This window comes from Desmodus rotundus, chromosome 1, assembly GCF_022682495.2.
Source record: "Desmodus rotundus isolate HL8 chromosome 1, HLdesRot8A.1, whole genome shotgun sequence".
NCBI lineage: Eukaryota > Metazoa > Chordata > Mammalia > Chiroptera > Phyllostomidae > Desmodus > Desmodus rotundus.
In genome coordinates, this window is record NC_071387.1 from 8,215,380 (window position 1) to 8,335,317 (window position 119,938).

Sequence of the window (119,938 nt, forward strand, 5' to 3'; positions counted from 1 at the left end):
AAATGTTTGCTCTTATTTTAGCAGGCTTTTTCGAGCATTTATTTTTTATCTGTTACTAATCTGTGTGTTGAATATACACACTTGCTATTAAGAATCGTACTTAACTTTTCTTTCAGAATGTAATGTTACTGTTTTCCTTTTTCTGAATCATTCTGTCATATTTCTGTCCTCTGAAAGTTTCTGTGTCACTTTACTATTATTTTTTTTAGCTGTTTTTGTATTGCTCTAATATTGGTCTAAGTAAAATGTTAATGGACATGTCATCATATGCCATTGTTAAATACAAAGCTGAACATGGAACACTGTTATAATTATAGTATTTGCTTTTACAAAATAACCCTATTTTCTTCAAGTTGGCAGCTCTTCTGATACAGTTTAAATTATTTTTGAACTTTATTTTAAAATTTGGATTTACACATTTTTTTTTTTGAAATATCTGTTAATGTAGGTAATAGAGAATCGGAAACATGGTGGTTTTGCAGGGAAAATCATTGAGAGAATTGTATTGGAGGTACCTGTAAGCCTCTTAAATCGTAAACTAGCACAAATACTTAGTAAAAACAGCCTATTTCCATTTGAATTTTTGTTAAAACTCAATTTCCAAATAATTGAGTGTATAACTCCTCATTTTTGTTATTTTGGGCTGTCTCTGAGTTTGTAAAGTTTGGCATAATTTTTAAAATTATTGTTGCTATTATATTGTTTATAACTGTAAACTTTTACTTTACAGGGTGATTTTGTAGACAGAGGTTACTATAGTTTGGAGACCTTCACTTACCTTCTTGCACTAAAGGCTAAATGGCCTGATCGTATTACACTTTTGCGAGGAAATCATGAGAGTAGACAGATAACACAGGTGTATGGATTTTATGGTAAGACCTTCTATTTTGTGACTCTGAATATTGTTTTACTTTCCTCTTTGGGGAAAAAAACCCACACAAGTCATACGTGTGCTATATAGTAAAATTAGAAAATACAGATAATCTTTTTCCGCTTTCTCACTTTCTTTAACTTCCTCTCTTCCCTCAGTCAATGGAAAATCTTTCCTGGAGAGAGAACCATTCTTAACTCTTTGGTCTATATCTTTTTATTGGGTTGGCCAAAAAGTCCGTTACGTTTTTTCCGTAAAAGACACATTTTTCATATTCACCAATAACTTTATTGATTTGGATATTTTGAGTGTGTTGGCCATCTCCTGCTATTGGTTTCTAGTGGGTAGAGGCCAGGGGTGCCACTAAACATCTTCCATTGCATAGGACAGCCCCAGCCCCATAGCAAAGAATTATTTGGCCAAAATGTTATTAGTACCAAGAAAGTTTGCAAACCACTTTTGACAAGTTTGATCAGTCATAGCACCTCCTCCATATGCTGCACAAATTCTTATTGTGTTTCAGTTATGTTTTTACCTTTCTTGAAATAATAAAGCATAATATGCTGAAATAATTGCATACCTTCCATCTCCAATATTAAAATAGTTGCACAAAAATTCACCTATTTTGATGTTTTTTAATGCACACTGATATGACAGCTATCACAATCTAACAAAAATGTTTCAAATGAAGTGAAAGACAACTAAGGACTACTGGAGCCATTGTGCAGAAAAACCAAAATGAACTTTTTGGCCAATTCAATAGATCAGTGCCTCAAAGTGTAGTCTTTACTTTACCTCATTGGAGTCATCTGGGGTGCTTGTTAAAAATGTAGATTACTAGGACCTCCCTGCAGATCTTTCAGGGTGGGATCCATTGAATCTACTGAAGGTGAATGTTCTGCACACTCAAGTCTGAGAATCTGTTCTATATATATGCCCATATGTGTGTGTTGTATACATACTTGTGTGCACATACACACCATACCAAAAAGAGATCACACCTGTTTATTTTCATTTAATATTGTGACCTGCCTTTTTACCTCATTAATGTTATTTTAATAGCTGCATTGTATTATACTGTATGGATATCCTATAATGGTATTAAGGAGTCCCTTTAACATTGAATATTGGAGTTATTTTTAAGTTGCTGTTATGTACATAGCTGAATGAATATCCTTTTACATATACGAGGTCTGTTCGCAAAAAATCCAGCCATTGTTAATATAACAAGAACAGGTTGTGCAACAATGTTCAAGGAGAGTGGACTGGAATGTGTGTACGTGAACAGTGATGACTTCACTGTACTAGTCAGTGGGGGCAGTAGTCGCCAGTGAGTGAACATGTGTAGCATGTGGCCATCACATTCAAAACAACTGAGTGAGTATAGCTATAAATCTGTACCAAATTTTGTGTTAAGCTTGAACATTCCTCCACGGAAACTACTGGGTGATTCAGAAGGCCAAAACTATGGGCAGCTGGTGATTGGCAGCTTCATCACAGCAATATGCTCGCTCTCACATCATGTCTCGTGCAAGAGTTTTTTGGCTAAACATGAAATCACCCAGGTGACTCAGCCCTGCTACAGCCCAGATTTGGGGCCCTGCGACTTTTGACTTTTCCCAAAACTAATATCACCTTTGAAAGGGAAGAGATTTCAGATCATCGATGAGATTGAGTAAGATACGATGGGGTGGCTGATGGCAACTGGGAGAACTGTGTGAGGTCCCAAGACACCTACTTGGAAGGGGACTGAGGCGTCGTTGTCCTATGTACAGTGTTTCTTGTATCTTCAATAAATGTCTCTTTTTCATATTAAATGGCTGGATACCTTCTGGACAGACCTTGTGTGTGTTTCTATCCATGTGTGTATACACGCTTATGTACATATATATGATATCCCAAGGATCTATGAATATGTGTTTATATACATGTATATAATGATATATATATAAAGTCTGTGCCCTTGCTCCAGAGAATCCCAGGACCTCAGGGATTAGATAGAAACAGAATTCAGCCGTTAAAAGCAAAATAGCTGCTTTTATAAACACTTCTGTATGGTTGAAGGTTTTAATAAAGAATGTGAAGTTCTTCAAAGAAGAATCATTGAGATTATTAATAAGAATTTTCCTTGCCCACAATTAAGGCATATATTGAAAGACTTGAAAATAATTTAATAATCCTTTAGTTTTAGATTTTTTATTTTAAATATTCTGTTGACATTTTGTCTGTATAAAGATAAGCTGAATTCTCTTACTCTCTTACTAGTTTAAGCTAATTTCTTTTGTCCCAGTATTTAATGTACTCCTTATTTTTATCGGCAGACTCAAAACTGCATTACTGAGATCTCTCCTGTTTCTTTTATAGATGAGTGCCAAACCAAATATGGAAATGCTAATGCCTGGAGATACTGTACCAAAGTTTTTGACATGCTCACAGTAGCAGCTGTAAGTTTATATAAATCTTTAAAACCTCAAGTATTTTCTTACCAGTAGCACTTTGCATACTTTTATCTAATTGCCATTTTATTTATATTGATATTATTAGGATTCATTCCTGAATTTAGATGTGACTGAGTTTATTATTGTATGTTCAACTCTTTGTTATCTTCTTTGTTAGTTAATAGATGAGCAAATTTTGTGTGTTCATGGTGGTTTATCTCCTGATATCAAAACACTGGATCAAATTCGAACCATTGAACGGAATCAAGAAATTCCTCATAAAGGAGCATTTTGTGATCTGGTTTGGTCAGATCCTGAAGATGTGGATACTTGGGCTATCAGTCCCCGAGGAGCTGGTTGGCTTTTTGGCGCAAAGGTCACAAATGAGGTAAAGCCGACATTTTCAGAAAAGTGATTTGTTGGTTGCTAATGACTAAAGAACTGTGGTGGCAGTAAACAAACTTCTAGCCTAGTTTATTTAAACTGGTGGTTATGGGTATCAAATTTCTCATGTAGGTATTTCCTCAGTGGTTAGATGAGATGATGTAATGTAAGCACCTCTTTCAGCATCTGCCTGGTAATACATGTAAAATAAGTGCTCCTTTTCTTTTGAATATTACAATTAAGTAATGAGATAAAGCAAGAGATAGGCAACTTAAAAAATATATATTTTAGCCCTGGCTGGTGTAGCTCAGTGGATTGAGCGTGAGCTGCGAATCAAAAGGTCGACAGTTCAGTTCCCAGTCAGGGCACATGCCTGGGTTGCAGGCCAGGTCCCCCAGTGGGGGCCATGTGAGAGGCAACCACACATTGATGTTTCTCTCCCTCTCTTTCTCCCTCCCTTCCCCTCTCTCTAAAAATAAATAATAAAATTAAAAAAAAATTTGTGCAAGAGTTATATGCACATGGATGCTTTAAAATATATATATATATATTTTAATTGTGATACAATTAATATGTCATATTAGTTTGAGGTTTACAACATAATGACTTGATATATGTATATATTGTGAATAAGCAACTTTTTGAGGTTCAACTAATTTACACACACACACACACACACACACACACACACACACTGGTGAGCTATTTCGGGAATTAATCCAGCATGGAATCAGAGAGAGCTAGGTTCAGGATAACTTGTTACTTATCTCATCTGAATCTCTGTTCCCTTAAATTGCAAAAGAAGGATAATAAATCTGTGGCAGAAGTTCTGCAAGAAGCATACTAAGCCCTCAGTAAATGATAGATATGGTAGCAATATATTTATTATTAAACCATAAAAACTTTGTTTCATATCTGTTAGTACTTGCCGAATGCTTTCCTTCCAGAAACTTCTAATTATGTGACTGTATGATTTCTAAAACTTAATAGACTCAGGCCAGACTTATAGAAGTTTGGGTAACTTATGTTTGTACAACTTATACAAACATAAGTTACACAAACTTCTGTAGCTTATAACTGATTGAAATTATTGGGGTAACTGTAGAATGGATTGTATAATCATGAGAACTGTGTTTAGTAACAGGGTTTATACTTTAATTGTTTATTAAATATTTAGGTTGATTTTTAAAAAAGCAGTATGCTGGATACTTAACAACACCTTTCTAAATTGCAGTTCGTTCACATCAACAACTTAAAACTCATCTGCAGAGCACACCAACTAGTGCACGAAGGCTATAAGTTTATGTTTGATGAAAAGCTGGTAACAGTATGGTCCGCTCCTAATTACTGCTATCGTTGTGGAAATATTGCTTCGATCATGGTCTTCAAAGATGTAAATACAAGAGAACCAAAGTTATTCCGGGCAGTTCCAGATTCAGAACGTGTTATTCCTCCCAGAACAACGACGCCGTATTTCCTTTGAGGCCTTAGCCCATCCTGCTGACCGGTCACATTTTTCTGCCCTCTTCTTATCCTGACTTTTGTGTATTACCCTCTATAATATACTTTTTATTGAGCACTTTGCTGCTGAAATGCTGCCTCTTGCCTTTTTTTTTAATTTTAAATTATCTAAATTTATTGTTTGTTATGGTGTTTATAGCAATGTTTTCCTATCAGTTTTCTCCCTCATCCCATTCCCCACCTTGGACTCATCTGAGAAGACTTGAGAAATGTCTTAATACTCATACTGCTGCATGTAGCTCTTGCTTATTTACTGGTCTGGGGGAAACAAGATGTGTTTCCTTTTTATAAAAAGCCAATTGACAGAAAAGACTACACTGAAATACTCTTCCTTTTGTATCATTCAGCCTTTTGTTTTAGTTTGGTAAGTTTTAAGAAATTTCAGCAGCAAAGTTGTTATTCAGTGGGCACGATGGACTGCAAATGCCTAGAGTTATGTATACTTGTCCCAGCTGTAAACTTCATTGTCCTTTGTTGGATGATATTTTAAATGGATAAAAATAAATTGGTCTAAAGGGCTGCCCTCCTTGTTGTGTTTTTAAATTTCAGTTAAAAACTGCTACAGTTTATGACTTTGTACATTAAGATAATTGTATTGATCTTTTTTCAGATTCCTTGTATTTTTTAATAAAATAATCTTAAATAAAATCCAGATAGGTTAAAGTGTTAGAAATTTTAAACAGCTTACATTGTTAGCTTAAAGTTATTCTTTTTTTTTTTTCTCTTAGAGTTCTTGACCCTTTGGTTATTGAGTTTAAAACTTCAACTGAAATTCAGTACTATTTATTTAAGAAAAAAAAATCACTAAACTGTGCCTAAAAACATAACTGCCATATTAATGTTTTGGTTTATATCCTCTATAGTAATAGAAAAACATTTAATACTTGTAATACTGATGTGTTCATTTGATACCAGTTGAGTAGAATGTGATCAATCCAGTTTACAACCTATCATGAGTATCATTAAGTAAAATCTATGTACTTTTCAATAGGAATCATTCTCTTGCTGTAACACTTGACCTTAACTTTTAGAAAGTGTTCATTTTTTAACTGCAACTGGAAAGGTTGAAAAGCCAGGACTCTTGTACTTGTGAACTGTAATCTGAAGCAGGTTTTAAAAAATGTAGAAGGAAACAAATTGTCCTTTTTTGTAAAGGTCTGTGATACTATGTTTCGGCTTTGTGTAAGTAGTTTGAATATCCAAAGGGTTGTGATGATCAGTTCTTGATATGCAATGTCCACTAATAAGGACAAGTGTTCCAGTGTCTCCTATGACTGTGGTCATAAATGATGTTGGAATTCACCATTTTGTGAAATAGTTGGTATCATTTTACTACTATAATTAATTTTTGTCATTCCAGGAAATCTTTGTGAAGCCAGCCAATTAATAAAGCACTTTAGCATCTGTTCAGGTAGTTTTGAAAACCAACTTTTCCCCTTCAGGATAAGAACTTCCAGGTTATCTAAAAATGCAATAAAAATCTTTATAGTCTACGCTTCTTGGAACATAATTTTTCATCAGGGTTTTCTTTTATTAAATGAGCACAACACTTTCAATTTTTCCCCCAAACACCCAGCTACTTGTATAATGTTTAATTGTATGGCTATGTGAAAGAAGTGGCTGAGACATTTGCTGCACACACTTAAACTGTTGGGTCGGTAGCTTTGTGTCATTGCCCTGACCCCAGTGTAATTCAGGGGGAAAGGTATTAATCTTACAGGGATATGTAGCTATGTATTTTACTAATTGTTAAACACTGGAAATTAATGATGCAGACAACTTGGTGTGGTGTTTAAACAGCTCTCTGCAGTATTTTTTTTTTTGTTACCATAAATTGTATTTAAGTGCTTGCTCACCTCTGCTTTTAAGTTGTACCAATAAAACCAGTAACCCTGAGCCCTCCCTTCCCATTTGACACTCCCTAGCTTAGCTTGATGTAGTTGTTTTAGTTATCCCTGTAATGTGACTTTCATTTTTAAGTCATGGTGTACTGCATTTGTTTGTCACTAGTTGGGCAAGTGCCAATAATGTTCTGTCCATTCCTTAACTGCCATCTCTGTTCTGCCTGTTTTTTTTTTCTCTCCAACTGAATAATGGCTTTTTGCATGGGAAAAAAAGAGAAATTTTTACTATTAGACATGTAAAGGGAAGAGAGAGTGAATGTATTGGACTTTGTAAGCCTAAAAGGAATATTTGGGTTCCTCTACTAAATAAGGGCTATGTACTATATAGAGTAATCAGGTGGTGGAAGATACTTGCAAGTCACAGGTTTGTAGGCAGAAGGATCTGTTACTCCCTGTATCTAGGCTGAATGTAAAATCCCTTATGTTGTATTAATGGGGGTAATAACTTTTTATTTGCCTATGATATACTTGGTTTCTAATAAAGTATCCTAGGCTCTAGTGAGAACTGTCTACTTTAATTGCCAATCACTCCCTTTCCTTACTTGCCTAATATATTCTTGGCTAGCTTTTTATAGATTAGTGCTTTTTCCTGAAATATCTCACCATTTGAAATGTGTTACTTTGGGTGTGATCCTAAAAAGCCTGGATCAAGAGCATACCTAACATGTGACCTGCATCAGCTCCTACTCCATCTGGATGTCTAGAACTGTTGGAAGATTTTGATGTCTTAAATCCTGGGTTTTGCTTTTGAAATAAGGTTTGAAATATTATTGTTCGTTGCATTAAGATTTGTGTGTTTTTGCTTTGTAAGCCCAGCACCAGGTTTTGGAAAATGCCTGTATTGTGAAAGCAAATCTAAACTTTCTGAGCCTCTTTCATTGTGAGAAATAGAATTGCTTTACATCAGCCTCCAGAAAATTGTGTACCTGGAGTTGAAGAGATTTAATAGCAAGAATCCAGATTTTTAAATGTAATTGTTTTTTAACTGCTAATGTTTGTAAAGCACCTTCAGTTCTTTGGATGAAAGGTGCTATATTCTCTCAGTGTAAATTAATAAAAGTATTATAGGAAGTTTGTCAGAAAATTTTATCTAATGCATAGTCTGTAGTATGTCCCAACAAGAAGTTAGCATTCTATATAACACAATTTAAATTAAAATGCTTATTCCTTCACTTGGTTGCTTGACTAGTAAACAGAAGTGAAACTTTCTTGTTCTGCACTTGACTCTGAGCTAAGTGTTCCATCCTTTAAAGGCATCATCCATTGTTATGTCCTGGGTCTGGTGCCCAGAACCATGCTTCTTGAGATTGTCACAACTCTTTCAGTGGTATATTTACAGTGTGCAGTCATGCTGAGGAAATATATAGTAGTAAAATACCAAAAAGCATTTGCAAAGTCCCCTAGCATGATGCCAAACACAGTCGATGCTTGAGGAAGTTTGGTTCCTTATTCCCCTCTTACTAATATGTGCCTTACCCTTGTGAGAGTATGCTTATGCTGGCTTAGATCATTTAAATGTTTTTTTGTTACTCAAAAATGCATGAAATTTATGAAGATTTTATTTTGTGTGTGTGTCAACAAAAATACTTATTACATAAGTACATTCCACTTACTCCCTGGGCACCCACTGTTGTTCTCAGCAGCCTGCTTTTGTGTGCAAATGGGAATGGGATAGAGAAGACTGAATGGTGGCATTATGGAATAGTGGAAAAACATAGGCTTTGTGATCAGATACAGGTAAAAACCCTAACCATGCCTGGCAGCTAACCTGAGCACAGGTATTGAGCACACTTAGCTAAACATTGTGGTGCCCTATTTTGTGGTACCCTTACTATGGCTCTGTGACAATATATTACTTTTTTTTTTTTTTCAGAAGAGTAAACAGGCTGAAAGAGGATGGGTAACTTGCCCAAGGTTGCACAGGAGAGCTGGAACTTGAATCCCTGCAGGGCATATATACCAGAGTACATCTTAAGCCCTATTACAGAAATTTTAGGCAATATTTGTTATTGTAGCTCTGTGACCCTGAGCAAGTTGGGTTTTCTGAATCTTGAAATTCTGTGTCTGTTCAGGATACCATACAGGCTTGTTAACAGGATTAAAAATAGCACTCATAAAGCTCCTAGTCCTTGGCCTAAAGCTACTATTTATTGAGTACTTACTAATATACCATTTGTCCAAATTCAGTGTAGTTGGGAAATAATAACTGGAGGCAATATATAATTGCTGACACAGTAAAGCCTATGTTAGTACAACAAATTTGGAGAAGGAAATGTTTGATATAGGATGGAGTAATCGGGAAAGGCTTGAAAGAGGAAGTATGAATTGAATGTGGACTGGAATGATGGGATGTGCATTTCTCATAGTAAAAGCACAAAAGCAGAGATAACTAGAATTTGGATGTGACAAAGTTACAACTTGAGGGTACTTCTTGGGACAGCATTCATGAATAGCTACAGCTCTGTTAATATCTACCATGTATCAGAGGGGCATTGGCCAATTTCGAAAAACCAGGCAGAGGATTTTAATCCATATTTTAAGAAGTAGTGAGTGATATTTTAAGATTAGTTTCCTAGTGGGTTGATGATCCTCTCCACCAGAATTCTGACCCCACCTTCTTCAGTCTTGTCTGGCGTTATTCTGGGGTTCTTTACCCTTTCTGCGAGGTGATATTACAGGTGGATACTGTTGGTTGGAATTGAAGTGGTTGTGGTTCTGTAATTCTAGGATTACATAAAATACTAATGTAGGGGACCAAGAGATGTTTGATGTTTTTTCCTTGTCATAGCTCATAGCCATTTATTTTGAATTTTTTAATTTATTGATATTAGAAAGTGGAAGCGGGAGAGAGAGAAACACCTATTTGTTATACATATGTATGCATTTATTGGTTGACCTCAACCTTGGTGTATCAGGACAACCCTCTAACCAACTGAGCTTATCCAGTCAGGGCAGCTCATAGCCATTAAAAAAATTTTTTCTCTATGATATACCATCATTATTATTTTATATAGGGAGGTCACTTTTAACATCACAGATGTAAAAAGGGTCATTTCTGCATAAAGGCAGCCATAAATTTGGTTTTGTGAAAAACTAGTCCTCAGTTTTGACATATTTGAAGATCAGTGAGAGACTTGTCCTTAACCTGTTGGTGTGTACTATTCTAAGCTGTCTCATTTTTAATGCATAAAAATGTTCTAATGGAAGTAGTTTAAGAGAACGTTTTATGCCTTCCCCCAGCTTTTTTTGTGGATGCCGAGGATCTACCAACCAAAAAGTACACAAGGAATAGAGAGGCTGAAAGGGATACTACTACCTTCAAGGAAGGATTTTTAACACGTCAATGAGCCACGTCTTTTCAAGGAAGGCCTTGTTAAAGGTAAAATTGTGCTTGTATGCTGGTTTTCTGTCAACAACATTAAAAATACATGAAATTTATTTTAATTAACTGGTATAGAACTTAAAATCATCTGTAGTGTCACAGGACAGCATATACTCAGGGATCAGTCTATTCAGACCTTTCAAAATGGCAACACTGCTCTTAGTTGTTTGCAGTGTTCTCACGTGGCAATTAAAGAAAATCTCTTGCTTTCTTGGAAACCTGCATCCAAGCTTGTGATCTTTTCTGAAGAGGACTGAGTATCTCAATCACTCTTTATTTGGGTAGATTCTTAAAAGAGTTTTCTGGCTGGTTTCTCTATGAAGGGTATCTGGGAGCTGTAAGAGCATTTCATGCAGCATGATGTAGAGCAGCTATTTCCAACTTTTTTCACCTCATGGCACACAAACTACTAGTATTCAGCGATACACCAAAAAATTTATTTTTGCTGATCAAAAGGATTTTTGCTGACAAAAAGTAGGTATAATTTTGATTCATTCACACCGGACGGCTGTTGTCATTTTTTAATTTGACAATTTAAGGGTAAAAAGGTCAATGCCCCTGACTAAATAGTCAGGTATTGCATGTTTTAAAAATCCTTGCAGCACACCAGTTGAAAATCGCTGTCGAGACGAGCCGCATACAAGGAGGTGGTTCAAAATGAAGCTCGTTTTGGAGAGTTGCCTCATTGTCGCATCTGCCAGAGGAGTTTGGGTAATTCCGGTGATTGGCTTTTAGTCGTGGCGTGGTGCAGTGTACGGGGGCGCCAGCAGGTGTGTGGGATGCAGGACACCTAGCGAGCCGAACCTGCCTGCAGGTGTCTGGCGCCAAAGGTGCAGTTTCTACTTTCTGACGCACGGTGGCGCTCAGGTCTCCCCGGCCCAGCCAGCCGTCTCTAAGGCACCTCTGCCGCCACCTGCAGTCTCAACCAAACTCTAGGTGGTGGAATGTGACGGCCCGAGCGTCCAATCGACCACCAGGCTTTCGGGTACCGTACAGCTGTAGCCAATAGGAGCTGAGGAGAGGCGCGGAGGAGGCGGACCCCGCGGCAAGCCTGGCAGGGGCGCGAGGCCCTCCTCCCGCCTCTCCGCCTACTCCATCCTCTGCCGCCTCAGCTTCCCGAGCGAGCCCTGCGGCCGCCGGAGCAGCTCCCGCGGCGGAGCAGGAGCCGGATGGTCAGAGGAGCCCGGCAGCCCCAGCAGCCGCGGAGTCGCCTGGCCCCCAGGTGGGGCGGGGACTGGGTGGTGGTTGGGGATGGGGCGCGGGAGCGGGCCGAGGGACAGCGGCTTGGGGCCGTGAAGCATTCGGGGCGCAGAGGCTGGAAGGGGCTTTAGGTTGGAGGGATTCGGGGGCTGCCTAGGGCGGCGGGGCGGGATGGGCGGCGATCGCATCCTCGAGGCTGGAGGGGCGTGGGCGGGAGGGGGCGCCGAGGGGTAAGGTTGGGGGCACTGGGCCAGGAGGGGCAGGGCGCGCGCTCCCCGTGGAGGGGCCGTGGAATGCGGGGGGCGCGGAGCCCGGAGGGGCGGGGCTCGGAGGGGTAGTGCAAGCTCGCCAGGGGGTGGGCACGGGAAAGGGGAGGCCGGAGGGGCGTACGGGGGTGACGAGGCAGACAATGAGTAGGTGGTGGTGGGGGTTTTGGGGAGCTGGGCTGTGACGAATTAGAGCTAAGGATGGAGTGAGAGATTAAGAGGTAGAGCAGGATTTCGACTAAGCAGACATTAAGGGAACAGTGGGACCCAGCACTGCCTGGTGTTGGTAAATAGGGGAAACAGTATAGGCATTTGGAAGGTCGGGTATGGGTTCAACGAGCCCATAGTCCTAGAGGGTGGTACATTGAGTTGTTGACTGGCAGAGTAGGGCCTGGGGACGTGTTCTTGTCTGTCACTTTTAGTTATCATCTTATCTGTTTGGTCTACAGACTGACTGGCACAGTGGAGAAACCACCTCGAAAACGGAAAAGCAGGTAAGGCAAAATGCCTTCCTATTTTGTTTCGTGTTTTTCCATTTGCTTGGCTACACCTGTGCCGTAATGCATAATTACACACAGTCCGTAGGTGAAGCCTTTTACTTACCTTGTTTCTTAACAAGTGTAACTATCTGCAAGACTATTTTTTTTGAGGGGCGGGGGGCTGGAGGATAATCTAAGATTATATGGGAGAAATGTGGAAAATTGAGAAATCCTAGGTTCTTACTTTAGCCATAATTTCAGCTTCTCCACCAGCTCTGTTTAAAAGCTAATATTTATTGACCATCTACTATGTGCCACATACTGTGCAGGTGCTCTATATGTGTTATTTTGTGGAATCCATGAAGCACCCTAAGGAAGTATGTACTATTTTCACTATTTTGCAGAAGAGGGAACTGAGGAACAGAGAGGCCAAGTATTTACTCAGGATCACACATGCAGTAAATGGCAGAGCCAGAATTTGAATCTAGGCGGTCTGACTCCAGAGCTTCAGCTCTTATCCACTCTACTCTAATGCCTCTAATAAATATCCAACTGAACAATAGGTTTTCTTAGTGCTTTTTCTTTTTCCATTGCACATAGAGTCTAGTAAACATTTGAATCATAGGGAAATAGAAAAAAGGGCTTACATAGCCTGCAAACAAGTGAGTTATTTCTCAAGCAAAAAAGAGCCTATGTCCACTCCAGAAGCATTTTTGAGTGCATTCAACATCTGAGGTACCATATAGCAGTCGTTAGAAGATTCCTTTTTCCCAGATGTAGGCTCTGGCCTGGAGAAAGTGAGCTGTTAGAGCAAGGATGTGACCAGGACTGCTGTCGTCGTTAGTATTTGTTAAGTTACTGATGTTAGTTCACAGAAAACCTCAACAGCAGGTAGATGTGAACATGCTGATTGTGGAACAGCCAACAGCCAAAGCCCCTTTGTCCCTCCCTCGTCAGGCCTGTACCATTTAATGTGGTAACTATATATGGTTGTTGAGCACTCAAAATGTGCCTAGCGTGACTCAAGAACTGAGATTTTAATGAAATTAATGATAATTTAAATTCAAACACCAATTTGACGCATTATTGAAAAATGGTTCAGTGTGTTTGGACCAACTTGGATATGTGAATCTACTTTTTCATCTGTAAATTTTATGAAATTTAAATACAGATCAAATATCTCCAGTGAAAACTGTCCAAAATGAGGTGTGCTCTAAATATAAAATGCACACCAGATTTCAGGTTAGTACAAAAAAAAAAGAACGTAAAAGTTTGCATTACTAATTTTTATATTGATTACATGCTGGTATAATATTTTAGGTATATTGGATTAAATAAAACTATTATTAAGATTATTTTCACTTTTTCTAAATAGCCACTGGAAAATTAAAATTTACGTATAAGGCTTGCATTGTATTTGGTTTTGACAGCCCTTGTTTAACTCTCATTACCCCACTGCCAGACTCTGGTAGTAGCCCGACTGGCTCCCCAACCTCAATTCTGTAATTTATTCACTGTGCTGTGCAAGTTGATGTTGTAATTCTCATGCTTAAGATTTTTCAGTTTTCCCATTGCTTATCGAATGTAATTCAGACTTTTAGCCTAATCATAAAAAAGAGACTGCCTTTACTCCACTCCTTCCTAACTTTCTATCTAGCCAGTATAGTTTTGTGCTATAGCCATGGAAGTTCTCAATAACGGATCTATTAAATGTCTGGTATGAAATGACTTCACTTTCTGGTGAACCCTTCATGATGAATTAATTGCTGAATGTAACTCAATGTTCTGTTTGCCATTCCTAGAACTTATGTTCTCTCTTTGCTCTGGGTTTTTTCACACTTTTTCTTTTCTTTTTTTCTGGAATACTTCCTCCTTGTTCCTTGGCAAGCTCCTTCAAGACTTAGCTCAAATGTCACATCCTCGGTGCTGACTTTTCCCACCCTCTCCTTTTCTTTCCTCCGCTCTACCTTATTTGCTCCCATGATCGCCTTTACAAACACCTAGATATAATGGTTCGGGTTGAATCTGAATGCTAGCTCTGTCAGATGCAAGCTGTGAGATCATATGCAAGTTAATAAACCTCCCTGAGCCCTAGTTTCCCTGTCTGTGTAATAGAAATAATAATAGTTCAACCCTTACAGAATTGTGAAATGCCTACTACAGTGCCTGGCATATAGAAAATACATAATATGTTTTAGATTAAAAAAGCACCCATCAAATGCCTTTTATTTATTTTTCACCTCTTTTTAAAATATATATTGTTGAAAGCATTAATAATACAGATATTAAGGCAAAGAAGAAATGAGGGAAGAATAGTAAAGTGGAACCAGTGGAAAAGTTAGTGTATAGACAAGAAAGTACTGCACAGTTCCTAAAGGTGGGCTCCATATTTGGCTCTGGGTGTCCAAGAGTAAAGCAAAGAAGAAAACAAAGCTCAGCTGCCAGATTCATGGTGTGCGTGATGTCTAACACAGGTTGTTCAAGAGAAGCATCGCTTCTTTTGACTATTAGATCTGAGAGACATCTCTCTCGCTGGTCTCCAGAGTGGGAACACTGTGGTTTTGTGGGGAAGAAAATCCCAATGATAAGTATAGTAGTGAGTTTTTTGATATTGCTTCTTATAATGCTTCTCATTCCAGATTCAGGTAGTGCCAGTGAACAGAACATCCTCCAAAGAGCCAAAGCAATGTAGTTTAGGTATACAGCTCCCCTATGGTTGGGCTCAGCTCAGAGTTGCAGAGGAAGGATTGAGCCGCAGGGACACTTGCTTATCCCCAGCACCTAAAATAGTGCCGGGCCTCCAGAAAACTGTGGCCTGAGTTAGTGAATGAGTCCTCCATGAATATTTCTCCTCGTAACCAAATTTTTGGTAACCGTCGGGCAGCAGTGAGCTTAAGCTTATATTCTCAGTCAAGAACCATGAAGTCGTGTATTCCGACTGCCTGTCTGATTAAAGTCAGATCCTGATCAAGTCAGGATTGTGACCTGAATGGACAGCCAGCCTACATCTCTAAAGACGTTCTGTGGGCAAGACCAAGATTGGCTTCAGAAAACCAGCAGTTTGGGGACTGCTCTAAAAATAGAAAACAAAATGGCCATTTATGGCCCTAACGATGGGTTATAGATCCAAAGGATGTCATGATTGTAGCCAGAAATTTTTTTACAGCCGTTACTACCAGTTGCATACTATGGCCATAAAAATTCTCAACATTGAGGGTTGTAACTTCCTGGTGAGCACTTCAAGTGAATTAATTGTTGAATGTAGCCTTAAGTATCCCTTGGAGTTGGCCTATTGTGTAGAGCTGTTGACTGTTACACTGTGTATCCAAAAGTACGGTTTTTATTTTAGAATAGTTGCTGTTAAGTCATTCTTTTTGATAAACGTTTGTTGTAGCTGCGTTATCTTTTGAGAACCTTCCTAATACTGACCAAATTGTAATATAATTAAAGAAAAACCAGGATAATTTGAGATAAGCAAGCATCTCATACCCTCCTGTGACTCTTTTTTTGTGTGTGTCTTATTTTCCCCACTGAAACTGTTATTTCCTTGTCTTCCCTTTTGTGTCTGTAGTCCTGAGGGGTACTTAATAAAATTAACTAATACATGAATTGGTGGCAAGTGGGAGTTAGTGTGAGAGGGGGCTTTGGTGGTAAAAATGATGTGGTAATATTTAATATGCTTGATAAACTGTACTAAACTGAAAGGGATTTAAAGATTGGAAGCTTCATTTCAACGTGGGTTTGGAAAATTCTGGAGACTTCACTATGTCTGTTAATGAAAGTTTGGGCTGTGAGTTATAGGGTCCTTTCAGATCCTGTTTGGAATAAGGCCCATTTGTTTGGGTAGGGTGAATGTTAATTAAAACTTTATTGTATGCCCTGACCTGGTTCAGTTGGGTGGGCATCATACCACAAGGGGAACGGTTCTATTCCTGGTTAGGGCACATGCCTGGGCGGCAGGTTTGGTCCCCTGTCGGGGCACGTACAAGAGGCAACTGACCGATACTTCTCCTGTTGATGTTTCTCTCCCTCTCTTTCTCCCTCCCTTCCCCTCTCTCTTTAAAAAATAAAGAAGAAAAAAACCTTATTGTATGATTTGGGTTGTGTGTGTGAGACGTATCTAAAGCGAAGGATCCAGGCATTTTGATGGTATATGTAATTTGCTTGTATTACAGTAATTTGTTTGAAAAACACTTGAATGCTTTTTAGTTCTGGGTACTAGAGATAGAGACATGAGCGACACTTGGCCCCTGCTGGGGAAGAGCTCATGTATTTGTGGGGAAGGTAGACACAAGGACACGAGACAGTGTAATGACTGTGTGTTTGCAAAGGGCTCATTCTGCATGCTGGCTGTGAGGGCAGTTTCCAGAGTCACTTCATCTAGGCCCCGGAGGTTTGGAAGCAGTGTGATTGTTGAAAAGGCCGGGCAGAGCCTGGATGTAGGCTGACTAATGACGAGTTCTTAGGTGAGTTGAGTTCAGGATCTGAACCACGGTGGTGTCAGGTATGGAAAGAGTGGCGTTTTTATTTATTTTTTATTTTTAAAGATTTTATTAGCTATTTTTAGAGAGAGGGGAAGGGAGGGAGAAAGAAAGGGAGAGAAACATCAGTGCGTGGCCACCTTTCAAGCATCTCCCACCAGGAACCCAGCCCGCATCCCAAGCATGTGCCCCAGACTGGGAATCGAACTAGCGACCCCTTGCTTCGCAGTCTGGCAGTCAGTCCACTGAGCCACACCAGCCAGGGCAAGAATGGTGTTTTTAAAAGCTTGGGCTATGATGTCAGTTTTTAGAGCTTAAGAGGTGGTTCTCAACTAGGGGCAATTTTACCTTCCACAGGGCATTGGGCAATGTCTGGAGACATTTTTAGTTGTTAAACCTGGGGGCACCAGTGGGTAGAGAGACCAGGGATGTTGCTAAAATCTAAGTATTTTCCACTTCCAGTTGTCAGTGATGCTGAGGTTAGAAAGTCCTGGACTGGAGTCTGAATCCCAGGTTTTACAAATGCTGCCTTTGGGCTCTTGAGCAAAGTACTTAAGCTGAGACTGCTCGCTCTTTTGCAAAATGCGGTAATGACAGTGGATCTGCCTTGTAGGATTATTCCTTTCCTCTAATAGTATATAATCTTTGTGAGTGCAGAGATTTTTGTCTGTTTTCTATTCCTAGCACCTAGAACAGTACCTCACATACAGGGTGCGGCAAAAGTAGGTTTACAGTTGTGAGTATGTGAAATGCAGAGTTTGTTCTTGAATTAGTATTTATGAATTGTTATATTATTTCCCATACAAACAACTGTAAACCTACTTTTGTTCTACCCTGTATAATAGGTTCTCAGTAACTCTTCATTGGTTGAGTCAGTGAATGGCTCATTGAGAGGATTCAATGAAATAATGATTGTAAAGTACATGATACAGTTACCTGACATCCATTAAGGACTTAACAAATGATAGCTGTGACTGTCATTGGTTTAATTACTTTTATTTGGTCTTTGTAAAAATCAGCTTATCGAGGTATTACTCACATAATAACAAAATTCTCCAGGGTTACATATACAGTGTGATGACTTGACAAACGTATCCAGTCTTATGACCACCCACGGCAATTATGAAATAGGACATGCCCGTCCCACATTTGCTCATGTTCCCTTGCAGCCCTGGTTCTGGCAACCACTGATCTTTTATTCTATCAGTAAAAGTTCAGTCTTTTCTGAAATTTCATGTAAGTGAACCATTCATTCTGTAGTCTTTTGTGTCTAGCTTCTTCTACTTGACATAATGCTTTTGAGATTCATCCATGTTATTTTGTATAATTGTAGTTAATTTCTTTTTATTGCTGAGGAGCATTTCATTGCACGATTTTTCCACAATTCGTTCATTCCCGCACCCGTTAATGGACATTTGTCGTGTTTCTAGTTTTGGGCCAGTGTGACCGTAGCTGTTGTGAACGTCTGAGTGAAGTCTCTGTGCGGATGTATGTTTTCATTTCTCGTGGGTAAATGCCTAGGAGTGACCTTGTTGTGTCTTACGGCAAGTGGATGTTTAGCTTTTTAAGAGACTGCCAAACTTTTCCAAACTGGCTGTGCCATTTTGCGTGTCCACCAGTGAGGTGTGGGATTCCATTTGTTCCATATACTCGGCAATGCTTGATATCGTCATTGTTTTTCTTTCTTTCTTTTTAAAAAATATTTTATTTATTTTTAGAGAGAGGGGAAGGGAGGGAGAAAGAGGGAGAGAAACATTGATGTGGGAGAGAAACTGATGGGCCACCTTATGTATACACCCTGACTGGGGATCGAACCTGCAACCTTTTGCTTCACAGCACAATGCCCAGCCAATTGAGCCACACCAGTCAGAGCTATCATTATGTTTTTAAATTGCCTTTCCATAATGACTAATGATTTTGAGTATCTTTTCATGTATTTATTAGCCACTCATATAACTTCTTTTGTGAATTTGCTGTTCAGGTCTTTTACCCACTTTTAAAATTAAAAAAAAATTATTTGCTTATTTTGAGAGAGAGAAATAGATAGAGAAAGAGAGAGAGAGAGAGATTTGTTGTTCCACCCATTCGTGCATTCATTGTTGATTCTTGTATGTGCCCTGACTGAAGATCGAACCTGCAGCCCTGGTGTATCAGAACAATGTTCTAACCAATTGAGCTACCCGGCCAGGGATTTTACCCATGTTTTATCAGTTGTCTTCTTATATAGTTACAAGGGTTTTTTATGTATTCTGCAAACCAATTCTTTATCAGGTAGGCGTTTTGCAGGTATTGCCCCCAGTCTATGGGTCGCCTTTCCTTTTTCTCCACTGTATCTTGAGGAGCTTTTAGCTTGAATAATAGTTTGAATGGGAACACTTTTAATTGAGGTAGCAGACACGAGAAGAGCACGTTTGGAAGGCTGAGATTGTGAGTTTTTTGGCTGTGTGGAGTGTGAAGTGTTTCAGTGTACCATCGCTAGCCAGGCAGGTGAAAACGTGGGTCTGGAGCTTGAGATACAGATTGAGAAGTCAAAAGCAAATACTTAGTGGTCCAAGTCATGAAAATGAATGGAATAACCTAAAAAAAAAAAGAAAAAGAAAGAACCTAGGAGGCCATATTGAGTGAGATGCGAAGAAGGCAATAGAAGAGTGCAGTAATGTGGAGTAGAAGTACGAGGTCTGTCCAGAAGGGATCCAGCACGTACTATGAAAAAGAGAGACATTTATTGAAGAAGATACAAGATACAAGAAACAATGTACATAGTACAATGATACTTCAGTCCCCTTCAAAGAAGGCACCTTGGGACCTAGCACAGTTCTCCCAATCACCAGCAGCTGCCCCGTCATATTTTCCTGAATTTCATCGATGGTCTGAAATCTCTTACCTTTCAAAGGTGATTTCAGTTTTAGGAAAAGCCACAAGTCGCAGGGCACCAAATCTTGGTGGTCGGGGAGCTGAGTCACCTGGGTTATTTGATGTTTCACCAAAAAACTCTGCACGAGACATGATGTGTAAGCAGGCGTGTTGTGGTGGTGAAGCTGCCAGTCACCGGTTGCTCACAGCTGTGGCCTCTGAATCGTCAGAATAGTTTTTGCAGAGGTTTTTTCAAGGTTAATGCAAAATTTGATGCAGATTCATTGCTCTACTTGCTCAGTCATTTTGAATGTGATGGCCACACAGTACACATGCTCATTCAATGGTGTCTACTGCCCCCACTGACTAGTACAGTGAAGTTGTCATTGTTCACGCATGTGCATTCCAGTCCACTCTCCTTGGCTGCCAGGTTACATCAGTGCCATGCAAACCATTCCTGTTATATTAACGATGGCTGGGTTTTTTCCAGACAGACCGTATACCAAACTGCTTCTATCTTTTGGACGTTCCCTCTTTCTTTGCAATGTTATCTGTCTACTGCAGTGGTAAGTGGTCATCAAACAAGTAGTGTTCATCTCTGGGAAGCAGATCTCTGTAGTCTGGTCAGAAACAGATTCTGGAGGTCGTTACTCAGAAAACCAGAGGCAGCTTTTCCAGTTTACACTGAAACACAGGAATATCCACTATTTACAGTACTTTGTGATAATATTTGCTTCAGCAACATCCCTACAGAAATGCAGTGGGTCTGGCACAGCAGGTGTCAGTGAAAACCTAGGGCATAATGCCAACATTCAGTTCTGTGAAAGCAGAGTCTAGGGGGCCCAAGATAGCATGGTCAAAGAATTTAGCATTTTCATGTAATATTTTATTCTGGAATAAAATCCGGACTAGCTCAAGCAGTGATTTTCCAGCGTGTTCAAACAGCCCAGAGGTGCCTTGGGACTAACTCAGGGGCCCCCTGAGAGGGTGGGATGCTGGGAGCAGCCAGGAGAAGATTAAGCAGACTAGCCTCTAAGGCATCAATCTACTTTCTGTTTGCCTGTGTATTTTTAATATGGAAAATTTAAATGCAGACAAACTGAGAACACTGCAGTGAACCCGAATTGTTCAGCCCCCCACTTTGCCCAGTGGGGACCTCTTTAAATTGGCTCCTGGGTTCCTTTGGCAGGACCGAGTAGGCTTTGAGAGCTTCCTCGCTTCCTGGTTGGACAGGGTATTCCAGGCCCCTCGTGTACGTGTTTGGCTCAGACCTAGAATCTGCTATTCTCCAAGGAGACCTGTTCTGGCGTCATTCTGCTTCTTACTGTATGTTTTCTATCCTGAGGTTCTGTTTGAAAACAAGGGTTATACAGGGCTGGGCAAAAGGAGGTTTACAGTCATGAGTATGCGAAACCCAGAATTCTTGTATTATTATTGGTTGTCATTTTCCATAAAACAACTATAAACCTACCTTTGCCCCACCCTGTACAATCCTTGTTTTCAAATAGAGTACCCTAAAAGTATAGCCTAAAAGTAGTTTTGAGAGCAACAAATCTAGAAGAATGGATTGTATACAATACTATGTTCTTCAATAATCCTCCATAAATGTAATTTTTTCCATTTGGATTTTCTTGATAAAAGTTGAGTAGCACACAGATGAGAGTTACATTTTAGGTTAAGATCCTGAAATATAGGTAAATCTGTAATGCTGATTATGGTTAGATCTATTGAGAGATCAAGTGACTAGAATTGATTATTTTCTTTTTTATGGAAATTGTGGGTCCCTAACCTAAATGATGGCTTTCCTGCCAAGCCAGGATTTTTTGGATATAAAACTACTTGCTTAATATTCTACACATTATGAGAATATAGCCTGGACAGATTTGGGGGTAATATATTACTGATGGAAAAATCATAATGTTTTGAGGGAGCAACTTGTTTGGAATTTTCTTTGAAATTACTAAGATTAATGAGTTATAAAAGCTATCCATAAAATAGTAAATTAATTGACCGTATAGTAAGTATGAATCTTATGTCACAAAATCAGGTAACCAAGAAATGTTGCAATATTTATTTTCTTCAAATGAGATGAAATCTAACTTTGGGGACCCCCACCCCATTTCCACCAAACTGATGAACAGTTTAATCTCAGTGATTAGGAATAGGCCTCTCCGCCTCCTGAGGGCTGTGCAGTTATCTGAGAGGCTTGTGGTGGAAGGTCGGGTTGCAGGCCGCTGTGGCCGTGGCTGGTCAGCATGTTGTCCGAGAGGGTACGGTTCCTTGATGTTGGTGTCTCTGGTAGTTATAGCCGGTTTCAGGCTCAGGAGTCCTTGCGGGTTACGGGGATTCCGCTATAGAGGTTTCAGCTTTCCTAGGTACTGCGCACACCCATTTCCCTCCAAGGACTTGCTGTTGTTATAAAACCTGCTAGGGAGTGGAGTCGCAGGCCCCAAGATTCTTTCTCCTTCCCAGGTAAATCACCCGTTTTTCCCTTGTCTCTACCTTTCTGTCCTCAAAGGCACTGCCTTTTCACCCTTCCCTCAGGGGCATCTCCTCAAGGAGTTCGAGTTTTCAGAAAACAAACACAAACCTCCCCTGAGGCTAGGGCTGTCTTCTTGGGGACTGGGGAAGACAGAATAAAACATCCGTTGATGTCTTAGTAATTTATCCAGCTACGTTTTCCCCTCAGTCATGCTTTTGGTCCCTGTGGTGGTTTTATAGATATGTTCACAAATTCTTTGATTCTCCTTTCTCTGAGAGATGGAGCTTGGCCCTCCTGCCCTTGAGTGGGCTGGACTTAGCAGAGGTGATGAGAGGTAACTTCCCAGATCAGGTTAGAAGGAGACTCTGGCTTCTGTCTCTGGTGGACTCTTTCTCCCTCTCTCTCCTGAATCACTTGCTCTGGCTGGGGGAGGCTGGTGATGTGAGGCAGCCCTGCCTAGAGGGGAGCCGGTGGCCTTGTGAAGACACTCGAGCAGCCTATGGGCGGGTCACGTGGTGAGGAAGCGAGGCCTGCCAGCAGCCACACGAGTGAGCTTGGAAGGGGAGCCTACATTAGCTGAGCCTTGAGGTGCCTGCAGCCCTGGCCAGAGGCTTGACTTATAATTCTGGCTTCACAAGTGCTGAGTTATATGAGCCTGTGATTTTTTTGTTTTGAGAGTCTCCTTTCTTTTGGCACTGGCTCCATTATATCCAAAGGGCTCGATCTCTGGCTAAGCCTTTTCTCCTGGATAGTTCTCTGATGGGTGTGCATGTGCATGTGTGTGCATATATTTGCGTGTTGGGGAAACAGCTATCTTTTTATTGAAGGACAATTTACTCGCAGTTTCAGGCAATGATGTGTGCCTGTCCTAGTAACTGAGTCTTTAACCATTTGCTCTTCATCTTCAGAGTCACCCCCCTGGTGTGTTGTCCCACAGAACATGTCCCCTTGCTCACATTCATGTTCATTAAGGAAAGATCCAAAAGGTAGTTGCCTGGTGCGGAATCAGTTTTCCTCTGCCTGGTACCTATCACCAGGTTTTAAACTCCTTTTCAATCCCTGCTTCTGCTGTCTGGGAAGAATGGGCAAATCAGATTCAAGTAAGCTGTGATAATTAATTTTATGTGTCAACTTGATTGGGCCACAGGATGCTCAGGCTTTTGGTCACATGTTCTGGGTGTGCCCGTGAGGGTGTGCTGGACGAGAGTAACGTTTCAGTCAGTATACTGAGTGAGGCAGGTAGACCTCCTCGTGTGTGTGTGTGTGTGTGTGTGTGCGTGCGTGCATGCGTGCGCTCATCCCGTCCCATGAGACCTGAGAAGGACAGAAGGACTGAGTAAGAGGGAACTGCTCCTGCCTGACTGCTTGGGTTGGGATATCAGTCTTTAAAGCCTTTGGGTTTGAGCTAAAACTCTGCTCTTCCTGGTCTCAAGCCCACTGGCTCTTAGATTGGAACGTACACCATCAGCTCTGCTGGTTTTCGGCCTTCAGGCCCAGAATGGAATCACACCAACCGCTCTGGTGGGTGTCCAGCTTGTAGAACTTGGCACGTCTCTGTCTCCATCATCATGGGAGCCAATTCCTTCTTATCTGTCTACACACATGCGCACACACGCTATTGTTGCTGTTTCTCAGTAGAACCCTGACTGATACATAGGCCTGGTCTTTTTTACGGCCTGTGTTTCCTCCCTGGTTTTCTAAAGTGCTCTTATACCCGCCATAGCTGTGCATTGCTAGCTGTGGGTGCTCTTCATGGCTGCAGGCCGCCATGACACGGCCACCGTCACCCCCAGCTAAGCCAAAGGAGAGACCACCGTCACCCCCAGCTAGGCCAAAGGAGAGGTGTCGGTGCTTTCGTGACGTTGGCAGCTGTTTTGGAAACACTTCACTCTGAGGCTAGAATCAGTCTTTATATTCTTGTTTTGCAGCTGGGATTCTTTCTGCTAAGCCCTGCCCATGTGGCCCCAGGGCCATGGGGGGTCTGCACCTGTGTGGAAGTATCCTGGGAGTTCTCTCTGCATGGGCCCAAGTTAAAGGTGCTTATTACACATGGTTTCCCCAAAGCCTGCAGTGTGGCCGTCAGGACTTTTAAACTATTGCGGTAATTTCCACACTATGGGGTGATCACATACAGATTTTCAGGGAACAACTGCCAAAAACAAAGATTTTAGATTTCGAATAGGCAAACAAGCCATTTATCTGTTGAGGTAACTGGTTGGTGATAATAAAATTGTCATTAACAAGTAAGATTCTTACTTTAAAAAAAAAAAGATTTTATATATTTATTTTTAGAGTGAGGGGAAGAGAGGGAGAAAGACAGGGAGAGAAACATTGATCGGTTGCCTCTCATTTGTGCCCCAACCGGGGACTGAACCTGCAACCCAGGCATGTGCCCTGACTGGGAACCAAAATGACGACCTTTCCATTTTGGGGACAGCGCCCGACGCACTGAGCCACACAGGTCAGGGCAATTCTTACTTTGTTACAAAGTAAGAATTGTATCTGTATTGTCACAAAGCAGTTTTAAATCATTACAATAGAAGTTTAAAAGAAGGGAATGCTTTTAATAACTTGTAAGAGAATGACAGAGTCTGTGTGGGAAGAGATTGGGTGTTCAGTCCATCCGCAAGCAAGCAGAAGCCCTGTAACGCACCTGAGAAGGAAGCCCCTCAAAATCCTGTCTCAGCCTTTTCAAATTCGGTTTGCTCATATGTTCATCCTTAACGGGCGTGTTTTAAATGTTTTCTAAGAATTCATCTAAATTGACTGTCTTGTGCATGTACTGTAGCATGTAAATGCCCTGGTGACCGAATACCAATAGCATTTTGTAGAAGTGTTAGTGAATTTGTGGTGCCTTTGTCATTATTGATTTTTTTTCAATAACCATAAAATAAAATCACAGTTGTCATATAGATGTCCACAGAATTTTTACTCTTTTTTTTTTAAAAAAAGATGTTATTTATTTTTAGCAAGAGGGAAAGTGAGGGAGAAAGAGAAAAAGAGAAACATCAATGTGTGAGAGACACGTTGACTGGTTGCTCTCACACACTCCCAACCGCGGACCTGGCCTGCAACCCTGGCAGGAGCCCTGACCGGGAATTGAACCAGTGACCTTTCGGTTTGCAGATAATGCCCAACCCACTGAGCCATACCAGTCAGAGCAGAATTGTTACTGTTAAAAAGAGATTCTCATACTTGAAAACGTGGAAGCCACTGCATTAGCTATCTCTGGTGCCATTTCTAGCTCTAACATGTGGAAAATGGACTGGGCTGAAGGATGGAGTCTTTGTACAAGAATGTGTTTGAAGACCGTGTAGTGTGGCCTGCTGGTGGGATCCCCAGAACTTTGGCTGGTTTCTAGTCACTCCTTTTCTGTCTTTATTATTTATCCCTGCATGTCGCAGGGTTTGACTCACCCTTATTCCAACATCCATCCTGAACTCTTGTCATTCTCTGTGCCCATAAACCCTTCCCTGAAACAGGATGCCGGTGCCTCAGCTTTTCCTTTCCCCTGGTAACTGAAGGTATTTGGTGCATTTTCATCTTTAAGGGTTTTTTACTGCCGGTAACAGTAGGGAATGAGTAAATTAAATTTATGTATTCTAGAATTCAGAGGTTTACTCAAAAAAAAAAAGAGGTTTCCCTAACCTTCACTGAAAGGTAAATGAGAAAAGCTTAGTTTTCAAGTAGTTGCTAAAGTAAAGGTAGTAGACTAAGTGATGTCAAAAGTTTCTTCCAACTCAAATATGTTACTCTTTAATGAGAGATTACTCACTTTATATTTTATCACTCTTTTATTCTGGAAAGTACCTAACTGTCCTTTCTCCTCTTTTTCTCCATCATTTGGCCCTGAAGATAATTACTTGTAGGCCACTGAATTTATTTCATCATAGGGGAGGAGGAACGCCAGCGTATTGTTTTTCAAACTCCCCACCTGTTGCTTTTTGCAGGAAATGTCTACCAGTAAACACTATTAACAAAAAGTTAACGTCAATCTATTCTGACACATCACCATTACATTGGTGTGATAAATTATATTTGCCAAAGACATCTGCCACAGTGCCTTTCATTCCACGTGGCGTATTAACGATGTGGACTTGACACCTCTCTGTCTAGTGGTGAGGACTCTTGTCTCCATCTCTTAACTAGGGCGGGCCTCTGTGGCTCTGTGGCTGTTGCCACCAATGGAGCGTGGCCCAGGCAACACTACGTGACTTCCGGGGCTAGGTCATCGAAAGGCCATGTACTCCCACCTTCCTGTCTTGGCATACTCTTCAGAACCTCGCTACCAGGCTGTGCTGTGAGGAGCTCAGGAGGGAGGCCCATGTGAGTGAGAATCTGAAGCTCCTGGTCCTCCGCCCCAGCTGACATCCCGCGACAGCCTGCCAGCCCTGTGAGTGAGCGTCCTAAAATGGATCTTAATCCTCTAGATCCCCATGATGCTGCCCCAGGGGCTGCCCACGTACAGCAGAGAACTGCCCCTGCCAAGTCCTACCCAGACGCGGGTTCACGAGCATGATAAGAGATTGGTATTTTAAGCTACTAAGTTACACAGCAGAAGATAACTGAGCTGGTATGGCATTTTGCCAGCGTTTGGAGTGGAGACCCTACTGTATATATATTAAACTGCCTCAACTTTTAAGAGCAAGATGTATTTCTACCTTCAGGAGCACTGTTAGTCCCGTAAGAGAAATAAAACAGATTCTGTGTCCCCTTCTCTTACAGGTTTTTATGTCATTGACTGTCCTTTTACATATTTATTAAATTATGGTATTTAAAAATAAAGGGTGGTAGAGGGGGGAGGGAGGTGGGTTCACCTGGGGTGGGGTAGAGGGATGGGGAGAAAAGGCATACAACTGTAATTGCATAACAATAAAAATAAAAAAAAATAAAAAAAAATAAAGGGTGGCACAAGACAGCAAAAATTGGACAATAATGTCACTTACTAGATAACGCCATTCTCATGTCCTTCTAATTGAGAAGGTTGTGTGCATGTTAATAATGAGAAGTGACTTCAGAATGATTCAGGCCAGCGGTGACTTTGGAATGGAACATCCTCTGTGTAAGTCCGTATCTTCATGTGTGAAGGTGTCTACGTCATAGGGCAGTTGTGAGATTTCAGTTATATATGCACATAAAGTGTTTAATTAGTGCCTGTCACAAAGTCTCGGCTGCTCATTACTGCTGACCCTACTAGGTCAGCGGGGGATTACTAGAGAGCGGGGGAAGGGTAAGGAGCGAGGTTGCAATCTAAAATCATGGAGTAAATACTTCTAAGAAGTTAGGGACGTGGAGGGGGGTGGGATTTGGGAAAGTCTGAAGGGACTAAGGGATTAATAAACGTGTTTTAGATTTTTTCAAGGCTTAAAGTTTCACTTAAGTGGTGAAGACCAGAATGACCTCTTTGGGAAAGAGGACTAGGGAGAAGGTGATGGAGAAATTTCAAAACCAGAAATGGGCTGGTGCTGGGTTATGGACTTCTTGATAATAACAGGCATTTACTGATGGATTAAGCAGTGATGTCTCATATATTACCTGTTGTCACTAGTTTCTTTTTCTAATAAGCCCTTTAAATGTATTGATGAATACTTGACATGCAAAAAATTTATGGCTCTTAAGTGTTCACTCTGTTTTTATCAATTCTTAATTGTGTTAAGGTTGATTACAAGGTAGAGTAGTAAATGACAAATGGAAGGAGGGGACCAAGGGAGGTTACCTTAGCTCCCAGAGTGCTGATGCTTATCAGCAGATCAGGTTTATATGTGTGACTTCATTTGAAGACAGATGGTATTATTCCCGCTTACAAATAGAGAACCTAAGGCTAAGGAGAGTCAAGTAGCCCATCTAGAAGAGGCACAGTCAAGACAAAACACAACTTTTGTCTGGCTCTATAAAATTTTGCTACAGACTAAATAGTACCATTGGCCCCGGATGGTGTGGCTCAGTGGATTGAGCGCTGACTTGCGAACCAAAAGTCACGGGTTTGATTCCCAATCAGGGCACGTGCCTGGGTTGCAGGCTGGGTCCCCAGTTGGGGGTGTGTGAGAGGCAGCCAATCGATGTTTCTCCTGCACACTGATGTTTCTCACCCTCTCTTTCTCTTTTCCCCTTTTTAAAAATAAAGAAAGAAAGAATTTAAAATAGTACCATTGGATTAAAAAAAATCTTTGGTGCAGACAGTTTTCTATGAGAGTCTATTAAGGTCCCATAATAAAATGAAAACACTTGTTGATGTGGATGTCTTCTGGCTTCAGATGCTTCAAACCTCCTCATGCTTCTGCAACCATTCTTTTTTACTTCACCAATATCTGTAATTGAGATAATGTAGTTTAACCAGCTGATCCTCTCCAATGGTTCAGGTAGTTAGGTAAAAGTATTGTAGCTGTTTTTGGTAACCAGGTGACATTTTTACTTTTAAGTATCAAAGAAAGTAGAGACCATTAAGAATGAAAAGAATTCTGTTTCTAGACAGTTCATGCTATTGCACGTCTCACAGATAAATGATGTGTAAACTTACTGGATAACAAACCTTATGCCTGAGACTGGATGATGGACAGGTAATTTGAAATGTTATTGACTGAAAAACATCTTCACTCAGGTTGACTCACTTTATTACATTCAGTATACAGGAATGTAGTCTTTGATTCAATCAGGATATTATTCCCGAAGGTCTCAGATTTTTCTTTCTTGTATTTTGGATCCCTTTATCCTTTGCGGCATGTTCTTTTTTTTTTTTCTTTTTCTTTTTTTAAATTTATTGATTTGAGAGAGGGAGAGGAAGGGAGGGGAGAGAGAAAGAGAGAGACATCGATTTGTTGTCCCACTGATTTATGCATTCTTTGGGTGCTTGTTGTATGTGCCCCGACCTTGGCTTGGCTGGACAATGCCCTGACCAGCCGAGCTACCCGACCGGGTACCGTGTTCTTGGGCAAGAAGCCAGTCTGTGCTGTCCACACCTAAAGAATGGGAGTTACACTCCACTGTCTTGAAGGCAAAGTATGTCAATTATTTTGATTTTCGTTTTCATAGAAGATTCATCTATTCTCCCCCTCGTTAGTTATTTGTCTATTTATTTATATAATTGGACACGTGACTTTTTTAGTACTTCGATTTATAATCTAGCACTACTTGAGTTTTGTTGTTGTTGAGATTGTTCCAACTTGGCCATTGGGAGCGCTTCAGTTGGCTGCTCTGTCCCTTGACTTATTTCTATCTTTGTGGGTTTAAAAAAAGCTTCCCCCCCCACACTTCCTTATTTTCTGGTTCTATGAGATACTCCAGACTCATTTTGTGTATTTTTTGCTTCTGTCATAGACTCAGACATTTCTCCAAGGAACCCTGTTTCCTTTTATTGGAAATGCTATTAAAAATCAAGATCTGGATACTGGAGGTGGTTGTTGCTACTGGGGTACAATGGGGTGTTATTTTGCCTTCCTGTGTGATTGATGAAGTCAAGCACCTTTGTGTATGTTTAATTGTTATTTGTATATCCTGTTTGTCTTGTAGGGAATTAATCTGGTTCCTGTTACTACATCTGAGACAGAAGTGGAAGTCCTTGAGATGTTTCTTAAAAATTCTGAATGGGTGTTGAATTAAAAAAAAAAGAAAAAATTGTTTATTGATTTTAGAGAGAGAGGAACGTAGAGAGAGAGAAAGAAACATTGATGTGAGAGAGAAACCTGCTGGTTGCCTTCCATACCTGCCATGACCAGGGATCGAACCCACAACTTAGGCGTGTGCCCTGACCACAAATTGAACCCCCCCCAGCCTTTTGGTGTATGGGATGACGCTCCAACCAACTGATCCACACAGGCCAAGGCCTGAATTTAATTCTATCAAATGCTTATTCTGTGTCTATCGAGATGACTAAATGATTGTTTTCTCCTTTTTTTCTGTTAATGCATGTTAAATTACATTGATATTTTTCCTAATGTTAAATCAACCTTGAGATTCTGGAATAAATCCTACTTAGTCATGATGCATTATCCTTTCTTATATGTTGCTCAACTCAATTTACTGGGATATTTTTTAGGATTTTTTCATCTTATGTTTTTATCCATATATTGCCCTTCCTCAGGTGTTGACATCAAGACTGTCCTGGTTTATAAAATGTTCTGGGAAACGTTCCTTCTTTTTTTCTAGAAAAGCTTGCATAATATTGGTGCTTTTTCTTCCATAAATGGTTAGACAAATTCTCTGGTGAAGCCATGTGGTAATTTCATTTGGGAAACTGAATACAGATCTATTTATTTAATAGTTATAAGAATATTCAGATTTTTCATTCGTTTTTGTTTCAGTTTTGGTCAGCTGTTTTTCTGAGAAGACAAGTAATCTGTTCAAAGTTTACATGTGATCATGAATAAACCTTGCAGTCGTGTGCTTTTTCAAGCGATGTCGGTCCCCCATAACACAGTATATACTTCCAAATTTGTGTACTCTTTTATCCTCCCTAGTAGGTGATAAGCTAGCAGGCAGGTTCTGTCTCTGATAAAACCTAGTATACTCAAGGCTTAGGTATTTTAATACCCACGTAGATATTTTAATTAAATTACAGCATATTTAGAGTTTGTATCAAGATTTTAAAAGGAGAGACCTTGATTTTAGTAGTTGTTTTAGTACTTCATTTGGGCTCTGTCAGTCTCTGAAATGTCTATTTTTCCTCTTTGGCAGTGGGTTAGTGTTCATTAGAATATATATTGAATAAAAAGGTGGGACTAGTGAATTGAAAGTATAGTTCTTAAACTTTGGAAATACCATTTCTATTATATTTATTTTTCTAGATTTCACTTAATTTTATTTTTATTCCCTAAAACCTTGTAGAATGGATATCTGTCTATAATTCTACGGCAATTGAAAGAAAAATAAGTCTAGTTCAGAATATGACTTAACCAAAACCAGTTTTTATTTCTATTCAGGAAAGATCATAACTTGAATTGAATTGTGTTAACAGGGAAGATGTAATGAATGTGTAACATTTCAGTACCACCCAGTGTGTTCATCTTGTTGGAGTAGACTTAGTTTCAGATTCATATGTTGGGGAAGAATGTGGTTTGAGTGGAAAGGGTTCAATTGAAGGTCTGTTTCTATAAAGTATGTTGTCTGTTACCAAAAGAAACACTACCTAGCAGCGGTTGACATGTGCCAAGAGAGGCCAGGGAAGTCTTGTAGGAGAAACTGCACAGGAGAGCTGTCAGACTAGATCCCTGAGGATGTGAGGCAGGAAATAGAGCTTATGATGCTAAAACAATTTTACTGGATGGCTAGGCCATTGGAAGTGAATCTTCCATTGCTTGTATTTTTTTTTAAATCATGCTCTTACACTGAATAAAAAGAGTTACTTACATGTGATTTAAACTTTAAGAAATTTAACCCAAAATTTAAGATATTTTCTAAGATCATATTCAGTAAATATGAATATATTTATAACCTTTTCCTACCAGGTGTTTATGTTCTGAGATTAAGATTTGGAAATGTGTCAGGAGTGAGCTTTACGTTCTTGGGGATGAGATAGTGTAAATAATTTCCTTTTCTGTGGCAAAAATGGAAATACAGAAAACGTTAAACAAGCAATTGTGTCTAAGTGTTTATCTGTGGTTCTCTCTCTCTCTCTCTCTCTTTTTTTTAACAATACAGCACTTCCCGTTTCTACTGTACACATCCAGATACACTGCACAGAATTGCAGGAGCTTTGCGCCTGAAGACCTTCTGAAGGATATCTATTTGGGTTCCTTTGTATGTGGGGAAATGAGACGGGTCTGGTTGAAGTATAAGTAATTTTCCCAGTGCCAGAAAGGGAATCAGGACATTTTTAGCACTTGGGGAAACAGAACCTGTTCCTTAATTACTGATGTATTAGTTACTAGAAATCTTAAATGCGGCCTTGGTTTTCTCACCACCAGGTGGCTTCTAACCGGTGGGGTGTCCACTTTTAGTTCACTGCCAGCAAAAGTACGTAAAAACTGTCCAGCTGCGTTGAGGACCACTATTGTTCAGGAAACAAAAACAGTGCTGACACTTTAAATAAAATGAGAATAGCTTTAGGTTCACAGAGTTGACAGAAGGCTATGATGACATTGTTTAATTTAAGCCCTAATGGGCTGCTTCTATATCGGTGTCTCCTCTCTGCCCTTACGAGTGCCTCTGGGAGCTCACAGCTGTGTTTCAGACTCAGGTTATAAAACTCCAAAAGGAACAGAGGTGGTCCTGTTGTTCCTGTTATAATAGGCAGTCCTTGTAACTCTGTTGTGTGCCGAAATCTTAAACGGTCAGGTTCACTTCTGGGCCATAACAGTATTGAAGATGCTTTTTTTTTTTTAAGGTTTTTATTTATTTTTAGAGAAAAGGGAAGAGAGAGAGAAGGAGAGGGAGAGAAACATCAATGTGCGGTTGCCTCTCATGTGGCCCCCACTGGGAACCTGCCTGCAGCCCAGGCATATACCCTGACTGGGAATTGAATTGGCAACCCTTTGGTTTGCAGCCTGTGCTCAGTCCCCTGAGCTACACCAGCCAGAGTGTAAAGATGTTTTTTGAAGATGCAAAAAAAAATTCCCACTTAATTTAAGAAAAATTTCTTCTACAGAAAAGTTGTATTCTGAGCTCAGATTGTAGCTGCCCTGTGGCCTGTACAGCTGGGGCAGGCTTGAGTCATGAATTAGAGCTGGGGCTTTGCCACTTATTAGCTCTGTACTCTTGGGTAAATTACTTTACTTCGATGTCTCTCAGTTTCTTCATCTCTGAAGTGGGAATAATAATAGTATGTGCCTCATAGGCTTGTTCTGAGGATTAAATTAATGCTTGTGAAGTGCTTAGAAAGTAGTTAACATACAGCAAGCACTCAGTCAATGTTAGCTCTTGTTATTGTTATACTATGTGAAGCATTTAGAACAGAATCTGGTTTAGTAAGTATTCAATAAATGTTACCTGTTAGTGTTATTAGGCTTTGTTAGTCAGTATGTAACAGTTCTTCCCGTAAATTTGACAGTTTAAACTAGCATTTCCCAAAAGGCAGAGCAGTCATTCAGTATTCCACATTTCACTCTTTTAGTCATCAACACTTCCTTCCCTTGTTTATGCTTATAGAATCCTTTTCTTCTTCTTCTTCTTCTTCTCCGAAGAAAAGACAACCCAAACGTCCCATCTGATCACAGAGCCAGGCTTCACATCCAGAATGTCGTGATAGTCTCTCCATCACTGCTTGATGAGGTTCTTTGAGCTCCTGCCCATCCCAGCCTTCAGAGGTGGGACAGGGTAACTGGAGTAGAGTCCCCCATTCTCCTCTTCTTCCTCCTCCCGTATCTCCCTCCCTTTTCTCCACCTCCTTCCCTTCATTCTTTTCTTGATTTACTCCAAAACAAGAAGAAATGTACACGGAATATATGCTCTTCATCTTTGTGTTGAATATTATACTTCTTGGTTAATTTATTTTATATGTAATTCTGTACTGGTCCCAAATCTAATGTTCCAGTCTTCTTTTAACAGACATGGATTTAAATTCTGTTTCTGTCCCTTGCTAGGTTTTGACTTTAAGCAGTTACCTAATAATTTTGAGACTTAGTTTTCTTATTTTTAAAATGCACTTGATAATATCTTTCTCCCAGTGTTACTGTAAATTTCAGTTTACTTTTGGCATCAAATGATGCGCTTTCCATACATATGTACATTTCTCTTTTAATATTAAAAAAGCAGAAAAGGTTAAGACTATAAAATAAAGAGAACGATTGAGAACAGAGCATCTGACAGCAAGATTTAATAAAATTTTGATGACAGAAACTCGATAGCGGAAAAAGTAACTGACACAGCAGAACAGAGAGATGTTACTACTTTTTAGATATCAACCTTTAGGACCCGACAGGGCAGTGCCTACAGGAAGCAGACCGATTGAATCCGCACATTTGCTAGAGGCACCAGGTAGTTCAGAGGCGGGAATGCAGCACTGAGCTGAAAAGCTGAGTACTGAAAAGTTGGACCCCCAAGTCCGCTGTCTCACACTGTGTAGCCAGACAGCCAATTCCCCCCCCCCCCTTAATTATTCAGGAGAACCTGAACGTGGCTGGGCACGGGGGTCTCTACAAACTGCAGACATTTGGGGATGAAGGGAGCCATGAAACAGAAAGAAAGTGGGCATCATCTGTGTACTGAACTGGGAACGTACAACCTCCCACCTCGTCTGTCAGATACGCTCTGGCCACTGAGCACTGGCCACCAGACTTCTACAGCTCGTTGAGGAGAGAAGCTAAAGAAGCTTCAAAGAAAAGACTTTCTCCTACTGACGTTTGAGGGTATCTAATGAAGGCTGTTTCCTGTAAGGAAGCGCTTTGGCTGAAGACCGTCTGTATGTGCGAGGGCTGCTGGTCAGATCTCTCAGCGCCTCTTTCTCAAGTGTGAATCAGACAACTAAGCTTCACGAGACACAGGAAAGGAAATCTCTTCAAACCAAGTAGAGCACAACTTCTCCAGTCCATAATCCCACCGAAATAAGAGTTTGTGAAATAAGAACTGGGTTCTTTGAGAATTTGGGATAAGAGAGAGCGATTGGATGTACATCACTATGGTAGCTCAGACTAAAACATTTCTTTTTCTTTTAAATTGCATTTACTGGGGTGACACTGGTTAACAAAATTATACAGGTAAAAAAAATAATAATTTTTTAATGGTTGGAAGGTGAGGTTGGAAAAGTCTCCCAGAAACTAGAAGGAAAAGACAATGATGAAAATAGGAGAGAAAAGATAGGAAGCTTACAGTATCGAGAGGGTCCAATGACAGACTAATAAATGCTGCATAAGGAGAGGAACATTATACGAAATAAAACAGTCACAAAACAAAATTGTCCAGAACTGATGTTTCCATAATGGCTAGCCAAGGGAATGAAAAAAAGCTCCATAGTGAGATCTATCATCATGAAATTGCAGAACATCTTTTATAAAAGATAAGATAAAGGTCTTGAAGCTTTCAGTCACACACACGCACATTCACACATCCTATGTAAGGAATAGAGAATAAGAGAATCAGGTTTCTCTATTGCAATTCTAGAATTTCTTATCAGAATTTTTCAAGTATTACTTCAGTGTCTTTCAGCCTGAATTTGATATTTGGCCAAATTATCAATCAAGTATTAGCAGTATATGATCAGCAAGGATTTAGAAATTTTGTCCTTTCTTAGGAAACTACTGGAAGGTGCTCTTTAGCAAAATAAGGGTATCATTTCATGAAAGATGATGCAGTTAGTGGGCCTCAGGAATCAGCAGCTCTAACACAGGAGAACAGTGAAAGGGAAGTTTCCAGATGACACATTGCATAGCAGGTCCGAGAATAACCGATCCAGCGTGGCCAGAGATGGAATGCTGTGGGGAAGAGGTGTCCAGGGGAACGAGTGGGACAAGTGATGGATTATTTCGTGTGATAGAGTTTTTGGAATAAAATTGATACATGTGTGATGGAACATTTTACAAAACTGAAAGCTAGGTATATAGAAAATAATGTAAATGAAAATATAAGGTATGTATAAACACCATGAAAGATGAAATTCTAGGTTTTTGAACAGTTGAGTGGAAAATGAAGTTTTAGAATAATAACCTTTAAAAAGTTGAAGTCTTTCTATAATTGGAGTTTGTAAATCTGAAACTACTATTTTTTAAATTTTTATTTATTGATTTGAGAGAGAGAAAGAAAGTGGGGAAGGGAGAGAGAAACATCGATTTGTCGTTCCACTTAATTGTGCTTTCACTGATTGATTCTTGTACGTGCCCTGACCAGGGATCAAACCTGCAACAATGGTGTATTGGGACGTTGCTCTAACCAACTGAGCTACCCAGCCAGGCTCTAAAAATACTCTTAAAAATCTAAGTGTTCAAAACTTACTGCAGTTATTGAGGCAGTGTGGTTCTGATGTGAAGGTAACTATGTAGATCAAGAGAGTAGAATTGAAAGTTAAAAAATAGCATCTGCACTCCTCTGGTCAGTTGATTTTTGGTAAGGGTGCCAAGATAGGAAAATGGTGAAATAGTTGTCTTTTTAACAAATGGTGCTGGAACAGCTGGATATCCAAATGCAAAAGAATAAGTTTGGACACTACATCTCACACCGTATATGAAAATTAACTCAAAATGGATCACAAACCTAAATGTAAGAGCTAAAATTAAAAAAACTCTTAGAAAATTTACTTAAAAAAAAACATACAGGTAAACCTTTGTGACCTTGGATTAGGCAGTGGTTTCTTAGATATGAAACCAGAAGCACAAATGATGAAAGAGAAAATGGATAAATTAGACTTCATCAAAATCAAAAACTTTTTTTTTGCTTTCAAGGACACCCTCAAGAAATGGAAAAGACAACCAACCCACAGAATTGGAGAATCGATTTGCAGATCATATATCTGATATGATACGAGCCTTGCAGCCAGAATATAAAAAAATTTACAAATTTACAACTCAACAATAAAAAGACAAATAACCCAACTTACAAATAAGCAAAGGATTTAAATAGGCATTTCTCCGAAGAATATACGCAAATGACCAATAAGCACATGAAAAATCCCACCTCCCCCAAGCAGTGGAGGACAGTGCAGTGATTGCTGGGGGGCCCTTTGTTTCTGAAGTTTATTTTCAACTTATGGTTTTATTACATTGCTATCAGAAAGTGCTTTTTGTAATATTTTCATTTTGGGACACTGATGTTTTCTTTGAGAATTAATAAATGCTCAAATTTTGTGACTGTTTCATGTACACTTGAGAAGAAGGTATATTTTGTGTAGTAAATACACAAAAGATGAAGAGAAAGAAATCGAAGGAAAACACTACAAAAAGTCATAAAAAAAAGATGTTAAATTGAAAAAGAAAAAGTCATCAAGTCACAAAGGAAGACAGCAAGAGAAGAAAGAATATGAAACTACAGAACAATCAGAAAATACTGAATCAAGCGGGAGTAAGTGATCCTCACCTATCCAATGTAAAAGAATGAAATTATTTAATCCAAAGACACAGAGTGACTGGATGGATTAAAAACCATTAGACTGTTAAAAAAAAAACACATGAAAAGATGCCCAATGTCATTAGTCATGAAAAGATGCCCAGTGTCATTAGTCATTAGGGAAATACAAATTAAACAGCAGTGAGATGTCATTTCATACCCAGTAGGATGGCTGTCATAAGAAAGAAAGACAGCCCAGACCAGTGTGGCTCAGTTGGTTGGGCTTTGTGTCCCAAGAAGGGAAAGGCTGATAGTTCGATTTCCTGTCAGGGCACACGCCTGGGTTTTGGGTTCAGTCCCCAGTTCAGCATGTGTATAGGAGGCAGCCAAATGATGTTTCTCTCTTACATTGATGTTTCTCTTCCTCCCTCCCCCTCTCTCTAAAAATAAATAAATAAAATCTTGAAGAAAAAGAAAGACAATTACACGTGTCGGTGAAGATATGGAGAAATAGGAATCCTCATTACATTGCTGGTGGGATTGCAAGATAATGCAGTGGCTTTTGCAAACAGCTTGGCAGTTCCTCTAAAAGTTAAGAACATAGAGTTACCATATGACCTAGCAATTCCATTGTAGGTATGTACTCAAGGAAAATGAAGATGCATGTTCACACAAAAACTTATACACAGCTTTTCAAGGCAGCGCCGTTCATAATAGCCCAGAAGTGGAAACAACACAAATGTTCATCAGCCATGAATGGATCAGTGAGATCCGATGTGTCACTACAATGGAATATTATGTAGTCATAAAAGAAATGAAGTACCGGTAAGTGCACAGCACTGATGAATCTTCTAAACATTATGCTGAGTGAAAGAAGCCAGTCACTAAAGTTCTCATTAGTATAATTCCATTTCTGTGAAATCGTATGTAGGTTCATCTGTAGAGGGAGGAAATAGGTCTGTGGTTGCCAGGGTTACAGGTAGGGGACTGGGGCAGTGACTGCTGCTGGGTTTCTTTTTTTGCCATGATGAAATCTTCTGGACTTAGATAGTGGCGATCAATGTAGAACTTTGTAACTGTACTAAAAACCACCAAGTTAGGCATTTTAAAGAGCTGAGCTTTATGGTATGTGAATTATTGTTTGGTCTAGATTTAAGGGGGCATAGGTCATTTTGATTTAAAGTTGAAGACGGTATGTTTGAAATATATATTTTGTGCTGGTAACAGGTTTTTACTTAGGTGGGTTAAAACAATGATTATAAAATTAAAATTTGACAAAATAAAACCTTGTCTCTTTAATTTCAACTCATTGTCAAATCATTGACTAAACAAATAGTAGGAGAAAGAACTATTTTAGCAACAAACATCCCACATCCTTATTGCTTAGATAGAAATGGATGTTCTCTTTTGGGAAACAACATGAATTACTTTCAGAAAGTTATTTGATGGTTTTGCCTTATTGGGTCAGGCCAGTATTTTCATCGTATCCTTGACATTTGCTATTTTTGATGAATATTTATATTAAAAAATGGTTGAGCCCTGGCTGGTGTGGCTTAGTGGATTGAGTGCCGTGAACCAAGGGGCTGCCAGTTCGATTCCCGGTCAGGGCACATGCCTGGGTTGTGAGAGGCCACCAGGCGATGTTTCTTTTTGCATATTGATGTCTCCCTGTCTTTCTCCCTCCCTTCCCCTCTCTCTGAAAATAAATAAATAAAGTGTTTTAAAAAAATGGTCGAGCCATGATCTGGGTTTTTGGCATTGTACCAGCACTATTGTAATTTCATTCAAACATTTCTGTAGCTTTATCAACTTTCACTTATTCTAGTCTGTGCTGGATTTTAATGTGATTTTGGAGGTCAAAATTTATGAGATTATCCACTCTGCAGTTTTCTATAGTCATAAAAAAGGATGAACTTCATTTTACATCACAATTTGACCTAATGATTATGTTATTTGAGGTTAATGCCAAAGCCTTCCTAACTTTGTGAAGAGGTATGCTTGAATGGTTAATTTGGAAAAGTATTTGACTTAAGGCCAATTAAACTTTTGTGTCAGCTCTAGCCAATAGCTTCTTCAAGATAATTATCTTAAAGTGATTTTATCTTTCTGCTGTAACAAACAGTGCAAAGGATTTTTTTAAAGTAAAGCACACTGTGAGGAATCTCTTCATTTTGCAGCATTTGTTAATTTTTTGTTTTGTTTGTTTTTCCTATAATGTGTTGAGAGCCGGCAAGGATAATCTGATTGGCAGAATCAGACTGCAGTCTTTTGGGGGGATTGTGAAGTGTTTGCATTCTCAAACCTAGAGCCTACAGGAAGTGATGGCAAGGGTGGAACTATAGGACTCAACATGTTACTTACCTCAGATGCATTCGCAACTCTCCTCCAAAGAGATTTGGAATTGACTGTTGGAAACTAGTTACAGCCATATAACATGTAAACCTCATACTAGAAACTCCTTTGTGATTTTTCCAGTTACTTCTGCCAGATGGATTATAATAGGAAGAATATGATGTCAGCTCCTTTGTGCTTTTGGACTAGAGTGATTTTGTTCTCTTGTCAGCTTGAAGAGTCCAGTTGAATCCCTCTCTAGTGACTGGCTTTATTTCTTTATTGTAGTTTTTAAGTATCCATTTCTACCTCTAATAACCGTGTTGGGAAACATAGCCAACTGTATGTGAAGGTGTAGCTACATGGAGCATAAAACTAGATATCCTTCCTTCCTTTGGCTCAAAATCTAAATTGAATAGGCAATAATCCTTTCCACTCTGGCCAGTATGGCTCAGTTGGTTGGGATATAGTAGTCCCGTAGCTGAAGTGTTGTGGGTTCAATTCCTGGTCTGGGCACATACCTAGGTTGTGGGTTTGATCCCAATTGATGTTTCTCTCTCTTCTTTCTTATCTTCCTAAAAGCAAGGGAAAAAAATGTCCTTGAGTGAGGATAAAAAAAAAAAGGAATCTCCTTTCCTAGATGTCATTAAAAATAGAAGATACTCATCTGTCTGGAATGATTTAGATACTGTTGTGCCTGCAGGCTTGGCAATGAACTATGTACCTCTGACTTTCTTTTAGTCTGAGTTTTCTTAGAAAAATGGCTGTAGACACAGCATTTATTGGACAGAGACAGAAATGTGAGGTGAGGGAAGCGGAGGCCACAAGTGTAAGATGGATGGAGCTTCAGTTGTGCAGAGAAGGAAAGTGAGGAGAAAGGGTTGAGGTTTGTTTTGTTTAGGAAAGGAAAAAAATGAGCATGTTTGGGGCCCATGGGAGAAATTAAACATCCTGGCCAGAGGATAGTTGATGGGCAGGTGGCGGTCTGAGGCGGGGGTGGGTGGGGGTGGAGGCTGAGAGGGGCAGCTGCTCTTTGATACAGGAGGAGGGAAGGAGGAGGACATTGAGGTAGGAGGGGCAAATGAGGAAATTCATGTCTAATGGCCTCTGTTTAAGGGGCAAAATGGAGAGTGAACTTCCTGAGATAATAACAGACTGATGGTCCCCAATGGAGGGTGGTTTTGCCTCCCAGGAGACACTTGGCAGTGTCTGGAGATGTTGATTGTCATAAGCTGGGCACTGTGCTGGGGGCACCTAGTGTGTGAGTGCAGGGGTGCTGCTAAGCACACTACAGTGCACGGGCCAGCCCCCACATCAGAGAATAATCTGGGCCCAAATGCCACGCGCACTGTGGTTGAGAGCCTTGCCCTAGGTGAGAACGTTCCCGGGACACAATCTTCCACCAAAGCCAGTTTGAGTAACGGCTCAGTATGTCCCCTCCTAGAAAAGTCACTATTATTAAAGTCTGAAAAATCTTCTGGATAAAATCTTAACTGTTTAGCCAATCGACTCTGCTCCCCACCTTCCACCCCCACCCTCACCCTGCCACATTCATAGCAACTGTTAACACTCTGAGAAATACATTTAGGAAAAAGACTGTACTTTAATTTCTTGGCTGGCTGGTATTGTGCATTCATCTTTGTATGTGAAGCTCTTAGCTCCAAATATAACACTTAGTAATCAGTCAATAAATGACAGATGCTATTACTACTATTGTTTCCCTTCCAAATGTGAAATCTTGGGCCACTTGTTATATGTTACAATTTTAAGGTAAATGTAGTCAGTGTGAGCAATCAACATAAGAGGCCAGACACCTCTTTGTAGATCTGTAAAATACACTGACATTTGCGCTTTAGAACTTTACACTAGACTGTGGCAGTTTCCCAAAGATTTAAACATAGAAGAACTACATGATCCAACAATTCCACTTCTAACAGTCCCCAAAGCAGTTGAAAGCAGGGACTCAAACAGATACGTGTATAGCACGGTGCAAAGCCTCAGCACTCACAACAGCCAGAAGGCAGAAACAACCCCAGTGGCCATGTGTGGGCGAGTGGGTAAACAGAATGTGTCACATACATATAAAGGACTATTCGTCAGCTGTAAAAGGAATGAGATTCTGACACGTGCGGCCTCGTGGAGAAACCTTGAAGACATTAAGCTCAGTGAAGTAAGCCAGATACCTTCAGGGAACGGCAGTCACTTCTCTACAGCTTACCTGATAAATAAACCTGTTTTAAAAATTTGTCTAAAAATGTTTGTAGCAAAGGCAATATGGGGCACGTTTATGTAGGGTAATAGTGTCTTTTAAAATAAATCTGTGATTGTGCCAGTTGGGAAGAAATGGGAACAGGAGCGAGAGTTTTGATACTGTAGATGTGCTTGCTGATTAAAGGAGAAGAGCACTAACAGAAGCCCAGGAATTATCTCACTTCTGCTGAAACAACAACAAAATCCTCAGATCTCCGGCTCCAGCCTGTGTAATTGCTTTTGGCATAATAGCTATTACCTCAGACAGACTGAAAGTTTAATAACTGGATTGGAGATTTCCCTTCGCACTGCACAAATGGGAAAAACACCACCACAGAAGTTAATCTCCCACATCTGACCTCCTCCCTTTCTTAATTTCCCAGCTCGGCAACTGCATCTCACTGCCATACCTCATGTTAGCATCCTTAAATTGTAATGTTACAGGTCATCGGCCTTCCTAATTTTTTGATATGGAACATTGAACAATTCTAAGCGAGATTAAAACAATCTTGTCATTCATAAGAGTTTTTCTTTTAAATGCTTCTACTTTATTTTGTGTACCAGTACAGTCATTTTGTGCAAAGTAAATGTTACACTGCGTTAAGTGTAACATTTGTACACTTAAAAGATTGCATCTTTTGCGATTGCAATCCAGATTTAGCATCCAATAAGATATCGTTTTTATTGGTGTATTTTCAGGTATGTTCTCGATATGTTCATATTCTTAAAAAATGTTAGTACTGGAATTTCTGTCGCTTGTTGACTGTTATTTTAATTCTTGGACGTTCATGAAATATCCATAAACACTCCTTCCTTAAAATGTAGGTTTATTTCAAGTAGCATACCCTTCTAAAATAGCCACAGTATACTCGATCAATAACAAGAGGGTATCACTAGGAAACCCCAACTTCAACTAGGAGTTAGAGAGAATAACAATATACATACAATTCGAACAGTTCCTCTTTCTTGTCTCCCTGCCTCCTAAAATCATAAGACTCTAGGGAAAAATATCTTGATTTTTTTCATATGAATTTTATGTGTCTCTAAATATATTGCTATATTTTAGTGTTAACATATTCATGGTTATGTATGCATACTATAAAATATAATCTTTTTCAGGTCTTTAAGTTCTTTGCAAGTTTAAAGAAATAGTGTAAAGAAGATATACTTTAGCTGGTTTTAATCAATTCTGCATTGATTCTTTTTGGTGTTCTCAGAAGTCAGTGTATATATATAACCTTTCTACTCACTGATGAGCAGAACTATAGGGATGAATCCATGAATCCCTTTTAAGAAGTTCCTTCTTTCCTCTGAAAATGTTTTTGACATTTATTTAGATTTTAAATTATAGCAACCATGCATCCTGAAAATACTGGGATAGGTATACATATATGTATAGGTATGTATGTACAGATGTATGTAGATATAGACACATATCTATCTGTATATGCATAGCTGTCATGAAATGTGGGCCATAACATAAGTGAAAAAGGCAAGGTGCCTGGTTCATATCATGTAATTCCATTTCCATTTAAGAAGATCACCATGTATTTGATTATGTAAAGAAAAGGATTTGGAAGGGTGTACAGTCACTAACTGGGATGGACCCAAGGGAATGACGCAATACTCACTGGATGCTTTCAGTGAAGACTGCCTCAGGTTGGGTTCCTCAGGAACAGAACTTGGATGAGGTTTCACTGGGAAGCAACTTACTAAGAAAAGGTGCAGGAAAACCTGGTAGGGAGTGAGGAAGTGGGACTGGGAAGAAAGGAGGGGGCTGGGAACAAGCAGAGCCCCAGGGAGGGCAGCTCTGGCTTAGTCCTACCCAAGAAGTTCGGGTACCCTGAGGGTGCCTTCCTGGGAGACCTGCAGGCACTGGCTGTCCCGAGAGCTCAGGGATGGGGGGAGGTGTGGACAGAGAAGAAGCAACAGTAGCTGTCACCTCAGTGATAGAGGTTTGAACAAGATCCGGGTTTCTTTCGTTCTCATGTCTTCACCCAGTGTGAGTAGCCCAGGGCTCATGTGGCGGCTTCACAGTGTTCCAGGCTGCTTTCCTTTTGTTGCTCTGTCATCGGTCAGTTAGTGCCCGCATCTGCGTGGCTCAGGATGCTCAGTATCATGTTTCTGTTTCCACTGAAAAAGGGAAAAAAGGTCAGAGGGTAGAGGGCACATTGATTCCTCCAAGGACAAGTCCTAGAAGTTGTAGTCGTCACTTTGGATCAAATCCCATTGGCCACACCTGGAAGCAAGGAAGAGTAAGTTTTACTGGTTGCCTTGGGCCAGGTTTAAAAAGAGGGGACTCTGCTGCTATGCAACCATTTCTGAGGAAGACGTGAATGCATATTGTAGGACTGTCTGTTACATTGTCTTTGCTAACTTCAGAGGGAGCTCCGGAGCTCAGGTGGCCTTTTGGAGTTGTCCTACATTGGGGGGAAATGGCTGGGCCCTTATACCCTGGCTTCCATCAGTCACTGGGTGTGGGCTCCCTCGGGTGGAACATGACCCCGGGCAAGGCAGCTCCGCAGGGTGATCCTTGGAGGGGCTGGCAGAGGGCACTCCAAGCAACTGACGCCAGGCCCTCCTGAAGGGACACCCGGTGGCACATCTCTGCCTGTCCCAACCTTGGTGTGTGAAAGTTATTAATACATGTTTATATATCCATTTTATCATTTTAAAAAGCTAAAAATTACTTGGTCATTTTTTTCACTAGAACTCTTGGAGCAACTGCTATGTGCCAGGCTCCAATCTAGGCACGGGAGAGTGGAAAATATTAAAGCAAAGCAGCGTGAGAGGCCTGAGACAGTTGCTGCTGCTGCCATTTCTGAACCTCAGGATTTCATGTTGGGCAAATGACTTCCGAACTTACCGTCTTCTGTTTTAGTTACTGGCTCTATCTCAAAGGCCTTTACAAAGATTACTCTGGCTGCGGCTTCAAGAAGGAAGTCAGGTGGGGAGAACCAGTCGTGAGGCTCCATGAGAGATGGACAGACTTAGGTAAGCGTAGTGACAACGGAGAGGACAAGAAACAGACCGATTCACGAAATAGCTCATTAGGTTGCTATTAAAATCCTTGTCTTGGGAAAAATTCTTTTATTTTCTTCCTCCTCTTCCTCCCCCTCTTATTCTCCTACTTCTCTTTCTCCGTCCCGCCCCCTCAAAATCTAGACTTTTCTAGAGGCCTTGATGCAATCCAGTCTTGCACAAGGCGGCATATTTCATAAAATCCCGCAGTGTCCGTTCGTCATGGTGCCGAGGGGGTTGCTAGTTATAGGCATTCTAGAACCAAGTTCAGGTCTAGACACTCAGAAATACTTTCTGTATTCCCGGGCAGGACATGACTGCCGAGTAGGCTAACCAGACTTCCTAGGTGTGGATCATTGAGACTGACTACACGAACTCACTTTCATCTGACCTCCCCCCACCCCCCAGGATTGAGTAGTCCCTTATTTTAGTCTATTTACATATCAGTTATTTGAAATAGGCCAAATGCATATCCATTATTTAAAAATAAGTAATGAGAAAGAAAACTATCTTTTTTTTATCCTTTTAAGACTGATTTTCAAATGGAACTAATCAGAAATGGCTAAAATAGTTTTTAAAAATGTAGAATCCCAGCCTTCCTGAATCATAATATCTAGAAGGAGGTCCCAGAAATCTTTAGGGGAAAAAAACCATTCCAGAATCATCAGCCAGGCTTAGCAATCATAGCTTTATGCTATTCAGCCTAGCTTCACTTTTTACTGGAAGAGGTAATTAAATTCTTCTAATGGGAGGAATCCATTATAAATAACTTTGAATTTCTCAGCTTAATATAAAAATATGACATTTGGTTTCATTTCATTACTGATACTCTTTGGGGGGTGGTAGAGGTGGATTCCATTAAGTTTTCTCTTGCCTGTGGCTATTTTGTAATTACATAGTTTTTATGTTATCTCCATAAATAGAAGACACTTGTTTTCCATATTACAAGGCTATAGCTCTCTAAACTTCAGCTTCAAGCAAGTTTGTATAAAAACAGCTAGATCAGTGCTTCTCAAATTTGTCATACATTCACATCACCTGGAGAGCTTGTTAAAATGCAGGTTCTGGTTTTGCAGGTCTGGGGCGGGGCTGCAATTCTACATTCTAGTAAGTTCTGGGGTTGTGCTGCCGCTGCCGCTGCTGATCTCATAAGAGGCCAGGTGATGATTGTACAGTATTATCTTCTGGGCATTTATGTTTGTGTGAGTTACTCTGCTTTGGGGCATGTTTTGGGACTGTTTAGTTTGACCAAAGGTCAAGGAGTACATTTTAAGAAGATTGCATTATATAACCTTCTAGTGCTTTCTCCAATATTCTTGAAGGTTATAGTACTATATATAGCCTAAGGTTTTTAGTTTTAGGCTTTGAAACTGAATAAAAGAAGTAACTTACGCAGTATAATTTTTATTGAGTCATTAAATCTGCAGCAGCAAAATTGGTTTATCCACTGAGGTAGTCTGAGCTACAAATAGAGTATTTTGTAACTGAATTAAGAATAAGAGAAAGTGACAATGCTGAGAATTGTTATTACACATGCCTGAGGTTTGAGAAGTTTGTGTTTCGCAGAACTGAGAATGCTTTGGTTGAGATATGTGATAGGTTAGAGCAGTGGTTCTTAGCTGGGGGTGATTTTACCTCTCAGGGCACATTTGGTAACATTTGGGGACATGTTCAGTTGCTGCAACAGGTAGGGGTGATGGTGTTAACTGGTATCTGGTGGATGGAGGCCAGAGATGCTGCTAAACACTCTACAGTGCACCAGACAGCCCCGATAGCAAAGAATTATTGTGCCCAAAATGTTGGTAGTGCCAATATTAAGATACCTTATGCTAGAGAAATCTCACAAGTACTTGATTCATTTTTTAATTAAAGATAACACAGAAAACATAAATATAAAGAATCATTCATGTTTACACTAGTCAGATTTAACCACTATAACATTTTATCTTAATTTGATTTTAGGCTTTTGTTTAAGAAATACCATTCTATTATTATTATTATTATTTAATCCTCATCTGAGGATACGTTCATTGATTTTAGATGAAGGGGGAGACAGACAGAAAGACAGACATCAGTGTGGGAGAGAAACATCGATTGGTTGCTTCCCGTACACGCCCCTGACTGGGGATCAAACCTGCCACCTAGGTATGTGCCTTATCCAAGAATCAAACCAGCAATGCTTTGGTGCACAGGATGCTGCTGCAGGCAACTGAGTCACCCAGCCCGGGTTCATCCTATTATTTTTGGGAAATTAAATCACAGTTACTGTTTTGAATTCAGACAATGTAGAAAATTCAAGAATGAATGTAATGAAGCCATCTCAACTCTCAGTACCCAGAAATAACCATTATTAGCACGAGATGAAGAACACTCATTACCCCGGATGTCTATACTGCATGTTTGCATCTGTCTGTACACACACAGATAGAAGCATAGAGAGGAGTGCTTTTATGGAATTGGGACCATATCGTAAATGAACTAGAAAAAATCCTTTCTTAAGTAAGATTTTATTTATTTACTTGTCAGAGAGGGGAAGGAAGGGAGAAAGGAGGAGAGAAACATCAGTGTTTGGTTGCCTCTCACATGCCCCCTACTGGGGAACCTGGTCCACAGCCCAGGCATGTGCCCTGACTGGGAATTGAACCAGCAACCTTTTGGTTCACAGGCTGGCACTCACAGGCTGAGCCACATCAGCCAGGGCAAAAAAAATCTTTCTATAATGAAAAATTTTAAGCTTGGAGAAAAAGAAGTAGAATAAAATCATTGTCTCCCATGTTCTCACCGCTCAGGCTTCCACAGTCATAAATGCCTGGCCCTGTCTCCACACCCACTCACCTCACCGAGAGTATTTTGAGGCAGTCTCAGACATCAGGTCGTTTCATCTGTAAATGTCTCAGTACCTGTCCTTAAACTGAGGATTCTTTTTTTTTGAGCCATTACCACACAGAATGAACAATGTCCCTGACTCATTCTCTTTCCTTCTCTCTCCCAGTATGTTTTATTCCAAATTGAGGTTTTTATTTCCAATAAGATTGAGCAGTAATTCCTCAAAGAAGGGGGGAATGGATGCTGCATAGGCCAAAACAAAAGCTCTCTGCCACAAATACTTTTTGTGAATATTTTTTTCTTTCTAGAGTATCTTAAACTATTTGGCAGTGCTGTGTAAAGTAATGAAATACTCCTTTACCTCTCTTTTTTACTGTCATCATTATTTTAAAAAATTATTTATTTCAAAAGTGAGTGGAAGGGAGAGAGAAAGAGGGGGAGAGAAACGTCGCTGGTTGCCTCTGGCACGCCCCTAACTGGGGACCCGACTCGGCAGTGTACCCTGACAGGGAATCAAACCAGTGACCTTTCGGTTCATAGGCCAGTGCTTCATCCGCCGAGCCACACCAGCCAGGGCTACTGCCATCATTTTTAAAGCTGCCTTTCTCATCTTTTCTAAATTCCTCTGAGGTGTATTCCAGCTTTGGTGTATTTGCTGTAGTAATGGCCTCTGGGGACTGTTAGCAGGAAAGTGCCTGCAGGAATCACTTAACTAACTGGTTAGTTAGCTGGTGGTTAGCTTCTTGAGGGCAAGGAGCAAGTCTTACCATCTTCCTGCCTGTTACCATTACCACGTCCCCAGGATTTGTTAGATGCCTGTTATTAATCTCGAGGGGATCGTGCCAGTATTGATTGTTGATACAAAAAACTAAGCACGCTCATTTAGCTCTACCAACGTGCATGCAGGAGAATAGCACTCAGATGTTAGTGTTTGGCACCTGCATCTATGGGCAGCTTCCTATAAAGACACGAGGCAAGGAACTTCACTTCCTCTGGTCACAGTTTCTTCTTCTAACTTACAGGGTGACCATATGTCCTGGTTTGCTTGCTCGAGCCGCAGTTCTTGCAGTCTTGATGTAATTAGTAGTAGTGTTCTTTTTCATTCACAGAATTAGCCTAGTTTAGATGGTAAATTAAATGGTAGTCCTACTTCTATGACGCTTAATGTGTGCCAGGCTCTCTGCTGAACATTTTACATACATTCTCATTTAATCTTCATGACAACCCTTAGAATCAGATCCTACTATTATCCCCATTTCACACAGGGGGACGTCGGGGCACAAAGGGTTAAATAACCTGGCTAAGATCATTCAGCTGAGTTTAACTAGCAAGTGGTGGGGCGAGGGTTCGAGTGCAGGCAATTTGGGGCCAGTGCTCTTCCACACTCTGCTCTGTGGCCTCTATGCGGGTCCCCGACATACTTGTCTTTGTAGAATACATGCTGATTTACCAGGAGTCTGCTGATAATTTGCATAGTTTGAGATTAGCACCTGGCTAAGGCTTTAGGAATTTGAGAGGTTTCCTTTTCTTCACAAAATACTTACAGGTTCCTTGCATACTCCTAATGGCAGCTACTTGGCATTCCCTCCTAGACTTAGGTGGCACACATTCCCAGCTTTTCAGGTTCTCAGGTGCCTGCCACAGTCACTTCCCATACTTCTGGTCGTCTTTGGTATCTAAATAACTTCACGTGAGCGCGTGCACGTGCGCGTACACACACACACACACACACACACACACACACATGCGGTTTCCAGCACCTGGAACAGTGCCTCTCAGGTGGCAGGCACACACAGACTTTTTCACTACCTTTGATCAGTTCGTATTGTGGAATTACCTGGGGACAGTTCATCTAAGGTGCTTTACGGAAAGATTTTTCAGACAGCTGCTGCTTTTAGTGGCTTGCAATTTAGTAAGGAGATGATGAATGTACGTGAATAACTATGATATACGGCAACTGAGCTATATGAGTAGAATAATTTTAGAGTTCAGAGAAAAACAATTTCTGAAGGCGGAGGCTCTTCAGTCAGTTTAATGACTTCTAAATTGGCTGCAGAATAAGGACCCCTTGTGCTGAGGACAGACCTCAAGTTTGCCGACAGTAGAGTCTGACAGAATCATTGTCAACCCAGATGAGAGGAGGCTCCGACAATTCTGACGCGTGGTCCTCTTATTAGAAATCCTCAGTCAGCAGCATCGCTGTTTTTATGATGCCACCACCGTGGCACATTTTGACCTCTAGGTGGGTTATGAGCAGCAGGAACAGGTGGAACTCCTCAGCAGCAAAGAATTTTATTTTTTTAATGTGGAAACCTGGTGTTACTGATTCGATTATTTTTTAACCTTTTTAGTTTATTGATATGCACAAGGTCTTTTTCCTTAATAAAAACATTGTCTAATTTTAGTATAATATAATTGCATTTGCTTTTTTACCTTTTTACTGGATATCTTAGTAAGAAAATACGGTTACGCTTGAATAGAATTTGTCACACTGGCCTGGCGAGGTGCGGCAGTTTTCATTACCCTCACTTTGTGTGAGGAAGCTAAGTTAGGTTAAACCATGAGCTGCGTGCCTGTGGGGGAAACGGCACAGCTGCGACTTGTCCTCGGGTCTTCAGGTTCCAGATTCAGTGTATGTCGCGTGGCCTTATTTTAACTTACTAGATTAAAATTTTCTTATCGATAGGAAGATAAAGAAGGAGAGTGAAAGTTGTGATTATATCACATCATAAATCCTTTTTTAATGAGTGTCATTATAGAATCTAGTTCAGCGTAATTAGTCCATTTCCATTTCTGAGTCGACACTCTTATTAACACTGTTTTGATGACTGTAGAGCCAGTAAATTCTGCTGAAGGGAAAGTCCTGTGGGGGCCTCAGGTGGCCCGTATGGTACCTACGTTCAAGTCAGAAAAAGGCAGTCCTTCTAGTTGGATGAGCTGGTCAGGAAAAGGCACAACTGCCAGGGGCGGGTTCAGTCCACACCAGGGTGCTGGGCCTGGCAAACGAGCATCTGGACTTTAATCGACTCTGCCTCTTTTACGTGGTGCTCCGAAAGCAGCAGCCAGGAATCTTGTTTATAGTGATTTATTTATGAGGAGCTGGGATTTTTTTTAACTGTCGTATTCATAGACAAAGCCACTTGTTCCTCAGTATACCGAGTATACACCTGCCTTGTTCTTGTCCTTCACCTGGAACCTGAGCTTCCCTGATCTCTGCTTGCCTCGCCCCTTCATTTCATCCAGGCCTCCACTCAGAGGTCACCTTCTCAGATGTTGCCTCACCTCTCCTAGCTAAAATGATGCCTCGTCCTGCTCTCTCCCTTCCTGCTGTACTTCCTCATACTACGTCTTACCACTTAGATATTTTATCTGTATTTATTTTATTTTTATCTCTCCCTTAGGAAGTACAGTCTGCAAAAACAGGGTTTTTTGCCTGTTTTGTTTGCTGCTATATTCCAGCACCCAGAATTACCAGCTTTAACATTTGCTGCCTTTTATGAACTGTGTGCACTTTCTGGACTATAATGTTAAGACTCTGATCTACTTGAATCTTCTCAATAGTTGTATGAGGGGTAAATATTATAATCCCCAAGTTAGAATCGAAGAAATCCAAAAACATAAAAGTTAAATGACATGCCCAAAGTCAAATTTCTAGTAATCAGAATCATTTCTTGACAGATAGATCTGACAACCAAGTCCACTTTTAAAAATTTGTTTTGGTGATTCTTTGGAGTCTTGTACTTTTTTTTTTTTTTCAAAGAGTAATTTCCAGTTACTGGGTGGGAGAGTAGTTTAAAAATACCGTTAGCCCCTATAAAGGACACATGGACAAAATCGGGGGGGAGGGTGGTGGTGGGGGAGGGATGTGGGTTTGGCTGGGGTGGGGTGGGGGATGGGGAGAAAAGGCATACAACTGTAATTGAATGACAATAAAAATTTAAAAAAAAATACCGTTAGCCCTGTTTTAAGGGAGAGGAGAGGCAGAGCCCATGGGATCTGAAGCATTGGGATCAGGAGGTCAGGCAGCCCTATGTGTAATCGTGGCATTCTCCCCTACGGGTGCTGACCCTAAGGGTGCTCTGGGAAGAAGAGCATGACTTGGGAGTCCTTTTCCAACCGTGTGTCTGTGGGTAAATAACTTAGCTGAGCCTGGTTCTTCATCTCTAAATTCTGCTAGCAGTGCCGGCCTACAGGGGTATGAAGATGACATGTATAAAGTACATGGCATGGTGTCTGCCTCTGTCGTCCTCAGATGTGACTAAGGAGAACATCTGTGCGGCTTGTACTTTTTTACATACTAAATAGGAGCAATGCCTTGTTGGTTGGTGATTCAAGCTCGTGCCTGAACTTCTTGTTCCCTCTTGAGTTTTTGTGATATGGATAAGTGGCTGTTTCACTTGAACTGTGTTGTATTTGACGGCTGCTTCTGTGGGTTCTCCACCAGAGGCTTTTTTAATGACTGGTTAGCCATGGGCTGCTTCAGGTCGTGTTTCCCCACTTTATTCTCTAGAGTCTGTATTTTTGATGATTTCTTTCATTTTTTTAAGTATGTTCTACCCTATTTAGCTTCATAAATAGCCCATGTTTGTGTCTCGTTGGTAGTCAGTTTTTTAGAAGGTTGACTAACTGCCTTTCTTATACCACTGTGCTGTGTCCCCCCGATTTTTATCCAGCACACGTGAACATGGGTCCCCTGGTTCCACGCCACACCGCGTCCTCTCAGTCCCACTCCCCGATTCCACCCCCTCCACCCATCTGGGTAAATGTTTCTTCTTTAAATCCTTGGTTGTCAGACTTCCATCCTGTCTGATTTTCTGGCAGTTTTGGGTGTTTTTTTCTTTTGAGGTTAATTGTGATTCTTTTTCTGGTTGTGTGAGAAGGCGAAGCGTGTCTACCTACGCCTGCATCTTGACCGGAAGTTCTTTTTCATACTTTCATATTGAACCACTTACTCAGAATTAAATCCAGAGTAGCAGTTTCTCTTGTTCCTTTGTCAAAAGACTTCCCATAAGAAGAAACTGTCAACAAGGCAGGTCAGTAATTTGTCAGATGCTCTGTATTTAGCACAACACGCCTTTGAGCAGTTGCCCTGCTCACTGTTCCTTCACTTGTGTGCCCATTTTGTAGTCAGTGTTAGGACTTGCTCCTGCACGGATTGCTTTCCACAGACTGGCTTAACACAACAGGAATTTGTGCTCTCACGTGTCAAGAGGCCAGAAGTCCAAGATCAAGGTTTGGCACAATTGGTTCCCTTTTAGAAGCTCAGAGGGAGAATCTGTTCTGTGTCTCTTCCTCAGCTTCTGCTGGGTGCCAGCAGTCCTTGGCATTCCTTGACTTGCAGCTGGAGAATTCTTCACATGGCCATCTTCCCTCTCTGTGTCTTCACATGGCCTTCTCCTCTCTGTGGGTGTCTGTCCCTGCATCTCACCCTCTCAGCTCATAAGGACACCAGTCACCGTGGGTTAAGGACTCAATGTATTTCAATGTGACCTCATGTTAACGTACACCTTAACTGCGTCTGTTACCAGGTACAAGGAGTTAGAACTTCAACATAGCTATGGGGGGTGGGGGGGACACAATTCAACCCACAACAAAACTATGTCCTTTTCTTTGTCTCTACTTTTTTTCTTACCTATTCGGTATGTTTACAGGTATGTTTTCCATGATTGCCAGTAGAACTGACCTTGTTTGTAGATGTCCATGTGTATTTCCCCAAGTAATTGATATTGATACATACTAGTATATATATTTCATTCATAAGTCTTAATTTACCATTTTTTAGTAAGCCAGTGAGATTATGTTTGCTGTTATATTAATATATCGATGATCTATGACCTATTAATATGACAAACATTTGAAGCCATAACAGCTGTTTATGTAATATGGACTTTGGCTTGTAATTTTGCTTTTTTTTTTTTAATTGCCTTTCTATGATTTTGGTGTCAAGGCTATGTTAGTATTATTAAAATGAAGGTTGGGAGGAAAGTATTGTATATTCAATGTTAATGCGTTGTTTAAACATTTGTTTTAAAATGTATAAAACCATCTGCGTCTGGTGTCCCTCCTTCCTTCCCTCCTCCCCTCCTTTCCTCTCTTTCTCTCTTCCTTCCTCCCTCCCTTCCTTCCAGTCTTTTTATTCAAGAATAAGTCACAGAATGGCTAGTGTTTAAAAGACAACAAAGAAAGTGTTGGCAAGGATGTGGAAAAGAAGGAACCCTCATGCACTGTTGGTGGAATTGTAAACTGGTGTGGCCCCTATGGAAAACAGCACGGAGAGTCCTCAAAAATTAAAATTGTACACCTGAAACTAATATAATGTTGTACATGAACTGTAATTTAAAAAGAAAAAATTAAAAATAAAACTACCATATGCTCAGCAGTGCCACTTCTGGGTATTTATCTAAAGAAAGTTCTGTCCTGGCTGGTGTGGCTCAGTGGATTGAGCGCAGGCCTGTGAGCCAGAAGGTTGCTGGTTCGATTCCAGGTCAGGGCACATGCCTGGGTTGCAGACCAGGTCCTCGGCTGGGGGCGTGTGAGAGGCAACCAATCAGTGTACTGATAACTCTTGCACATCAGTATTTGTCTCCCTTTCTTTCTCCTTCCCTCCCCCTCTCTCCAAAAATAAGTAAATAAATGAAATCTTAAAGAAATTGAAAGTACTAATTTGAAAACCAGTGTTCATTGTAGCATTATGTACAATAGCCAAATATGGAAGAAACCTAAGCGTTCATCAGTAGATGAGTGGATAAAGAATATATGCTATATATACACAATGGAATATTATACTTGGCTATAATAAATGAATGAAATCTTGCCATTTGCAACAGCATGGATGGACATAGGGGGTATTATGCTAAATGAAATAAGTCAGACAAATACTATGTGATTTTGCATATGTGGAACCTAAAAAGCAAAACAAACGAAAGAAAACAGAAACAAACTCATAGATACAGAGAGCAAATTGATGGTTTCCAGATGGTGGCAGGGCAGTGGTAGGGTTAAGAAGTACAAACTACCAGTGATTAAAGTTAGTCATGGGCATATAAAGTCCTGCATAGGGAATATAGTCAGTTACATAGTTTTAACTATGTATGGCCCCAAGATTTGAGTGCAGCTAGGTATGTTCTTACCACTGGGGAGTGAAGGTGGTCACTGCTCAGAGGCCCTCTCAGTCGACAGATCTGCAGGGCTGGAGACCATGCATGTGTGTGCTTGTGTTTATACACATGTACTCACACCTCACATTTATGCTCCTATTTTAAAAAATTCATTAGTTCACCCATTCCTGCCATTCCAGTCCCCAGGGTTCATTCCAGCCTTCTTCCTTTCCATATTTGCATCTTCCTGCTTTTGCAGAGAGAACTTTGGGTGCAGTGGTCTTTAATAGATTTTCTTATTTGATAAATTCTCCTGTATATGTGACGTCAGTTGCTGCCTCAGGACCCTGCCTGGTGGAGATGCCCCCCTCTCCCTGCTCAGGCTCTCACTCCCCCTGCCGATTGCCCCGCCTTATGGAGGCCCTGCTCACCCCTGCAGTTCTCACATCCCCTGCAAGCTGGCCCTCTTGTGGGTGGGGATGGGCTCCCCACCATCGCACTCTGATGCCACTAGGCTGCCCTCTGTGTGGACACAGCTGTGCTCTGCCCCACCTAGTGGCTGTAGGACCAGATTCTTCAGGAAGGGGAGAGGGCTTCTCTGGAATTTCAGGTTTCACTTTAAGGTTTCTAGCTGTGGAATTATCTTTTTTTTTTTTTTTTTTTAATGTATGTTCTTTGAGTCCTTTTAGTTTGAGGTCTTGTATTTTCTCTAATTCTGGGAAGTTTACAGAAATTTATGTCTGGAAGTATTCATCAGCTTCAAGTATTTTTTCTCTCCTTCTATAAATACACTATTATGTGGGTGTGGATTTCCTTCATTTCTCTATTCCTTATGTCTTGATTTTTCTGTTATGTATTTTATTTCTTCCTAATGTCTTTTGGCAGAGTACCTTAAACCCGGCGTTTTAGCTTATTAATTTGTTCAACTATGTCCTTTCTTCTTCAATCCATTCATCTATTAAGTTTATTTCAGTGATATTTTACATACTCTGTATTTTATTTGCTTCATTATGATGTTTCTTCCTGCTTTATTTCTAATGACCTTCCTTATTGAATTTGTTTATTTTATTTTAATTTTTGGCTTATAATCCCAATCAATTTTATACTTTATTTCCCCCCCATGCCATTTGTTCCCCCATATCCTCTTCCACCTCTACCCACCCACCACCCCCAATAATCACTATACTGTTGTCCATGTCTGTGAGTTCTTCCTTTCTTTTGCTTGATCTCCCCCAGCTGTCCACCAGAGCTCTCAGCCTGAATTTGTTTAAAGTTTTATTTTCTGTTTCTTCTGTGAGCTCCTGTATCCTGGAGATCACAGCCACTGTGGCTCATGAGGTCTGTGGAGCGGGGTGGGCAAGGCTGCCGTCCGCTTCGTGCCTACTTGTGCCTGTCCTGGGTTAGAGGGGACGGTTGGTGGTGGGTGGGAGGAGAGGACGCACCCAGGGTCATTAGCGTGAAACCCTTCCCAGACTCAGCACTTTTCAAGATCTGTTTTTCCTGTTAAAAACCTTGGTGCACAGGATTTGGAAAGAGGTGGTGGGAAGAGGGGACTTGGGGCCTGCTGTGAGCACCCAGAGCCACCTGTAGGTTGTCACCCTGTGGCCCCTTGACGGCTCCAGGCTTGCTGACAGCTCCCCCGTGTTTCAACAGTGATGGCCTGCATGGGACAGTGCTGGAGAGAGAAATATTTACCAAAGCAACTGCGCCACACCCTAGCTCCCATCCCCGGTGCCTGGCCCTGGGCTACTCGGCCTTTTTGTTCACCCTGCACTGGGGCCAGATGCCCCTGTGTTGTCCCGGGAGCTTCTACCCATGTGTAAACACGAATGAGTGTTTTGTTGTTGTGTAGCATGGGATCATACCACATATACTGTCTGGCAACTTGCTGTTTCTAAAATGGCTGATTGTCAGGTCTGACTGCACTGGAAAAGAGTTTGGGTTCAGTAAGATATAGCTTTAAAATATAACTCTGTGTGCGGCTGTGATTTTTATACCCCTTTTATACCGAGGTGTCCCCATACCATTGCCTTGCCGTCTAAATATAATTGTGAGTTAGCGATACGGTAGAGAGCAGTCTTTAGTATCCCATGAAGTACTTAACCATTTCCCTTCGTGGTTCTTTTAGGTTGTTACCAGTTTTTAAATATTTTGATACTGAAATAAAATCTTTATGAATAACGTGTTTTCCATTTGTAGGATTATTTTCCTTGATGGATTTATAGAGTGGGTCAAATAGATAACCAGGTCAGAAAGATCAACATTTTTCATTCTTAACCAAGTAAAGCAGGGCCTGGAACATAATAATCATTCAAATAATATTTACTGGATTAAAGAATATTCTAAAAATTGCTTTCCAATATGGATATACCAGTTTTCAGTCACACCAACAATATGAGATTTCTGTTTTCCTACACCATCTTACACTTAAATTGTTTTTCTAAAAAATATTTTATTTATTTTTATAGAGAGGGGAAGGGAAGGAGAAAGAGAGGGAAACATCAATATGTGGTTGCTTCTTGCGCGCCCCCTCCTGGGGATCAGGCCCACAACCCAGGCATGTGCCCTGACTGGAAATCGACCCTTTGGTTTGCAGGCCAGCACTCAATTCACTGAGCCACACCAGCCTCCAGCACTCAATCCACTGAGCCACACCAGCCAGGGCTCACTTAAATTGTTTGACGATTTGTTTGTAATCAGAAAAATCCTCTATCTTGAAAAAAATGCTATCAGATGATGTAACTAAGGTCTGTTTCTCTTTTTATTTTCACCTACTTGGTAAATGGACACGTGTCTTCTTACAGGACTGAATTTGCTCTTAAAGAAATCATGTCCTCTGGAGGTGCTGAAGATGACATCCCACAGGGCGAGAGGAAGACAGTTACAGATTTTTGTTATCTTCTGGACAAGTCTAAACAACTGTTCAATGGGTTAAGGTTAGTGGACTCTTGATATCTAAACTCTTCTCTAGTTCTGTGTGTTTTTTCCCATGGCTGATGTGTAGTAACCTTCTGAATGTTATGGATGGAATGCTACATAAATATCTTCATTCTCAGATGAAAAACAATAGGAAGAGAGGATTGTTTTTACTCAAGCTAAGGAGAGCTCTTTTGTTTGATGGTTTTATATGCATCAGTCCACATTATATCCTATTTACCCCTGATTTTACGCATTGGGGTACTGAGAACTGAGGAGCCTACAAATGCATAACGCAGGCAGATGTGGGGCCTCTCTCCTGTTGCAGTCTTTACCCTTCTTTGCTGGTTTCTGATTTTCTTTCTTTGTCTTAGGATACAATATCTGTTGACTAAAGTAATGACAGCGGGTTCCGGACAGTGTTGTTGTTACTTCAGTTGTGCATGCCCTGAACGGACTGGTAGCAGAAACTGTGCACTTTTGTCCAAATGTGTCTGAGGTTGTGTTCTTGTGTGTGGTGGGTAAATAATTTTGTCCTGTTGTGTTCTATTTAAGTGATTTAGCCCATGTTACAGTTCTTAAGATTCTTAGCATATTGACTTGCCTCAGACCTAAAGCTTCTTTAATTAGCTTAGTTTCATTCATAAATAAATTCTTGATATAGGTGAAATGGGTTTCACTTTTGAAATTTTTTATGAGTCAATGATTATAAAGACAGTTATTTTAGTTTACAGTTCATTTCTGGGTAAAAATGCAAACTTTTTCTATGTTTTATAATTGATAAATGTTTAATAATTACACATCCCTATGTTGGAAACTGTACTGGCAGAGTTTATTTTTAAAGTTAGTATCTTTTTAAAAATATTTACAATCATAAAGATAATAGCAAGGTCACCACAATCTAATTTTAGAACATTTAATCACCCCCAAAGAAACATCATACCCATTAGCAGTGACTCTTCATCCTTCCTGATCCCCCAAACCCCTAACCTGCTTTCTTTGTCTATGGATTTACATATTTTGAACATTTCATGGAAGTAGAATCATGCAATATGCGGTCTTTTGTGATTGGCTTCTTTCGCTAAATATAATATTTTTGAGGTTCACTTATATAGTAAGCAGGTATTAGTACGGCATTCCTTCTATTACAGATTAATATTCCATTGCACAGATTTACCACATTTTGCGTATCCAGTCATCAGTTGATGGGCACTTGAGTTATTTTGCTCGTTTTGGCTGTTATCAATAATGAATGCTGCTGTGAACATTGTGTACGAGGTTTTGCGTGGACATATGTTTGCATTGCTTGTGGGTAAACACCTAGTAGTAAACTTGCTGGGTTATATGGTTCTCTGTGTCTAACGTTTTGAGGAACCTCCAGACTGTTTTTCAAAGAGGCTACTACATTACCAGCAATGTGTGGGGGTTCCATTTTCTCCACATCCTCACCAGCCTGTTATCCTCTGTCTTTTTGATGACAGCCATCCGAGTGGACATGGAGTGGTATCTCATTGTGGTTTTGATTTGCATTTTCCTAATGACTAATGATGTTGAGCATCTTTTCATGTGCTTATTGACCATTTTTATGTCTTTTTTTGTAAAAATGTCTATTCTAATTCTTTGGCCCTTTTCAAAATTGGGTTATTTATTTTTTTATTTTTAAGACGTAGTTCTTTCTGTAGTCTGGATACAGGTCCCTTGTAAGATGTAATGATTTGCAAATACAAATTTTTCCATTCTTTGGGTATCTGTTCATTTCTTGATGGTGTCCTTAAAACACAAAAGCTTTTAATTTTAATAAAGTTCAACTTGTCATTCTTTGTTTTCATCATTTGTGCTTTTGGTGTCATATCAAAAAAAATTATTGCCTAACCTGAGGTCACCAAGATTTACTCCTGTGTTTTCTTCTAAGACTTTTGTGGTTTTACGTCTGACATTTAGGTCTGTGAACCATTTTGAGTTAATTTTCAGTTTGGTATGAGATCTTAGGCATTTTTTATCAGAAAAAAATTTTCAGCTTGTTACTGTATTTCTTTCATTTTTATCTTCTTCCTGGTTCCTCCTTCCTTGCTAGTACTTGTAGTGCTAAGACAGAGTGTGTACTCCAAGTCCTCTGTAGTCACCTGCTCTGGTTTGATTTTCGTCTCCCTCCCTTTTCTCAGCATTTTCGAAAATGGATCAAATCTGTCCACCATATGCCGATATATTTCATCTTGCCATTTCATATCAATGCTTTTTGCAATACTACTTCTTTTAAAACTAGGCATAAGTACTTGACTTAAAGTTGACTAGCTTCTCTATATATTCTAAGACATCCGCTAGAAATCTTAATGTGTTTGTAAATGGCAATGAATTTTTCATTAGGTCTGAGAAGCATATTTAATTTAGCAGAGGCATTTCTCTTCTTAAAAAGGAATTATTTTTCTAATCTGATTCTGAATCATAAAACTCAAGTAGTCTGCTAGAGTTCCCTGCTGGACCAAGGTCACTCTGAAACTACTGTAACTATAACAGAACACATTTCCGCATAGCGTTCTACAGTTTATAAATAAATCACTTTCAGACACTTCTTTATACTTTGGCCACATGATGACACTACATAGTACCAAAGATACCTGTTACCTGAAAATGAATTGTTTGCCCTGGCTGGTGTGGCATAGTGGATTGAGTGCTGGCTTGCAAACCAAATGATTGCTGGTTCGATTCCCAGTCAGGGCACCTGCCTAGGTTGCAGGCCAGATCCCCATTAGGGAGTGTGCAAGAGGCAACCACACACTGATGTTTCTCTCCCTCTCTTTCTCTCTCCCTTCCCCTCTCTCTAAAAATAAATTAAATAAATAAATAAATAAATAAAAATGAATTGTTTTACTTCATGTTCTTGAAATGTTGTTTGAGTTGTGTTCTCATTTTGATCTTTCTTGATAGTTAAAGTGCCATTTTAACTATCACACAGATTTTATTTATTTTTAAAGTAATTGTAGAATAAAATTGTGTCTTTGGGAATAGTAGGAAACTAATACACAGGGAAGTAGTGTGAGATCTAATCTTTTTCTGTTTTCTCAGAATTGCTTTTTTAAAAACAATTTGTATGAATGTTTTTTAAGTATATTTTATTAATTATGCTATTACAGTTGTCCCAGTTTTTTTCTCTCCTTTATCCTCCCTCTGCCCTGCACCCCCCAGCCCTCCAGCATTCTCCCCTTTCCCTTCCCTTTAGTTCATGTCCATGGGTTGTACATGTAAGTTCTTTGGCTTCTACATTTCCTATACTATTCTTAACCTCCCCCTGTTTATTTTAGGCCTACCAATTATGCTTCTTATTCCCTGTACCTTTTCTCCCCCACCACATTCTCCCCCCTCCTCCCCACTGATAACCCTACATGTGATCTCCATTTCTGTGATTCTGTTCCTCTTCTAGTTGTTTGATTAGTTTTTGTTTTTGTTTTTTAGGTTCAGTTGTAGATAATTACGAGTTTGTTGTCATTTTATTGTTCATAGTCTTTGATCTTCTTCTATGTCTTAGATAAGTCCCTTTAACTTTTCATATAATTAAGGGCTTGGTGATGATGAACTCCTTTAACATGGCTTTATCTGGGAAGCACTTTATCTGCCCTTCCAGTCTAAGTGATAACTTTGCTGGATAGAGTAATCTTGGATATAGGTCCTTGCTTTTCATGACTTTGAATACTTCTTTCTAGCCCCTTTTGCCTGTTAGGTTTCTTTTGAGAAATCAGCTGATAATCTTGTGGGAACTCCTTTGTAGGTAACTCTCCTTTTTTCTTGCTGCTTTTAAGATTCTCTCCTTCTCTTTAATCTTGGATAATGTAATGATGATGTGCTTTGGTGTGTGCTTCCTTGGATCCACCTTCTTTGGGACTCTCTGAGCTTCCTGGACTTCCTGGAAGTCTATTTCCTTTGCCAGATTGGGGAAGTTCTCCTTCATTACTTTTTCAAATAAGTTTTCAATTTCTTGCTCTTCCTCTTCTCCTTCTGGCACCCCTATGATTCAGATGTTGGAACATTTAAAGTTGTCCAGGAGGTTCCTAAGCCTCTCCTTATTTTTTTGAATTCTTGTTTCTTCATTCTGTTCTGGTTGAATGTTTGTTTCTTCCTTCTGTTCCAAATCGTTGATTTGAGTCCCAATTTCCATCCCTTCACTGTTGGTTCCCTGTAAATTTTTCTTTATTTCACTCTGCATGTACTACAAAGGGCTCACCCTCTAGAAGATAATTTTGGTTTTTTGGGGGGGTTCCCCCTCATGTAATAGAACTATTAAAAAAGATTTTGGTAAGATATGAATGAAAAGTTGCCAATGATATGTGGTTAAGTGAAAAAAGCAAATTGTAAAAACAAGATGTTTTAAATGATCTTTTTTTAAATCAAAAATTCTGTCTTACATATATCTATTTATGTGGGAACTGTTTGCTCTTAGTGCCCAGTTTGATCTCTTTCTTCGGGGGGACTGATTTTCTCAGTATCTGGTGCATGTGAATTGTATGTTTTCTGTGCTTGTTTATATAAATGAAAGTGTTTTGTTCAGTATTAGTCCTTGATGGAAAGGCCTCTGTTCATCAGTGCCGCAGGTGTGTGACGAGTTGCCCGTGGTGGGAGGTTGAAGAGGCGTGTGGCGTGCTCCACACCACTCTCCAGTTCCCTTTCCAAAGCTCTCTGAGTACACAAATTAAACACCTTTCTGCTTTCAAGTGTTGATAGTTTCTGCACATTTCTTTTGAAATAGAAATTTCCTTGGGAATTATTAAAAGAAGGCTTTTTTCATTGCCTCCCGCCCTTTATGTTTGTGTTGATCTGAGTAGACAACAGGATCACATGCTTCTAGAGAACAAGAGATACATTGGTAGTGGTCCGAACAGCACTGGAACTTGGAGAAATGGGGTGAAGTGGGAATCCAGCTGGAATAGCGTCAGCTTTTCACATTGGTCCTTCTTTCTGGGCATTCCTTCCATTGTTTGTGCTTATCTTTTGGCTAGCTTTTCTTTGTGTGTTCTTTCTTTCTTGAGTTCACACACTGGTGATTAAATGTACTATTGCAGTATAATGTACTTGTAGAAAGGTACACATAATAATTTTTTTACAGACTGAACACATGCACGCGGCTTGTACTTGGGTAAAGAAATAGAATATACAGCCCCCTGGCAATCCCCTGGTTCCTTCTCACCTGAGTGAGAGTGAAAAAGTTCAATTCAGTGCCTCAGAGTTTTATATAATATCTCATTTGGATATAACAAATTTTCTCTTAAAAGTGTGCGTTTTCACCTTGTTTTAAGCCATTCACCTAGGTTGTCAGAGCCTTTTCAATTTCCCAGCTGTGATTGTCTTGGTTATTTTTCTTGACTGAAATTACCTTCTGATAATATGTGCATAATAAATAAACTTCTTTTCACTTACCGTATAAGAAAACATAGTCTGGAGGATGAGAAATGGACTGAATGAATGGTGTTATGCTTATAATAGCTCTTGCATGTAGTTATAGTAATAATGAAGTGTTAGAAATAGCTTTGAATAATGTCATAAAAATGATCAAAGCCCAAGTGCTTGCAGGGTTCTGGTTACCATGGTGATGAAGCAGCATGGAATACTTGGCGGGATTATATAAGGCAGCATCTTGAGACACGTATTTGAGATACACAGCTGTATCTACCACTGACACCCATGATGTTTGGTGCTTTGAAACAGCAGAGGCCTCCAAGTCACTAATTATTTGACTCCAGAGGAGTAAATACACAAAGCCAAAATAAGTGTTGGAGCCCATGAATGTATATATTTACAGAGACGCACACCAGCGTGAAGTGCAGTGGTCTTTAATTAAAATCATCGCAGAAATTGTTTTTATTAAATATGCTCCCACTATTTCATATTAAAGAATAAATCATCTACAGTGCCTTCTTAAAAGCCTATTTTTAGGAAGCCCTGGCTCCTAGATAGGAAAGGAGCCCTGAGAAGTTACCAGTTTGCTCCATTGTCTCCTCCCTCCCCTCCCTTGCTTTCTCCTTCTTTCTCTCATCCCTCTTTTTCTTCCCCTCCTTTTTCCTTCTCCTTCTCCAAAAAGGCAATACTTTCCTAGAGGCAGGTTAAACAAACTGGTAATAGTAAGGTATATGTTATTCAGAAATGATACCCTAAAGTATTGTACAAGTTTGTGCTATAGGCTTTCATTTTATATGGCTGTCCACTCGAAAGATGTGCCCTTGAATTTGAGGGAGCCTGCCACCAGAGTGATCTCGAGAAGAAGCATTGAGTAATGAAAGTTTAATGTGAGCCACAAATATGATTTAAAATTTTCTGGCAGCCAGATTTTAAAAATGTAAAAAGAAAAAAGTAAAATTAATTTTAATAATATATTTTATTTGATCTATTCATTATATCCAGAATATTTTATTTTAACATGTGATCAGTATAGAAAAATTATTGAGATCTTTTACATTCTTTTTTTTCATACTAAGTCTTTGAAGTACACCAAAAGTTTTATACTTAATGCATAGTTCAGTTCAGATTAGCCACATTTCAGGTACTCCATAGCCAAATGTGGCTATTGGCTCAGGCGAAGTCCCTCCCACTTTTAGCTTCTGTTCTCAACATGGTCCAGTGTGCTGTCCTGTGAATTCACGCTGGCTGTTTTGGAGTTTTCTTCTCCACAGGTCCATCAAATGTCCATTTTGTCTCTTCCTGGACAGATGCTGATAGCTGGCAGGTCTTGGCTGTTGGTGATTTGTCCCTACCCACCTGTACTTTCGTATTTGAGGGGTACCTTATCACTTACTATATTAGTTTGCTCCAGCTGTCATAACAAAGTGCCACAGACTGGGTGGCTTACCCAACGGAAATTTTCTGTTTCAGTTCTGGAGGCTAGAAGTTCAAGATCAAGGTGTTGGCGGAGTTGGTTCCTTCTGAGGCCTTTCTCCTTGGCTTGTAGATGGCCATTTTCTTGCTGTGTCCTCATGTGGCAGTCCCTCTGTGTGTCCTAATCTCTTCCTTATAAAGACCATCAAATTGCATTAGCGCCCACCCTAAAGGCCTCGTTTTAACCTAATTATCTCTTTACAGGCCCTGTCTCCTAATACAGTCTTATTCTGAGGTACTTGGTAGGCATCCACGATCTGAGCTAGTTGAATTTGGCAAGGAGGGTTGAATTGTAGAAACTTGGAAGAACGTTCCTAGGTTTTGACATCTCAACATTATATTTGAAACACTTCTGAGAGTCAGGTTTAATAATTTATACCACATTTCTTCCTGCAATAGTCTCCCAACTTTCGATGAGAGAGTTGAGGATTTTAAAAAAAGGGAGGTGAGTGTCATACTTTCAATTTCCTCTAAAACCTTGGAAAAGGAATATGAGCAGCCAATTTATAACACAGGTGCCTTTGTAGGATGTGAAATATAAGGTCATTTAGCTTACAGGGTAATTCACAGAGCCCCATTTAAATTAATTCTATGGACCATTAATTTCCCAACTCTGCTGACAGTACTAATGACCAAGTGATATATTCAGAGTTTAAAACCAGAGTCAAGCTCTGAATAGTAGAGGAATTTATCTAAAACTCTTTATAAAGTACCCTAATTTTAGAGTCTAATCACATTATAGTGAATTTTTTTATATTAGCTTTTATGATATGTCTCATTAGGAAAGGAGTGATTGTTACAGAACAGACCTGTGGCAGGGGGGTGAACGATATATACCATTACCAAAAGGACCCCCCTTTTTCTCTGGGGGTCCACCCCCACCTACTAGGTTCGCTTTGCCAGCTGCCGGAGGAAAGATGTCTCTCAATGCCAGAGATTGGTGAAAAGGAAAGGAATTACTTATTTAAAAGTTATACAGGCTTAGAGTAATGACTTAATGTCTTCATTAAAATACTAAAGTTCTTTAGAATACCCACAAATGCACACAGTCCTTCCTTCTCCCCTTTGCCCAGTTCAGGGTTCCGGTATCTCAGGAAAAGAAGTAGAAGTTCGTTCAGGCAGCCCCTCGGTTCCAGCACCATCTGCTGTGCTGCCACCGCAATCTCCAGTTAATCCAGAGCCATGTGGCACCTTCTCGTGGCCCACCAGCAAGAGTCCTTTCTCCCCTTTTCTTCCAGGCAAAGTCTCTCCTGCTGCCTAGGCCACATGGCAAAAAGGGAGCACCCCAAAGCCGCGTGGTCCCAACCTACTCCGCCAAAGCTGCATGGTCCTCCCTGGTACGACTGCAGCGCCTGTGTGTAAATCCCTGAGCCAACCTTCCTCTGCAGCCCCATTGCCAACTCCTCCTCCAATCAGTTATACCTGCTAGCATTCCTGTATTCTTCCAGCTTTACTGGGCTGCCATAGTAAGTCTGGGCAGGCATGGCCCAATGGCATGGAGCCAATCATCTCCAAGCTCTCATGCAGGGGCTGTAACCAGGGGGAGTTGCTTCCCAGTTACAGCCTGGGTTGAAGTCACTCCCACCCCCCTGGCTCAAAGCCACAGCTATTTAACATATCTACGAAACCAGTTAAACGTTATAGACATGTTAAATGACCATGCCAGAGGTTAGCTGCACAGCTGTTGCTGTACAAAACAGCTCTCAATGGCCCTGCTCATTGTGTCCCATCCCTCAGCCAAGACTGGTAGGCGTGAGGACATCATGTATATATTTTTCTCTAATATTTCCTGAACACCCTGAGTTCTGGACCCCATTACAAATCCCTATTTGGGCCCCCCCCCTTGGCTACATCCTGTTACATGATTACAGGGCTTACACTTTTAGGATATTTTTAAAAAATTAAATCCTATTTTGAAAAAGAAATTGTCCCCTTGTTGTTGGCTCAACTGGTTGCAGTGTTGTCCTGTATACCAAAAGGTTGTGGGTTCAATCCCTGGTCGGGGCACACACTTATGTTGTGGGTTCGATCCCTGGTCGGGGCACACACCTGTGGTGTGGGTTCCATCCCTGGTTGGGGCACTCACCTGTGGTGTGGGTTCCATCCCTGGTCGGGGTGTATACGGGAGGCAACTGGTTGATGTTTCTGTCTCATGTTGATCTCTCTCTCTCTTCCTCTCTAAAATCAATAAACATATCCTTGGGTGAGGATTAAATTAAAAAAAAAGAAACTGCTATCTTTATAATGAGTATTTACACTGGAATGTTAGATTTTCTATAAATTCTTTTGAGGAAAATGGTATAGAATTTAGCCAGTATTGTTCATAGCTATAAATCAGAGAATATTTGTATATTATTACCTACGGTCAGGAACCTTGTTCTAGCCTTTTAGATCACCTTTTTTTGTGCTTTTAACCCTCATGCAAAATTCGCTTCCCTTAAAACCCTTCCACTTACTATCTCGAGTTAATGTAGTCATAAAACACTGAGTTCTACTTCTGTTTTCTCCCTTAACAAGATGTATTATTGAGGTTTATTAAATTTGTCAGATCTGGAAACAAAGGAACTTGCAGGGAAATGCTTACTTGAAAATTTGTCTGAAGAATTTACATAATATCTTTACAGAAGCACCCAAGAGTTGTCAGGTCTCAAGAAGGGGATTCTGCTGCCTCATGCTTTTATATAATAATACAGTCTTCCTATTAGCAGCGACTGGGTAAGAGTCTTAACGATTATAGCAGCAGCTTCCACTTCTAAATATCCGATCAGTTCTTCCTAATGCAGCCTCTCACTAGAGATCCACAGAGACATAAAAATGATGAAAACTTTCAATAAATGTGGAAACTAGTACCTATAGTTAACCTATTTCTGTAATTTGAAATGAGTTTCTACTTATCATAAGGATAATGCAAATGGATTTAAAAATGCAATTACTAGCTCATTCTTTTTATGTGTGCCTGAAAATTTGGGGTAAGAAAGCCTTTTGCTTTTTACTCATTTTCTTAACATCTGGTACAGAAATAGGAATCTTCTTTTCACTCATCAATTTCACTTATAGAAATTTACCTTTTACTCATACCACAAAACTATTCAAGTTTGTTACTGGAAGCAATATAAATGTTCGTTAGGAGGGATTTGGTAAAAGTGATTCATTATATACTACATTGTACATTGTAAATATTGATATAATTCTGTATTAAAATGATATATTCATAAATTTAAAAGGCATGTTATAAAACATTATATATTGTTTGATCCCACCTATTTAAAATAATAGAAAAACTCACATAGAAAGAATACAAAAACTCCTATAAATGCATAGAAAATACATTCTTAATGAGGGCTATTTCTGGGTACTAGAATTGAGGGGAGAAGCAATAGGGTATTTTTTTTACTTCTTGTTTTATATGCTTAGTACCTTTGTTTTCCAAGAGTGATATTATTTTCAAAGTTCAAAAAAGAAAGAAGCATAAGGTCTCTGTGATAGATTGTCTGCAGAAGTCATTGCCTTCCCTATATCCATACCCACAAGTCATCCCCTTTCACACTGACTCCGGGCTTGGCCAGGAGATTTGCTTTGACCATTGGGACCATAGAAACTTGATGCAAAGACTTGGAAAGAAAAATGCACATTTGAGCTGCCCTACCTTTTGCTGCTCTTGGGAACCTTGCCACCAGCCTCATGTAAACAGACCTATGTCAGCCTGTTGGATGATGAAAAACGCGTGCCCCAGCACCCTAGCTGCCAGCCAGGCAACTGCTGGATGTTGGAGGGAGGCCACCGCCACTGTCTGTCCACAGTGCGCGAGTGAGGGCTGGCTGAGACTCGTGCTACAGTTTTATTAAATATCAATGGCCTTTTTCTTTCTGTTTTTAAAGTATATTTTATTGATTATGCTATTATAGTTGTCCCAATTTTTCCCCCTCTGCCCCACTCCCTGCCCAGTACCCCCATTTCTTCCAGCAGTCCCCCCTAAATTCATGTTCATGGGTCATGCATAAAAGTTCTTTGGCTTCTCCATTTCCTGTATTATTCTTAACATCCCCTATTTTGTACCTACCATTTATGCTTCTTAATATCTGCACCTTTTCTCCCATCCTCCCCCTACCCCGTCCTAGATGATAACCCTCCAAATGATCTCCATACCTGTGATTCTTTTCCTGTTCTGGTTGTTTGCTTAGTTTGTTTTTTAAGATTCATTTGTTGATAGTTGTGAGTTTGTTGCCATTTTAATGTTCATAGTTTTGACCTTCTTTTTCTTAAATAAATTCCTTTAATATTTCATGTAATAATGGCTTGGTGATAATGAATTCCTTGAGCTTTACCTTGTCTGAGAAGCACTTTATCTACCCTTCCATTCTAAATAACTTTGCTGGGTAGAGTAATGTAGGTTGTAGGTCCTTGATTTTTATGACTGAGTATTTCTTGTCAATCCTTTCTAGCCTGCAGTTTCTTTTGAGAAATCAGCTGACAGTCTTATGGGCACTCCTTTGTAGGTAACTCTGTTCTTCTCTTGCTGCTTTGAAGAGTCTCTCTTTATCTTTAACCTTTGGTATTTTAATTATGGTGTGTCTTCATGTGGTACTCTTTGGGTCCAACTTGTTTGGGACTCTCTGTGCTTCTTGGACTTGTATGTCTATTTCTTTCACCAAAATTAGGAAAGTTTTCTTTCATTATTTTTTCAAATAAGTTTTCAATTTCTTGCCCTTCCTCCTCTCCTTCTGGCATTCGTATGATTTGGATGTTGATATGTTTGGAAATGTCCCAGAGGCACCTTTATACTATCCTCATTTTTTATTATTTTTTTCTTTTTTCTTCTTGCTGTTTTGGTTGAATGCTTAATTCTTCCTTATGTACCAAAATGTTGATTTGAATTCTGGATTCATCCCCTCCATTGTTGGTTCCCTGTAAATTTTTCTTTAATTCACTTAGTGTAACCTTCATTTCTTCCTGGGTCTTTTTATGCTGTTGCCCTACTCAGTGAGTTCTTTGAGCATCCTGATCACTAGTGTTTTGAACTCTTCATCTGATAGGTTGCTTATCTCTGTTTCATTTAGTTCTTTTTCTGGGGTTTTGTTCTGTTATTTCATTTGGGCCATGTTTCTTTGTCTCCTCAATTTGTCAGTCTCCTTGTGTTTGTTTCTGTGTATTAGGTAGAGCTGCTTTGTCTTAGTATTGTGGCCTATTATAGAAAAACCACCTGTAAATTGTGTGGGACGAAGCCTTAGGCAACCCGCTTCACCACTTTGTGGCTCTGTGTTGGGGGAGGGTTTGGAGAAGGGAGTGTGCTGCTGCCTGGCTTCTGGAGGTTTGTCAAGCACTCGCCCTGTGCAACTGGAGCCCTTTTAGCTGTTGCCGTGGGGGTGGTTACCAGAGTCGGTGGGTTTGCATACATTCTAAGTCCGTTCAGGCCCTTTAATTGAAGTCTCCTGAAAATCTGGCAATTTCTTCCGCTGCTCCAACCCCCAGTGGTCTTTACTACTAGAAGTTAATGGGGATTTATCTTCCTGGTGCTGGAACCCTGGGCTGTGCAGTCTGGCCTGGGGCTGGGATCGCTTTCTCCCAGGGCATCCCTTCTGATTTTTATCCACACACGTGAATGTGGGACCACCCACTCTGCCACCGCTGCCTCTCCATGCCACACGGTATCTCTGCGCCTCTCTACCTGTCTCTGCATCTCTGCCCCTCCTATCTGTCTAGATGAATGTGGCTTCTTTAAATCCTTGGTTGTTGGACTTCTGTACAGCTGATTTTCTGACCGTCCTGAGTGTTACTTGTTTTGAGGTCTAGTGGTAATTCTGTGGTTGCACAAGAAGGCAAAGCGTGTTTACCTGCACCTCTATCTTGACCAGTGGTAGCATTATCCTGCTTTTGTTTCTCTTAAATATCTTGTTTAGCTCTCTCTCTGATGATGTCTTCTTTCTCTTTTGCACATCCAAATCTGTCTTCATCCACTTTCCCTCAAGCCCTCAGTGTATCTCTTCTCTACACTCTTGTTTTACTTTTACTCAGCACCATGTAATTTAGTACTTATGTGCTATTTTTTCTCTTTTCTGTATATATGTTAGTCTTTTCTGTCTACCTAATGATAAGCTCCTTGATTGCACAGATCATATTTCACATTACTTTCTCTGGCTTTCATAACAGTCAGTGCTTGATAGAACTACATGTAGTACCAGGTTTCCTCCTTCCATCCTGTGTCTTCAGTGTGCCTCTTGCCAAGCTGCAGGGCCTGTGCCTCCGGCAGTAGCGTGATGCCCCACTGGTGCATGGGAAAAGCTACACAAACCCGGGCTGCATTTCTTTCTGCTCTGTAGCTCTCTCCTCGCCATGAAATTGTTTCCTTCATCAGGTAAATAAAAACATGTATAGCCGGTTCATGTGTATATATGTGGTCTTTTTTTGCCAATTCAAACATGTGTGTGTATTATACACAGTGTGACACCTGTGTGTATATTAAAATGAAAAAACCCTAATAATATAGTAAGTGGAGAAATTTACATTAGTACTATATATGTATAGAATCTAAAATGATAGCCATCCCTCCCTCCAAAACAACCAAACATTACGAACCACTTCTTCACGTTCTGATAAATTGTGTAGCATACCAGGACCATTCAGCTTATTTAGCTCTGTGAAGTAAATAAAGGATTTCTTTTATACTTGAAAGTTAAAATAGGGTTAAATGAGAGAATTTATATTTTAAAAGTCTCTTCTTTTATGCCTAAACATTTGTCTTCTCTATTCTAGTATTTTGGAAGACATTGGGGGCATGGGGGTTCATTCTAAAATACAGCCTGCACGTCTTTTCGTAATTGGAAAAGTGCTCGTGGTGATCACGGGCGCGGATTTAGACAAAGCGATGTTAGCACAGAGACAGACAGGGGACTGACGGGGAGGAGCAGAGAGCCTCACGCCACAAACGCTGGGTTGTCTGGTGACTCCAGCGGAAGGGTAGGCCCCAAGTTTGTGATCTGTGAGGCTGGTAATGGTGCATGGGGTCCATTGTACTCTTCTCCACTTCTGTATATGTCTGAAACCTTCCACCATAAAAAGTATTTTAAAGATATAACTTAAAAAGTAGAGCCTTTCACAAGAGTGATAAAATGATCTTTATGGAAAAAGTTGTAAAATTTATTTGGTGACAATATTTTTAACATAAATGGAAAGGGATACTATTGACAATAAAATTTATTTTAAAAAATTAATTCCCAAAATGGATCTTTAGATATATTCAGTCCTTATTAGAATTCTACCATGAGGATTATTTTTAGACTTTTGATAAGCTAATTTTAAAATTCATATGCAAGTACCAGGGAGCAAGAATAGCCAGGCAATCCTGAAAAAGAAGAAACATGCCAGACTTATTATAAAGCTAATTAACAGAATGTTAATGAGGAAACAGAAAAACGGACCAATGGAATAAAACAAAAGAGCTGGGACATAAGCGTAAGGGAAAATTGATCACTGCAATTGTAGTTCTCTCGTGTTAGCCAGAGGATATTTTTAAAAAATCAGATAGAATTTGGTTTTGGTTATATTAAAGAGTTAACTTCAAAGCCAACAATATAGATCTTTAAAAAGACTGTATTATTGCATGGATGAATTGCTTAAAAAAGACATTAAAAGCACTACACATAAAGATTAAGATTGATATGTTTGATAACTTCTGAAAAAAATCAGTAAAATTGAGACGACAAGTCCCAGACTGGGATAAGAAGTGTTCCACACTGTAATCGATAAATAAGATTATTGTTCTTCTATAAAACAAGTGACTTGGGCAATGTCGCTCTCAAAAGGTTTGGTTGACTCTATTTGTTTGATCCATGTTAGCTCCAAGTACCAACCAATAGCCATTCCCATGATATTTTGAGACAGGTCTTTCTCTCTCTTTCTTCTAGACTTTATTATGAATACCTTGAGCTTATCAGAATTCTACAGGACAGCAAAATTCTTAGATTCTTTTCCCTGATCTGTTTTGTCCTGCTGAAAGGATATATTTGGGCCTCTCTCCTATGTTTATTCACAGGTTTTCATGAAGAGGTTTCCTGAGGATGAGACACAGTCTTAAGCTAGCATTTCTTTTACACTTATGCATTAGAAACTGTTGTATATTTCAACTTCTGTAACTTGTGGATTTTCTCTTAGCAAAAGTTCGGCTCTTTCTCGTATTTTGCTAAGTACAGCTAAGAGCATACAGTCTCTTGACTTCTATGAATCCACAAGTTCGTTAATCACATGATCTGCTTTCCAGGTTACAGCAGGCATACCTAGTCCTGCCGTGTGACACGTGTCATCGTTTTTCCAGTCTTCAGTAACCGTTACTTGCTGCTCAGTCTCCATGCCAGTCTCAAACATGTAATGTGTGTTTATTATGGCAGTAACCCCTTCCTGGTACCAGGTTCTCTCCTGGCTTTTCCTAAATAAGGCTATGGTAACCACTCCAAAATTTTGACAATAGAGATTTCTAGCTCCCATGTTAGCCACAAGTTGCATGCCATTCTGCGGCTCCGTGAAATGTGCCCTACTCTGTGTTTCAGTCTGAGGAGCAGCCCTGCCTTGGCCTTAGGTCAGAGGGAAAAGTGAAAATGCTGACCCACTTGATACCTCTTAACCTGCCTCTCAGACATGGTGTAGATAATTGACAATTATATTTCTCGGGCCAAAGCAAGTTATGTGGCCAGTGCCTGTGTCTGCATGGTAGGGCATGTTTGTCTCTCAGGCATGTAGTACGGCCATCAGGCTCAAGGACAGGCAGCTATCTGTTCACCTACAGGAAGGGAGAGGGCGGAACAGTTGAGAACAATACCACCTGCGCATTCACTTCTATAGTCCCTAAAGCAGTGTTTTTCAAAGTGCTGAATTCTTAGCTGAAGATAAACTGTTGGGAGTTCTCACTGTCCAGGTGAGTATGAATAAGATCACCCAGGACAGGGATGCGAGTGCTAGAGACCTCATGGGAGGCTAGGAATGAGCTGTCCTCTGAACAGGAAAGAGCACGGCCAGGACTCGTGTTGTAGAGCTATTCTGCTCCGAAAATGATGACTTCCTTTAAGGAAAGAAAGCCTGAATGCAAATGATTTAAATCTCTCCAGTTTGTATCACCACAAGAGTTAGTTTCCAAATAGCATAAGAGGTTGAAAACTAATATGTGTGTATTTGCTCTTACAGAGATTTGCCACAGTATGGGCAGAAGCAGTGGCAGTCCTATTTTGGAAGAACTTTCGACGTTTACACCAAACTCTGGAAGTTCCAGCAGCAGCATCGGTAAAGGAATTTTATAGTGAAAGGAGAGTGAGGCTCCCTTTTATATTAATCGCAGTTTTGACCTTTACTACCTCAGTGCTTTTTATCTCTGGGTACATCTTAATATATTTCATCTGCATGACCCAAATGAAAACAAATTGATTTTTTTCTTGCTTACTTGAGGTTTTAGAATGTAGTGTTCTTATCGGATTTCTAAAGACTATATATAACTGAAATGGTTCAGATTAAGTCTAGCTTGACTGATTCATGGTTTCATTCTAAAATAGGTGTTGTTTATTGGCCAAAACAACTTGGGGGTATTTATGCTTCTAATATTCATAAATACAGCTCAAAGAAGTTTCTTTTTATATTTCAACTTACTTGAAATAGACATTTTATAAATGCCTTTTGAATTTAATTGAATGATTTTGTTGAAATCTCATGAAAAATTCATGAATTTCAATTCATGAATTTAAAATTTCATGCTGAATTGGGTGTTATTTTATCCTATTAATTTAATAGATTTGGTTATTTTTGAAAATTATAGTCTCTTATTTCTATTTTCTTTTCTATGTAAAACAGACAAGTCTTGGATAATCGGTATGGCTTGAAGCGGTGGCAAATAGGGGAAATTGCTTCTAAGATTGGGCAGCTCTACTACCATTATTAGTAAGTGAATTGCATGTGGAAAAATCAGTTGTTGTCCTGATTTACACACAGCAGGCGGAAGTATGCATGATATACTTATTTGATTGAAGGGAAAACTAAGGAGTTACAAATGAAACCTTAATAATTTAGATAAGATTGTTCAAGACATCATTATGAAATGACCTCCCATAATCAAAGTAACATTATTTGCTTCAAAGGCTCACCTTCCCAACAGCTCATCTGGTCAGACTCATTTATAACTTAAAGGAGTATGATCTTGATACTAGATAAATGAGCTTCTAGTTCTGAATGGCTTCACTTAAACCTCGAAGAAACTGCAGACGTACCATAACTCGTGTGTTTGGCTGAGTGGTTTGCAGGAGGGTATTTTACAGCTGGTACTTGGAGGGTGTGTCTAAAAGGGTTGCATGAAGTAGAGGAGGACACCTCTGATTACATCTTTAGAGCAATAAATAGCATCTGTGTAGTCCCGCCCACAAGTCAAGGAAAGAAGAGGACTCCTTTAGGACTCTGTGTCTCATTATCGCGAAGTGACGTCAGGGGTACCATGGAAAGGCTCAGAGCATTCATAACCTGATAGACTAGAAATCCCTTCCTCTTCCTGTCCTTCGGCACATCACCCAAAATTCCCACCATTAAAGGCACTCTCTTGGGTAGCATATATTCTTAAGAAGTCCTTTGTAAACTATAAATGTTGCTTTTTGCTCTTTTAATTAACTCATTTTTTAATTTTTCAATTACAGTTTACCTTTAGTATTATTTTGTATTGGTTTTAGGTGTACAGCTTAATGATTAGATAATCATATACTTCACAGAGTGTTCCCCAGATATTTCCAGTACCCACCTGGCACCGTGCATAGTCACTGCAATATTACTGACTGTATTCCCTATGCCGTACTTCCATCCCCGTGACTGCTCTGTGACTATCAATTTGCACTTCTTAATCCTCTCACCTCTTTCACCCAGTTCTTTAAACAAAGAACCTAATTTTAATCAGCATCCTCTGAAGGTTAATATGGATTAGTCCATTTCTGAATCCTTTGAGAAAAAAATGAAAGAAATGAGTCAAAGAACACGTGACTATGTATGGATTTGGGAGGGTCACGAAAGGTCTGTCCTAGGTGGACAGTTTTAACTTGGCGTAACGCTGTTTGGAGAGTCCCTTTGAAGAATGAGAATAATGAGTACTCTGAGTTGCCATCCAAAAAGGCTTGGGAGCGGTGGGGAGGTATTTTTTTATTATCACTATTATTATTTTTATACATTTTAAGGGTGATATGCCTATTGCTTTGCTGGTTCAGATTTAGGACAGTCATTCCCATCCCCTCATGTAGAGGAATAGGGGGATAATGGAACAAGCATTGATCGTGGTGAAGAATTTGAGACAGTGTCAAATTGAAAGATTTCTTTTTTCTCATAGCTTACGCACATCTGAGACCAGCTATCTGAATGAGGCTTTCTCCTTCTATTCTGCAATCAGACAGAGATCATATTATTCTCAAGTCAATAAAGAGGACAGGTATGCATTGGAATGTTTTTAGAGACAAGAATGGAAAACACTGAACGTTTTTAGTTCGTGTGCAAATTGTGCAGAAATGCATACGTTTGTTTATAACTTTTATTCATTTCACGGGTCTTATAGAGTGCCTACTATGTGCCAGGCCTCTTCAGCATACAGAGAGATGTTACCTAACGGCTTTAAACATTGTAGATGTTGTAACAGATGTCACCATACAAGCATGCAGTCAGGTCACAAAGGAGGGATGGCTTACTCTTTATGGGAGCGTGGGGTCACAGAGTGTCATTGAAAAGAAACAACTCCAGAGTGAGCTTTTTTTGCCAATAACCTTGGTTCTTTTTAGCCTGGATACTCTTGCTTCATGTACATTCAAAAGCCTTCTGAATGACAGCAGCCATATAGGACTAAAGAAAAGGCACTAAGCTGTTGGAATTTTATTTTGTAAACCCACCACTGTTGTGCAGGTGTTAGCGAAGAACATCTGGTGGAATTTATTAATTCCCAACAGTAATCCGTTGAGCACTTGTATATACGGCAGTGTGGTTGGTACTTGGGTGGAAAAAGAAAAAAAGAAAAGGTGTACAAGTGTGTTCTTTTTGCTTTAAATGGTTATCTTCTCATGGGAGTTACAGACATCTTTGGGGTGCAAGTAGATGGTGATGTTATTAATTCCAGATGAGTGTGGAGTTGTGGAAGAAACCAGGGATCTGCTGGAGAATCTTTATTGCTGGCATTCCAAGAACTGTTGGAAGAGGAAGTTCAGGACTAAGCCCTGGCTGGTGTGGCTCAGTGGATTGAGTGCTGGCCTGTGAACCAAAAGGTTCCAGGTTCGATTCCCAGTCAGGGCACATGCCTGGGTTATGGGCCACATTCCCAGTTGGGAGTGTGTGAGAGGCAACTGATCGATGTTTCTCTCCCTGTCTTTCTCCCTCCCTTCCCTTTTCTCTAAAAGTAAATAAAAAATAAAGTTTATTTTAAAAAGAAAGTAAGTTCAGGACTAGAAGAGGTGAACATTCTCTCTACCATTGACTCACAGAACTCACAATTGTTCTATAGTGAAAATAATATATTCTTTTAGCACTAGAAGAAAACATAGTTTTGACATGTTTTTTAGAGAACACTTTGTGCTTGGCTTTCGTAGGCTTTCCAACTCTACAGCAACATTTTTTGGAAAGCCCCACTTTTGTAAATCCCCCTCGTGCCCTTGCAAGCCTTGTTCAAACTTGTCTCGAGGAGTTCGTTGGGCACAAGTGAGGTTTGTAGATGCTGAAGTCTTTGTGTCATCGCCTTACTTCACTCTTCCATCAAGACTCCGTCCATTACTCTTCCTTCAGATTAGATGACTTGCTCTCCATGTATTCACTACAGATATATTTTCTCCAACCCTCCCTTTTTTGCATTTATGTTGTACAATTTGTCTGAATTCTTGGTGAGATGAATTTATCTCTTAAGAACCTGCAAAAGGGCTATGTAACATTTTATCGGCAAGGAACTATTTTAAGCAATAGTAAAGTACCTTGTGTAATTCACTTTTCTAATTTGTCAAAAAGGAAAATTGGCCATAAGCCCCTTGGCTTAAAACCCATCAGTTTGATTCATGGAAATCCTTTGCCATCCTGAAGGCGAACACCGCTCTTTAACTGTTTTCCTGTGCTGCCTCCTAGAGCAGGGCGGATGAACAGAGGTAGGGTTATTTGCAACCAAGGAGTCAAAATGCCTTGCCTTAAACGCACTGAATTAGAATCAGAAGACAATCTGAAATCTTGACCTTGTTTTCTGGGAGGACTTTGTTCAGTCGGCGCGTCGCTCGTTCCTTGGTGCACAAAGGGCAGGGTGGCCAGTCATGGCAGCCGTTGGCAACAGCTCCTATAATCAACAGCAAGTAGATTCCAGCTAAGTAGGAAACTATTCCTCAATATCACAGTTGCTTTAAAAGGCAGAAATCTCTCCTCAAAGGGGCATGTTCCCTCAGCACTGTCTCAGTGCCTCAGGATTATGTCAGTGCCAGGAGGAATGGTTCGTTCTAGCAATCACCAAGGTAACTGCCTGTCACTAAGCAGTCAGCCCTCACACTGTCATTCCCCAGGCCCATCCTGTTTAGTAAAGGGAGATGTTACCCCATAATCAGTCGTCCTAGGAGCTGCAAACCCTGACGGTGGCGATGGCAGGGGCTGACGCTGACCAGACTTAGGTGCGGAGCAGATAAAGTGTCCAAGTACAAAGAGGTTGGGGGTGGCATTGCACTGAGCCACCTGGAGAAACAGTTTCCCTGGCAAATGGGTGAAGATCTGGTGTTTACAAGCAGAGGGCCTGGCAGGTTGGATGGGCCGCAGTTCCGGAGTGCCGCAAGAGCTTTGTCAAAAGATCATGATGTCAGCTTCAGTGCTGAGAGTATTGAAGTTTTCTGCATTGGGAAATGTGAATCTAAACTTGAAGACCTGGGCATTCTCTAGTGACTTTGGTAAGGAGGACTTGATGGATCTTGCCGGTGAGGTTCCCAGGATGACCTTTCCTTCCGCAGCTTGATAGGGAGCCCGGCAGTAGGCTGTGGGCTGCGGGTTCAGGATTTCCTGCTAGATGGGGATAGCCCCTCCTGTGTGAGTGGATAGCACTGACTTCTTTCATCTGCATCACTGTAGTTCAACACAGTGATTGCCAAAACAGAACGTGTCCACCACTTTGTTTATTTAACGCAGAGCCAGCAAACTATGGTCTGGTTTTGTACTGTCTAGTAGCTTAGAAGCGTTTTTACCTTTTTAAAGGGGTTGTGAAAAAAGAAAAGATAGATATGCTGCAAACACCATCTGTGGCCTGCAAAGCCAAAAATATTTCCTGTCTGGCCACTTACAGAATGTTTGTCAGTCTGTGGTTCAAGATATGTTCGTGTAATCTGTTACATAGTTGTATATACTATGATATGGATTCACAGAAGCTATTTTATTTTACCAAATATTAAAGAATTGCCATGTTAATATTTCAAGTGTGAATTGATATCCTCTTCCTACACTTTTTCTTCCGTTTTGAATTCCATTTCTGACAATGAAGTAGGATAGAGAATCTAAAATACTCTCTCCAAAATACCTAGCAATGCTGGATAAAATAGAGCAGTCCTCTCTTCATCTTTAAATGGACAGCTTAGCTTCAAGAAAGTAAGGGAGAGCCCCCCGTCATTAGCACTGACCAGTGCTGTGGCAACCTAAGGCGGGGGGTGTTTGGGTGGCAGTAAAGAACTACTAAGGATTTCTTCAGGGAGAGGAAAATTGAAATTAGAAAGAAGGGGTGACATATAAGGATTAGTGAGAAAAAAATTTCCCCTTGCTTCCTAAAAAAAACACAGGCCTCATAAGACAGTAATCATTGTAATAATGGCTGTTTGATATTATTAAGAAAATGGGACTACCATGACCTGTGTGGCTCAGTTGGTTGGGTGTTGTCCCACAAAGCAAAAAGTTGCCGGTTCAATTCCTCTTCAGGGCACAGGCCTGGGTTGCGGGTTCCGTCCCTAGTCAGGGCACGTATGAGAGGAGACTGATGAATGTTTCTCTCACATCAATGTTTCTCTCCCTTTTTTCCTCCCTTCCCCTCTCTATAAAAATAAATAAATAAAATCTTTTTAAAAATGGGGCCAAATCCTGGAGAACTATAACATGAAAGAAAGAAGGAGATAAAGAATTAAACCATTCTAGTAAGATCCATTTATTGTTCAGAAGAAACTTAAAAAATTGCTTGTTAAATATTAAGAAAAATATTTTTAAAGAACCTAAGGACAGTGTGTAATTTCAAAACAGCTAGAAGGGTAAGCAAAGTGAGTAATACAATTATGATTATCACAATAAAAGGCAGAAGAGGAATGTATATTAAAAATACAGAATTAGCACAAAATAATAAAGTAGAAATAAGTCCAAGTGCATTGGTAATCATAGTAAATGAAAGTGATCTAAACTTCTAGGGAAAAGGCAGAGATTATCAGTATGCCTTTTTAAGGAAACGCCAGTAATATACTCTTTACAAGAGACCCTCCAAAGAGGTAGGGCACATAGAATGCTGTGCTTATGTGCATTATTTATATTTAAGGTGGAAAGTATTATTAAGTATAGAGGCTTATCTCATAATGATAAAAGGAACAACTCAGGAAAATGTAAAAATTCTTAACATGTATATGCCCAGTAGTATAGCATTATAGTAAACTAATCAAAAAGTGGTGTATTTTCAGGGAGAACTTGATAAATGGGCTAACATTCATGAAGCTATTAAGCATACCATATTTAGTGATTTATATATCAAGAAGACAAAAGATTATAAGATTTGAGTAGCAATTAAAAAGTTATATTGTATTTAAAATTGCATACAATAAGCGTATGCACATAATACTCAAGCTTATACGAAACTTTTGTGAAATTGACTTATACTTGTCTCAAAACAGGTTTTTCAGGTATATGTTGTCTAACTGGTACAAATCCATTAAAAATTAAGAGTGAAAACGTACTTTTTAAAAATCAATAAATTGGTCAATTAATAGACATTTCTAAATAACTCATGGGTCAAAGAGAAATTTTTGTTATTATGGAAAATGTCAAATGTACAAAAATATATGGTTGTAAGGTTATTATATTTGCAATGTAGGATGTGGAAAGCAGGAAGTGGAAATTGGGAGTGTGGGGTTTGAATTGATAATGAATGAATATAAAGGGACAGATGTAAAGAGGTGCAGTATGGATTGTAAATAGCCTTTGAAAAGTTGAGGGTGCGATTGCCACCCCTAGCTACACCAGAAGAACAATAATGAAGAGGTATAAGTAAGAAGCAATAGAGGATATAAAAAGGTACTAAAATATATTAGAGGGACTGGAAAGCAAGCAAGAGAGGAGCAATAGAGGAACACAGACACAAAGGGGGTGAGTGGAAAACAAATACAGCAAGGTGGACACACAAAGCCAGAAGAGGACCTGAGTACACGAGGCAGAGATTATCCCAGTGGCTAAAAAAGCAAGACCTACACATGTGCTATCTACAAAAGAGGCGCTAAAATAAAAAGACACAGGTACTTACTTGGAAGCAGAGGGACAAAAAAGATATGGCATATAAACACTAAGCACAAGAAAACTGGCTTGGTAATATTAATATCAGAAAAATAAAGTTTTAAAACAAAAAATGTCCTTCCTGGAACTCTTTTCACCTCGTGTTTTTCTGCCTCTTATCTTCTACTTGTCTTTATACGTGGCCTTGACTTAAACGTTACTCTCTCGAGGAAGTCTGCTGTCATTCAACATCCAGCCTTGTGGGCTCAAACTGCACCCTTTATTTCTCCTGTCATTGTACTCATTCCACTGTGTTTTAAGAATTTATCTGCCCTCTATATTTTAAATACTTTTTTGTCTGTAAGATCTGTGAAGGAGGACTGGTGTCTGTAGTTCTGGGATTTCGTTTTTCTTTTTACTCCCAGCAGTTAGCATAGTGCCAGATGCATCTAAGTTTTCGACTGATATTTGCTTAATGAATGAGTTACATAATGAACCAGTAAGAAATGTGTTAAGACTGTAGGTTATATGCCAAAATGTTTATATCTGCAGAATAGGGTCAAAAGAGTTTAAAAGCTATAAGAAAGTTGGAAAAAATAAAAAAGCACATTTGCTTTTTTGATCTAATGAGTAATTTTCCATTTGTCTACCATAGACCTGAGTTGGTAGTTAAGAAGCTACGATACTATGCAAGATTTATAGTAGTTTGTCTTCTTCTCAACAAAATGGATGTTGTGAAGGATCTGGTGAAGGTAAGTATACTTTAAAATAATGAAATATCTAATTATATATGGATAATTTTGGTGTTTAAAAATAGATTTAAGGTTAAAATAACTTTTGATATATCTAAATCATTACAGCATTCAAAGTATGGTAACTTCTGACAAGGGTAATGATAAAAAAAATTTTTCAACTCTCTTCATATTTCAAACACACACTGACCAGAGATAATTATCTTAATTCCTTGCCTTTATCCCACCAGCATGTTTTACATTTCACCACCCATCAGTGCATGGCTGGGAAATGCAAACAAAAGTTAAATACTTAGTTTAAGAGAAAATAATTGAAATGTTAGGTCATAAAAAACTATAGTACACAATGTTTTACAAAGGTATTGTGAATGAGTTTTGGTTTTTTCCTCCCGTTAGTATGTCTGCATCACCGTGTCCTTCATTAACTGAGACAATGAAGAGTTAACGGCACGTGGGACTCACTCACCATCTGTTAGATTGCAGACTGCATTCTGGCTGCACTCTGCTTTCAGACAGCGGTTTCCCTGGCACACTTCATAATTCTGGGGACTCAAGTATCATACGCTGGTTTTGACAAGTCCTCCTCTGTCTTTCTCCACTCCTAGTTACTATTAACGATTTCCAGATAAAACCAGTGTGATTTAAAAACCAAAGAAAATCAGCTAGACATTATTACTTTTTTGCATGTTAAAAATTTGAGGTTTTACCTTTAAGAGTCTTCTGTTAATAAAGTAATAAAGTAATAAAGTAATTGCTGATGTGGCACCGAGTGGGTACGGGTCTTGCAGGGTCTTTCTGAAGATCTTACTGATGTGAATCACTCTGGAGTTTTTGATTTTGAGATAAATCCAGGTAGTTTTCATTCTTTCTTTTTGGTTATAATTGGGACTACATTTCATAATAATCAAACTTCACCTAGGTCAGTTCTGTCAGGAATATGGTACCATATAGCTTTTGTTGTTGTTGTTGTTGTTGTTGTTGTATAACCGTTTTCTTTGTGACATTTTGAAATCAGGAATTGTCCGATGAAATTGAAGATTATACTCACCGCTTTAATACTGAAGATCAAGTGGAGTGGAACCTGGTGCTTCAAGAAGTCGCGGCTTTCATTGAGGTCAGTTTTTGACAAGAGGTTGTCATAGTTACGGATAAGTAAATTCTTGTGTGGTATGCATTTTGACTGTGTGTATATCGAGAAGGAATAACTTATTATACTGACATTTTGCCTTGGCTGTCAACTACTGACTGCTTTTCTCTCCAGGCGGACCCCGTAATGGTACTGAATGATGATAATACCATTGTTATCACATCTAACCGCCTTGCTGAGACAGGAGCCCCACTGCTGGAACAGGGCATGATTGTGGGACAGCTGTCTCTGGCTGACGCACTCATTATTGGTAATTGTAATAACCAGGTAAAGAATTGTGAAGGAACTAAGCTGAAAGTCCACTTTGAAAAACCGTGCTTTTGCTATATTATAGGATTTTTATTTCCTTGTCAATGTCCTAACATCCATTTGAGAGGAAATGTTAAGTGAGCTATGCTGTGTCCGTCTGTGGACTGTATTACAGACATTTAAATGGTTTAGAAAGAATGTTTAATCACAAAGGAAGATACTCATGATATGGTAAGTGAAAAGAAGCTTGTCATGGAGCTGCGTAAACAGAATTATTTCATGTGTTAAAATACACACACACACAGAGGAGAAAAGACCAAGAAGAAATTCACCAATATCATAAAACATTTATCTCTGAGTAGCAGAATTATAGGTGGTTTTTATTTTCTTCTTTACAACTTTCTAAGTCTCCTTATTACTGTTTATAATCAGCAAAAAGGGGAGGTGGGATTCTTTTTAAGTATATTTGTCAAAAGCAAATTTCAAATGTTTTTCGTGACAGAACAGTCCCATGAGGATGATATAATGTACTAGAAATGTAATTTACTAGAAATTATGAGATATTGGAAAAGTTACCAGTGCATACATTTCTCTACATGCATTATTTATACAAGTTTTAATTTTGAAGCCTTCCTTACACTTATCATTTTTGTTATTAACTTTTTCTAGTGCTTTTAGAACTTTGGCTTTTATAACCATTAATTCACAGGTTTCTAAATTAAAACATTTTAATTTAAATACAATGTTGCCTACCTAAAGTTCTGTAGAAGTATTATTCAAAATAGAAAAGGATACAGTCTTAAACATTGTGTAGTTCCAAAGTGTAATGAAGAGGTTATAAAATGTGGGCCACAGCCATATTTAGCCTCGGTGTTTTGCCAAAAGTTAGCATGTTTTATAGGACCTACATAGGTCTCTGTGTTTACATGACTACTTTGATTTGCTTCTTTATTCTTTAAGATTTTATTTATTTATTTTTAGAGAGAGGGGAAGGGAGGGAGAAAGAGAGGGAAAGAAACATCAATGTGTGGTTGCCTCTCGCACGCCCCTAACTGGGGACGTGGTCCGCCACCCAATCATGTTCCCTCACTCGGAATCGAACAGGTGACCCTTTGGTTCTCAGGCCAGCGCTCAGTCCACTGAGCCACACCAGCCAGGGCTGATTTGTTTCTAAAAATACTGACAGAAATTGATGGATTGATAGGAGAGTGAACAGATGGTGAGATATGTGATAAAGCAAATGTAGAAAATGTTAATGTTGTAGGATCTAGGTGATAAGCTTATGGATGTCACTGTGTAAATCTTTCAATCTTCTGTCTTTTGAAATTTTTTATGATAAAATGTTGGAAAAGACCCAATGTCATTAAGGACACATGGATGTTAAGAGTAATAATATGATTAAGGCTTCAAGGTCTGCGTTCTGCATTAATAGTCAGGTCTGTTGGCCTTGCAGGTTAAGTTCAGTGAACTGACCGTTGACATGTTCCGGATGTTGCAAGCCCTGGAAAGGGAGCCAATGAATTTAGCCTCCCAGATGAATAAGCCAGGAATGCAGGTACCTTCTCCCGACTTTTGCAGTTTTGGTTACACTCCTGCTGCTTCTACTCCCCGTGGAATGCTATTATCCAGCTCACACTGTGAGTGTGAATCAAGAACTCTCTTGATGAAATACAGGAAGTACAGACAAGCGTAATAATAGTAACGAAAGATACTTGGTGAAGAGGATAGTAAACGTAGACACTGGTAACCCATCTGTCAAGTAGAGCTTGTGTGTGTGTTGTTTTCTGTGTGTACATACAGGAATCGGCCGACAAGCCTACCAGGCGAGAAAACCCCCACAAGTACCTGCTCTACAAACCCACCTTCAGCCAACTGTACACATTCTTAGCAGCATCTTTTAAGGTATATATGACCCAGTGTATTTTACTATATGGGGAAGGTGTGCCCTAAATGGAATCTGAGAGTCACTCTTCTCTTGGAATTTTTGAGTCAAGAATTTAGGTAAAAGAAGAAATTGAAACTGCCTTTGGAATATCCTAATCATAGCTCTGTTCAGAATGGAAATTGCTTATGATGCTCTGAATGTTCCTTGCCATTAATTAATGAGACTATTGCTTAATTATTCCCCTCCCTTCAGGTTTTTATTACTAAACTACTTTAGGCCTAAGAGTCAGTGCAGGACTCAAAAAACAGGAGCAGATTGCATAGGCCTGTTACATAGTCAAGCAGCTCAGGAAAATACTTTGGTCATTGAAAAAGCTCTGAGGAGTAAGTAGGGAGTTCCTCCCAAAGTCTAGTAGAGAAAGCCACAGCCGGGAGTTTGTCTTTTCGAGCTATAGTCAGGATCTTTACTTCTCCATTTCAAGTTTTCCAGTGAACAGTTTCTAAGTGATGCATGTTGTGAAGCACAGAATGTCTTCAAAATTTTGGCAATAGTTGTAGATTACAGATTACTAAAGAATCTTTGCCGTGTAGACAGAAGTTGGAACCAGTAAGAGTGACTCTTCTCCTGGAGAACACAATACATCTGATTAGGTTCTTCCCCCACCCCCCACGCCTTTAAAGTGTCATGAGCTTTAAGTAAAGCTGTTGTTTTCCCTGTTTGTTGTTTTGTGTGTGTAATTTTTTTAAATTTCAGGAGCTGCCTGCCAATAGTGTGCTCCTGATCTACCTGTCAGCCACCGGCGTCTTCCCCACAGGTCGTTCTGATAGTGAAGGTACAATAAAGGAATGCTCCTGTTGTGAGCAGGGCTTGAATTCTCTGTATTTTCTACAAGACGATGGCCCACCGCCCACAGCCCATCTCCAGCTTTCTGGAGAGGCTTCTGAATTGGGAGCCTGGTCTATTTGTGGAATTGGCAGTCTTACAGATGCCCCAATCTATTTCATTTGCTGAAATAGTATGGATTGAAGTCCACACATCGTCAGCAAATTCACGTTCTAAATGTGTGCCCCCTATCAGATTTACCAGAGGCGCACATGCGTATGAAATAACCAAGCCTACTGATGATCGGCTTCACATCGTTGAATTTTTCCGAGCTTTTGGTGCTTTAGGTAATCTGGTCAGTGGCTCCATCGTGGCTGAAAGTCTTCGTAGAAATCAGTACACTTTTGTAACTGTGAAAGTTCAAGTCCTTGTCATGATTTTGTTTTCCGTCCTTTCTTTATTTGGTTTTTGTGGATTCAACATGTAGAATATTGGGATGCTGTTTCAGAATAAAAACTTAAAACTGTCCAGACTATGTGAGTCCAGACAGAATATATGAAATGGGTCAGAATAGGTGAGTAACTGGGATGTAAAGCAGGCATTTAAATCTCTGTCTGGACACATACACAAAATTTTTTTTAACATCTTTAACATTTTCCTCCTCATCTGTTTGTGAAATTTGCATTCCTTTATACAGTGCATGCCCCTCCCATCTTCCTGCATGACCTATGGATCCTCTTAAAGTGATAAATGAGAACAAACCAAAATAAGTCTCGTCTTTTCACTGCAGTGATTTTCTAAGGGATAAAATATAACAGCATTAAAAGTGATTTGAAGTCATAAACTAATCTTTTGTAGTAAAGTTAGTAATTTTATTTACAAACAATCATTTTGCCCTGGCCTGTGTGGCTCAGTGGTTTGAGCGTCTTCCTGCAAAGCTAAGGGTCGCTGGTTCAGTTCCCACCCGGGGCACATGCCTAGGTTGCGGGACAGGTTGATGCTTCTCTCTCACATCAGTGTTTCTCTCTCTTTCTCCTGCCCTTCCCTTCTCTCTAAAAATAAATAAACAAATAAAAATCTTTTTTAAAAAAACCCAATTATTTCTATCTCTTAGCTACTGTTGAACCAGATTTTCTGGAGCCCTGCTTAATACATTGACCTCTAGTTTTACTTTTTCCCACTACAATAGTACTACAGTCAGTAACTAACTGAATAGTACTTGGAGAGAGATTATTCCAAACACCGCTCAGTTGCTGTTACTATTTAGATGAAAGTTTAACTAACTAATATGACTAGTGGCAAACTTCAAAACTAGAACTCTAGCAGTTGGTAAATAGTGACAAGGGATTTTTTTCACATGCTACAATTTGGCAATTCTTTTTTTAAGATTTTATTTATTTATCTTTAGAGAGAGGGGAAGGGAAGGAGAAAGAGAGGGAGAGAAACAGCAGTGTGAGAGAGAAGCAACCATTGCCTCTCATACACGCCAGGCATGTGTCCTGACTGGGAACTGAACCTCTGACCTTTTGCTTTGTGGAACAGCACCCTGCCAACTGAGCCACTCTGGTCAGAGCAGCCATTCTTCTCATTTAAGTGAAGATTTTGTCAGTGAGAATTTTCAAGTTTTATTCCAAATTTTTCCTGGATTTTACAATTAATGGCTTGCTTAAGATTATACTTAAGAAATTATTTGGACTTCATTCTGCAATTTCTTACTTAAATAATTTTGTTAAACCTGAGATTTTAATTTTGCTTGAAATGTAAAGATCATTTTTAGCATCCCAGATCACCATCCCTTTTATTATCCCGGATAATGGGATGCGTTGGATTCTTGTCTTGTTTCTCATAAGATTGTGTTTGAAGAACTGATGAATAATTAAGTGATTTTTTTTTAAATGTTGAAGTAAGCAACATGCTGAAATCATTTAAATACTGCATTAAATGAGAAATTTTAAAATAATTAAAATGTTTTGTAATTACCTTCTACTTGTGTCAGTGAGAGATTCACATAACACCTTTGAACATCAGAACAATGTTACTCTCTGATTGACGTCTAGGACTCTCCCCTTTGTTTTCATAGGTCCCTATGATTTTGGAGGGGTACTTACTAATAGTAACCGGGATATTATAAATGGAGATGCCATCCACAAACGAAATCAGTCCCACAAAGAAATGCACTGGTATGTATTCTAGTGTCTCCCGACTATGAAAATTATAGTTCTCTCTTATGAAGTATAAAGTGAAATAGGGACTTTTTCTAGTGCTAGACATATTCTCTTAGGCTGCTAGTAATTACACTTATTTGGATCCAGCAATACTTCCATCTCTGACTATCCTAGGAAATTAGAATTATAGCTGGTATATATTTTTTTAAATTTTCATTGAATATCAGTTATATGTCAGGCACTATTCAATTACTGGATATATGTCAATGAACAAAATTACATTTAAGTTGGAGACTATAAAGATATACATATATACATAATATATCAGGACATGATACATGTTAACATCAATACAGACTTTTTAACATAAGCGTCTGTTGGTTTGATATACCACAAACGAACTTAGTTGTGATTTCAAGTAGAATTCATCTATGAAAGTTGCTCTTTTTCTAGGTACAACACATTCACTGGGTGAGCCACGAAGGGCTCTATAATTTCTCTAATTGAGAGAGAGCAGTCTTATTAAGGAACTGGACTTGTTTGAAACCGCGTGTCTGATAGCACATTACATAAAAATGTTAACTGTTCATGTTAAAGAATGGGGGAGGGAGGGCAGAGAGGGACATGTCTCAAACTGTATGTGTAATAGCTAACAGTCCTCCAGGCCCCACGTTGGTGCTGCACTGACCTTAGTTGTAAATGACTTATGTTAGAAAAGCTTGTATTTGAAATACATTGAGATGATGGTATTGTTCACTGACATACTACTTTATATATTTATATTTACATCAGTATTTACACATACACACACATTGTCCACTAAGCTGGAAAGAGCATGCACACCAAAATTGTGAATTGCTTGGCATATGGGGATGACGCTCTGACCCACTGAGCTACCCTGCCAGGGCCGTGACCTTTAGCAATGGCTCTCAAATATATGCTGCTGGACTCTCAGCCTTAGGGTCCGGTAGGTCTTCTGTGGGCCAGGGAATCTACATGTTTAAGAAACACCCAACTGATTCTGATAAAATGTCCAGAGAAAGCAAAGACCAGTAAAAAAGGGAAGCCCTATTGTTGTCTGCAATAGTAAGATATAGCTTGAAATACTAAAAACTCTTTAAAATAGGCATAGATTTTGAAAGACTCATTGAAGTACAAATCTGGTTGTGTTATCACATCTTTGTTTTCAAAACATGTTTTCAAAGGGGCTTTTCAATACTAAGCAAGAACCTAAATGCTCACTTCGGAGATCTGCATGGTGTGTGTTTAGCCCGTCTTTACATACACTATAGCCTTCTCTCTAGCTTGGATACTCTTGAGTAATAATTATCTCTGTAGTTTTTTCCCAATAAAACTTAATACAGACATTCTTTGTCCTTTGCTTAATTAATCTTTGTTTTTCTCTCAGTGCTACGATGAAAAGGAGATGTGAGCAAACCAAACTGAAGAAGCAAAATTCCCAGACTTGGCCGTATAGTTGCTCAGTTACTCACTGTTGTTGTTGTTCCCCAGCCTCCACCCTGGAGATCTCTATCCTTTCACGAGGAAGCCCCTGTTCATCATCGTGGACTCATCCAATAGCGTCGCATATAAGGTGAGTTCCGTGAGCGTCGGGCCTCGTGTTAGACCTGGTGGCGCCACCCACCGAGGTAACCGATCTTAACATGTGCCTTTTTATTTTGCTTCATTTTATTTCATTTTACACAGTTTTGTATTTAGTCTTTCTTTTCTTTTGAGGTTGTGCATGCTAGTCAGGATCTGGTGCTATGAATAGAAACAAGAAGAAAACGCATGAATGGACTCTCAGTGGAAAATAATAAATCCTCCTGCAGGAAAAAAAATTCAAGATTTCCGAGATCTCTGGTGGAAGGTTATTTTTGTTACCTAACCCAGAATAATTTCCTTTTACAGAGGTAGAAGTAAATGGGCACACTTTATTTTCTAGTTTCCAGACTTTTCCCCCATCTACACACTGAGCTGCTATGGTCTCAATGAAATTTATATCCCATGTTTTACGGTTGCAGTCACTGAATGTCAGCAGGAATTGTTTTAAATGCACTTACTTTAAAAATTTGTGACAATAAGTAAAAAGTGATGGCCCTGAATTCTGCAATAAGTAACAGGGATCTAACTTGAAAATCCTTTGTTTTATATTTTGCTTTTGAAGCAGTGTTTTTTGATGATCGTATAAAGAATGTCAGCAGCAAAACACTTTAAAGTAGGATATTAGAGTTCACATTATAGTAATTTACAGGAAAATGAAAACAGAATTTTTGGAGTCCTTTGTATGTGGTTGGAATATTTCATTAGTGAACAGTATGTTCAGAAATATGCTGGGATCTGCACATTAAAACTTCCAGTTAAAGCTGTTTTTGTTGTGGGTGTTCATGTAAATAGGTGGAGAAGCGAACATGAGTAGGTTTATTTCAGGAGAGCAATGGAAATGTCTGGCGGCTGTGAGAGCTGACCCCAAGCACATGTTTTCCATCTAATTTTCGTGTTTAGTTTCACTTTTTAAAGTCTGATTCCAAGAGCCTCCACCCTACCCTGAACTTGTCAGCAAATTTCCTGCTACCTATTTTATCATGTTTAACTTTACAACTTAGATTTTGGAGAGCGTTAGCTGTATACTTTCTTAAGTCATGTGTGTGATGGTGTTTTTAGTCTTTCTGAGGGGGTGCGAGGTTGCTGAAGGAAAAGGTTGATTAGCTCTCCCATTTAAACTTATAAAACCAGAGGAGTCCGGGCATTTGTCTTCACAGAATTCAAAAGAAGCATTCGGAGTCTTTGTCAGTGAACGAGGAGGGATCGTGTGTTGTAGTTTAAGGATGTGAAGGATTTGCTGATACACCAGGTCAAGTGTATTGCTTATATGCTCCAGCATGCATTGGGAACACTTCAGCAATCTAGTAATTTCTCTCACTTTAATTGGATGTTATTTGATAGCACTTTTTATAATCTCAAAAAAAAAATCTTTCATTACATGTGCCTGCTATTTCCAGAGTGCATTTTGGCTGTGGAATGAGTATTGGATGCTGATTTAAAAAAACACCACTGTGTCTACTTGGAAGTGTATTTACTTAATTAGGTGCCATGATTTAACTCTAGATTTTAATATTCTTTTTTTTCTTTTTTTAAAGTTTTTAAAAAATGTATTTTATTGATTATGCTATTACAGTGGTCCCATTTTTTCCCCCTTTATTTCCCTCTGCCCTGTAGCCACCTCCCACCACCGTTCTAGATTTTAATATTCTGACAGGATAGCAGTGGAATAACAGAAAGGTTGTTTTTTGGGTTTTGTCTGCTTGTGTTTGATGGCACATGCAGTGTAACTCCTCTAAAAAATTAAATTGTCCAGAACATACTGATCCTCAGAAATAAAACGGGGAGCCCATTTGCAGTACGCACATCGGAGTATGGCACAGACCAAGTTGGTCTTTTTAAACATTAGAACTATTTAATGCCTCTAAATCAAGTAAGAGCTCTGTGTTAATTAATATATGAATGTGTCTCATAGTTACTTTTTCCAGAAAACGTGTAAAAAGTCTTAAACTACTATTTTGCAAGTTTCTAATGAAAAAAGAGAAAGCCGTGTGACCGATATATGAGTATTATTTCTTGAGTTCCTACGTTGCTATATATGCCTCATACGTGTGAATGTTTTATAAACACCTGTTTTCTAAATGCTTCTTCATATGTAAGCATTTCATGGATAGTTCTTTATTTAAAATTACATTTTTATTTTTATGAGATTAAGTCATGCGTGTAGTGGGTTAAAGCTGTAGTTCTCAGCTCTCTCTGTGCATCAGAAACACTCGCAGCACTTTTTAGAACGTGTACCGGGGCCCTAACTCCCGTTTCTGATTCACGGGCTTGGGCGGGGGGTCGGACGTTGGTGTGATTGCGGTGCATTGTCAGAGTGCGCACTACTCAGTCTGCGAGTTCCAACAGGTGTTACTAAAAAAGCAGTTCCCTGCTCTCGCCCTACCCCTGTTTGCCTCTTTCCAAAGGCCACCATTTATATCTTTTTTAGCTGATTATTTGGTATTTAACCACCATTTTTCTAAATAACATGCTGGTATTGACATTTCTTGATTCTTCAGTTTTAGGCATTATGTATTGATATCCCATTATGGAAGAGAAATTTAGCTTTCTTTCCTCTTCCTAGCCCCAACTCACCTTTATACCTTTTACATCCTTTTATTCACATAATAAACTTACAAGTTTGATTCAGTAAATATTTAGTGTTTATATCATTGTGGCTATAAAGTACTTTTAACAGCTAAGCCACATAGTAAACTTTTCCTTTCCTATGCAACTTTCTACTTTTCCTGGAGCAAATAATTATTTATCTTTGTTCCTTGCTTCTCCCCCCCACCCCCGAGCTTATCACCAATTCAACCCCAGTCTCCTCCCCAGTTGTCTAAATCTTTTTCAGATTAGTCAGGTGTATTATTCTCTCCATTTTTTCTTCATGATGAATGATCTCCCAGAGCCTCTGCACGGGTGCCCTCTACCTGTTCCGCACAGCCCTTATCCCAGAACCTCTTCTCGTTATTGTCCTGGGACGTCTTCACCTCTCTCCTGTACTGGATCCCTGCCCTCAATGCTGGGTCTTCCTCTCTCAGCATCTCCTATAGTAGCTTCCTGAGAAAGAGTGAACATGAGATAAAACATTTGAAATCTTACACTTCTGCAAATATCTTTAATTTACCCTCACACTTCAGTGATGGTTTTGGAAAGGATTAGAAATACTTTCCCTTCAAAATTTGCAGGCATTGCTGCATTGCTTTGTAGCTCCCAGTATTTCTGAAGTAGTACAAAACATTCTAATTCCGGATGCTTTCATGTGACCTGTTTCCAGTCTCTGGGAGCTTATAGGATCTTCTCTTTGTTCCCATTGTTTTTTGTTTTGTTTTTTTTCATGGAAGACAAGGCAGATTTTTTAAAAATTGAATTTATTGGAGTGACATTGATTAAAGTCTCCTGTGTTTTGAACTTCTTAGCAGCATGTCTCAGTCCGGGATTACTTTTACCCACGGTGCTTAGCGTGTACTTGGGGAGTCCTTTCAGTCTGGAGACTGTGCCCGTTTTCTTGAGTTGTTCCATGGATTTCCTCCCCTGCATTTTCTCTGTATGATCTTTCGGCAACTTTTGTCATTCCTAGTTTAGACCCTCTGTTCTAGCCCTCCGATTTCGTTGCTCTTTATTTTCCATTTTTTGGTCTTTTTGCTCTTTAGAAAATTTTGCCTTTATCTTCTAATCCTCTTATTGAGATTTTTTATTTGTTCTGTAGATGTTTCTTTCATAAAAATATATAGGTATATAAAACACATATTCATACACATGTATGATTATTTTGGTTTTTATCCTGGTTGAAATATATGGGGGTCTGTCCAGAAGGTGTCCAGCCATATAATATAAAATAATATTGAAGAATATACAAGATACAAGAAACATTGTACATAGAACAGTGACACCTCAGTGCCCTTCAAAGTAGGCACCTTAAAACCTCACACAGTTCTCCCAGTCACCATCAGCTGCCCTGTCATATTTTCCTGATTCTCATTGACTGTGTGAATCTTTTCCCTTTCAAGGGCCATTTATTTATTTATTTATTTATTTATTTATTTATTTATTTATTTATTTTTAGAGGGAGGAGAACGGAGGGAGAAAGAGAGGGAGAGAAACATCGTTTGGTTGCCTCTTGTTCGTCCCAACTGAGGACCCAGCCCACAACCCAGGCACATGCCCTGACAGGGAATCGAACCACAGTGCTCAATCTACTGAGCCACATCAATCAGGCTCAAAGGTTATTTTAGTTGTAGGAAAGGCCAGAAGCTGTAGGGTGCCAAATGTAGGCTGTAGGAAGGCTGAGCCACCTGGGTGATTTGATGTTTGCCAGAATCTCTACACAAGACATGATACATGAGCAGGCATGTTGTCATGATGAAGCTGCCAATCACCAGCTGCCCATAGCTGTAGCCTTCTGAATCATCTGAATAGTTTCCATGGAGGAATGTTCAAGCTTAATGCAAAATCTGATGCAGATTCATTGCTCTACTTGCTCAGTCATTTTGAATGCGACAGCTATGCAGTACGCAGGCTCACCCAACTGCGTCTACCACCCCCACTGACTAGCACAGTGAAGTCATCATTGTTCACGCACGTGCATTCCAGTCCGGTCTCCTTGGCTGCCAGGTTACATCGATGTTGTGAAAACCCTCCTTGTTATATTAACAATGGCTGGACTTTTTTCCAGACACACTTCGTATTCTCCCACCTTTGAGAATATCAATGATTATTTTAAAAGTTCTCCCTGCTATCTCTTTCCTTCATGTTGGTGCGTTTCTGTTTGTTTTTGCCTGCCTATGTCATATTAGAGACCTTCCTCAGAGTATTGTAATTTTTGCTTATCTACTCAGATTCAAGAGTGGAAACTAGCTAGCAACATGGTCAGAATCTCTGAGTTTGTATTAGGCTTATTATGCTGAGCTGCCCATTGTGACAGTCTGGCTGGACCTGTTGGTTGGGTAGTCTCTGATGTCTCTTAAGGTCTGTCTTCACGGCCCAATCGTAATCGCCAGAGCAGACTCAGCTGTTCTGCCTGGAATAGAAAGGTCTATCAACATTAGGCTCTGTTTTCCCTAGAGTCTCTCTCTCTGTTTATATTTGTATACATACATACCTTTGTGTCCCCAGTGCCTCACACTTAAAAGAATCTTAGTAAATATATGTCGAATGATTAAATGAAGAGATGTGCTGTTATCCTTAGAGTCAAGGAAACTTTGCCTGTGGCGGTTGGGTAACTTGCTGAACTGATTCCAGCAGTCTTTCTCATTCCAAACCCCAGCTCCTTCCGCACTTAGGAAAAGAGGAGCTTTGCGTGCTCGTCCGAGCTTCAGTGCAGAGGAGGGTGATTGAAATGTCAGGATGTGTATAATGAGCATGGCCCACACTGTGGCCCTCAAATTACCCTTAGGGACTAGGCAGGTGGCAGTGGCCTTCCCTGTCTTAATATAGTACTAGTGGGAGTGAAAAAAATCCCACTGTCGATTCTGAACACTTATTTTGGTTCTGCTTTCTTTCCTTTGAAAGAAGAAACACTTTTGAGTGTCTCAATGATTATGCCAAGGCCGGATCCCTGCTGGTAAGGGTGGCTTACTCGTTTGCCAGAACAATCCTATTTCTTGATGTCTAAAGAGCCTCGCCCTGCATGACAGCTGGCGGTGCTGCTGGGGTCTGTGGAGGCCTCACCCGATCTCGAGATTGTGTAAGAGCCCTTCTGCCAGCCGGCCTCATTCTTCCATGTCTTCTTGCTCTTGTGAAAGGGTTTGGCTTGCTGCAGTTCCACCATGGTAGCTCTGGGTTTTGTTCCTTACAGTTAACTGACGGGGACTTGTTAGACTTCATGAGTTGGTGGGTTGGAGTTTTTCATTATTGCTGGAAAATTCTCAGCCATCGTCTCTTCAGATATTGGCTGTGCCCCAGCAGCCTCTCTGTCATCTCCTGCCGGAGCTTTGATGGTGTATTCACACAGTATTCTCACCGTCTTCCACGTCCTTTGGCTTCTCTTCCGCATTAGCCACCTTTTTCTTCCTTCTGGTTGAGATGTGGATAAGTCCTTCTGGGCTCTCTTTCAGTTTACAGATTGATTCTTCAGCTGTGACTATAACTTGCTATTAAAGCCATTTATTGATATTTACATTGGTTGTGGTAATTTTCATTTCTAGAAGTTCTATTTGGTTCTTCTTCAAATAATCTATTGCTCTTTTTATAGTTTCCTATTTTCTATTTTAAGTTTGTTCTTTCTTTGTTTAAACCTAATAAGCATACTTATTTCATTATTTATTATCAGCTAATAATTCTTATACTTGAAATACTGCTTTTGCTGCTTAAATACACCCTTTGCTATTTCTGTATCCTTGTATGCTTAATAATCTTTAACTAGTTTCTTTTTATCCTTAAAATTATTTGTGGGAAAGATCACTGAGCCCTAGAATGAAGGTACTTTTATCCAGAGAGGGTCTGCATCTGCTTTGCTGGACACCTGGAGATGCTCCCATTTGGGTGCCTGGTTTGGGAGATTACTTAGTGGTTTGGATTTGGGCTGCAAACACACGGAGGGCTGACTTATAGTTACAATCCTCAGGGGCTGTTTTGTTTGTCTCTGCTCTGCTCAGCACCAAGAAAATTTTCCTTGCAGTCCCCTGTGGAGTAGTCGAAGGAGGAAGGAAGGTGTGCAGTTTGTTTTGTTTTATCCTTCCATAAAGGGTGTGGCCCTTGGGGATTCTAATTTCACAGGGGTGGTTTTCTTAGACTCCCATTTTAGGCAAAACCTGAGCTCTAACTTCTATCCCCTTCTCTAGGTAAAAATCTTTAAAACCTAAACTTAAGTTGCTCAATTTCCTCAGAACTAAAAAGATCTGGAGTCAGCTTATTTTCTCAGTCTCCTCCACTGGTTCTCCGTTAACTCCTCTTTCCCTCACCCCCACATCCATTTCCGGAAGATCCTCTCGTCTCTAACAAGTACATCCAGAACCTACCACCTCCACTGCCGTCATCCTGGCCCACACCTCCCTCTCTCCCCCAAATTATTGCAGAATTATTGCAGTAGCTTCCTAACCAGTCTTCCTTCCTCCTTGTCCCCGGCCCCCGTCAGCTTGTGCCTATAAGTCGGATCATGTCGTTCTCTGCTCAAAACCTGCAAAGGCCCCTCCTCACGCAGAGCAGAGGCCTCCTGCTACCTGCCCTCGCACAGCCCCGCACTCCCCTCAGCTGCCTCTCCTGTCTGTTCTCAGTCGCACTGACCTCACTGCTCCTCAGACACACCCGGCAGTCTTTTGCTTAGGATCTTTGTGTTCCAGCCCCCTGCCTTCGAATCCTCTTCCAAAGATGCCTGCACCATTGTTCTGGTATTTGACCAACTGAAGCCTCTTCACAGGGGCTTTCCGAATTGCCCTTTTTAAAATTCTGTGCCTCCCCAGCACTCTTTATCCATGACTTTATTTTTCTTAATTCTAGCAGTTAGCTTTTGTATAGTGCCATGTACCATTCTAAGCACTTTGCAAATATTAACACATTCAACCTTCACACAACCCAATGTGTTACTTCCGTCATCCTCATTTTACTGATGAGGAAACCAAGGCACAGAAAGATGAAGTCACTTGCCCACAGTCACACACACAAAACCAGTAAGTGGCTGAGTGGGGATTTGCCCGCAGCCTGATCCTAAAGCCTGTGCTGCTAACTGTACTCTCGCTGCCTTTACACGGGGAGCGCTTGTCACTGCTGTTATGTAACTTCTTCCTTTCGTTTCTGGTGGGTCTCTACCGGCCACCCCCACCCCCGTCTAAATGTCAGCTCCAGGAAGACAGGGTTTTTAAGAAATCTGTTTTGCTTCCTGCTATAATCCTAGCATCTAGAATGGTGTCTGATCCATAGATTTAATGAGTATTTGTTGAAGAAGAGAGATCTTTGAAAAGGGCACCATGTACTGTCTTCAAGTTTGAAGGTGTTTTAAAGCCTTAGTTCAATAGGTAATTTCCTGGGAGGGAAAAAAATCTAATGGCCATAAGAAGAAAATCTGAAAAGCCTAATCACAGGGTATGAAATAGAGGGAAGTGACCATAGTTACCTTCTTTTCCCCACAAGAAAGGCTCTGGCCCTTTTTAGGCTCAGTAATAAATACTTTAAACTTTCAGAATCAAATCCAGAATTCCAGAGCAATGGAAAAGATCAGAACTATTCAATTCATCCTATAGTAATTAGGCCATGAGACACTTGTATGACCTTGAATATGTCCTTGGTCTTTTCTGCGCCTCTTTTCACGTCACACACAAAAGGAGATTCTGCCCCTATTAGTTTATCTTTGTGGGCTGGAAGAAGTTTAATTAAATACTAGTAAATAGATCTATTCATAGAATGATGTACCAAAAGAGTTTATCTGAGTCATGCATAAAGGTTAGGTATATGAAAATAAATCAATATTATATTTTATGTCAGGAGGATAAATAAGAAAAATCACATGCTTATCTCCATGGTCATTTGTAAAATCTAATAAAATTCAGTACTGATTCTTAATGAAAAAAAAACTGAGCCTATGATGAAGAGCTTCTGTATTATGTAGGCAACTTTGTACTTAGAGTAAGAAACACTAAAAGTGTTCTTAATTAAAAGGAGCAAGAAAAAAAGAATGCCTATTATCATTGTGATTAATCTTGTCTTAGTCCTGACCAGAATTGTGTAACATTCTGAAAATAAAGCAATAAAAAAAGTTGTCCAGACCAGTCAGAGGTATAAATACTGGAAAGAGAAAAATTTTAATTGTAGATTATAAGGTTTTATATATATAAAATCCAAAGAAATTGCAGAAAGACTATTAATATGAATACATATTCAGCAAAGTAATTAGATATGGGGTGAATGTACAAAAATCAATAGCAATCTTACGTGTGAGCTATATAACAAATTAAAATTTCTTCCATATACTATTTACCTACACTTGCCATAATTTGTTAAACATAAGAGCATTGAATCATATGATCCATATAATATGGCAAAATTATGAGACATCCCCCAAAACTTGCAGATAAAATAAGATTGCCTAATGGGAGTTCAACTATAAAATTAATTGCTGGATGAGTTAAAGCAGATGTGAAACATCCTTTAAGTTACTATTTCCTGGATATAAAATTTAAATATAATCTGAAAGAAGGGAATCAGAGGTCCCCAAGGTCACCCCCAAATTCAGTGATTCACTGGGAGGACTCACGGGGCTAAGCATGTAGTTGTACTAACTACAGTTTGTGTATTATGGTAAAGGGATACAAAGCAGATCAGCAAAGGAGAAAGGCACATCAGATGAAGTCCAGAGAAAAGCAAGCTCCGACTTCCAAGAGCCTTCTCCCAGTGCAGTCACGCAAGGACATACCTAACTCCCCCAGCAACAAGTTGAGATGATGCTGCCAAAGTGTCTACCAGGGAAGCTCACGGGGGACTCAGTGCCCAGGGTGTTTATTGGGGACTGATCATGTAGGCGCCCTGTGCCTGGCATGTACCAAAATGCCATCATCCCAGAGGGAAAGCAGGTGTTCAGCATAGACCATCTTGTCTGCATAGTCCAGGTACAGTGAGCTTGGCAAATGGTGGGAACTCAGCCAATTCTAAGTTCCCAGAAGCCAGCCAGTGGCCAACCTTGTAAGCAGGCCTTTCGAAGGATAGAGGTCAGGCTTGTCATGCCAACTCTTTTTATACAGTATTTAAACAAATCAGGAGAGATGCTGATCAGAAGGGAAGCAAAGGGAAAGGAAACCTGGGGGCATAAGTAACGGCAGTGTTCACTTAGCACTACCTGGAGTGACAGCATCCTGGCCGGGGACCCAGGCCATCTCTACCGTGTGCGGGGGTGCCTCAGGCTGCCTCAGCTGAAGGATGCTCCTAATATCATTCAGCTTGCTGCCTGTGTTTTGGTTACAAGAAATTTCTAATTTATTTTAATTATTCATTTAAAGTTTTTATATTGCTGTTATATTTACAGTGTCACAAAATCAAAAAGGCGTATTGTGAAATCTCTGTCCCTCCCAGGCCCAGTTCCCTCAGTTTCTCTCTCTCCCTTTAGGTAATCCCTATTGTCTGTTTCTCATTCAATCTTCTAGAAAAGAATTCTTTAAATGCATATATAAGTTAATATGTGTTATGTAAGTGGTAGTAACATGCCATACACATTGCTGTGTATGTTACTTTTTTCCCCTGCTAAGAAATGTTAGAGGTTTATCCATATCCACTCATAAAAACTTCTTCGTTCTTTTCTTGAAGCTGCATAGTATTCCATTTTATGGTTGTGCCACGATTTAGTCTATGAGTCCCTTATTGCTGGTCATTTGGGTGTTTCTTTCTTTTTTTTTTTGTAGGTTAATTTATTTTATTTTATTTTTAAAAATTTTCATTGTTATTCAATTACAGTTGTCTGCATTTTGTCCCCATCCCTCCTCCCCACCCCAGCCGAACCCACCTCCCTCCCCCACCTTCACCCTCCCCCTTGATTTTGTCCATGGGTCCTTTATAGTAGTTCCTGAAAACCCCTCTCCCCACTGTCCCCTCCCCTACTCCCTTCTGGCTATTGTTAGATTGTTCTTAACTTCAATGTCTCTGGTTATATTTTAATTTGGTTGTTTCTAACCCTTCACTCTTATTAACAATGCTGCAAGGAATAACTTGGGACTTCTTTTACAGGTTTGGGAGTACAGTGATAGGGTAAGTTCCTAGCTGGGGAATTGCTGTGGTAATGGAATATGTTTTTGAATTTAATGGAGCCTACCAAATTGTCTTCTACATTGTTTGTGCTAATTTATATTCCTACCATCTACATATGCATTTGTTTACCCATATTTTTGCCAACAGCATATATTTTCAAACTTTTAGAAAAATGCTAAATTAGTAGATTACAATTGGTAATTTAGTGTAGCTTGATTTTATTTCTCTCATCCTGTAAGGTTCAGCATCTCTCATGCATTTGAGCCGATTGTATTCCCTTTCCTATGAATTCTCTTGTTATCTCTCACTCATTTTTCTACTGGTTCAGCAGACTCATTCTTACTGATTTGAGAAGTTCTTTCTATATTAAGGACATTAATCCTTTATAATATGAGTTGCCGTATTTCCCAGAACATTGTTTGACTTTTGATTTAGTTTATACTGTATGTTACTATGTCCAAGGCTTTGATTTTTGTGACTGGGTTGATTAATTATCATCATAATAGGAAGCTCTTCTAGGTTACAAAAATAACTCTTATATTTTTCTTTCAACACTTTTATTGTTTAAGTTTTTACATTTAAATCTTTGACATATTTTATCTTAGTGTGTGGTGTGAAGTATCAAACCAACTTTTTTTCTGCGTGGCTCTCCAGTTTTTCCTACCAACTTAAACTGTCATCTTCACCATATACAGTCAGTCCTGACTGGGGGTCTGACTCTGGGCTCTCCATTCTTTTTCCTTGGTCTTCTGCCTACTACTCTCTTGCCAGGGCCACATATTTTTTTTTTTTCAAAGTTCTCATTTTCTTTCTCTCCTTTTCTTTTTTGTTGACACTATCACAAATGTGCCCCATTTCCCCCACCCTCTTATTCTTTATTACTGAGGCTTTAAATTGTGTTTTAGTAACAGATGAGTCTTGTTCCCTTCCTGCTCCTCTTTTGCACAGTTTTCTGGCTAATCTACTTTCTCTTTATAAATTTAGGGATTATTTTTTTCAATTGTAAGGGAAAAATCTGTGGCCATTTTTTGAGGTTGGTTTAAATTTTAATAAATTAGTGTGGCATCTTTAGAATGGGTTCCTCTCTAAGAACACATATGTCTTTCCATTTGTTCTAGTCTTTATTTATATGATTGAAGAATTTTTTTTAGTTATTTTTAGTTTTTTCTACTTTATATTAAGTTTTATTTTATGTACTTTATTTTTATTTCTATTTTATTTTATTTTTTATAATTATATTTTATTGAATATGCTATTACAGTTGTCCTGATTTTTCCCCCTTTGCCCCCCTCTACCCACCACCCCCTATTCCCTCAGGCAATCCCCCCGTCATTGTTCATGTCCATGGGTCAAGTGTGTAAGTTCTTTGGCTACTCCATTTTCTATACTGTACTTTACATCCCCACGGCTATTCTGTAACTACCTATTTGTACTTCTTAATCCCCTCACCTCTTCACCCATCCCCTACACCTCCCTCACATCTGGCACCCATCTGGTAACTAACTTCTTTTCTCTTGCCACTTTTAAGACTCTCTCCATATCTTTAACCCTTTGACATTTTAATTGTGATGTGTCTTGGAGTGGGCCTCCTTGCATCCATCTTATTTGGGACGCTCTGTGCTTCCTGGACTTGCATGTCTATTTCCTTCTCCAAATTAGGAAAGTTTTCTTTCACTATTTTTTCAAACGTCCAATTTCTTGCTGTTTCTCTTCTCCTTCTGGCACCCCTACGATGTGAATATTGGACCTCTTGAAGTTGTCCCAGAGGCATCTTATACTGTCCTCATATTTTTGGACTCTTTTTTCTTCTTGTTATTCTGATTGGTTGGTTTTGTTATGTTCCAAATCACTGATTTGATTCTCTGCTTCCTCCACTCTACTATTGTTTCTCTGTAAATTGTTCTTTATTTCAATTAGTGAATCCTTCGTTTCTGACTGGGTCTTTTTTATGCTGCCTAGCTCCTCACTAAGTTCCTTCAGCATCCTTACTACCAGTGTTTTGAACTCTACGTCTGATAGATTGCTTTTCTGCATTTAGTTTAGCTCTTTTTCTGGAGTTTTGATCTGTTCCTTCATTTGGGCCATGTTTCTTTGTCTCCTCGTTTTGGCAGCCTCCCTGTGTTTGTTTCTATGCATTAGGTAGAGCTTCTTGGACTCTGTGTCTTGGCAATGTGGCCTAATGTAGTATGTGTCCTGTAGGGTCCAGTGGCACAGCCTCCCCTATCACCCAAGCTGTGTACTTGAGGTGCGCCCAGTACACCCTCCTCTTGTAGTTACTGCTGGCAGGTCAATGGGAGGGATTTACCCAGGCCAGTCAGTTGCAACCATTGGCTGTGACCACTGACCATGAACCTCCATGCTCTGTGGAGGATCAGCTGTGCAGGGGCAGGATGATAGTACTCTGATGTGGTCTGTAGCTCTTTACTGGGTGTGCTGGCCCTGGGGATTTCCCAGGTGGTGCAGGCCAAGGTCAACCCCCACCTGTGTTTTACCTGGGTCCACCCTGCCTGAGCTATGAAGCATCTGAGATGGCTGCTATTTGTGCTGGGCTTGGAGATTCCCTGATGAAGCCAAACTGTGATCCTAATCTGGCTGCTCTAGTGCTCAGCCTCAGGTTCACTGAAGCTGGCTGTTGCTTGTTTGAGAGGATTTAGGAAGTGGAAAAGCAGGAGATGAGACCAACCATTCATATGGAAAAGCAGCTTAGGTGGGCCTGTGGGTTGGGTGGAGCAGTCTCTGGCCATCTCCAAGGCAAGTCAAACAGTGTTAACCAGGTTGATGGAATATCAGATATAGCACCTGCCTACTGGCTCTGTGAGAGGAAGATTTGGCAAAGGGACAATGGTCTCTGCTCACCCTGATGCCAGACACTTCAGTTTCTCCCACTATGCCACTGGTGCCTTTTCAGCTGCTGCCCCAGGCTGGAGCTCAGAGGGAGTGAGTCTGAGTAGGTGAGTCCGTATGTGGGTTCTTTCAGAGGAACTGCTTGGGTCTCCAGAAGTTTCTTCCCCCAACTCAATCCCCACTGTTTTTTTATGGCACTGGAACCCTGGGCTGGGGGGCCTGCTGTGGGCCTGGGACTCCTGGCTCCTGAGATATCCCCCACGAATTTTTATCCACTACACGTGGTTGTGGGACCAGCTAGTTCCACATCTGCACCCCTCCTACCAGTCTGGATGGATGTGGTTTCTTTAACTGCGTAGTTGTCAGACTCCATTCAACTTGACTTCTGACGGTTCTGAGTGATGGTCGTTCTATATTTAGTTGTAATTTTGACGTGGTTGTGCGAAGAGGCAAGCCATGGCTGCCTGTGCCACCCTCTTGACTGGTGTCCCAAGTTTACTTTTAGTTTTATCTATCTTGTTCTACCAAACAGTTTATAATTTTATTTCCCGTGTAGATCTGCCCTTAAGGAAAGGATACCCTTAAAGCATGCCAAGAGTATTTTTTGCGTGTCAGTTTAATTCTCACGTTGACATTCTGGTTTTACGCATCATTCTGTGTGAGCAGTGAATGAGATTCACAGTGAGAGGTGCATCTACTCTTCACAGGCCTGTCAAGTCGGGTTTTAGAGCCAGACCTCAGAGCTTAGAAAACTCACCCTTGTGCAAACCCCCGTCAGTGCATGTTGCCCACTGGGTGGCCTCCTGGTAGACAGCCACATGACCTCCCCCTGTAACACTGCAACAGTATCTGTGCCTTTATTTTTAAAATCAATAGTTCACTTAGTAAATGTCACTATTTTAAGAAAGCCTATTATTCATAGTAGTTCTATATGAATGGCAGTCTCTTCAGCTGTTACTGAGGTGTCTGCAGCTGCTTATGAGTCAGAGAGCCCAATCTAAACACTAATGATATGCTTTAGAAAATTACTATCTTTGGTCAAGCCTTTAATGAACGTTTTAAATTCTTGTATGTTACAGAATTTCACAAACTTATTTGGACAGCCACTAGTCTGCTTGCTTTCTCCTACAGCATATCCAAAAGCTTTACAAGGTATGTTCTGTCATTACCTCTTATATCCATAGGTTGCAAACAAACACTGTCTACATTTTGAGTGATACTGATCTTTGTTTCCCACCTATAATGATCACATGTGGATGTATGGTGTTTGATGTGGCAGCTGTCAGCCTGAAATCAACCAGAAGTCTTGCTACCATTAGGCCTTGAGATAGTTCTCAGAGAAATGGTAGAGCATCCCAGAGTCAGGGATGGTTTTGGTCCCTTGCCCTTGGGGAACTTATAATTGGTGAATTTTAAAATTTGTTTTGCAGCTATTTGTTTTTGGAGAGCTTGTTCTCATCCATCTAGCGTGATTTCCTGTAATCACTGGCTACATCTTTTAAGACCGTAAGACTTCTGGTCAAGAAGACTTCTCAGCCTATGCCTAAGAGTTAGGATACCTTAACTGGCACAACTTAAAGGGTTTCTTTTATCCACATTTTTACCTGGTTGTGTTTTTTAAATAAAAGAACCTCTTCTCAGTGTGCCAGAGAGACAGGTTAGTGTTCTGGCCATTTCTCAGATGAATAAGAAATGAAAGACTTTTAGTAATTTGTACCTAATTGGCAACACGTGCAGTCTGGGTCTGTTGCCCAGGCATTGAGCTAGGTAGATACTAAACAAACCTTAACGCTGTTTCAGCAGTACTTGTCACCAATTCACTATCTCCCTGACTGTGAATAGTGCTGATGTCTCTCTGTGGGAGATGGCATTTTACTGCTACTTCCCAGCCAGAAGTCCTGTCTGCTGACATAGTTTGACACAGGAAGTGATGGTCAGCATTTGAATGCCTGAGAGAAGCTGGAGACTTGTCACTGTTGTTTTAAGGTAAGTTCTGCTATTTAACAGGGAGAAACATGTAGAAATACTAAGTTCCTATAACCAAAAGTCAAATTACCGAGGGATAGAACTTACCTTCAAACAACGGTAAAATTCTCCTGCTTTGAGGACTTTGTTAACCTGTTGCTCTGGAGAAGTGTAACCCCTTCCAATTACTAGGGAGTACTTTTTGCTATCCATTGGTCTTCTCAGGGGGGAGCTTTAGTTAAAATTGCATGATGTAATGGGTTAATACCAAGATTATTTGGTCTGCAAGGCCTTACTATGCATAGGATAGAAACACAGACTCTGGAGGCAAACTGATTGAACTTGAATCACAACTCAACCACTTACTAGCTGTGTGACCTTGGGTGGCTCCTTAGCCATTCTGTGCCTCAGTATTTCCTATCAAATGAAAATAATAATAGTACCAGCCTCATAATACTGAGTACATAGTAAGTATTCTGTATGTGCCAACTATCATTATTAATATGCTTAGTTATAATGTATGTCCTTAATATTTTTTAGTCCAGTATCCTATCTTTTGTGCTATAAAGCTTAACCCTCTAATCCCCAAATGGGCCCCTTCTGGGCCAAAACCAGCAGATATCCAAGTATTTGGAATGTCAGATTAGGTTCCTATGCCTCTGGTATCTGAAGTCCCCAGTTTTCTCCTTCTTCATTCACTCAGCTAGTATCTATTCAGCATTCACTTGTCAGGTACACTGCTAGGCACTGGAGGTAACACTCTGACAAGACAGGCAGAGTCGTGTTCCTCGAAGCGCCAGCCGTCTAGCAGAAGATACAGCCAGCCTACCAGACAGCACTGAGGCCCCTAGTGTCTCAGGAGGAAGCGTGCGCAACACTTGAGGAACTCCTAACAGCTTTTGAGAGTGAAGAAAGTGCATGAAATAATGTCTAAAGCGGAGCTGAAGGATATGTAGAATTGTGGAACATTTAGAGCAATTAAAATAGTTCCTGCTCATTAAAGGGTGGAGTGTGGAATCGTGGGACTGAATTAAGAAAAACCTTTTCTGATTTAAATGGAGGACAGTGGGGTGCCACCAAAAGATTTTAAACAAAACAACGGGAAAGAGCGAGCATTCAGTTAATCTTATGTAAAATGAACTGGACAGGAGCATTGATGGAAATAAAGAGATCGTGGTGGCCAAGGTAGGACAGTGGCTGGTTAGCTGGATTCAAAAACTACTAGCCCAAAGGACCACCAGGGTTTGGAGATAGGCTTGGTGATGGTGAGGAAATAAGGGAGAGGAAGGAGGCAGGATTAGACTTCAGGTTTCTGGCTGAGGTGCTGGTAGAAATAACAATACTGAATAAGAAGTAGATTTATAAGAAAACAAAAGGGGGAAAAATTTGTTGTCAATTTTTGACATATTGAGTTTAAAGTTACCTTTGAGAGTTAAGTTGAATTTAGTAGTGTAGAGCAACTCTAAATAGAAATATAATGGGAGTCACCTATGTAATTTTAAGTTTTCTAGTAGCCATCTTTTTTTAAAAAGTAGAAAGTAACTGGTGAAATTAATGTTTAAAATGTGCCTTTTAAGCCCTGGCTGCTGTGGCTCAGTGGATTGAATGCCAGCCTGCGAACCAAAGGGTTGCCAGTTCGATTCCAGTCCGGGCACATGCCTGGGTGGTGGGGCAGGTCCCCTGTAGGGGATACACAAGAGGCAACAGCACATTGATGTTTCTCTCCCTCTTTCTCCTTCCCCTCTCTCTAAAAATAAATAAATAAAACATTTAAAAAATTTTTTAAATGTATCTTTTTGTGCTGCTGCTTTGAAATCTCATGTATATTTTACACTTCACAGTATGTCTCAATTTGGACCAGTCACATTTTAAGTTCTTTGTAAGTACTGCAAGACAGCATAGTTCTAGACCTAAGGAGCTCAGTCTAGGCTGCAGATAGAGAATTGGGAATCAGTAGGCATATAAATGATAACCAAAATTATGGGAGTGGGTGAGATCAGTGATGTATCAGGCCAAAGAAAGGAAGGGCTGATATTGAAGGGATAAGTGGAGAAAGAGCAACTAACCAAAGAGTGAAAAAGACTGGCAATCCTAGTACTCATCAGAGAATTCTGCCATGAATTGCCTGTAATTGCTGTATTTGGGTAAGATTTGTAAGTTGGAGGGGAAAAGGCAAAGGAATATGTTCATGTTCTCTTTCTCTTTAGTTTACTAGGCTCTAAAGTTTGTTCAGCAGAAATCAAGGTACCTAGAATATGTTTTTGTAGTTCCTTGCAGAATCTACTTTGTTGAATTATGATTTAATGGTAATAGCTTTAATTTTATACATCATCGGTATATTAAAATCTTCCTCAAATGCATCCTTATCTTTTACAAAAGTGTTTTCTATGTGTGTGTGTAGATACATGTATATAAAACATGTTTGTTATTACAGATCAATCTCAACGAGGCAGCCTCTTCACTCTCTTTTTGAACAATCCTCTAATGGCCTTCCTATTTGTCTCTGGATTGTCAAGCATGCGTAGAGGCCTGTGGGAAAAGTGTCAAGAATATCTTCGAAAAATCAACCGTGATATTGCCCAGCTACTGACGCATTCACGTTCAATAGGTACCCTACTAATCTAATGGCACACTTAACAGAATGTACTATAATGGCTTAAAGTTTTTAAAAATTGTTGAAATCGTTTGAATTTTTAAAGGTATTTGATGAAGGCAAGAAAGATGAGAAGGTTTTCCTGAACTTTTCTTCCCCTTGGAAATGTATTTTTCCTTTTAAGTTTCGTTTTACTGTCATCTTTGTCCTCTTTGCAGATCAGGCATTCCTGCAGTTCTTTGGAGATGAATTTCTCCGCTTGCTTCTCACGAGATTTGTCTTTTGTTCGGCCACCATGAGAATGCACAAGATTTTTCGGGTAAGTAAAGAATATTTTAATGACCAATTTTACCATGTTAGGTATTTAAGAAACATGTTGTATTTTACCTGGATTAAATAGAGTTTGAATAGATCCAAAATTATATTAACAAATTGTGTTGTATATATTGTATTTAAGTATTAAAGATGGACAAAATAAGGCACATCTGATTACCTGCCACTCAATTTAAGAGGTAGAACATTTTCATTGCCTTTGAGGCCCCTTGTGGGTCCTCCCTAATCTTGTCTCCATTTCAGCTGAAACTAAAATCCTGATTTTCATAACTGTCATTCACTTTTCCTTAAAGTTTTGCCACATGTGCTTGTATTCCTACACAACAGATTGATGGATCCATATTTTATGTATTTTACAACTTGCTTTTTTTCGCTCCCTGTTGTATTCCTGAGGTTGAGCCATGTTGATGACTGACTAGGGCTTTCACTTGTTCATTTTCACTGCCATGTAGGATTTCATTGTTTGACTATGTAGCGCAAATTACTCATCCAGTATACTGATAATGGACATTTGGGTTATTTCCAGTTCTTCATTATAATAAACAATGCCACTGTGAAATCTTCTATCAGTTTCCTGTATTTAATGTAGTAAAACTAAAATTTGGTCTTTGTGCCCTGGCTGGTGTAGCTCAGTGGATTGAGCCCAGGCTTGTGAATCAAAGGGTCACCAGTTCAATTCCCAGTCAGGGCACATGCCTGGGTTGTGGGCCAGGTCCCCAGTAGGGGGTGTGCAAGAGGCAACCACACATTGAGTTTCTCTCCCTCTCTTTCCCCTTCCCTTCCCTTCTAAAAAAAAATAAATAAAATCTTAAAAAAATTTGGTCTTTGTAAGTGTAATGAGGGAGGCCTACAGGAATAAGAGGTAGAAATGACATTTGAATATATGAGCTGTCATGTGAGATGCATAGAAAAATAGTAACTTGTTTCTTCTGGAAATTTTAAATGTGTGGCAAAATTATTGTCTATAGAAATGGCCAAATGAGAATTACCAGCTTTTTGAAATTGTCTTTTTCTTTTTCTTTCCTGTAATTATACAATTTTTTTTTCTTTTTTATTATTCCTTTTCTGGTTTTTTTCCTTTTTCTGAACTTTCATCTGCCTTTTTAGGAACTCCTTTTATTTTTTGCTAATATTCTTAGAAATCTCATCTGTTTTTATGGCTTTAATATTTCTCACCGTGCACATTATATCAGTGTTTACATATACTGCTCAAACTTGTCTTCTGAGATACAGCCCTAAATTTTCAAATTGTGTTTGAGGAGCAGTTCTAACTATATTTCCTTGTTACCACAAATAAAATATACCACCCTGGCTGGTGTAGCTGAGTGGATTGAGCACTGGCCTGCGAATGAAAGGGTCACTGGTTCAATTCCCAGTCGGGGCACATGCCTGGGTTGCAGGCCAGGTCCCCAGTAGGGGGCGTGTGAAAGACAACCACACAGTGATGTTTTTCTCCTTCTCTTTCCCCTTCCCTTCCCCTCTGTCTAAAAATAAATAAATATTTAAAAAATAAAAATAAAATATACCTGAAACCTAAAGCTTTATACTACCCCCAAATCAGCTCCTCCTCCTCTTTTTTTCTCGGTGGTTCCCAACTCTTCTCTCGAGTCACCCATTCCTGAAATCTTACAGTCATTTTGACACATCCCTCTCTTATAATTAATTTTGAAGGCCCATGCTTCTAACCTTTTTTCTGTCATTTTAATTTCTACTACAAATTTATTTAATCATTCATTTAACAAATACTTGTTGAAACATGCTAGGATTTCTCTCTCCCGTAATAAATAGAAATTACATGGTTTGTACAATGGAGCATAGTGCCCAGAAATGATCAGCCCCAGTAAATATTTGTTAATTAACTCACTAAATTAATAGATTAGGCTGAACCATATGAAATTTTCATTTTTTAAGGTCAAAGTGATCAAATGCCAGCAATTTTATATATTCAAAAAATATGTTACCAGAAAGAATCATGCCAATATGACAGAGAAAAATATATAATATCAATGTAATTCCTTGATATTGTTGTTAACAATTATACAGTAATATTAATGTTTATGATTTTCTTTCATTAAACCATGAAACTTGACTTTTGTCTTCTTTGCCTGTTAGGAAACACGAAATTATCCTGAATCATATCCACAACTGCCAAGGGATGAGACAGTGGAGAACCCTCATCTCCAGAAGCACATTTTGGAGTTGGCATCCATTCTGGATGTTCGAAACGTGTTCTTTGAGAATACCATAGATGACTATTAACCCCAAACCCTCTTGTCGAAACAGTTTTTTCATTTGCCACAGATTTTAAATGGTGCCGTTTTCTAATGTGATGACAGACACATAGTGGTGTTACTTAAGTTTTTATTTTTTAATTTAGGACCACTGTTTTAAGAACAAACTGAAAAAAATTGTTCATACTTTTAGGGTAATTGTTTTAAAAATACAATCTTTTGGGTCTTTTTAAAAACTCGACTAATCTTGGGATTTTTTCTTTTTCTTTTTTGGTTTTGAGGTATGGAAACTTTCCTCCAGCATCTAACCCTACACTCAAATAGTCACTATTCTCACCCTGCAAAGAGTAAATTATTTATTTTTGTACAATGAAGAAAATCCAGCTCTTAAACTTGGACCTTACGTGTGTGAATTTGGAAAATATGTAATTGTTCACAGAGAGGAAACTAGCCAGCGCGGACTATTAGAAATCAAGAACAGAGTCCTGCCATACGCTCTTTTCATTCCAACTTCATAGGTAGAAAGTGTGTGATTCTCTGAAGTAGAATCAAGACAGTTCTTGAAATCCTTTAACTTGTTGAAATACTGTCAGAATTTCAGAAACTGTATAAAACTGAGTTGCATCTGAAGGCTAAATCTCTCACTGGGGTCTTGAGAGGGATGAATACCATTTGGAATGTGTGAGTCCTGTGTTACTTTGGGATATGTTTGCATATTTTGTTTCCTTCATAGTCTTTGAGTGTTGAAATGAAAAAGAACCACTTTTAAGTATTTCACTTAAAATGCAGATTGTTGGTTTCATAATACAGTATTTGCAGTAGGAATTCTATTTAAATTCTTCATTCGTAAGATCAGGTTTAAAGACTGTCCAGACTGAAGCCCGTGGAATGCAGTTCAGAGTTTGTAATCTTTTTTGCGCAGTTCAAATTTATGAGACTTCAGAGTCAGAGATGTTATTCATTTTAGCTGAGGGCAACTGAATTGTTATGTAACCTAAAACGGAAGTTGATTTCACATTGACAATTTGGCAATAAGATTTTTTTAAACTTGTTTTATTTAATATTTTATATTCATGCACAAGTTTTTTATTATTTTAAATAGGACTCAGTATATAATATAAAGATGTTTGTGTTTTTCCTCCCTGTCATCCCCTTCATAATTTCGCAGGCACTAGCTGTGATGTTTTCCCCACTCTTTTAACTCCACAGAATTCAAGTTCAGAAAGTTATGAATCCAAAGCCCTCCTACTTAATTTTCTGTACAGGCTCGCATTCTACCTCTGGCAGTCCCAGAGGAAATGGTGATAGCTTTTGTGGCCTCTTTCCTATGTCCCTAGGGAATTTTTTTCTGTAATATTTTTAACTTGGTTTTCATTTCTGTCATACAGAATTAGTTGGGTCTAAGTTATTCGTATACTTGTTTTAATTGGCTGATTTTTCATCTGAAGTCTTGAAGCTATTGTTCTTGGTTTGGGGGAACTTTGTGGTGTTTTATTAATTTTTGAATTGTTTGTTCTTTTAAATACCATTTCAGAAAGCTTTGGAAACATTACTCTGGATAGAGATTTTCTTTGCTAGTGGGTGGTTTTTTCTTACCAGATAAAGACCGTTTTCCCTTTTTTTTCAGTCCCTTCACTAACGTCAGAGCTCTCCTGTGAGCTTTGTGTTCACCTCGACTTCAGCAAGACAGGCCTTGGTGGTCTGGCTGCTGTGTCAGTTCTCCCGAAGTTCTGTGCCAGTACTATTCCTAACAACACATACGTTCCTGTTCTCTGATGCTTAAAGTAATATTTTACATCCTGAGCTTTATCCTCACCTGTTTAGCATAAAGAACACTGGTCTGAGAACTAGGAGGCCTGAGTTCTAATCCTGGCTTTCCTGGTAATTAACTTGATGCCCTGGGCAGGTGTCTGCATGTCTCTGCTTTTTAGCATTCTCATCCGTAAAATGAAGGCATTGGCCCCAGGTGCTGTCCAATTGAATGGTTCTATAATTTGAACTCTTGATTCCAAAGGTATTGATTTGTCTATCCATGTCCCCTGGAAAACTAGTTTCCCTGATTTTAGCGTACACAGTATTTGCTTTTCTAGATTATATTTAACTAGTTTTTATTCAAGAAAATACCTGGGTCCCACTTAGTTGTTGTAGGAACTAGTTCAGAGAGAGAATCTCCTGAAATATTAGAGCTTCTGTGATGAGAAATGCGTTACCTAAGAACAAGGGGTCTTAGACATCACAACGAGGGTTTCGATGATGGCATTGCTTCTTAAGCTAATAGTAGTGTAATTGCTTACTGGTAGTTAAAATTTTTAAGTGAGCCAAAGTGATCTTGAGAGGAAAACTTCTAGAAAATTCTAAACTATTGTTTCATTCATGCCTTCAAAAAAAGAAAGTGTGTTGCACAATATCCACACTCCAGATTCTGATCTAGGTTCTGGGGAAGCAGACAAAGGTAGACTTAAAAATTCTTGTCTTCATGAAGCTTCCATTCGAGTAGGAGGAGTCGGGCAATACGTATAATAATTAAGTAATTTTATGTTAGAAATTTGTAAGTAGTATGAAGAAAAATTAGATCACGGTAAGGGAAATTTTGTTTGTTTATTTTGGAGCAAAGAGCAATGTTGCAATGAGTGATCAGGGTAGGCCTTGTTGAGAAGATTACATGTGTGCAAACACATCGTATTTCTTTGTCTTTTCTCTCTCTGGTTTTTTACCTTTTATTATAAAAGTTTTAAACGTAAACAGAGATTACTGAGCCCACTTGTGCCCACTGCCCAGCTTGTACATTTTAAGGCGCTACTTTGGTCAAGGACGAAGAAACATGGAAGGACAATCACCCAGTGGGGTCAAGATGGCAGTGGCAAACGGTCTCATTTTTTTCAATGCGTACTGCTCCCCTTTATAAATGTAAAGATATTAAGCCCTTTATTTATTTATTTTTAGATTTCATAGAAATTGAAATATTGGAACTAAGAACAGAGCAAAGCAATAGGAAAGGGCACTTCTTTGTTTTCAAATTGCACACACTCCCCCTGGAGATTCTGATACAGTCTCTTGTCCTTAAAATCACTACAAACAAAAAGAGTATAGCAAGACTACAGGTCAGTTATACACGAAACAAAATTAAGCACAACAGAATTATTTTCTCTTTCTTTACCCGTGTATTTCTGAAGTTGGTAATGCCCCTATCTTCCCTGTTTTACAAAAGGGAAATATACGACCCCCCCTCCCCCCGCCCCCACCGAAACCATTCGTTTATTCACAGTGATAGTTAGAACTCAAATCTCCTAATCTCAGCCCAGTCCTTCCAGTAGCTCAGGTGGTTTTCTATAGTGAACAAGAAAGAAATAATTAGAGATGTATATTTTGGCACAAAGGTTATGGTATTTTTTAATATCAAATATTAAAACCAGTAAATCAGTCAGCCCTAGCAAATTTTTATGTATTAATTGTAAAGAATCCACAAGTTAGACATTTCGTCTTTGATTTTAGCCAGGATGCTGTGTGTGTGTGTGTGTATGTATGTGTGTGTGTCTTAGGAAGTGGTGCTCTCAAAACCTCTCAAAGCACATAGAATTTATTGTGCCCTTTATATTTTTACTAAGTTGAAAAGCTTTGGGATTATAAAAGCAAAGTGCAATCTAGTCACGACTGAAACTTTTCTGGTCTGGAGTCTGGGTTTTATTTTTCTTCATGTATGGCTTCTGCCTTCTCTTTTGTTTTTGTAATAGAATTCCCTGAAACAGAGCAGGTGGTGATTGAACATAATTTCATTGACGTAAAGGGAAAATCGACAAATCTGCTTTTTTATATATCAATTATGGAGCTTTTCGTAGCATTCTTCTTCAAGTTTAATCTCTGACCTGTGTGACTTTGTAATTCTCTGTCTCTTAGAAGGGGTTTGGCCTCAGTTGAAAAATCTTGTACTTAGTTATCCATGGAGACTTGTGACCACCCTGATATACGAAGAGAACATTCTTCACTGGAAATATAGTAAGGTACCAAGGTCTGCAAACTTGGCCACTGCCAGTGATTCAGAACCCCCCCCCCAAGTGAGTAAAAGATTTGTTTTTTAATATGAATGGTATGAACCTCCTGGTAATATTTTGGGTGTATATGTGTTCCTGTGTGTTGTTTGGAGAGGGTAAAGAGTATTTATGTTGAGGGCTCTTTTGTTGATTTTATTTACTTGAAATCCTTATTTGTAATGGCATGTGTATATTTTTATGATGCTAAATGCAATCTGTATACTTTTGTATATATGTACATGTTTGTAAATATCTTGGTATGCAATGATATAGTATGTGTATATTCTATGCCCGTACCATTGTGGGCTGAGTTTATTTACGTTCTGTGAGGACATCATAGTGGCATTGTTCATGCTGCTGTAACTAGGTTGTGGCTGTATCTCATTCATGAGCCTCTATTTTAAGGGGCTTTTGTTTGGGTAAAATGGGTAAATGTGGAGTTGAAATTAGGGTACAAAGATCTTAACAGAAGGCTGGATATTCTTAGCTTTAAATTCATCTGCCAATGTTCTTTCAAACTGATGATAAATTAGCGAGAGAAATCTGAAAAACTAAGTATGTGAAACTGAGACACTAGCAGGTTCTTAAGCTGTATTAGTCCCTTATTTTCTTGATCCATAGTTGAGTATTATTACTGAGTAGTAAAGTATTTATGCTGAGAATCAAGGGACTGTGGGAAAAATTACTTTGATCACATTTCAAAACAGATGGGAAAATGTCCTTTAAATAGGGAGTATGTTCTTAGTTGCCATTTTATTACCTGACACTGACTTTTAATTTTGGAACAATTGTTTTCACCATTGTGTCTCATTTTATATTGGACTCTGTGAGGCAGAAAAACTGGCATTAGCCAGGAGACTTAGGTTGGGTGAAGTTCATTGAGAGCAGGAGGTTGTTAATTGGCACATTTACAGCAGCTGCGATTACATTAGTCCCATCTTGACATTTCTGACTGTAGATTTTTGTTATTGGGGTTGCATATCAGAGATGAGTATGTTCATCTGAGAAAATGCTTCCAGTGAATAATTAAAGGCCTCCAGTTGTATTTCTTTGTCTCTATGAGATCACTTGTGTTCTGCAAATTGATGATACATTCATACATGAAGTGGGATTCTTAATATTAGGTGCATGACGTGCTCTAAATTCTGGACCTTCAAACCTCTACCAAAGATGACAGGTGGGGGAGATAAGAGGATAGTAATTATGTACAGTGCCAATTTGTGAACCTATGAGATATCACAGAGTATCAATGTTCAGTTATGCCTGTCTTGACTGGGCATGTTTATTTGCATGGAAGCGTGTAAAAGATGTTTAATATACACTTGAATACAGTCAACACAGAAATTAGAGGTTATTTTTGCATGATAAAATATAACTGCAAAAAAACTATTTACCCCAGTGTTCTTTAGAAGATTAATTCTATCTGACCCAATGTTAAATTATCTTAGAGAAGTTAGAATCAGGAATCAATTTTATCACCCCCAAAATACTACATTTGCCTCTTCATTGTATTTTTAATAAAACAGTCAACTATTCATAACACCTCTCAATTAAAGTCTTAAATTTAAAATAATGTTATAAATATTGAAATTTGGTAATGTGCTGTTTTGAAAAATCAGTGAAGACGTTCATAGTGTTTGATATTCACCAAATCATTTGTTGCGATTGGAGACGAGCAGAGCAGGTGTTATGCTATTGGGTTGGCCAAAAAGTTCGTTTGGTTTTTTCTGTAAGATTGTATTGTGACAATTGTCATATCAGCGTGCATTTTAAAAAAACTTATCAAACATTTTGTGTAGCCATTTTAATATTGAAGATGTTAGAAAATACACAACATTTTCAGCATATCATGCTTTATTATTTCAAGAAAGGTAGAAACAACTGAAATGCAAAAAAAAAAAAGATTTGTGCAATGTATGGAGAAGGTGCTGTGAATGATCGCATGTATCAAAAGTGGTTCACAAAGTTTTGTGCTGGAAATTTCTCGCTGGATGATGCTGCACAGTCATAGACCAGTTGAAGTTGACAGCGATCAAATCAAGAACAATCAACGTTATACCACATGGGGAGAGCTAATGCTCAGAATATCCAAATCAATGAAGTTATTGGTGAAAATGAAAAATTTGTCTTTACAGGAAGAACTAAACAGACACTTTGACCAACCCAATATTTAAAATTCATGGAACTGACTTGGGCTCAGTGTGGACATTGATTTGAGGAGAGCAGCAATAATAAGTGCAGTAGATGAGAATGACATTGTGAATAGGACTCTAATGGTTGCAGAGCTGGTTGCTTGGCGGTTATGTAAGGATGGCTTAGAAAACCAAGCACTTTCCCCATTTTCCTGTACTCCTAGACATTGATACTCTAAACCTAATAGTGCTAGACCTCCCATTCTTTCATGCATACTATTACCACTTTACTTAAAAAAAATATTTTTAATGGAAATTCATCTTCCTCAATCTAGAATTTCAGAACATAATATTATACTATGTCCAGCTTCACTGAGTTTTTTTGGACACAGACTTCTTAAGCATACCTTCTGTTTAAGGAAAAATAATTGCTATGTTAATGGAATCAATCACCTATTGAAGAGAAGGGTTTCAGAAGGATGATAAAAGGGACATGCCCCTAAATGGGTGAAGAGAAATGTATTAACATAACTAATTTGTTAGTGCCATAGAAATATTTCCATCTGTAGATATGGAATATTCTGTTAAGCCAAAATTGGTATTTTTCACTTATTTGGTGTAATACTGGCTTTTGAAAAGAATTTCATTTCTGCATAACACTGTTACTTAATCACTGATTGAAGCACCATTTCTTAATTTTAAAATATTTTTGTTATTTGTTTTTTAAAGTTATTTTTAAAATTAGTTATCCAACTAATTTTGTGTAATTTTTAAAAACAGATTTGAACAGTAGGTCAGAATTTTTAAATAGTTGGAAGTATATTGATTTTGCACTCCACATTCGCTTAATCATAAGCCTGAATTTGGTCACAGAACAGACTGTAAATTGGGAGTATTTTCCTGTTTTGGAGGACAATTCCAGTATATCCTAAGACAATCATCTTTTTAGGTGTAGCGTTGTGTTTTTTGAGACATTGGAAATTTCAGGGTTCAGATTCTTACTTTCTGGTAGGTTTATGGAATGAAAGTTAATAGACTGAGTGATTTTATCACTTTCAGAATGAGATAGAAAATTATAGCTAGCCTTCCTATAGGTCTGCAGTAAATAATATTTAAAATTTTATGTTAGTCCTGGCCAGTGTGGCTCAGTGGATTGATTGCCAGCCTGAGAACCAAAAGGTCACGGGTTCAATTCCCAGTCACTGCACATGCCTGGGTTGCGGGCCAGGTCCCCATTAGGGGGTGAGGCAAACAATCGCACATTGATGTTTCTCTCCCTCTCTTTCTCCCTCCTTTCCTGTCTCCCTAAAAATAAGTAAATAAAATCTTTAAATGTTTACAGGTCCATTTAAAAATAAAATAAAATTTTATGTTATATCACTAGTGTTCTTTTCTCTTTTGAAGCTGTTTCAAATGTCCATTTGTCCATGACTGAAAATTAAGGTTAGTAAACATTACAACTCGACCCACAGGTTTTCTCAAATGTTAAATCAGTGTGATCGACCATTGTAAAATGTGGAATGATTATATGTGATTATCCCAAAGTAAATATTTCCAAACCATAGGGAAATAACTGCAGTATTTTTTAAAATCTTATTCCTACCCTCCTTTGCATGTTACTGATTTTTTCTAAATTATAAAAATATGTTGTGATATATTAAAATCTGCAAGAAAAATTGCATTAAATGTTTTAGGGCAATAAGAATTATTGTTTCTTGAAGAATGAGTTTTTTAAAAACAAACTCTTGTTTCTTCATCTTTTATTAAAAATAACTTTTGATGGCTCAGTAAAACGCTTTAGGACTTGACTTTCATGGCTTTTTACGGTTATCTGGGTACATTCCTTTCGTCACAAAGACCATGTGAGCTAGTTCTCCAAGTGATTTTAATAAACCTGCCGTTAAATAATCAGAATCTTATGTTTTAGAGGTTTCTTCTCGTTAAGGTAGAAAGATCTTAGGTATTAGGAAAGGCAGGTATGATATCCTAATATTTCATAGTAGAGCTTACAAGTGAAGGAATTTATCCAAATAGGTTATCTTCAGTGTGTAGCATCAGTACAAATAGGGGTTTCATGAGTCATTGAATCTGATGAAGCAGTGATAAATCATCTCTTAATTTGCTCTAACGATTATTGTCATTTCAGGCCACATTCTTTTCTCTGAGCAGTTTCCACTGTCAGGTTGAATATTGTTTTTCTTTATTCAAATCATCACAAAGGTTAAGATAATCAAATAGGAGTTAAAATAAGTTATGTTTGATTTGTTTTTCCCTGAAAATAATGGTGAACCTATTGTCTGTATTATGGATATTAGGCAGAGATGCACTTGTTTCAGTCATAGCAGAAATTACATTTGGAGAATATAATTGATTTTCTAGTGGTGTGAAATACTTTTTAAAAATTGTGCTTGTCTGTAACTGAAATGTTATAGAATTGTAACAATATAGGGATTATAGAGTTATATTAGCTCTCCTCAAGACATTGAAGCACAATAATTTTCATGTAACAGTTCTTATCCAAGTGCTGCTAATCTGTCGTGCAAATAATGAAGCTATTTGATTGCCTATCTAGCTATTCACAAATGACTGTAATCCTTGAGATGTCGTCTTGTTGCTCATTTGTATTAAATTTGGGGCATTGTGGGTTAATACTTTAGAACAGAATCCATCAACTCAGCTCTGTGAGACAGCAAACCATTTGAATTCATTAGTTTTGTATGCATTGTCAGTAGAATAAATTTTGGAGGGGCTATTTACTACCAATGACAAAGGGAAAATTATATTGTCAATATCATTTGACTTGAACTTTTGTGATCTTGTAAGTCTTGTCTGTTGTGTTTCAAACTTGCTTAAGCCATACATACTCTTAATGATGTTTTTTATGTTCTTTTTCAGCAGCCTTTTTCTTTGTTATGGTTAATAGCTTATAAACATTGAGAGGGTATTGAAACTTTTTTTTTCTTGAGTTCGTCACTTTTGACCCTTGTATATGTGATTTGTCATAAAGAATAGTCAGCCTTTCACTACTTCACAAAATGCATTTCAGAGTTAAACACTGTGATCCTGCAGAGCGGATTTAGTAGGCCCCCCCCTTTCCAGTTTTCTCCTTTTATACGGTGCCTACCACCTTGAGGGCGCTTAAATACTAGAGGATGGAAAGTTAAACATTGTCATTTTTATGTTTATTGAGTAACAAGATTACACAGCATTTGATTTTTGTTGTCAGTGTATTGAGAGCATTTTTACATTAATAAATGTGTAGAAATGTGACTACATTCATCAGGTGTGAACTCTTGTAAATGAATTTTGTATCTTGAATTCACATATATATTAAGTGTATCAATATAAAAATAAACATTATTTGCTTAAAAGTTGTTGGTTCTTAATAATTGTTGACAACTCTAAGTGCTAAACTCTTACCGTTTGTTTGCTTCTTTCAGATAATGCGTCATACAGGTCCAGCTCTTTTGGGGCTGTGGATTCAGTGCTTATTCTCCTAGTTTGTATATTTCTTCTTAGTCTTACTCTTTCTTGGTTTTTTTCCCTCCCCTGCACCTGGTGGTCGGAACTGGAACATGCGGAGGGAGGGATTGATTGTTCAGGGGAATCCAGTGGAAGCTA

General features: G+C 39.5%; 2 protein-coding genes across 7 annotated transcripts in view; both read left to right on the forward strand.

The window, feature by feature from the left end:
- Nucleotides 1-5,735, forward strand: part of PPP6C (protein phosphatase 6 catalytic subunit) — a 23,163-nt gene extending 17,428 nt beyond the window's left edge. For all 3 annotated transcript variants that reach the window (XM_024562108.4, XM_071221074.1, XM_045196758.3), the window contains exons 4-7: nt 731-872; nt 3,236-3,315; nt 3,488-3,697; nt 4,928-5,735. In XM_024562108.4, the coding sequence (XP_024417876.1) occupies nt 731-872; nt 3,236-3,315; nt 3,488-3,697; nt 4,928-5,176 (681 nt within the window). In that variant the 3' untranslated portion in view covers nt 5,177-5,735. The remainder of the gene's footprint in view (nt 1-730; nt 873-3,235; nt 3,316-3,487; nt 3,698-4,927) is intronic.
- Nucleotides 5,736-11,122: 5,387 nt separating this feature from the next.
- Nucleotides 11,123-112,450, forward strand: SCAI (suppressor of cancer cell invasion). Of its 4 annotated transcripts, none has more exons than XM_053920727.2 (18): nt 11,123-11,211; nt 12,416-12,460; nt 57,495-57,626; nt 73,636-73,731; nt 74,293-74,379; nt 75,800-75,898; nt 81,572-81,668; nt 82,684-82,782; nt 82,930-83,082; nt 84,518-84,619; nt 84,865-84,966; nt 85,703-85,781; nt 87,852-87,951; nt 89,449-89,530; nt 104,115-104,187; nt 107,435-107,608; nt 107,812-107,912; nt 110,039-112,450. In XM_053920727.2, exons 3-18 carry the CDS (start codon nt 57,520-57,522, stop codon nt 110,183-110,185), a joined length of 1,698 nt encoding a protein of 565 aa, XP_053776702.1. In that variant the 5' UTR covers nt 11,123-11,211; nt 12,416-12,460; nt 57,495-57,519; the 3' UTR covers nt 110,186-112,450. The 4 variants fall into 4 exon arrangements, 3 of the variants coding, with proteins under 3 accessions (XP_053776702.1, XP_053776695.1, XP_053776696.1); XM_053920720.2 differs by lacking the exon at nt 11,123-11,211 and adding an exon at nt 11,572-11,722; XR_008426417.1 differs by lacking the exons at nt 11,123-11,211; nt 107,812-107,912; nt 110,039-112,450 and adding exons at nt 11,572-11,722; nt 104,878-105,021 and having other exon boundaries at nt 107,435-107,521.
- Nucleotides 112,451-119,938: the final 7,488 nt, after the last annotated feature.

Coding starts and splice junctions, on each gene's coding strand:
- SCAI (XM_053920720.2), top strand. CDS start 11,670: ATGGTCAGAGGAGCCCGGCAGCCCCAGCAGCCGCGGAGTCGCCTGGCC. Junction 57,627..73,635: donor CAACTGTTCAATGGGTTAAG/GTTAGTGGACTC, acceptor TTGCTCTTACAG/AGATTTGCCACAGTATGGGC. Junction 81,669..82,683: donor TTGTGAAGGATCTGGTGAAG/GTAAGTATACTT, acceptor TTTTGAAATCAG/GAATTGTCCGATGAAATTGA.